The 127,850-nt window shown below is 40.8% G+C and overlaps 5 protein-coding genes across 9 annotated transcripts in view; 3 read left to right on the forward strand and 2 right to left on the reverse strand.

Annotated features, from left to right (window-relative positions):
* Positions 1–14,420: 14,420 nt before the first annotated feature.
* LOC128475380 (sarcolipin) lies at positions 14,421–16,774 on the reverse strand. Of its 2 annotated transcripts, none has more exons than XM_053457879.1 (2): positions 16,625–16,774; positions 14,421–14,985 (listed from the first exon to the last, which is right to left on the reverse strand). In XM_053457879.1, the coding sequence occupies exon 2, from the start codon at positions 14,902–14,904 to the stop codon at positions 14,809–14,811; it is 96 nt and encodes a 31-aa protein (XP_053313854.1). In that variant the 5' UTR covers positions 14,905–14,985; positions 16,625–16,774; the 3' UTR covers positions 14,421–14,808. The 2 variants fall into 2 exon arrangements, with proteins under 2 accessions (XP_053313854.1, XP_053313855.1); XM_053457880.1 differs by lacking the exon at positions 16,625–16,774 and adding an exon at positions 16,002–16,139.
* Positions 16,775–34,656: 17,882 nt separating this feature from the next.
* On the forward strand, positions 34,657–35,090 carry LOC128475381 (sarcolipin-like). The gene has a single exon (XM_053457881.1). It carries the CDS (start codon positions 34,731–34,733, stop codon positions 34,824–34,826), a length of 96 nt encoding a protein of 31 aa, XP_053313856.1. The 5' UTR covers positions 34,657–34,730; the 3' UTR covers positions 34,827–35,090.
* Positions 35,091–39,233: 4,143 nt separating this feature from the next.
* Positions 39,234–84,772, reverse strand: ELMOD1 (ELMO domain containing 1). Of its 3 annotated transcripts, none has more exons than XM_053456465.1 (12): positions 84,655–84,772; positions 70,810–70,898; positions 58,020–58,165; positions 55,796–55,824; positions 51,815–51,912; positions 51,226–51,355; positions 50,380–50,513; positions 49,730–49,798; positions 48,962–48,985; positions 40,726–40,776; positions 40,494–40,627; positions 39,234–40,105 (listed from the first exon to the last, which is right to left on the reverse strand). In XM_053456465.1, exons 2-12 carry the CDS (start codon positions 70,824–70,826, stop codon positions 39,933–39,935), a joined length of 1,005 nt encoding a protein of 334 aa, XP_053312440.1. In that variant the 5' UTR covers positions 70,827–70,898; positions 84,655–84,772; the 3' UTR covers positions 39,234–39,932. The 3 variants fall into 3 exon arrangements, with proteins under 3 accessions (XP_053312440.1, XP_053312441.1, XP_053312442.1); XM_053456466.1 differs by lacking the exon at positions 84,655–84,772 and adding an exon at positions 62,060–62,127; XM_053456467.1 differs by lacking the exon at positions 48,962–48,985.
* A 10,311-nt stretch (positions 84,773–95,083) lies between these two features.
* Positions 95,084–111,352, forward strand: ALKBH8 (alkB homolog 8, tRNA methyltransferase). Its single transcript, XM_053456468.1, has 12 exons — positions 95,084–95,123; positions 95,887–96,036; positions 96,493–96,733; positions 97,625–97,747; positions 98,537–98,632; positions 98,945–99,049; positions 100,277–100,347; positions 106,597–106,703; positions 107,752–107,903; positions 108,348–108,607; positions 110,253–110,402; positions 110,734–111,352. The coding sequence occupies exons 1-12, from the start codon at positions 95,106–95,108 to the stop codon at positions 111,199–111,201; spliced, it is 1,941 nt and encodes a 646-aa protein (XP_053312443.1). The 5' UTR covers positions 95,084–95,105; the 3' UTR covers positions 111,202–111,352.
* Positions 111,353–122,068: 10,716 nt separating this feature from the next.
* The window catches only part of CWF19L2 (CWF19 like cell cycle control factor 2), a 60,268-nt gene continuing 54,486 nt past the window's right edge, over positions 122,069–127,850 (forward strand). Inside the window, exons 1-5 of one of the 2 annotated variants that reach the window (XM_053456470.1) lie at positions 122,069–122,175; positions 123,085–123,180; positions 123,774–123,884; positions 124,747–124,860; positions 125,127–125,234. In XM_053456470.1, the coding sequence (XP_053312445.1) occupies positions 123,088–123,180; positions 123,774–123,884; positions 124,747–124,860; positions 125,127–125,234 (426 nt within the window). In that variant the 5' untranslated portion in view covers positions 122,069–122,175; positions 123,085–123,087. Of the gene's footprint in view, positions 122,176–122,205; positions 122,323–123,084; positions 123,181–123,773; positions 123,885–124,746; positions 124,861–125,126; positions 125,235–127,850 lie in introns of those variants that run through there. The other variant, XM_053456469.1, reaches the window with a different exon arrangement.

The raw sequence follows: 127,850 nt of genomic DNA on the forward strand, positions 1-127,850 counted from the left end.
ACTTTCCACTCGCGTTTCTGTACCCCGGACTAATGGATTTTTTTTTTTTTTAACTTCTTGGCAGGCGTTGAAGATACTGAACTTGAGCGTTCATTGGTCCTTGAGATCACACCTCACATCATCCCAAGACACGCCGTGACAAAATATTGATATGCCCTGGCTCAGACACTCTTTTTTAGCATCTATAAATGCCAAAGTATGTCAAGGGGAAGTTTGATATTCATCTCCAGCTGGAGGAGATCCAGACAAGATATATTGGGTATCCCACGGGTCATGCAGGAAAATATGAAAAGGCACCTACTGCTCCCTCTTAACTCAGCTTGACAGCTTCACATTTACATAATTGCATTCTGCACCAGTGACTAGATTTTACAGGCCAATAAATTTAACTATTTTAGGGATTATTTTCCACCACAAGTAACTGCAGGTCAAGGTCATCTTACAATATTCAAGGTAACAATGTATTGCAGGAAAAGAGAGACGACCTCTGGCTGGCTGGTCTTGACGAGACTCCCCATGTTCAGAATGCCAAGGATTAAGGGATAATGCATTTACTTTGTTAGTAATATTTTTAGGATTGAGATAAGATCTTACATTATGGTCTCAGATAGTACTGTGTACTGCTATTTAAATCGTTTAAATAGAAGTGTGGCCTTAATATTTTGGGAGAGATTGTAATGTCAGTGAAAAAAGAAATGCAGTGTTTCTAGCGATACAGTCATGTGAAAAAGAAAGTAAGCCCACTTTGAATTCTATGGTTTTACATATCAGGACGTAATAACAATCATCTGTTCCTAAGGAGGTCTAAAAACTAGGTAAATACAACAAAAATTAAGTCAAAATGGAGAAGCCATGTGTGAAAAACTAAGTGCACCTTATGATTCAATAACTTGTAGAACCACTTTTAGCAGCAATAACTTGAAGTAATTGTTTTTTTTGCATGACTTTATCAGTCTCTTACATTGTTGTGTAGGAACTCTCAACCTTTGCCTCTGTTCATGGAGGCATTTGTTTATGTACAGCTCTCTTAAGGTCCCACCACAGCATTTCAATCGGGTTGAAGTCTAGACTTTGACTATAAAACCCATAGAATTCAAAGAGGGTTCACTTTGTTTTTCACACACGTGTATTTATGATTATTTGTGAATTATAAAAGGGACAATTTAATATCCCAGGTAGCATCCTAAACTCTCTGCTTCCTTGTGGTCTCAGTGGTGTAGATCATCAGGGTTATGTGACTGTACATCATTTTTTGTGTTCGCCTAATAAAAAAGGAATAACCTCCTATTGGACCAATACGGTTTTCTCCGGTTAACAGTGAAACCACTGGATGTGTCTCTTCCAAAGCGAGCTAATCTATAGGAAACATAGAATGACCACTTCTGGTCACTGATGATCTTTCATCATCATTTTCAAATCACAAGCCATTTGGTGCTAAAAACCATGGGCGATTATGTCTTGTTATGGTATTATATGCTGGGGGCAATGTGACCTTGTGGAAGTGCAAGTCCCAGGGTTAGATTAACCATCGAGCAACAGGGCAACTTCTCCAAGGTCTCTAACACAGGACAGACGGGTCCTGATTCAGATTGTACAGCATATTATCAGAATGTAGTTGGAAGGTCCTGCGCGCATTGTCCTGGGGCCATGTCTGTTTTTTTTTTTTTATAATCGCATTAAGTATTTATAAGGAAGGCTTATATATTACCACCACACAATTTTGATAATCAGCACAATAGAATGAAATGTATCACACCACAGCTATTGCGCTCTCTGCGTCTCATTCCCGTTGCCTTTGATGGACAGGGATACGCTTTAATCATGTAATCTGAAAATCCAGATGGAGGTTGTTACACCCGGGAGTGGAAGATCACGGCTATATATAGAGCTTTATTAATATACTGCAACAGCTGTGATCTGCTTCTCCTTAATAGGAATCTCTGCATTGTTCTGAAGTTTCATTTTATTCGATACAGCTTAAATTATACTTTCACACATTTACAGAAGAAAGGACCATTTCCTCGAACGCTCGAAGATGTTATGTTTGCAGACCGCGGTTTCGTCACCTAAGTTTTTAAAACTCTAATATGCCGCCCCAAAGAGTGCAGATATTTGAAAGATTGTCTTGTTTTTGTGTATCTTTGGTGCATATCGTACACTATTAGGTATTTTCCAAATGAAAATCCTGCTGGCGGGTTCACTGGAAGATTAAGTGTCTGCCGGGCACATACCTCGCCAGTAAAGGCATTAATGACATCAGACATGCCATCTGGGTTCCAAGTGGCAATATACTTAACTAAGTGAATCTAAAAGCCTCATCTGATATCTTCAGGAGTCTGGGAAACATGCCTCTGTAGCATGTGGCAAGGAAACCTTACTTACCACGTTTGAGCAGCAAGTCGATGGCAAGTCATCCCACACTGGGCTCTTCTGCTGCAGACTTTCTCATGTATCTGTTTTTGCTTTGGTATCATAGCTAGATTTGAGTCGTGCCATGGTAGCCCGGAAACCAGTTGGGCTTCAAATTAAACACCTAGGTGGTGCTACCATAGCTTGGAGAATGGAAAACATGAAAACATTAAAAAAGGATGATTATTGTAGCAAATAATGGAATATGGGTATTTTATTTCTTGTATATAATTAAGTGAACTTCTTGCATTAGGGATTTGACCATTGATTTGACCAAGCCCTAAATACTTAAAACTGCCTTTCTTATACTAGTTCTTAAACTAGTTAGGGTAATGTGATGCCGCAACTCAGGGGTTTGATCTTGGTATCTTTGTTTTATGTGAATGAATGAAACAGAACACCAGTTATCAAACTATGCTCCAAACTTCTATGTGCATTCCTTCACAGGTACATTTGCAAGGTTACCCTTGCACCAGCCGTGTGTGATGAGTCAGTCCTCAAACTAAGTTGGCCTTAGAACATCTTCCTGTATATATTCTTTGTTCGTTCCATTTCGCGCAGTTAAGATCTTCTGTAGATTATCCTAAAAGTCTATCCAGGCCAGCAAAAATCTGAACAAGTGCAAAAGCTGCAGGAATGTTTTCTACTTTATTGTGCTCCAAATAGTGCACCACATTAATGTGTTCCAACTACCGTTCCCTTTTATTGTACATCAACAAGCATACATATGTAACAGAATGCAATGTCTGACTGTATGTACATAGGAGCGAGAGTTTTTAAGTGTGTGTGAGCATCTACGTATGTGTGTGTCAGCATAAATGTGTATGTCTAAGTGTGTGTGAGCATGGGTTTCTAGGTATGTGTGAGCATGGATGTCTAGGTGTGTGTGAGCATGGAGTATATGTATGTGTGTGAGTAGGAATGTGTAATTGTGTGTGTGAGCATGAATGTGTATGGGTAAATGTGTCAGCATGGATGTGTATGTGTAAGTGTTTGTGCGTGAGCATGAATGTGGAGTTATGAGCATGGATGTATGTATTTGATTATTCATTTGATAATTGTTTCAGGCCTGTATTTATTATTTTGAACCACCAATTCCACCCTGATGTGCTATGTTGCTGTATAGTGCTTGTACATCCATACTTGCTAAACTTGTATTGGCATGAAATTCTTTAACCTGACTCATTTTGTTGTTTGTGGTCTCTTTTGTGAACCTAGTTGTTTTATGGACAAGGGTTTTAAGATGTTTTCCAGAAATATTTTGTGGCAGTATCCATACCTGTTGTTATTGGTCTGCCTGGATTCCCTGATTTGTGGATTTTTGGTTTATATTCCATTGTTGTGTTGTTATCATGCAGTTATAAGTCGCATTCTCCTGAAGAATTCTTCCAGGTCAGTATAGTTGTATGTGGTCCAGTGTATGTATTTTAGACTTGTACATTCGGATTTCTACGAAGTCAGAAATTCATGAGCTCTTCCGCTCACGCTCTCTCACACTCTCATTAACATTCTCTCTCATTCTCATTTACCCCATGCTCCTCATTCCCCACCTTCATTCCTGCTGACTGCTTCCGCGTCTCACAGCTCCGCTTTTTCTTTAGCATATCTTTGTTCATTATCTGTTTGTTCTTCTCTTTTCCATCTTGAATTACATAGTGCATAAGAATTGCAATAAAAAGTCTTCTGTGGCATCACATCACAGAGTTTAAAACGAACTCTGGAAGTAATGTCAGCACAAGCCCTGTGCGCCGGTAGCTTCTTGAAATTGCACACAAGCCAAAGATCACTATGCACAATTCCGAGCGTCGGCAGTGGTCTAAAGCCGCCGGCACTGGAATCTGGAGCAGTGGAAATGCATTCAAGTGATCAATCACGCCATCTGAAAGTCTGATGGACAAATCTGGTTTTGGCGGATGCCAGGAGAACGCTACCTACATGAATACATAGCACCTGGCCTGCACAGAACCTGACCTCCAAACCTGTGGGATGAATAGGAACACAGAACCAGCCTTCTATCCCCAGTGGCTCGTTGGCTGCATGCCTGCTTCTGCCTCACTTGGACCTTGCTTGGATGATCATGACCCTCTCTGTACTTGGGCATGCTCCTAGCTCTTTGCTAGTGCATTTGTTTCTGGCCCTATTTGCATTTGAAGGTTTTTGATATCGCTGCTCATTATTTTGGATTTGACCTATTTGGCGTGGACTTTGTCTTCTCTTCTGCATCATCCCCTGGTACCGTGCTACAGACCCCAACTGCAGTCTGCACATACCTGCCAGCGCTGCAGACCCCTTGGTGCCTTAAAGCTAGGACACAGCAACACCCACCTGTCTTGAGCAACGTCCATGCACTGATCCTGCACATGGACTCCCACCTGACCTGGCACTCACGCCCCTGACACTGACCTCACAAATGCTCTACTGGAAGCATGGGTAAAAATTCCCACAGAGACACTCCAATATCTTGTGGAAAGCCTTTCCAGAAGAGAGGAAACAGTTTTAGCTGCAAATGGGGGACCAAGTACATGTTAATGCCGATGGTTCTGGAATGCATACCTCCCAACAGTGCCCTTTGTGCCAGTCTATCCAGCTGTCTCGGCGAGCTCTACACTTTTCAGAAATGCTTTTCACTTGATAAAGGAAAGATTCCCAAAAGATTGTCTCCAATAAAAAGGTATTACAGGATTCTGCAACATTCTGTTACTTTGCATCTACAACATTGGAGTATTCCTGATTCCTAGGCTACTCTTAACTATATAACTATATTATATTTATATAATGTATGTATTTATTCTGCTGGTAGCCTCTTTAGCAGTGTTGCCCCAGAGACCCACCTGATCTTGATCCACCCCTGGGTACCAAGAAAACAAATAATAATCGCAACAGACTTTCGTTGCAGGTATGATTAAACAGATCTTTTTTGATTTGGGGAATGTTGTTTTGGAATTCTCATTACATTATACATGTTTTAAGTAAACATTTTTATACCCTTTTCAGTAAGTAAAAAACATGAAAAAAATAATCTAGTTAACAGCTGTTATCTCTGATAGGTGGCACGGAGCCCAGAATGCGCTATTCTTAGATAAGGAAAATAGATGTGGCTTGTATTACAGCAGGGTTGTCATCATAATCTACTTTAAAATCAGAATGGACTGGCTCAAGGTCAGACAGCACAGGGGTAACTTATAAAATTGAGTTATTTTATGTAGTTATGATCCAGTTATGAATATTTACTAAATAAATATACGTCATCAGGGGTGATATCAGCCTCATATAACGTCCTGGGCTTGAACCCATTGATTGCACCCTACACGGGGTTGACCCTACCATATGGGACGCCTAGGGTGCAGAGATGGTATGAAGGGAGGCCACGGTGTTTTTTGGTATGTTAGCAAACAAATGTATGTGGGAGGGTGCCTTGGAGACTTAACCCATTAACGACCCGGGCTACATTTTTTATATTTTGCTTTCTTCAACTGTTAGTTCCTTAATTCTCATTTAGTGAACAATACAAATTTTACTTTTGTAAAACCATATCCATAAATGTTACTTTATGAATACAATTTAAAAAAAATGTGATTTAAAAAAACCCCACAATTTTATTCACAGTGATACAGATATATAAATTATACACAACTACTGTCACAAACCGGGTAAACAGGTCGGGTAGGAGCCCAGAAGCAGGGGATACAAGGGGTTCTGTCTGTACCCCACGATGCATAATGACTAGAGGGATGTTACAGACAGGCGCAAAGAAACAAACCACAGGCAGAATCAGGGGCGAAATCTAATCTAAACAGCCGCTGGGTGCTGATGCTGCCGGCCGGCGCTACTTTAATACTTTTTTTTAAAATTTAATATGGCAAGCCGGATCGGCTATTAAATGAAAAAAAAAATAGTATTAAAGCAGCGCCGGCCGGCGGCATCAGCACCCAGCGGCCGTATGCGATGGCCGCCAAGTGATGGGAGCAGCGTGAGGGGTGAAAGCTCCGCCCCCTCGCACTCACCTTTCACCCCTCACGCTGCTCCCATCACTTGGCGGCCATCAGATTGTTGGAAATCGAATATAAACGGCCGCTGGGTGCTGATGCTGCCGGCCGGCGCTACTTTGATACTTTATTTATTTATTTTTAATATGGCAAGCCGATCCGGCATATTAAATAAATAAAAAAAAGGATTAAAGTAGCTCCGGCCGGTGGCATCAGCACCCAGCGGCCGTTTAGATAAGTTTTCCAGCAGTCTGATGGCCGCATAGTGATGGGATCAGCGTGAGGGGTGAAAGGTGAATGCGAGGGGGCGGAGCCACTTCACTTGACTTGCCCCCCAGGCCTTAGGCTACCAGCCCTCCCCTGGGCAGAATACTATGATATGGTCTGTATTGAAGATGTTGGCATGAAAAACAAGTACAGGTGGTAAGTCTCCTGGCAGGGAACCAAACACACAGCAGAAAGCCCTCTGGTGGAGCTTGACGGCAGGAAGCCCACTGGCAGTGCTTGACGGCAGGGAGCCCATTGGCAGGGCACTCGGCTTGGGAGCCCACTGGCAGGGCACTTGGGTTGAGAGGCCACTGGCAGGGCACTCGGCTTGGGAGCCCACTGGCAGAGCACTCGGCTTGGGAGCCCACTGGCAGGGCACTCGGCTGGAAGCCAGAAACAATTCAGGATCAGGTACACAGGAAGCCAGAAACAAGTCAGGATCAGGTACAGGTACAGGTACAAGTACAGGTACAGGTACAGGGCCAGAGCAAAACGGTCCTATAACTTCAGTGCAAAAGCCCTGACTGAAGGGCAGAGCAGGTTTATATAGGCAGGGCTCAATCCAGGTAACAAGGTTCAGCTGCTTGCAATAATGAGGTCTGGGAGAGAAGGGCGGCCATTAGTGGTTGTAGAGCAACATGAGCATAACAAAGTATTGAATACTCCCGGCGGAGTAGGGTGGAACCTGACAACTACTATAAATTGGAAAAAATACCAAAAGCATATTCGTTAACTTGTCCTGATTAAAAAATCACACTATTTTTTAAATTATTTTCTATTTTAAGCTTTTTTAAACCCCTACTTAACCCTATCTTGCTAATTTGCCACTTAATAACCCCCACCACACTAAATAATGTGTATACATTAGTAACCTCAGGTCCAAAAACCCTGTAAATCACAACCACAGTAAAACAGAGACAGTCAGACAACAGAGAGAATGGTATCTGTGCATGTGACTGGCTATGGAAGCGATCACAGAAGGACAGGGGATCTGTTGTAGACTGATGGCTGCTGTCATGGCGCAGTCAGCAACAGTTTTGGCCATGCCATCCCCACTATTGCAGCACCGTAGGTCTGTTTTTAACTCATGACATACTAGGCACATCATTGGTCCTCTATGGACATATTTTCATGACGTACATGGTATGTCATTGGTCACGAAGGGATTACTAGGACCCGTCATGAATCTCCATTTATGTATTGTCTAACCCCAACATTTCTGGTATCCAAGATGGTGCACTTTTGTTATACAGGGGTAGAGGCTATAGATGGACGGGGTGGCATTTTTGCCTTGTTAACATGAAATTTATAAGCCACTTTATGCAGACTTTACTAAATAAACCTAGCGGTGCCAACTTTCCAGATAAAGACACTTACAAATACCAAAATGATAATTAAGCATTAAGGAGAGCCGGTACCCATAATAAAGAATAATTATAAGAAAATGAAATAATTTTCGCAACATAAAGGTGTAGATTGTTTCTAAGGACAATACACTCAATATATGGTATATTTTAAACAGTGGTAGTAGAAAAGCGAGAATACTAGACTTGTACAGGAACGTTGCAGCCTGTGAACCTCAGATGTCTCTGATGGTGACCTGCATCCTTTACCCAAAAGAAGCAGCGACTGTATGCCCAGTGGTTTAGTTGTAACAGGTGCAGCTGGATTTTATTGGAGTAACTAAACACTCCTCTATTCTTCCAGATCCATAGGAGATTATAATCCTTGTCCTCCATGACATGACACCATCCTCAAATGCCTTTGGTCATAGAACCACACTGATATTAATTAAAACTTGGGTCTGTTTCATGACTCTGGGGCTACAGTTATATATTAGCTGAATCCCAGCTAAGTAGCCTCAAAAGCTTTCAATCTAAGGCAATTTGGTTAACAAATAAAAGTATTATCTTTACCAGGTTGACTCATTTTCTTTCCATGGCTAACACAATACAATTTTATAACTGGTATATACAGATACTGATTTCAAATACTCGGGATTAATTATTTTGTAGCCCAACTGCACTTTCCATAGCAAAATATTTCAAAAATAGCCCTTGCAGCCCTGACAGATTTCTCAATGTAGTGTAAATCGCTTTGTTCTAATGCTAATTGCAAATTCAATTATCTTGTTATTAGAACTGGGGACACCTTTCCCTATAGGGATTGCCTTAATTATATATATTTATTCTACCGACCGGGTATAATCAGTGAGTTTGAAGAAATATAAACATACGTAGAATGTGGTGTACGGAATCTTTAAACCAACATCTTGGTCTGCTGCAAGATATATTGTTTTCATGTGAATATTTGGGATCCACGTATTTATTTATGTTTCCTGGATTTAAACATTGCTCCCCAAATTTGTCATTTTTTCATTTTTCATTACCCACTTATGTTAGTAACCCTAAACCATGTAAAATTCCCTGATATTGTAATGGGATAAATCTACTCGAATGAAAGTGCATTCTGACATTTTGTAACAGACATGGAGAGTGGTGACATTGTTAGTACGTTACCGCTTGTGACGGGAACAATGTGAATGTGGCAGACTGTGCTGGTCGTGTACATGTTGCTTCATATCTGAGTTGTCAGACTAGCAAAGAACTGTCAGCTTCTTCCTTATTGTATAACTAATCAGCCATGAAACATGTCATATAACAGGAATCATGCACAGACCACTTAGATGATAACAAGCATTGAAGATATAGTGTTAGACTTTCATGATCCAGAAGTTCCAGACTCAGTTTGGTGGGTGTTCTAAGTTATTAGACATTGGAGGACAGTAGTAGGCAGATAAATCATTTCAGAAAAGCAAATCCAAACAATTAGAACCTATTAAATTGTACAAAGATCTGGAAGAAAGTAACTTAGTTTAAGCATGATCTTCGAAAATCTGACAGATGTGATGGGACGTGACAGATGTGATGGGATAAGCTATTACCTACATATTTGTTGTGCAGTTCTACTGTAGCTCCCTTTCCCATACCATCATAGTTGGATGGTCACTGGGTTAATGTCATGTCTCCATTGTATTGAAGAAGATGTTGTAGCCATTAATAATTATAAAACTCAAAATGCCCCCTATTAAGTAAACTTTCCACCCTGATAATGCTTCATAAAACCCCATGGTTGACGGGGGATTTGCTAATAAGTCATGGGATCCATTTGGCGGCTCTACACTTCTCAAACAGCTTTTTATTGCCTCTGCACATAAGGAATTGTGTGGTATTATTTAGTACAGAAGTGTAAAAGGTATTACATATGATTTGAGAAAGGTGAGAATGACCTGCTTCCTTATTATGTGATCAGATGGGAAGGAGATCAGAGAAAGACGATCAAACATTATTTAAAAGCATTAAGTGTTTAAAGGGACCTCAATGAAGTCATTGGGAAATCATGGAGAAATCAAGTGACAAGGAAGATAACGCGGCAGGGCTGCCCTGTTAATTTGTTCTAAAACATAAAAACATATGCATGCTAGATGTTATTATCTTTAAGGGATGTTGCTGAGCAAATATTGTTTTTTTTTGGCAGTGGAACCTATGTTGTGGATGCAATCTTAAGCGATTGGTAGGTTAACAGCTGCATGAAATGTAATAGAAGCAAAGGCTTCTGCTTTATGCCATTATGGCTACAACTTCAGCAGGTTTTGCAAACCTTCTATTTTTGCTTATCACTGCATAGCACAAATAAAAATTCAAGTCATATGGGATTATGAATATATTTTGCCCAGTTTTGCCTCAGGCTCCCAAGCAACATGTCCCACCTTTGCCCTAAATAGCTTGTGAGCGCCACCTCTGCCCCAAACAACTCGTGAGTGCCATCTTTGCCACAAACAGCTGGTCTGTGCCATCATTGCCCTCAAACAGCTTGTCTGTGGGATCATTGCCCCAAGCAACTGTGCATTCTTTGCCCCTTGCCCCCTTCCAATACACACTCTGGCACACGTATGTAAACACACATAGACAAATTACACACACTTACTTATACTCGCTAACACACATGTACACATTCACTCTAACACACACATCCCCTCTCACACCACTTATGCACACTCCATCTCAAACTACTTATACATCCATGTTCACACACACACACTTACACACACATACATGTTCAAACACACGCACACTTACACATCCATCCTCACATACACACTTACACATGCATGCTCACATACATCCATATATACAAACAAACACACCCATACATACATACCCCCGCTTATAGCTCACCACTCATGCAGCTTCCTGTCAGACTACTCGCACACTGTGCGGGCAGCCTCGGATTTAGGGTGGGGTTAAGAGATGTTATGTGACGCGATACTCTCCTGTTTCCCCGTGCCGGTACAAAGTAGTTTAGAAAAGGCCCTTTCGACCTGGTGCAGTCCAGGTCGGAAGGGACCTTTCTGAACAATTATGAACCGCCACATGGAGACAGGAACAAGTGGTCGCAGTGGACTGGTCCACCTGCTGCAAAACCGGGGCTGATAACCCTTCTGCTGCTCAATGGGCCGTCTACCCTTTCTTGGGTTTCCTTTGTTCTGAGGTCAACCAAGTGCTGTAGATAATCTGCTAAATGCAGCAGCCATCTCTTGTGTCTTCTCCTAAACAGCCAATCTGTTGCAGGAAAGTGCAGCCATTGAAATCAATAGGAAGACTTCACACCTGCGTACTGGTGTCTAAACTGCACAGCCAGAGCTGTCCAGCGAGAAGTATTCGGTTGAATGCATCGTCTGGAGGACTAAATGTCCTCCAGACGATGCATTCAACCGAATACTTCTCGCTGGGGGTGAGGAAAGGAGCAAATGCATTTGGGGAGATTCTTATGATTATTGGGATGTACAAGGATAATCAGTTTATTAACTGTTTTAAAGAACTGGTCAGATTAATATGTAATAACGGGATTTGCTAGGCCAAATCAAATAATTTTCAGTGGATCTCTCAATCAATAAATCTCTTCAGGTGATACTGATACTTTCTGTAACGTTAAAGCAAAATACATTTTTATAATCAGGGAGGAATAATGAGAAATAATAGATTCTGATCTTGCTTCAAGTGGAAGTGTTAATAATTTTCCAGCTACGGCAGCATCACCCCCCCCCCCATATAATGTAGCTAAATTCCAATTCACAGCTGCATCTCCTGTGCTAAAATACCCAAATAGTCTCACTTCAAAGACTATGTGCATCTTCATTCGAGAGCTTGGAGAAGTTTGTGAGAGTCAGCACTGTTAAATATAGACCAAAGACCGAGGCGTGGATATGTGAGGGGTGCACAGGAAATTCTGGAAAAGCATTAGTGAAAGACTAGAACATTAATATGGGGCCGGGAATTTGAGCAACAACATAAGAGATGGCTGCTGCATTTAGCAGATTGGCTCTGTGCAAGATCAGTGAGCGTTAGCGTGAGTGTGTGTTAGTCTGTGTGTAAGATTTTGTGGGGGAGATGTGCAAGAGAAAGATCTAGCTGACTGCTTGAATGAATACTTCTGTTCAGCGCGGGGAAGATGAAGGAGAGTGACCCCAGTTAGCAAAGAGAAATATGGTGACATATAAACCATGTGTGTTTACAGAGGAAGAAGTGCTACTTGTTAAAAAATGGATAAATAAATCTATGGGACCTGATGGGATACTCCCAAAGTTATTAAAAGTGCTTCGAAGTGTTGGCAAAACAGTTGGCAGACTTTTTCAACCAGTCAGTATTGGCAGGAGTGCTTCCAGAAGACCTGATGTTGGTATCAGGGAAGCTACCAGTTTGCCTTACATCAGTAGTTGGCAAATCAATGGAAACCATGACAAAGAATAGGATTGGTAAATATCTGGAAGTTAATGGTTTGCATGATCAGAAACAGCACGGGTTTACTACAGGAAGATCCTGTCAAACTAACTTAATTTATTTTTAAGCTGTTACTATCGCCTATATAGATTTCAGTAAGGTTTTCGAAGAATTATAATAGAAGACTTATAAATAAATTGCAGTCTTTTGGTTTGGATGTCAGAATAGTTGAATGGAGAAGGCAATGGCTGAGTGATAGGAGGCAAAAGGTTGTAGTTAATGGGATATATTCAAATGACTTGTTACTAGTGAGGTACCTCAGGACTAGGCCACTCCAGAACTTTTATTTGGTTTCTTTTGAGTCATTCAGAGATAGACTGGCTTGCGTGCTCCTGATCATTGTCCGGGCATAACTCAAGTGTGCTAGAGCTTTAGGTCACAAACTGATGGTCAGACATTCTCCTTTAGAATTTTGTGCTAGAGAGCAGAATTCATGGTTCTGTCACCCAGGTCCTGAAGCAACAAAGCAGCCCCAGACCATCACACTACTTCCACTATGTTTAACTGTTGGGACGGGGCCTTCCAAGAAGTTCCACTTTTGACTTTTCAGTCCTCAGAATATTATCCAAAAATGTTTTTTTGGCAAATGTGAGAGAAATATTTTTGTCCTTTTAGGTCAGCAATGGTTTTTGCTTTGCAACTCTCTCACAGATGCCGTTTTTGCACAGGTTCTTTCTTATTGTGGAATTGTGAACAATGACCTTAAGTGAGGCCAGCAGTTCTTTACGTGTTAGTCTGGGTTCTTTTTTTACCTCCTGGATGAGTCGTTGATGCGCACTTGGAGGAATTTTGGTTCACCACTGTCCCAAGTTTTCTCTATTTGTAGACAATGGCTCTCACTGTGGTTTGCTAAAGTTCTAAAACGTGGCATCATGTGCTGCTATTTGAGACCTTGTAGCCTACTTCACTTTACAAAACCAGTTTTATTTAATGGATGTTTAGATTATTCAACAGTGCTGGCAGAAATCATGCCTTGCTGTGTCTAGTGAAACTGAACCAAATTATCAATTAAATTTGGTTAATTGGTTGATTTAGTAACTAAGGGAACATTTACTTTTTTACATAGGGTCAGGTAGGGTTGCATTGAAAAACTGCATTTTATGTTAACCCCGGTTATTTTTGTCTAATATTAAAATAAATGTGATAATCTGAAACATTCAAGTGTGACAAATATGCAAAAATAGAAGTAATTCGGAAGGGGCAAATACTTTTCACAACACTGTACACATTTATTCTAGCACATACACTTACATATATACACTCATGCTAACACATACTCTCTCTAACGCAGACCAACCAAAATACATATGGGTACTAATAACAAAAGAAATGGCTAACGAGAGTTCTCCAAAAATAATATCAGGGCATAAGGTGGCAAGCATATGGCAAGGACTTCCATGGTAATATTTTCTGAAATATTACTGGTACCATGCACTGCACCAGGGAGGATTAATGCGTGGTTGCGAAAGAGGTGTAGGAATGAAGGATTCGTTTTCTTTAAGGGTATTGAGCACACTTTGCAGTCAACTACTGACCATACAGTTGGGCTGGACAGCACCTCGATGATTAAGTGAGTGTTGTACTAGGGGAGATGTTCAAAGGGTTGGAGGAGATTTTGCACTGGCTATCTTGATCTAGGTATCTATGAATTGCTTAACCTTTTCTGAATAAAAAGAGGGGTACGATCGGCCTTAGGCTTAGGGAAGGGTATGGAACAATAATGCCGAATTTCACTTGATTCAGAAATTACTTCTGGGGAGGGTTTGAGCATTCAACAGCACTCGGAATTATGCTTCTAATGCACTTCATTCATCTGAGTAGGTGGAACAGCACACTTGATGTACATTTGTTTCATTACAATTGTTTTCCCACTTTCCCTGAAACACAGAATATAATATAATAATACCAAAAAAACAAATGGTTTTAACTGGTTGTTTATTCAGCTGATGATACCGTCATGTCCCAGTTTATGCTGATGATATTTTGTTTGTCTTATGGTAAAATAAGTAGAATATGATAAATTAAGACATTCATTTTATATTAACATTGTCATGGAAGAAAAGCCATGTTTACAGACATTGGTTGACATTGTATTGAAAGCTCTTGGTTTCACAAGTGATCTATGAGGTTGTTGGTGACTTGAATGCTAGGACACACATATATGTCAGCAGGCAGATACCGTGCATGTTGTTTTGATGTATGTACAGAACCCCTTCGGTGCTGGTGTAGACTGCACAGGCCACATCAGCACAGAAGGGGTTGAAAACGTCGACTCAGGTTGATCCGCGACGTATCATCAAGTCCTTTTATTCTTGGTAAGACTTTACGAGGAGCCACATGAGCAGCACAGTGATCAACACAATCATGAAGTTGAGGAAGAGCTCCTGTGTGGATCGCTCCATCGTCAAGCTTTGTTCGAGTAAAATGCGTTGGCAAGACGCTTCAGCAAATCCTTTGCAGGATGGTCAGAGCAGCTCAGCCTCCTACAAATAAAATGTAAAGGGTTTGCATTAGGCATGTGTCTAAAAATGGTCCATATATACATTCAACGTAGGATAATGCTGCACATCTATACATCTAACAACCCGTTTTTTTGTAATTGATGGTTGAATTGATACTTTTATCAAAAATAGGGATTAAATCTGGATTAAAGATATGAAAAATTCCAGCAAGTATCAAAGATGTTTTCTTATACTGTGTTCACGTTACTGCAGTACTTAAACGTTTTAAGTAACCCTCCGCTAACATGCATATAGACATCACGCAGACGGCCGCATTATGAGAATGTGTAGTGGCTTAGCAAGTTAGCACCCTGTCATTTGCTTGTTCTTGATAAATCTCGTGTGAAACAGTATGTAGTGACTTATGACTTCATAACACGACAGACATATCTATTATCCAGCGGGTTTCCTATAACTACAAGAGCAAACTATTGTGTTGGCCGCCCTGGCGATATCTGATCCTTTATATTGAGACCAACAATGCAAAGGTCGTACTGTATATAGGAACATATTATTTAATGACACAGAGACTGACTGTATTATCTATTTCAGGTACCTCCTGAAGGGCAGAGTTGAAAATGCCAACAGGGCATTCATAGAATGAGGAGGGGGAGAGGGCAAATCCCCCCGTGTACAGCTTCCCTCTGCCAGACACAACCCAGACCCTAAGATTTTAACTAAGAAGTGTGTTGAAGGGCATTTAATTTATATATCAAATATTAAATCTTCTCTCATATATATATATATATATATATATATATATATATATATATATATATATAATTTATTGTGGGTTATAGCCAAGACACTTTACCATGAAGAAAATCTAAAGGCTTTAGGCATTTTGGGCACTCACCAAACCCACCTCCTATATCTTTTTCTGTGAATGGAAGTTAAAAAAATTAATCTATTATTATTATTATTTAATATTTAAAAAAAATTCAAAAATTAAATAAAAATATTATTTCCTTTGGGGCTTAAAGAAAATGACATTTTACCTTCTAAAGAAAGTAATTTTAAGAACATTTCTTATTAAACTGGTACTATCAAAATTAATTGTATGCAGAAACAAATCCGGTACATCTTAAGATCTAGGTAGGTAGGTAATAGCTAGAGCATCAGCATCAGCAGGGAGAGAGAAATATATTAAAGGTAATTAAGTGGCATTTACTCAACTTTAATGCAATAGTATAGCCTCATCCATTACGACTTCAATATCCCAAAAGTACTAACAAAATAATTAGCATCAATTCATTTTGAAAGCATATTTTCAATAGTAGCCATGGTTGATTTGCTTTCAAATCAATGGTCGCACGGCCCCTTTAATACAGGAGACGGTACAGTAAGATAACTGGTGTACTTACAATGGAATTTGCTGTACAACATGCCAGTACAACTGGGATCCTACGAACCACTTCATTAATATTCAAAGTAATATTAATTACAGAAAATAAGTAGTCATCTACAAATCCCCCCATGTAGTAATGCTCACATTAAACATATAAAGCACAATATAATAATATATTTTATAAAAAGATAAATTAGACACACGAGTAGTTAAGGGTTCTGTCCCCAATAATAAAAGTCTAATATGTGTTAATATGTGTATTGAGGGCATTACCTGAACTAATGTCACAGGAAAACTTTGCCGTAAGATGCCTGGTCAGCCTGGAGGATTCCCACCTTCCGGAGTAATGTGATTCCCAACTGCCTGTGTTGGTACTAATGTAGCAGGAGGGAGGAGGATATGTGAGCTGGCATGGAATCTGATGAGGTCATGATCCTACTATATATGTATATAGGGTGAGAAGTGTATCCCAAAAAAAAAGGAATCGATTTTAGAATATAAGCATTTATTCCGATCTTGTCGACATTGGCCAACAATGAAATATATTTACAATATGTCTAAAGTCCATCCCTTTCTCTCTGATCTTCTGCTGGAGATACATTGTGACAACTCGCAAGTCCTTGTTACTGTCCTTATAAATCCGCTGCTACTTCAAACCCACCCACAAACGTCACGTCGGATCATGGGTCCATTGAACCTTTTCTTGAACCATACAATTAGCACGCAGACCTAATGATGGCCAACATACAAAAGTATGCGACCTTTTAAAACTTCCTTCGAGCAAACAATCGGCCTGATCCTTCCAAGCAGGTTTGTTCCATGCGTAGAAATGAATAGGTAACGTGATATGGCACTATGACGAATAGTATCTCTAAATATTTTCCATAAACAATATTGTCCTTTCCACTTAGACAAGACATTGCCCTCTCTAGTATTCTTAGCCAAAAAAATGTTATTCTTCAATTTAAAGGTTTATTCACATAAAACAGACACCTTTATGAAGTTTTTTTCTTCTTTATGTTTTTGTACAAACGTCCTATCAGTGCTATTACTGTTTTTATGTCAAATCACAATAAAGTGTTTCCTGCAACAATTAAGAATGATGGAAATTTTACATAATCAAATCATTATTTCTGGGAAAGGTTTGAGGCATTCAACTAGATGAGTTAAACTGTGCTCACATTAAACTTCTGTATTAAGTTTTGACAAACTTCTGTATAAAAAATCTTTATTTTGGTTCTGTGACATTCCGGAGACAACCTGTTTTGCGTAACAGTCGTATTAGCGAATGGTCCCTATCATAGTGCTTCGTTAAAGATATAATCCAATAAACACAGAGACTGGTGAATGATTTTTAGTTTCACCTTAATACCATCAGACCAGAGTCCAGCAGCGATGTGCTTTACATCACTCCAGCTGAGACCTGACATTGTGCATAGTGATCTTCAAATGGTGCGCAACTGCTTGGCCATTGAACCCATTTCATGAAGCCCCCATCGTACAGTGTTTGTCCTATCCTTCCTTGCAGGGGTAGTTCGAATCTCTTTATTGAGTGATGCTACACGTTATACGCTTACATCTGACCAGGGCACATCTAGCAGGACATACATTTTATGAACTCACTTGTGGCAAAGGTGGCATCCTATGATAGTGACAATAATATGTGATAATTCAACTGAATAAGTTAAAAAAGGTGGCACTAAAGGTAAATAAATACTCAACATTATAAGCACTATTTTTAAAAACCCTGTTAGAATTTGTTTTTACTTTCCCACTTAAAAGAAGAGTCTAGTATCCCATATAGCCCCACAGATGAAGAATACAAATTAAAGTTCTTTATATGACTTTACTACGCATAACCGGTATGTAGAAATAAATAAATAAATAAAAGGACTTACCTTTAGGAGAAGCTGCAGCTTTACAGCCCTGGTTTTCACATCACCATTTGCACTTTAATGTATATGATGGCTGTGCCCCCTTAAGTAAAAAAAAAGAGACACCACAAAAATTTAAAGGGACCACAGAGCAGTCACATGCATTAAAGAGCATATGATGGCTGGAGTGTCTCTTTAATAAAGCTAACTGGATGGAGTTCCAGCCTCTCCTGAACACTCACAGTCTTTGGAAAGCTACACGCTATTGACATATTAATAACCATGAACAACGAACATATCAGTATATATTTAATCTTCTGGCCACAGACCAGTAGCTTGAATCTTGGAGAAATCAGACGTTGTCATCGGTGTTTCTGGTTTTGTTCCATTGCCACAAGAGGCGCGTTTGAATTAGGACCGCAGATAGAGCGCAGTGCCGTCACTGTCACCTCTTCTAGTATAACTGCCTTTATTTTTTCATTCAGTTGTTAACCAGTGTCGGGATTTGGGAGATACGTCGTTTAAAGTTCACCTGCTGGAAGCTGAGATAGGTGGCAGCCTGTGGCAGGGCTAGCATTGTGTAATAATGCATCTCTTCTATTCACACTACTATTACAAAGTAACTTAACGAGGAGGAATAATAATAAAGAGGGCTACTTCCCTCATATACAGATATATGGGGCTTAAGTTCTTATATATTGCTTGCATTCATTTGTTAACACAGATATATAGTTATATATATATATATATATATTTTATTTCTTTTTCTTAAAAGCCACAGATCGACTTTAACCCTTTGAGTGCTGGGGGTCAGGGCACATTTTTCCTCTTAGAAAACAAGGCCTATTTTCATTTTTGGTATAGTTTACCACTTTACCCAGGGCAACCTATTTTGTATTCAGGACAAGTATATCTATTCATAAATACATAAGTTATGGCAATTAATACATCTGATCCCATGATATAAATGCAAAACTTTTAATTGCCCCTCTATTCTCTCCCATAAATAAACCCAAATAGTAAAAGTGAGACGTAGTGGCACATTAGATGTAGAGTGTAGATGTACTGTAGGTGACAGCGCACCCTTACGAAAAAATTACTGCAGTTTTTCTGAAGTAATACTGCAGTTTTTTGGACATGAAAAAACTGCAATACTGCACTTTTACTGCACATTTACTGCGGTTTTACTGCATTTGTACTTCACTGTACTGCAGTTTTACTGCAGTTATTTTTGTAAGGAAGAACAAATGCAATAAAGCTGCAGTGCATTGAATTACAACTGTAGGTTTGCAATATAAAAAAAAAGTGCAGTAAATGTGCAGTAAAACTGCAATACAGTGAAGTACAAATGCAGTAAAACTGCAGTAAATGTGCAGTAATACTGCACTAAAAGTGCAGTATTGCAGTTTTTTCATGTCCAAAAAACTGCAGTATTACTTCAGAAAAACTGCAGTAATTTTTTGTAAGGGCAGACTATGATGCATACGTTAGAATCCAACAATCATGCTAAAGACACAAAAAGAACAGATCGACAAGTTTTGTACCTGTAGTGCACAAGCAGTATATATTTTATGTATTAAATTATTATTGAGGGGAGGGTTTTTGGGGGAAAATGTGTCACATACCAGATCCCTGCACGGCCTAAAGGCAGCGATCTGAAAGTGAAGCTGCTGATTGGTTGGTGCCACGTGGCTTTTTCTCATGCATACTGTATGGACGGGGGTAAGATGCCTCGGTTGGATCCTTCATGTTTGAGATATGTGGTTGGCTTCTGGAGTCAACTTGTATCACTTGGTTGGTTGGCACTGGAAGGGTAGGTGGGGGCTCCATAAATCTGCCCTTCCTTCAGCTTTTATACCCCCATACCCTCTTAGCTCCTTTCCTCTATCTCCCTGCCCTGCATGTTTACTTTCATATCCCTCTTACTAGTCTTCTCTCACCACTCCTGTAGGTCGTATACAGCTACGGAGTAATGAGTCCAAACGCTTGGTATTCAAAATGTATTATTTACAGTGGATCAAAATGCTATTTCATTAAGTGTTCCAATTGTATTTGTTTTTAAAACATTTCTGTTACAGGAAATATTGGAAACATTTGAGCCTTTTAAGATAACGTTTCAATTAAAAATCTTTCCACAGCCTGCGTACAGTCAAGTCCCGATCACATTAGTTCGCGATCACCTGTCGCTGTCATCAATTCTTTTTATAGAGCCCGCAGATTCTCCAGTTTCTGTGTGTGTCATTTAAGAGGGCGCACGCAGTCAGTTTACTGTAGAGACGCTTCGTTTAATACGTGACTTGCAATAAAACCCCAAATAATTATGTGGCTCACCCCGGGCTTACGAAGCCGGGGACACGCAAAGTAAATGCCGTATCGTTAATGTTGACCTTTTGTTTGCGAGCAAGAAAATACGTGCAATGCGTGGAACGTGAATGTGAGAAGGTTTTGTTTTTGCTGGGGAAATCCAGCTGCTCAGATGGCCCGTGGCTAGTACATTTACACAACCTTTGACCGGTCTAATAATTCCAATCAGATCAGATTCTACAAGAAGTCAGGTTCCTTTGGTGGAACCGTACAACACACATAAACAGTCTGAGTTTCTGTTTTTAAGGGCCTCCTTCTTGACTTTTTATTTTCAATCTTTTCCTTGAAAACATATTCCTGACAATGTGCTTTTCTTTTCAAAATATACATTTTGAATCATTGCAGCTCATTAATATTTATATATAAGGTTACAATCAGTGATTGGGTCTACTTTTCCCTCGCCTTATATGAGTAAGAAAGCGTAGCAAAAAAAATTTTCCTCTTTCCTATACCAAATATATTAAGTAATTTCCTGCACATGGCATCAAGAGATGGTGAAATGGTGAAAACACAATAAATTATAAAGACAAATTTTAATTGAGCCAGAAGGTATGGATGGTACTTTAAAACTGTGGAATACAGAAATGTGTGGTGTTAGGTCTTCTAGATTGTAAGCTCTTTGAGCTGTCCTCTGCTTGCCATTTATTTCTGAAGGCAGGGCCGGCCTGACAATGGAGCCGAGTGGGGCAACCGCTCCACGCGGCACTTTTAAAGGGGCAGCACTTTGCCGCCCCAAGCCCTTTTTTTCTTTTACACCGAGAAGAGAGAGAGAGAGAGAGAGGGCACGCCGAGTGGTTTTATCTTACCAAGTTGCCCCTCTCTCCTCTGCCAGCCCTCTAGCTCGGTCTCGGTGCTGGCTTGTAATGTTGAGCGCCGGAAGATGACGTCATTTCTGGCGCTCAGCATTACAACCCGAGACCGAGCAGGGAGACTCGCCGCAGGACTGCTGAAAGGTAAGTACGGGGGGGGTAGATAAGGGGGGGGCGGCAGGGAGAGGAAGGGTAGATAATGGGGGGGGCGGCATTTTAAACTTCGCTCCAGGCGGCATTTTGTCTTGGGCCGACCCTGTCTGTAGGTCCCAGTTTGTATAAGATGCACTACTTGTTATGTGCTGTTTACCCCTTGTCACACCTGGGAACTTACCATAAGGCCACCCAGCTTCACTAGGTGGTCGGGATTCAGTAGCTATCCATGGGGTGGGTCTAGCCCAACATAGTCTTACGTGGACGGGAGCAGGAGGGCAAGTGGTTGAGGAATGGCCAAGGACCAAATGCCACTCCGTAGCCCAGAGCTTCACCTGGAAACTCTGGGTTGAACCAGTTACTTTAAAAAACATGATGGTCATATATAATAAGAAAAAATAACTAAAGGGCCAAATCAATGTTTAATTGTAAGTTAATACTTCTATAATTAGTTATATATATAGTAATTATAGAAAGTCCAATATGTGGATGTTTACTTATGCTTCTTAAGCACAGTAATTAGATGTTGTTCTATGACTAATGTCCTGTCCATGTTATAAATGTAAACAGCTTATCACATTACCTGTTACTCAACCGTAGTGATAAAGTTATATAACCCTGTCTGGGTGGTGGCCACGGTATATTTAAAGAAATAATACTCCCGTGTCTGATTACAGAGTGGCATAGTTCCCATCTCAGAGTTAACAAAACATCAAATGGCAACATGGGTCACCAAGTAGCTATATACTGGAGGAAACACATCATTTCTCCATTAATTGTATAATTAGTAATTATGGTGTGTTTACTATTTCACAATAATCAGACATTTAGAAATGTCCCATATCAGAGACCATGGTTCACACCAAGAAAGAAGCCATGTACTCAATGAATCTCATGTCGGGGCATCATGGAATCAGAGCCAGGCCTATTATACAGAGCTAATGCCATTCTAAATTGAGGGGATGAGACATATGGCTGGGCTGGTTGTTTTTTTTTTGTGTAGGAGAAATTTGCCTGGCATTTCTGATCCAGACTGACCTGTGTGATACGCTCATAAACATTTTAACAAAGTAATGAACTAAATCTTGTTTGAGAAGATGCCAGGCGAGTAACATTCCGCGTTGGCCTTCAGTTAAGGATCCTGCCCAAGTTACATGCTCGCTTCGCCAACACATATATGTTACAGATATCAACATGATATCAACATTCTGGATTTCCAAACATTGGCTGGTTTATCTTAGCCTAAGTAACTGAGCACTGCAGGTTATGTTATGTAAATTATGTTTTGAATATAGTATGTAACAGAACTAAGAAAATATGGTACTTTGGTGTCTCAAAAGCTGTAGAGCTGTAAGCCCACTGATGACTAGCTATCTATAGCTATATATGTTGAGATCTTTGATGTACCTTTGATGTACCAACAACTCAATGTATACAAATATGAAACTTGTGGATTTGGACCATATTAGTCTAGTAGGATGCAGTGGTCTTCTCCATGAGCTCATTATGACCACTTGGGCTGATGTAAAGTATAAGAGATTGGCACTCAAACCTGGAGGGGACATCCTAAAATACTCCTAGGGTCATGCCTAGAGCCATGAGATTTATAGTTCCGTGTACGTGGTATTCCTCCACCATTCCTAGCACCATTCTCTCTATTACAGTCCACTTCTCTCCTCCTCGACAACCTTTCCATTTTTACACACTCTCACACTCTTCTCCACCAGCATTTTACAAGTAGGATGTTCTATGTTAAAAGAAACCACTGGTGGACATAAAGGTGACCCATTGTGGCCAACTCTGTAGTTGATGGATCCTTTTGCTCTACCTTAAAGTCGTCTCTTACAAAAGATACCTAAGTACAGACAATTGAGCCCTTGTGCTTTCTTAAAATACAGGTACCAGACTTGGTATCTAAAACTCAAGGTGTGCTTAACATATCTCATTAACATGTTATAATTTACAGTAAAGAAACATTCTGATCATTCGATTGAAGATGTAGAGGATTCCATGTTCAAAGACAGAACTGCATTCAGTGACACCGCAAACAATCTTATTTTAGACAGTGTTGAATTGTTAATCTCTCAAATCTTTAGCAACATATTCAGCAGTGTTGAATCGTTAATCTCTACAGTCTCTTCTAAAATGATCAGTCATTGATTGTTCCTTTGTTTCTTTGTAAAATGCTCTGCAGGTTGTCTTCTTTATTTAATTAAATATTATTTAAAACTGGCAGTCAGTGCAACTGTTTTAGAGATTGAACATTTAGTTTTACTAAAATAACGTTGATACTCATGTCGATAGTAGCATCCTATTAAAGACCTAACTGTCACAGAACACATGGTCGGAGTACTGCACTGTAGGAGTTAAGGAGAAGTATTCATTTTATAGCAACTACTATACCAAAGTCTAGGTGGAGCCCGTGGAGGTGAGACAGTGAGGTCATCAGATAAGTTAAAGGCGGTAATATATCATCAGCATATAACCCCGTTTTGATAACCTTCACCTAGAAACCCTGTACAATACCGGTATATTTTCATATACTAATAGCCAAAAGCTCCAGGGCTAACACAAAAAGCAATGGTGAGAGAGGGCATCCCTGTCTAGTACCATTTTGAATTAAAATTGGTTCTGACAAAAATGTATTAATAAGATGTTGGTAGAGGCACATAATAGCCTAGACAAACTCTGCATAAAAATTAAATGCGATAATACAGAAACCATATAGGACCAGTTGAGCCAATCAAAGGCCTTCTCAGCATCTAATGACACAAGAAACCATGGAGTAACTGTTCTTATTGACAAATAGGAAATGCCAATACATTTACAAGAATTGCAATGGATATCTAAGGTGTGTCTTACCATTGACTTGTATGTCTTGTATATGATGTCATGGTACTCTTCTCCACTGCATTGTTGGGCCATCACTTGGACTCGACTGGAGGTGAGTAAATCATGTGCATGGAAAGTGTCTCAGAAGGGGCAATTAAAGTACTGGTATACTGGTTGGAGAAGACTTTACACATGCACACTGGGGAGACTGGCTGTGAGTATATCACATGCAGGGAGATGCATTCAACCGTTTTAGTAAATTTTGATAAATGGCATAATTTTCCTTTATGTGCTTATGCATTGTTTTAGGCTGCATATCTTAGGGACTAAGCAGAAGTCTAGCATGGACTTTTTATTCATGAACAATAATTTATCGTTTTTCTTATAGGTACACTCAACTCATATATTTCTGTAAAATGCATATTGACCTCTCAGTTTATTTCACTGCCTGCACATGCATTATTTTGCTTTTGGCGTTAGTAACTGATATTCCTTCCCCTGCCTCTCTTTACAGAAAGCAGGAAGTGTAATGAAGCACACTTCCTGTACGTAGCACTCTAACTTCCGATGACAGTAGGATCATCCATTTGCATGTCTGCTAGCTGATTGCTCCCATTACTGTTCTGTATAGACAGGGTTACTATTAGGACTTGACCATGCCCAGACAGAAGGGCAAATACTTGTCGTGTGGTGATACTGAGCCCTTGCACGTTATTAGTTCATGGTCCTAGTGCTAATTTTGTTTTTTTGTTGTTTGTGTTCCTGTATTTTGTCTGCGCCATTTTTGTGTAACTTGCTTTTAATTTTGTTTTGTTGTTGTTGTTTTTCAGCCAGTCTGCAGAGACGGCTGCATGAAGCTCACGTCCCTCTGCACCGTCCTAATCATGAATCCCTTAAGTATAGTTTCCCTGGTTCTAATCCATGTACCAACAGCCTCCGTGTCTCACAGCTGCCTGGCTTAGAGCCCCACATACCCGAGCACTCAGCCCTGTAAGCTCATACATAAATCCTGGCCACATAAGTCCAAAATAAGTCCACAACGTTCCCTGTTTGTAACAAAGGCACATTATTTATTTGCCATTCATGCTCTTTTTGGGGGATGCATTGTGAGTGATGAATGAGTATCACTAAATGTTAACCCTGCTCAGGTCCCACCTATTTACTTTTCTGTATTTGTGCCTGAGTACACATGGAAATATATGCCTGGCAGGTAATGCCCAGAGCCAGTGCCAATCCGTAACTTTATATATATATATAATTTACTATACTATAAAGCATAATATAAATAACGAGGAGGCGAGTAATGAAGTATATGAGTGAACTATATGCATATAAGACAGAAATGTATTTATCCATCATTGCCAACATTGTATTGTCATAAATAATTATCAAAACTGGGCACATTTAATATATATATATATATATATATTATTCATAAACCTCTTTCCTAGTCACCCTTCTTACAAGTCACTCATTCCATTTTGCTTGCACGCCCCCCCCAGCAGGAATTCTGGTTTCACATTTCCCACCATGTGCTCACTGTAGATTTTGGAACTGTCAAAACAAACGACTCATCAAGTACATTCATTTCAGATTTCAGTTAACAATCTTGCATCCCCCCCCAAATTTAGTTGAAGAAAATTAAGGGAAATGTTGACTATATATATATATATATATATATATATATATATATACACCTTTTCTGTCATTCCTAACATAATGTTGACATTTCCTTTGGGTATTTTCCTTCGGGGTAACATTACCAAACATTTGGCTGCATTGACCTGTGGGTCATGACCTCGCGGATGGCTGTGCTTTGGTGTGGTTAAAGAGGCATGCTGCGGCAGGGCTTCAGTATAGTTATTTTAACAGTATTTGACATTGAAAGGTGACAATGTTAAAGAAGCCCAAGACAAGTTCAAATTTAGTAAGATAATTATGTCAGGAACACTTAGGGTCAATCCATTAATGTTATTGTAGGCTGGAGACCTTTTCTAGTTCACCTATGAAAAACAACGTATGGATTTTGCCCTAGGATTGCTTCTAAACACCGTTTATTTGTTTAATTATCTTTTCTTACGTGGTATGAATTATTCCTTAGGATAAACAGATATGGGTTCAACACAATGGAGTTGTCTTAGATTTGTCCAAAGGAAAAATAAATTTTGGGATCAAATCATGGCTCATTTCTTCAAACAACATTAAGCTAAACCTATTGGCAATTTAATAAAAGTATCAGGCTAACCTCTGCCACCTTCATTTCTGTCCATACAACAAGGTGTCTGAAATTAGTGATGTCCCTTGCAAACTGTGGTTGGGCACAGTTGTCACGGGAATGTTACCGTGCTAAAACCAGCTCTTGGTGAACCAGGAATGGTGATTCATCTCATTCTGCAAATTTTGCCCTTGGACAAGTTGTTACACGGGCGTCTGTTAACAGATATATTCCGGAACTTAAAATAAGCACCATATACCGTTAAAGGGGCGCTCCAGCCATCATCTGCACTTTGATGCATATAATAGCAGAATGGTCTCGTTAAATAATCATATGCTTTTTTGAACTGAGGGGTTCTTCAGAATCCCCCTTTATGCATTTGTCTCTTTCCTAGCCCCCTTAGTCCCCTAATGGAATGCTTAGGGGAGACAGTGGGCCTCAGATAGACAAGAAATCAAAGGAGTGGCCGCATGATCCGACCTGGATCATGCTAGGGGGGCATGATCACCTTATGGGTAGTTTTAGATAGATCAGGGTTACGGTGTACGTTAAAAGTCCTTTAAGTAGGGTTGTGGCGCAGGGCCTCTTCTTTTTTGTGCTCAGACACGAAGGAGAAGCAGAACGAAAAATATTCCCTCCCACCTTCCCTTTGTTTTTTCCACTTGTTGGTGTGACGGGGAACTGAGGTTCCCGTCATGTTTTATGGTTGGTTTATTCATTGTATGTGGGTGAAACCATCCGAGGTATGGAAACCGTGGTTATTGGGCGGTTTGATGGGCCTTTTCTCACAGGCAGGGTCCCATGGGAAAGAGAGCGCTGTTGTGCTTACACCACGTGCTAGTGCGGTTTACGGCTCATGCTTGGTGTACATGGCAACATGTTCGTGTGAGTTCCCAGTGTGATGTTGAACCGATGTTATGTCATATTGTTGTCGCACGGTCTGTGGTTATAACCTCCATGGTGTAAAGAGTTGTAATCGGGCGGTTGGGACATTAAGATTGCAGGTTACACAAGTTACAATGAAATGTATGTTGTAAGTTTAAATAAAGTTTTCACGTGTCACAGTAAATAAAACTGTGGCCTTTTCAAATCCATTTGGTTGTCTGTCTTTATTTTGTCTTATTAATCTTTGCAGCTTCACCAGGACCCACAAATGTATCGAGTGCCGCAATCATGCAGCTTTTTCTTATAGTTAATATTTTTATGAAGAAATATGCATTTGTTGTCTGCCACGTTGTAACATGCTTCGATTTCTCCTATTTTTTAAAGAAACCCTGCAAAGCCTTCAACTATGTTTTGCGGAACGTCTTTCATAGAAAGTGTATTGTTGTATCTACAACAAGTCAACATCCGAGAAGACAATGCATATGGTAACCACATCAACAACTCTTTATTTTTCGTGACGTACTTTAGTACATCATAGCCACACCGTTTGTGTTTTATCAAATGGACTTTTGAGTTTTCCACTTAAAGGGAAATGCAATTGGTCGATCGAGATGACAACAGCGATCTCACGTTTGTGTATTACATTAAACACACACCTGCTATTACTGTAAACGGGTTCATTAATGTTAAAAAGCTACATGAATAATGGCAGCACAAAAGAGCTGAATTTCTCATCCAGTCTGTCTTTCGTTTTACTTTTTAGTTACGTCTTTAGGATTCATGCACATAAGAACCATCAGGCATGAATAGTTTATATATATGTAAGGACACCTGATGGCATGGGTTATGGTGTTTCAGCCACACTCATTGCTAACTGGTATATAAAATCAAGCGTGTAGGCAGCGTCTCCATAGGCAAACATCGGCAGTCGTATTGAATAGCTGCTAGATCTGCCCTGGTCCTCTGTTATTGTGAAGTGGAAGCGCCTACGAGTAACAACAGCTCAGCCACGACATGGTAGACCGTGCACACTCACAGAGCGGGGCTTCTAAGTGCTGAATCATATGTCTACATCATACATCTTCCGTAGCATCACTCAGTACTTAGAATCATAGAATTTGACGGAGGAGAAGAACCCTCACTCTTTTAGTCTCTACCAGTACTGAAAGTAAAGTAAACATCCTTACATTACTTCTAAAACCCGGACTCTCTTTTTTTTAGATTTTGTTCTCTTCTCCAAGTTATACATATTGAAATCACTTAGCCTTTCCTGATAATTTTTATCCTACAAAGCTGTTACGATTTTTGTGGCCCTCCTTCTTCCTGCTACTAATGCCTCTCACTATACAACCCAGCGGCCTGCCTGCTTTTTGCGACACTTTATTGCCTGCTTACCTTTAAGTCCTCAGAAATACAGGGTTGCCAGCTGCCTCTGGAAGCAGAATCAGCCCAAGCAATGTGCGCCGGGAGCTTAATAAAATGGGCTTCCATAGACAGAGCAGCTGCCCAAAAGTCTAAGATCACTGTGCACAATGCCAAGCTTCGGCTAGAGCGGTGTAAAGCTTATCGCCACTGGACTATGGAGCAACGGCCGCACCTGTTTCCCTGGACAAAAGCCCCTCGCGGTGCCACAAGGAGAAGTACAGACTGTGCATGTTATGACCTTAGCATTGTAATTGAATTGAGCAGTGCATACATGAAGGGGCTGTAATCCACTACAATCCCTAGTGGCATTTTAATGCAGCCCTGGTAGACACTGGCAAAGGTATGTACAAATGTAAAACTCGCATTGTACAAAAGCCCCGAACGTAACCTGGTATTTGGCTTCATCTTATTTCGCAAGCATCTTGGTCTACTAAAAGGGATCACATATTCTGCATTGGACGAAATACATCTTAAAATATAAATTACGTTGTCTGACAGACGCTTATTTGCTTCTATTAGTACCTGTCAACTGGCTTTATGTTGCTGGGGACAGGAGAAACAGCAGCTGCACAGCTAAAAATTAAAAATAGACTTTGGAAGTAAATTGATGTAAAATGAAATGATCGTGGCATGGATTGTAAAGTGTTTTTGCTTGCGGCTGTGTGGTCAAACTTGTGCCTGTCCCACGTTATGTGACATCACGACCAATTAATTATCAAAGCTCCTCCCTCTAACCAATTCATTTTCCTCCCTCCTCCCTGAAACTATTTTAGTCCTAACACAGGGATTAGAATTCCACAGGACAGGCAGAAGGTCTACAGATAACAAGAGACAATACCCCAAGTGCTCCTACAAGCTTCCAGAGCGCAGGTAACACTCACGCCTTTTTGACTCCGTGTGTGAGCTCTTGATAGATAAGAGTAGGGTAAATATTATCGACCTAATTTCTCCAGTAATTTCCGAAAAAAAAGTTCATCTGAAAACTTTTTTCCCAAAAATGTAAGTTTGCTTGATGAATGTTATCATAAAGGTGATGGCTTTTGTAAGCAATGGTTTAGGTTGGCTCATAATTCTAGCATATAGTTTGTCCATAGGCGCTGTCTTGAGTTATTGTTCTGGCTTGGTAGTTTTGGTTCTTATCCAGTAAGTGGTTGCAAAATACATGGAAAAAATCAAGTACAGAAGATTAATTTACAAAATGACCACGTTAATGTCATGTTAATGTCATGTTAATATCATGTTATTAATATCATGTTAATATCGGTACCAGTTTACTCTTAGGTAGATGTAACGCGGTTCATAATGTCATCAGCCTAGGTTTGGAAAGGGCATTTTTGGAGCTAGATGGATGCTCATGACCTTCAAGTGTTGAATGTAGATCTCTGTAGAGTACTGCTTGAGTTTACTCCTGTTTCACCACTGCCTGAGCTACTTGCTAAACTTTAATCAGGAAGGCGAGGTACGTGAACATGATGTCAGGATAAGTACAAGAACATTGTTGAGTAAAACCAATATAAGATGGTCCGTGACATTTTGTTTATTCTAAACATTTATATATTTATATTCAAGAAGAATCATTCTTAAACCATTAGGATACAACCTAGATTAATGGACAATGATTCTTGTGGGTCCATATACGTTATGAAGGTGGTTTCATTGTGTTTGCAATATGCCTGAATTTGGGGCAAAATCTACTAGAGTTTCTTCTCGTAGAACAAATTGATCATTATCAGATTGTACAACTAGTGGAAGCTCTGAGCAGAGTCCAAGTGTGATGCTGAAGAGGAAATTGTTGCCATCATAGTAGGAGTGTATTTTTGCTTGATGAATTTTATATATCAGAAATGCGAGGGAAAGTTGTTAATTTACCAATTTAAACATTTTTAACTTCAGTCTGATAATAAATGCATAGAAAGATAGAATTTGAAGACATATAAAAACTATTCGGCCGATACAGTCTGCCGATGTAAAGACTAAGACTAATGTTAATCAGTCCTCAGTCTTGTGTTAGATTCAGGATAGTTTTATGCCTATACTTATGCATGTTTAAATCCTCTCATTTCATCAGCCTCTACTACTTCTGATGGGAGGCTGATCTATTTATCTAACACCCTCTCTGTAAAGTAAAACCTCCTTACATTACATCTAAGCCTACGAATCTCTAGTTTAAGACTATGACCTCTTGTTGGAATATTTCCCCTTCTTTGAAATAAATTTCCCTTCTGTACTTCATGTTTCTATCACATCTCTCCTCTCTCTTCTCCCCTACAATGTGGTCCCTTAGTCTATATTGACTATATTGGCGCCTGTCCTCTGAACTCTCTCTAATGTGTCAATATCCTTCTGGAGATGGGCTCTCTAGAACTGTAGGCAAAGATGAGGTCTAACCAGAGATCTTCGTCTTCCCACTTATTTCTCTAATTATACATTTTAGAAACCTCACATTAAGGCAATGCTAGGACGCTTGTTTTCTTCATCTGAATGAATTCGCTGGGATTTATAAATGGCATCTCTGATCAGGCTCCAGCCTAATGCAGTTCATGGATCATAAAACTGAATTCAACCACCCAATGCTAAATTTCTCAATACATATCACAGGAAAACACAGTGATCCAATGATGTGCATGTCGGAGAGCTGAAGGGAGAAACTCATCTTAAAATCAATGTAATAAAGGATAAATAACATATAGCAGCTTTGTAAATTAGAAAAGATATCTCGACTGCAGGCTGTAGCTTTCAACATGCTCGGCCGACGTAAAACACCTTGCTAAATGTATATTGATGACATAAAGTGGACTCTGCTGTGGACTGCATCTCCCTTCATGGGCAAGTCGCCGGTGCTGTTGTCCACCTGGTGACGGAGGCTGCCTGTTATCGGTCAGCTTTTGCGAGACATCAAGATGCTGGTCTGCACTTTAGTATTACAGGACTGCGGTTAGCGTGGGATTATGAAGCGTACATCATGCAATGTTATTTCCAGTGGGGTGATTATGCTGGCATATGCCTTCAATTACTGTTAACACTCTAGTTATGTGGAGCCTTCCTCGTACTGTGCTGGGATTTCTTTCTCTGTTTTCATGCTATCACCATTGGCATGACCGAAGGATGATACTCATTGCTTTACAAGGTCCTGTTTCTGATATTGCAGGAAATATTCCAGACTGAATTCAAAGCTGACACGCAAATAATTAACACACTAATTAAAGGAACAATTGTGTCAGGTTTGACAGCATTATTCTTGTATATCATATAACAATCCCATCCCAAACCCAACAAGCTAAAGGATGCTGGTAGAAAACAATCCTCAACCCTGTATCTGGGGTAGAAAGCCATGGGGAGTAAAACAATGACTGTGCATACATGTTCAGTATAAACTCAGCAAACAAGCAGCATACATCGCTAAAGCGAACAAGCAGTGCTAGCAATGTGCATATGACATCATACCTTTACAATTAGGGACTATTGGCACTCTTGCTGGATTAATACACCTTTAAAACACCCTAAAACTATGGTATGTCATGTATCTATCCTCTAGTAATACTGCAATTTGCTTTTTTTTGTTGTTGTAGCGTTTGTCAACCTACCCAACCTACCTAATTTTCTATCATATTGGGTTGGTATTCCATGGGTTTGAGAGTCTTCTTGGTTAAACAAAAATTGTGTATTCTTTTGTTCTAGAACATCTTATTATCCAGTCCTGCAGCCATCACAGAGGTGGAATCATTTATTTAACTGAAATCATTTGTCTATGGAACCACATTTAGGAAAGACAATTCATTTGTGTCTAAAACACTTGATGTTATATTAAAGATGTACTGAAATGTTATTTTTTTACATGAAATATTAGGGAAACAGTAATGGTTCAGGAGGAGTGCAGGATTGAGGGCTACTTCTGACAATGGTGTTCTACAAAAGAACAACTAGATATGGACGCTAAAGGGTTATTTGTAACTCATTAATGACTTAACACAGGCAATAATATATCGTATGTATTTCACTTTTTATTAACATAATGTTTCCTACCTAGCATAGAAAATTAATAAGATTTACTTGATTTTTTTTGTCTTTCCCCGACGAAGGGCCTGTGTGGCTGAAAGGTTGGCAAACTGAATAAATACGTTTTTTCATATTCTATCTAGCCTGTACAATATATATATATAGTTATTTTGATACTAGCACAGCAGATCTTTTTATGGTGTAAAACTGCCATTTATAATTCTCATATACAGATGTAAATATTCTTTTATAGATTACTCTTTTATATAGCTTGTGAGATCTATGCCTCAGGTGGCACCTTGGTGCTGCGCCACTTGGAGATGCTGAAAGAATCGTGACCATAACCTGGCGCTCTCTGTCAGAAAGGTTAAAAATACTGAACTCGTTTCCCTGATCCTCCGGTTGCCCCCTTAAGTCAGTGTCCCAAAGCAATCACCTAGTATGCCCTCAATAGCACTTGCTCTAAAGCCTTCAGAATTCTAGCGGCATGTACAGTAATTACCCCTTGAAAATATACAGTTCCAGAAAGGACTGCGTTCATTACCTGAATATTAACGCTTTCCATGCAGAGAGGACAGATAGCACTACCCTTTCATCGCTTTCATTTCATGGGCATGTTTTTATATGCGGACATAAACCATCCAATGGATAATGCGTCACAAAATGCTGGTCTTCCTTTGAACATATTCAGGGGATTGCTAAGACAGCAGTAAATGCCATAAGGAGGTGCTGAGCGATAAGAGTGGGTAATCAGAGCCTTTGTCATACTATTTTTTCTCCTTGGAATCATACGTGTTAACAAGCAGCTGTTACAGTTCAATGGAAACACCGGGGAACTTCTGTACTGTGATGAGTGAGAGGTTGAGCAGGCTGTACGCCATTCTTCATCTTGAGTGGATGTGATGTCCACTTTAAATGATACTCATATCTACCTTGATAGATCTGGGCATATTAATAGCTGTATGTGCGGTACCATGTGTCCCTACAGGCCTGAGCTGCCCGCAGAATAGCATGAGCCATGAGTTGTTATAAAGTAGGGTTGTCTCACCACTTAAAGCTATCTCCAGTGATCATACCCACCAAATCCCTCTGTGTAAACAAAGCACATCATGTTTCTTCTAACAAATTACTTACTGACATAGCTCACAGTCTTGGAGAATACCTACATACTACTAAACTTTTGAGGTTTAGGATGTTTGCCTTTTCTGTAATTCCAACAAAGTAGATATTAGGCTAAATGGGCATAAACCATGGTATGTCCTAAAAAAAAATACATGACATGTACAAAAATATCAGTGATGATGGGTACCTGCCAAGCTCAGTAGTAAGAGTGATGGAATCTGCCAGAACAGATTAAGTTGAGAGGAACGCGCTGCCGTCTCAGCTATGCCAAGTTCCCCATTAGTTGAGCAGCGAATCTGGGATCTATTCAACAAGGGCAGAGATGGCCTGAGAACAGCCCAAGAAGAGAAGATGTCACATCGGGCTATTCCCAAACACTACTGAATGTCCACATTTACAAGCACCTTAGGTAGCGCGGGATCGAATTTCGAAACCTTGTGGAAGTTTATCACCTTTTTACAAACTTGGCCCTTGTAATGTTCTAACCCTAAGTTAATAAATGTGCACACGCTGAATGTATATTATTATTATTATTCTTAGTTGTATAGCCCTTGTCATGTCACGTGTTTCTAATTATGGCCAGATATGCGTAGACAAGCATTAATATGTCTTTGGCATGTTTTTAGGTGCAAGCAACGGCAGGCTAAGGAAGATAAGCCAGGGTTCCAGTTTCCAGACACTTCCAACTCTCACAGCCCAGCAAAATGGAGCGATCAACACAGGAGCTCTTCCTCAACTTCATGATTGTCTTAATCACCGTTCTGCTTATGTGGGTCCTAGTGAAATCCTATCAAAGCTAATGGACAAACGCTACCATGGATGAAATCTGGTGTAATTGTCTCAGCAGAAATCCGGGACAAATCCCTGTCTGTGTGTAGTAACAACAAAGCGCTATGTTCTATGGCTAAGAGCATTGCGTTGCCAGCATCACTTTACAATGATATCAGTGCTCTGTGGATTTACTGCACTGTGCATGCGAAAGAATGAGTGTCCCTGCCATTTAAACAGAGAAGAATTGTTTAGTCTGCTAGTGAAACTGAGCAAATAAAAACAGATTACTTTTATGTCTATGTGAATGGTTGCTGAAAAATGGTTTGATTAAAAATCAAATCCCACAATATCAGTCACCATCTAAATGAATAAAGATGACAACCAAATCTGAATATTTTGATACAGTTATTTCTATAATACAGATTTCTTTTATTACACAACCACACATATGGATCTGCTTGTTTGAATGGATACATATATATATATATTTTTTTTATAATAGATATAATAATATATAATATATTATTAATATATAGTATATACACTCTTGCAATGTTTTTGTACTCAACTTCCAAACAGTTCTCCAGCAGATATTTGGCCCAGGGTGCAGCTCAACTCTAAATATTAAAAATGAAGCACTCACAAAATTAGCAATTTTACAAATCAATGTTTTAGTTCCCACAATGGAGACACTACTAATGTGAAATAACACACTATTTATGCATGACATGAGCATTCTCACTTGAACCTATTTAGTGAATGAAGAGACGAGTGAATGTCAAATTCCATTTCTTGCAATACATTTTGGAATTTGGGATTTTAACATTTCAGCAAATAAATGCTAATATTACTGGAACAACATATTTACACAGAACATGTATTTTGTAGAAAGGGCATATTAATAAATGTAAAGTGGTGTTTTATAAAAAATATTAGTTTTACATGTATTATTGTCTGGGCCGGCTGCCTTCTATAATATACAGTTTTCTGGCAGGCCAAAAGTGTCACATAGGCCCCAGCAGTAATTTGGGGGAAGACTCCAACGTTTCTTGTCACACGAATGGACCTTTTCATGTTTGAACAGTGAGATCGACTTCAGGTATGAAATGAGTATACAAATCAGTCCAAATAATCATGTGTGAGGCCACCTGATGAATACACGCCACCCCGTTTGCCCAGTGTGCCCAATGTGGGCCTGATCTGTTGTGAGTAGCATAATATGAGTGCTGATTTTACACATAGCACGTTCCGTACCTTCTAAAGAGGGACAGTCCCTACTTTAAACCAAAAAGTGTCCCTCACTCACTCTTCCCATAATGTCCCTCTTTTATAGAAGAGAGAATGCTATAGCTCATTATTGATACTGCCGGCGTGGCCAATTACAGTGAAAAAAACAAGGTAAGCAATTCCAGAGACTAGGTACTGGACAGGTAAACGACGGGGTACAAGAGAGGGAATAAGGCATTATGATTGAAGAGAGACACAAGTTTCGGAAAGAGTGGGGTTAGGTGACTAACTAGAGATATAGGGTTGAAGTGCTATGAAGAGCTTTGTTGGTAAGAGTCAGGGGTTTACATTATTTTACTATTCTATTTATTCTAGGGGTTTGGGAGCCAGCGGAGGAACTGGCACAGCGGGTCAGCAGATGTGGGATAAGAGAATTAGTAAGATAGTTTAATGAGAGGGAGTCAGCGGACTTGGACTGCTTGTCGAATTGTCAACACTGATTGAGATATCAGGACAGGGGAATTATCAGAAGCTCAGTCGTGGAGATGGGGAACTATTTAGGAAATGTACTACCAAATATTTATATAGCGCCATTAATGCTTTAAAAAGCGTAGACTAGCAATAAAACGACCATAACAGTTACCGTGTGGCTTTTTTACTCATGCTTCCCATTCCCAATCTAATAATATGTTGTCACCGTGTTCTGGTGTATATTGCCATCTAGTGTAGTGCGAGTACAAACACACAAATAATTACACATAGATTTTGATCCCTTGAGGAGCAGGCTTTTAGTGAGCGTGACCATCGGAAATGGCTTATATGCGTCTTTACAAGCCACAGCTTGATCACCCTACCTCTCTTTCAAATATATTTAGGTATAGCTTATATATTTTTAATAGAAATCTATTTAATGCTGGATTTTGACACAAGACAATTTTTTGATGTAATGATCCTTATCAACACGCTTGTGTTCACATAAAGGATTTTGTTCCAGTGACCTACTAGATGACACACCTTCATGACGTTGGTGTTCATGATGATCATGCATCATCCACCAAAAACCAAGTCTTTCCAGACCAGGCATTTTCAATAAACAAACTCAGTTATTATAGCAATAACTCCTCTTGAAGGTTTATGTGATGATTTTATGCTAAATGGAGTTTTATTGTATTTGGATACAACTAAAGGGACACTCCAGCCACCCCATGAACCTTACTGCATACAGTATAACAGCTGAGATTAACCCCTTAAGGACAATGGGCGGTCCCTAAACCCATTGAAAACAATGCATTTTGAGCCCGTATATGTACGGGCTTTGTCATTAAGGGGTTAATTTGTAACATACATGTACCCAAAAAATGAAACATCAGCATCACATAAACCCCAATTCCAGGAGGTGTTATTGGCAGATTAACCAATTATGTCTAGAGGAAAGACATTAATTGGAAATCATTGGTCACAAACACAACACAACTAAAACAAACTAAGCTTCAAGCATGGGTAAAAACATGAAAAGCTACACAATACGATTATTATTATTATTTATTGTTTTATATAGCACCACCATAATCTGTAGCGCTGTACCCATACGATACTGTAACAGCGTGAAAGGAATACCCCAACTTACTGACAAAGGCTGGGGAAATCAGTACAATAAAAATGCAACTAGAAACATTCTACTGGAATGTCATGAAGTTTATTCAAGTGATATCACAATTGGTAGCCCGAAATTCAAAGAACAAATGCTAGAAAATCAGATTACACACAAAATGATGGCAGTATATTCTAACAACGCTCAATAAAAAAACGTGAACATGGGTAAACCTCAAATGGGTGTTCGTTCCGCACAAACAGTTATCTATATGTATTCATATTACTTATACTTGGGGAATTTCACGTTAACCCTTTAGAAGCCAATTGTCCGGTAATAGATAAACAGGATCAAAAATATATTGAGAAAAGTATTATCAATGGAATGCATGTTTTTAACCCCTTAAGGACAATGGGCGGTTCCAAAACCCATTGAAAACAATGCATTTTGAGCCCGTACATGTTCAGGCTGTCATTAAGGGGTTAATATAAGTACTACTCCACTCATACTGAAGAGTTCTGTAGCCTCAGTCCATTTAACTTTAATACTATACTGCCTCTTTAAATATCATGTATAATCACAGTAACAATGTCCTGAACACAAGAATTTTCACGGGTACTTTAAGACTTTTCTGCATATAATGCATCATACAGATTCCTGGCAAAGCGTTCCTCAGTGTACAACCGCCATTGCTTCATAAAAACGTTAGGCAGCTTTCAAAAATACAATACAAATTGCCTTGAGCTGTACAAGCCGAAAACTTTACAAAGGCTCCATGATTGTTTGTAAAGGTTCTATTTTAAAATATAATATTTAGTATTTAGGAATTTGTCCTGTGATAAAATAGACTGCATATTCAGCACATAATCAAGGAAATTGCACAATGAAATGTCTAAATATATGTAGTTCTTCGGCTGCAGAAAATGCTTCCTACTAATATTCAATGATCTCCCTCCAGAATCCTTTGGCTTGTCTCATCAGTTGTCTATATATTAGATCAAAAGAATAATCCCATACAAGGACAAGCGTCATTTTCGGTTATTACTGATAAGCTGTTATACAAACAGGAACATAAATATGTCTAATAAGCGGTTTTGGTTTGTTAGTATTTGTTAGACAAATTATTGGGCTGTTCCACACAAAAAAAAAATAATTTCACTAGTAAATTAAGCTAAGAACTAGGTGATATTCATTTTATTCTTTTCTTCTAAATGTTTAATCGCATAAAAGCAACAGAGAAAGTTTTAAGGAGCCTTTTCAGCTTCTATGGCAACAACCTATCAGTGCCTCCCTTGGTGTCATGTGCCAATTCTGCATTACCTAAAGATTTTTTACAATGAGTTTTATAAGTTTTATAATAACAATGTATCACAGTGTGTATCCAATGTTTTTTTCACAGTAGCCTTTTTGCACAACCCCTTTATGCCTGGACAACCTAAATGTTTTTTCTTGAGTTACTAATTACAGATGCCTCAGCAAAACATACTTACTGCTGGAACTAGATTAGGTTGAAAGTAGTTTGCCCTGATAATGAACAATACAGAGATAGAAATATTGGTCATAATTGATCTGAAATAGTAAAAAGTGCATATTGTAACACTAATGGTTTTTAAAAAATTTAATACTGAGATTTGAGAGTTTACTTTAGAAAAAAAAGAAAAATATTCCTAATTTCAGACAATTATACCTTTAACAATATGCTGACTCTGGCACTCAAAGAGTTAAAGCTGCTAGCTTGGTGAGATGCTTGGTCCTTGATTTAATAAGAATATAGTCTTGGTTGTTAAATGGCTCCAAGATGCCTTCATATCCTTTTGGGGTGTAAGAAGTTAGCTGGACCTTGTAGTAACCGCGATGAATCCTGATTTAGAGCACAATGTGATAAAATCTAATTTTGAGCTGTGGTCTGCAGCAGAAGTCTGGATATATTGAGACATTTCAATGTTATTGCCCCGAGTTGGGACAGATGCAATCACAAAACGCTTAGAGCTGCATTCTACAAACACCAAACCCAGCTTGGGAAAATCCAACCTTGAAATGATCCACTATGAGAAAATAAAATCTAAAAAAATAGACAATTCTTATCTTAGATGAAAATATAACACTGCGTTTCCCCGCAATATGCGCAAACATTGAATGAGAAATCCCCAAAAAAGCACTAATGTTACGGGATTTGTTTTATAATAAAAACATAGACGTGTACTTTACGAAAAAGCATGCATACAATCGCTGTGGTCATACAGCATGGGAACCATGATCGTAGCTGTGAATGAACACAATAGTGAAGCAGTGATTCAGAATGGTAAAATGCGGACGATCACACGTTGACTAAGCTCTCCGAGGCGGTGAAGTGAGGGCACAACGCCATGTCGGTATTCTGCAGCTGCTTCAAGATGCGCTTATGAAATTTGGCGCGCACGCGATTAAACTCCATGATGTCCAAAGGGTCTTCTTCAATCCAGAATTTGTGAAACTCATGCATCAGAAAACCTGGAAAAGCGAAGACATAAAACAAATAAGTCATAGAAAATAATGATATTGACCATGATGATATTGGCATTCAAATATCTCACAGTATTTGTCTGCAGATGGCCCCCTCCTATGGTACTCTTAGCAGTGGTTTATTGCCGGAAGCCCAACTGCTGCTTCACCCTGATCACCATGTTATATCTTCTTGCCTTCCTGTTGGAACACCTGCAGGTTGAAGCACCTCTCACATTTTGGATGTCCCCATTTTCCATCCCCTTTCTGAGATTCTGGGTGCGGTTCAGACATGGTCGGCTGCTCTTTCTGCACTTTGGCCATCATGGCATTTTGGCCACCGACCAATTTCAGGTGCACATCGCAAATGAAACAATGCAGTACATGAGATACTTACAAAATGTTTGCTGGAAATGATGCAATGTGGGAGCCTCAGGGGCCACATTATAAAGGTGGGTTTTCAGCGCGCCGCTGATAAGCAGGTTGTAGGCAAGATCCGTGATATTAATTCCAACAATGGCAAAAGAATAGCTGCATCAGAAGAAACTGTTGTTATAACCACAGCAGTAACCAAAGAAAACCGAACTACAATGATTTAGCAAAGGCTGTTTTTATTTTAATAAACATACCCAATCGCTTTGTCAAATTTTTTCATCTCCCATTCTGTTTTGCTGATTTTGCTAAAGAAGAAACAGAGGTTTGGTATGTTATATTCTGTGAAAAAAAATGATTAATCCCAAAAGTACAGTGAAAAGAAATCACTCATGAAATTCAAAAAGAATGATAAAAATGCACACTGACTTGGGAACATGAAAGCACTCACGGACTTTTTCTGCACAGATTTTTATTGCATATGTAACTTTGTTGCAAAAATAAAGCCTCTGCTGTCATCATATGAAGGATTGTGGGAAATGTAGTTAACCAACAGCTGGAGAGGTGAATGTTACTTATAACAATGGTTCTCAAACTGTGGTACAAATATACAGATATATGCTGTTTGTATACCTTGGATCACCACCTCCCTAACAGACTTAATTTACAAGTATAACGTCTTCCCTGCCGCACAACCTAAACCATCTATTCTCTCTCCACTTTTATTTCCCTCCTCTGTCCACCAGGATCTTCTCTCCTTCCAACTTTCCTTGCCAACCATTATAAAAACAGGAAAGATAGCATTAGAGACAACATGCGTTCCCATGACAATAACTTCTACTTCTATGACAATAACACACAAAACTGCTGCTCCTCTCTTCACTTCTGTCCCCTTTTGTTACTCATCTCACAAACTATTGTCCATTGCATGTACATATTAACCTCTAACAAATCAATAAAATAACCACAGACACAAAATTGTAAATTGGATAAAATTGGCCATAGCTTTATTTAAAAGGGTATAAGAGGCATTAACAACACAAACCATTTAACGTAATAACCAAATAACTTCTTATATATAATACACCAAATACAATCTGCCCCTTTCTCAGCCAGATTGTGTAACACCAAGCCTCTGTCCACCTCAACACAGAGGCGACCTTTACCCCTTATAAAACTACGACAATATAACATATTACATACATTACATTCAAAACAAAAGGGAGGGGGGGGTGGGACGCTTGCTCAGCAACAGCTCCTTGAAGATTTTTCTTGAGGTGAATTTAATCTCCCTGCGCGCAGCTATTTATTTATTTTACAGTTGCCTCACGCTGTAAGCACAGCTGACTGCACCAATCAGCTGTGCTTATTTTTCCCGCCGCACAGAATGCCCAATCAAACCTCGTGCTGCAGCACAGCTGATAAACCAATCAGCTGCGCTAAATAAACTGCCTGCCCAGTAACCTAGAATTAGATTTAGCTAGCCTAGGCCTCCAAAACTTTATGCCTTAACTATCCTGACCTTTCAGTGACCCTTATTATATAACTAATGTCCAGCAATGGACAATTAGCGCGCCGCTTAGGCAGCTTGCGCTTTCAACTCTCTGAAAATTCATGCTGAATGGTATTTGGCATCTCACTCCCTAAAACTCAAAATATCTCAAAGACTAAGTTAAGGTCAACCCTTTTTTCTCAAGTATCCCCAGTTCACGAACTCCACGATTTATCCAACAGCTCAAAGTCATACTTGTCTCTGCTCTTGACTTTATGCCTGACTTCCTCACCTTCACCTGCAAAACAACTCAAATTCATCCTTTCCTAACATACTAATCTATTCGCACGTGAAATCCAATCTGGATCACGGGAACTCCCTACTAAGTGGCCTCCCCACCTTCTGTCCTTTACTTGTCTATTCTGAAGATATTTTTTTCTCACCACTCTTGATCTGGTGCCCTATCGTGCCAACCCCTCCACTGCCCAAACCCCTGACCCTTACCTTACAAATGTTTATTTGCTGTATAGGTTTGTAAAAGGTATGATTTAGAAAAATAACCACTTTGGGATAATGGTAAGCATAGAACAGTAATATAATGCTAGAAAAGTGAGAAACTATCATAAATATTGTATCAACAATTCACACTCCCTTAAAAACGCACTCCGGTCCTTTCACAAACCCCTTCCTTCAAAAATCTATATGAAGCCAACTACAGAATGTAAACGCCGGCGCTCTGACGCACTCCAGCCGGTTACCGTCAAGCTGAGAAAAGTAGTTACAAAAAACATCATTTCAGACAGACTAATGGCCTGTAATTTGTGCTGGTTTTATTTTCTGTACGGAGCGCCGTGGGTGGACTGAATGACACTTCACATCGATGTAACACAAAAAGCTTTTCATTTTAAGTACAGGTTCATATACTTTTTTTTTTTATTCTGGGAACCGCTGTGTGATTGAAGTGCGAAGTTAACAGGTAAGGGGAAGACAGGCGTTTTCATTCTGTAAGCCAACTATATCATTTGTTAATTTATATACGAAAATCACTTCAACTTTCTGCTACCGCAGTTCGGGCTCTACAGATAGCTGTGATTCTTGGCACTCATTTAGCGCTTAAAGGATTCATTACTGGATTTAGCTTCGAAACCTTCTTTGTACAGTTATTAATCTTATGAATACTAAGGTGTAAGTATGTATATTTAGAAATATTTAGTGATAACAGGGGTACTTTACAGTATATATAGCGATGTGAGATGCGATAAGTGCAGTCATACAGGCATTTGGATTGGGGTCCGGCAGGTATGAGGTCCCTGCTCCGTATAGATTGTGGTCTGCAGTACTCCGACATACAGATACAATCAGGGAGAGCAAGTAAATGCAATTACAATTAAACTTGCGAGCAGGACCCACCTCTACCTAATGTATCGGTTTGTATTAGTCTGTCAATTCTCGTCTTGTCATACCCCTTGAATATATGTATTGTATTAAGCGCTGCGATACTGTCATATATATGTTTATAGTGCATTATACAGCTATATAGTGATATACGCCGTTCATTCATAACATTACGACCGCCTGGCTAATATTGTGTAGGTCCCCATTTTGCCACCAAAACAGCCCTAACCCATCGAGGCATGGACTCCACTAGACCTCTGAAGGTGTGTTGTGGTATCGACCATCCATGTGATGCATAAAGAAAACGTGATTCATCAGACCAGGCCACCTTCTTCCATCGCTCCGTGGTCCAGTTCTTATGTTCGCGTGCCCATTGTAAAAGCTTTTGGCAGTGGACAGGGGTCAGCGTGGGCACCCTGACTTGTGTACGCAACAAACTGCGATGCACTGTGTGTTCTGACACCTTTCTTTCAGAACCAGCATTAACTTTTTCAGCAATTTGAACTACAGTCGCTTGTCTGTTGCATTTGACCACACAGACCGGCCTTCCCCCCCACATGCATCAGTGAGCCTCGGCTCCCCATTGTCACGTTCTGCCCAGGCTGCGGAGCTGCATATCTGTTCTGCTTTAGTTTCTCTGTTTTGCTTTGATCCATTCCTGGATTTCCTTTTGCTTTGTTCTATTTTCCATTCCTTGCTTCTGCTCCGGCTCTTTGCTTCAGCTCTGCTTCCTTTATTAGGTGTGCCCCACCTGTGTTCTGTTTGTCTCAGTCTGCAGTCTGCAGTCTAAGGTATGTCTCTGTGCTGTGTTTGGTTTACATGTGTGGTTTGTTTTGTATCTTGTCTGCAGGGATTAGCGTTAGGACCCACCGTCATTGGAGTACTTTGGCGTAGTGGTGGGCTAAGCATACTATGGCCATATCATGTGACGAAATCTCCAATAGTTATCTTGTAGTCCTAGGCTAGTTTCTGTATTCATGTTTGTGTGTCTTTTATGTACCTTTGCCCTTCTCCCTTGAATCATCTGAGGATTCCGGTTCCTCTCTCCTCTCCCCATGTCCCTGTTAATATGTCCTATCCTTGCTTATAGGAGAAGCGTCCGAGGGTTCCGGCTCCTCACTCCTTCCCCTGTGTTCCTTGCCTTCTTCCCTGTCCTTTGTTGTGCCCTGTACCATGTATGTCTTGTCAGGTTATGTTTATTCCTTGTCTTGTGCCGGTTTATACTTTACGCTATTCATGTCATGTTTCTAGCCACTTCTCATGTATATCCTATATCATGTTTCTTGCCTGGTCTCCCTTTCCTTTGCTGTGTTATGTGTCTGCTACATTAACCCTTTGCTTAGTCTTCATTCTCCCAGCCTGCAGCATCCTGCTCGTGATCCATGTGCTAAGCTTCATGCCTGCTCCTGGGTGCCTGCAGGATTCGTTTTGTCTTGGACTACATCTGCTGCCATATCAGGGCGCTGGTGTTAGGCTGCACTTCCTAGGTGCTCATCGCCTGGGCGAGTGTGGTCACCCTGCAACCAGGCCCTGCCCCAGACTCCACTGCTGCATTGTGACTCCTGCAAACAACCATCGGGCGCGCTGGGTCCTTCCAGTCACCAGCTTGGACCCAGTCCGTGACACATGGCCGCAGGTAAACGGCCAGGAGTTCGCGGAGTGGAGTTTGCAGCGTCAGCCCTTCCAGTGGGCCTCCGTATCAGTCAGCCCTTCCAGTGGGCCTCCGTATCAGTCAGCCCTTCCAGTGGGCCTCCGTACCAGTCTGCCCTTCCAATGGGCCTCCGTACCCGCTTGCCTGAGCCTGTTCCTGCCTGAGCCTGTGCCTGTTCCTGCCTGAGCCTGTGTCCGTTCCCGTACCCGTGCCTGAGCCTGTACGCATGCATGTCCACTACCTGAGCTTATGCCGGTACCCTTGCATGAACCAGTACATGTGCCTGGCCCGGTGGTACTCTGTTCTCGTGTGCCCCGCAAGAGGGCTTCTAGCCATGCCGTGTGCCCTGGAAGAGGGCTTCTAGTCGTGTGCCCCGCAAGAGGGCTTCTAGCCATGCCGTGTGCCCTGGAAGAGGGCTTCTAGTCGTGTGCCCCGCAAGAGGGCTTCTCCGTGTCCCAGAAACCTGCCTTGTCCCAGAAACCTGCCTTGTCCCAGAAACCTGCCTTGTCCCAGAAACCTGCCTTGTCCCAGAAACCTGCCTTGTCCCAGAAACCTGCCTTGTCCCAGAAACCTGCCTTGTTCCAGAAACCTGCCTTGTTCCTGATTTGCGGCCAGCGCCCCAGTAAGTGGACTCCTAAGTCGAGTACCCTGTAAGTGGGCAACCCGCCGTGTACCCTGAAAGAGGGTTTCCTGATTTGCGGCCAGCGCCCCAGTAAGTGGACTCCTAAGTCGAGTACCCTGTAAGTGGGCAACCCGCCGTGTACCCTGAAAGAGGGTTTCCTGAGTTGCGGCCAGCGCCCCAGTAAGTGGACTCCTAAGTAGAGTACCCTGTAAGTGGGCAACCTGCCGTGTACCCTGAAAGAGGGTTTCCTGAGTTGCGGCCAACGCCCCACTAGTGGACTCCCAGGATGAGTGCCTGCATCCGGGCTTCCCTGGTCGAGTACCCTGCAAGTGGGCAATCTGCCGTGTGCCCTGCAAGTGGGCAACCTGTTGTCTGAACCTGAACCCGTGCCGGTGCCTGAACCCGTGCCTGTGCCTGAACCCGTGCCTGTGCCTGAACCCGTACCCATGCCTGAACTCGTGCCTTTCGTGTCTGCTCAGCAAGTGGGCTATCTGTCATGTCTGCCCAGCAAGTGGGTTACCTGCCGTGTCTGCCTTGTCAAGTGGCTTATCTACTTTGCCTTCGTCTGGACCTAAATGTCAGCTAGAGACTACTTCCTCAATCCTGTTCAGACATTCTGATTCCTGTTTTTGGAGGAGATTGGTCTACTAGCGGCAGTGCTGGTCATCGAAGGACTCCTACGTTTTTCAGACTCCGTATGCTAGTTCCTGGGTTGACTTGTTTCTTCAGTCTTCCGTTAGAGAGCTGGGCTTCCTTCTGTTGATGTTTCTGTTCGCGTCCAGAGGCCGCTCTTTCGGAGGGGGATTGTGTCACGTTCTGCCCAGGCTGCGGAGCTGCATATCTGTTCTGCTTTAGTTTCTCTGTTTTGCTTTGATCCATTCCTGGATTTCCTTTTGCTTTGTTCTATTTTCCATTCCTTGCTTCTGCTCCGGCTCTTTGCTTCAGCTCTGCTTCCTTTATTAGGTGTGCCCCACCTGTGTTCTGTTTGTCTCAGTCTGCAGTCTGCAGTCTAAGGTATGTCTCTGTGCTGTGTTTGGTTTACATGTGTGGTTTGTTTTGTATCTTGTCTGCAGGGATTAGCGTTAGGACCCACCGTCATTGGAGTACTTTGGCGTAGTGGTGGGCTAAGCATACTATGGCCATATCATGTGACGAAATCTCCAATAGTTATCTTGTAGTCCTAGGCTAGTTTCTGTATTCATGTTTGTGTGTCTTTTATGTACCTTTGCCCTTCTCCCTTGAATCATCTGAGGATTCCGGTTCCTCTCTCCTCTCCCCATGTCCCTGTTAATATGTCCTATCCTTGCTTATAGGAGAAGCGTCCGAGGGTTCCGGCTCCTCACTCCTTCCCCTGTGTTCCTTGCCTTCTTCCCTGTCCTTTGTTGTGCCCTGTACCATGTATGTCTTGTCAGGTTATGTTTATTCCTTGTCTTGTGCCGGTTTATACTTTACGCTATTCATGTCATGTTTCTAGCCACTTCTCATGTATATCCTATATCATGTTTCTTGCCTGGTCTCCCTTTCCTTTGCTGTGTTATGTGTCTGCTACATTAACCCTTTGCTTAGTCTTCATTCTCCCAGCCTGCAGCATCCTGCTCGTGATCCATGTGCTAAGCTTCATGCCTGCTCCTGGGTGCCTGCAGGATTCGTTTTGTCTTGGACTACATCTGCTGCCATATCAGGGCGCTGGTGTTAGGCTGCACTTCCTAGGTGCTCATCGCCTGGGCGAGTGTGGTCACCCTGCAACCAGGCCCTGCCCCAGACTCCACTGCTGCATTGTGACTCCTGCAAACAACCATCGGGCGCGCTGGGTCCTTCCAGTCACCAGCTTGGACCCAGTCCGTGACACCCATGACCCTGTCGCCGTTCCGCCGCTTTTCCTTCCTTGGACCCCTTTTGATAGTTACTGACCACTGCAGACCTGGGACACCCCACAAGAGCTGCAGTTTTGTAGAAGATCTGACCCAGTTGTCTAGCCATCACAATTTGGCCTTTGTCAGGGTCGCTCAGATCCTTACGCTTGCCCATTTTTCCTGCTTCTAACACTTCAACTGTGAGGACAAAGTGTTCACTTTCTGCTAATGTATCCCACCCACTGACAGGTGCCATGATAACAAGATTATCAGTGTTCTTCACTTCACCTGTCAGTAATAATAATGTTATGGCTGATCGCTGTAAGTGCTAAACACATACGTATCCCCTCAACGGTCCTAAAAGCTTTCTCCTGTACCCAAATCATAATACTGTCTACGTGATTGGTCTTCTCAGATTCCCCTTTTACTTTTCCACCCTTATTGTGCGTGAAGCTAGACTATATTATTAGAAGAATATTTTAAGCTTGTCATCACTTTTCATCCAGCTTGTAAGCTCTTAAAACTGCAAAATCTCTTGGTTTATTGGATTAACGAAAACATGAAAAAAGTTACAAGTCATCAACACAGCAAACGTACATATCGGTACGAACGAGGCACACAAACCAAGCACTTACTAAGAAAGATGCAGCCCTGCTCAGTATGTCCTAGTGCTCCAACGCATTAAAAAAAACACGCAGCAAAAATGTTTGTTTGTAATCTAGATCATGAAATATATTTCAGTCTACCAGCCATGGAAGTCATAAATACGCCTTCCTTATTTCTGCAACAACCATAAAACAGAAGAGACCATGGAAGATCTCTCTAAATAGCGAGTCCATGTGAGTTGGCGGAAAATGAGTTTTTGGTAAAATTACACTAGACTGTCATCATACGCTTGACGGCAAGAATTCCAAATGTAATCTGCGACTTAACTACTTCATTTTCAATGCTCACAAGGAGATAAGATGAAATGTTTGTCCTCCCCTGTAAATAAATATTTTGCAGTGGCGTATATAGCTTCTGTGCTGCCCCAGGCCTAGCACCACCGGCCACCCGTTCCGCCATTTCCCAGTGCTCCACTTGGAAGCGTTGCATTGAAGGAAACTATGGAGGACAGTGCCGACTCAGCATAGCGCTCCATACTGTTAATGGGCCGATGGGGAGATCAGTGGTCTCTCTTTCAGCTGGCCAATTGAGTAGCGGCGTTACAGGGAACCCTGTTACGGGCAGGGGGGCTGCCACTCACTGGACCTACTGCCCTTGGCCTGGGCCAGAAAAGACAGATGAACCCAGTAGATCTCTTATAATATTGGATTCATCAGGTCCTGGCACAGAGATTCTACCATTTTTACATTTTCAGCATTTAAGCAGGATCATTAATGCATCAATTACACTTTACTGAATAGGAATGCATCTTTCCGTTAGAACAACAAAAAAAAACAAACAGACAGAATTCAAATAATAATAATAAAAGAAATACCTGCAGTCCTCTTTACTGACATCCCTTTTAAATGGAACATAAAAAAAGAAAAAAGTAAAGAAGCCAAACTAATTCACGAAAAAACTACAATGCGCTAAAAAAGCATCAGTACAATATAATGAGAACAGCCCTCCCAATGTTTCAGGCGCTCTTATGTTACGGTGTTTGATCATACATTTTTAAGGTTTTTCTTAAAGTTTTTCTTAATAACATCATGCAGTTTTAGGGAGTAAAACTGTGACTGATGGTTGGTATTCTGATGCGTAACTGTAAAGCGTTCGTCGTTGCGGCTTCGATGTCTGTAAGTGTGCTTGGCTCTCTCTGGCATCTCTCTATTAATGCTGCATCTTCTGTTATTATTTTATTATTTACACCTTTTTCAGAAAAGTATTTGCTTAAAAAGAGTTGTGTAAACTGCACTTTTTTAATATTGAATGATCCATACAAAAAATATTTTTTTATACTGCAATATATATTGTCATTTTGTTAAATGTCTACAACGTTGGGAATAAATGTAAATATAAAATGTTGCGTGAATTAACCTAATGGCATCAACCCAAGTACATTTTTTAAACAAAACCCCACTTATAGAAGTAGCGGAATTTGACTTGTCGCCTGGGAGCCAAGCGTTGAAAAGGGGGATTGCTAGAGGTCTCTCTCTCCCCAATCGTCTACATTTTGCTTAACCCAGGAATACATTTTACAAATTAGAACTGATACATAAAATAGGTATTTTTATACTTAGTTAGATGTAGAAGGGTATATTACCTGCACTTAGGCTGGAGGGAGTCAGAAAGGATTTGAAGAGCGGAGGCCGTGTCTTTCTCTGCAAAGTACCTGCGATAAAGAATGCAAGTGATCAGCTGTAAGAATTTATACTGCGCATGCATATAAATAGAAATGTTCCCAAAGGGGTGGAATAATTCGTATGTGATTACTTTAAATTTACATGATAAACTATTTCCAGACAGTTTAAATGTCCCTATAAATACAATACAATTTTTATTATTATTATTACTACCACACCATTTTTAAGGTAACAACCTATAATTCATACTGGGAATTGGGGGTGTAACAGCTGTCCTTGCTCTCCATGATGCAAGAGGTTTCGGGTATTGTTAGGAAAAACACCCGTGCCTTAGATCTCTTGCGTATAACTCACAGTCGTGGGTTATGATGTCATTTTCCAACTTCTTGAGTCTTAACTTACTGACGAGGAGAGCTCTAAACTGATACTACCCCTTATCCATGTAAAACAGGGAAACGCGTGAAAATGGGAGACCCTTCTTTCTGTTTAGGACATGGCGTCCCCCCTCTGCTTTGTTACACTTTTGGTATACTGTTCTAGTCTACCAAAGACTGGCTTGGCTTGATAGGAGTTGTCTGATGTGTACTAGATTATACATATAGTTACTTACACCAAATTGTATAGTCCTAGAAGGCCCATTCCTCTAAAATCTGTTTTGGGGTCATCACCTTGGAAACCAATTTCGCACCATTGCTTAGAGATCCGCGCTTCCAGCGGAAAACCAGGTTTCAGCATTTTCCAGAGCTGTAAATTACAAACGTAAGGTTTTACAAAATGTGTCGATTTGTCTGAAATGGGGCATTGACGTGCAAACCGGTAACTGGCAACGGAGCACATTTTAACTTCGTATACAGTACCAAACCAATATTTGCCCTACACTTGTCAGAGTATATAAAAAAAACCCGTGTTACGGATCATTCCCTAAATAAGGAAACGTAAATCAATACACTTTATTATATTTTATATTATATAGTGTTTTTTTTTCTTTAGTTTCACTAGTAAAATAGCCTTGGCCCTGAGGATATTATGCCAACAATCTCACCCATAGGGATGGGGCTAGCCCCAGATAGCCTTAAGCGGATTGCGAGTAATAGGGGAAGTGGGCGGGGAGTGGGCATGGCCAAACACGGGTCCCCTCTCCAGGGAAGAAGCAAAGTGACCGGGAGATCTGCTGAAGCATCGCTTCACCCAGAGACTCTGAGTCAACCCGGAGAGTTCCCAGGTATGCTAATTAGGTTCTGTTCTCAAAGTTTGAGCAGCGTTTGCCCTTAAGTACCACTAATCTAATTAATATTGTAAGTAAAAAAAAAAACAAATGGATTTTTTTTTTTTTAAATTACCCAACTCTTTGATAACAAATGCTATAAACTGGTGAAATTAGGCAGGTATCTGTTACCACCCACTGGAGACTGCATTTGGATTTATTATCTCTTTCAAAGCCAGCATCGCATCGTACCTTAAGAAGCATCTCTTCATGCTGCGGATTGTCGGAATCATACGCTTCTCGACGTAGCTTTTCAACCTCCAGGGTCAGATTTCTATAGCCTACAATCTGCAGGAGACACGCCTGGAGGGACACTCCGAGTCTGCACACGAGGAACAGGTAGCAAGACCAAAGTTACTAGAGTACTTGGAGTAAAGAATGGATTACGAGAAACCTGCTGTATGATAAGCAGATGCTCCCTGATATTTACAAAGCATACATACAATAGGCTCCATGATTCTAGCACAGTTACCGATACGTATTATTTATAGGTTCCAAACTTAGAATGTGCGGAAACCAAACAATATAGCAAAACATGGTGCATTGTATAAACATATGACAAGCAAGATCTCTGCTCGGTAAAGAGCTACTGCCCCCGTGAAGAAGAACACGAAAGAGGTTACAAATGACCACTGAATCTGGATAATGGGCATCAGACAGAAAATTCTCACAACCTGGCTTTTGATGAATACTTACTAATATTCTAAAGACATTTAAAAGTCATCAATATAGCATAAGTGAACTTATGACTTTATTTTTAAAGAAAAGCAAAGAGGCTCACTGTGGGTTTGTATCAACATTGATGTTCTTCAAAGCCATGATGTCATCTATGGTTTTCTCGATGGCGTCAGGATGTACGCTCACTGCAGTCTGCAGCAGCTAAGGGTGGAAATCACAGCAGGTTAGCACCGTTGTTTGATTATGTCTCCTTTTTTTCCTGTTCACAATACATATAGAATAAATATTTTGGAGACTGGGTGGTGCAGTTCATCTATGCGGCACTAGATGCTGCTGGTTATACTGGAATATATCCCCATGCTGCCACTGGAGGTGGAGCGGATTTATATTTTGGTCATTTTATTTTTTAAGTCATTTTTTTGGATGGTCCCTTTCTATAGTCTGAAGGTAAGAACTGAGGGCCTCTCCTGACATAGGGGGGCATTATGCATTAAGGATTTCATTATTCTCTAGCCACATTCAAATCTATACGTTTATACATTTTACTGAAATGGGGGAGAGGTGGTCAAGAGCATGGGAGTTGGAAGTCATATGCAACTCTCAAAATGTAAACTTACAGACATCAACCCCAAACCATCTAGAATGTTAATGAGTTGTTAAGTTTCTTTTCGCGTACAGTACAGTGTTACGGCTTGCAAGCAGTGACGAGTTTTGTCAGTTGACGTCATTGCCAAATGTCAGCAGTGGGTTCCCAGTAACCGGTGGCTTTTTGGACCATACACAGCTGGTTAAGTCCTTCTGGGGGTAAGAGCGGGTGGTGCAGGAGAATCAGTTTCTGTATTGTATGGCCAATCCATGTGGCACCTTTTTAAAGACTCCAATCCAGGCGGGCATTCGTAGACTTCTGTGTAAGTGTACTTCTTAAGTAAGCTTGGTTGTTAAGGTAGTCACACATCACTCTCAGCAAGGTACACGCTCCATTCAGCCACACAAACACACACACATCATACTCGACAACATACATGAAGGTGCCTGTTGCTATGCTAGTATGAGGTCAGGTAATATCCTGCCTTCCAGATGCTTTATTGTGCCTTCTGGCTAAAGCATGGAGTTGGGGACTGCGACAGAAACTTTGGGCTGTCTAAGTTAGAGCCCCAGTGTTATCAGGACAAAGACTCTCCTGGCCCATCACAGAATGCAGATGTCTTCCAAACCAGCCTGGGGCAAGTGGCCAAACTTGAAATTTCCTGGTACCTCGGTAGCCCACTCTGCCTACACCATGTTTATCATATGAATTAATAGTTCTTTATTCATGAATGGAATCTTCACGTTCAGTCAAAGCTACTTTTTACTACTTTGACTCAATCAGGAACCAATTCCCTACTCTGTGTCTCCTTTAACTAAGCCACTTCACAATGTCACCAGAGGATAATCTTCTTCTCTGCGCTGCAAGGGTGTTAGAAAGAATAAGCTAAGGGATTAGCACATTTTATTACATAGCTGTGAATGAAGTTAAAAGATGGAATATTAACATATGGTCTCCTGCCAAAAATATTTTTATAGATTTTGTAATGAATAATTAGCATTTACAAATATTCACATACTAATGCACAAGAATCACACACTATATTAAAGTGTAAAGGAGATTACATTTTTTTCAATGCAGAACTTGCAATGTTCAGCCCAGTGTAGTAAGATTATTCGGTAAAACCTTCCCTAACTACCCCTCTATCCCCATCTCCTACAAGTGTCCCTCTTTGGCATTTTGGAATAGAAATAGATATTTGATGATCACTAAATAAATATTTGAAAATTTTAATCTCGTGCACATTCTTCTCAACAATCACAAAAACATGGACATCACATCACAACCACACACACTACGCCACTCTCAGCCACACACAGACACCACGCCACCCTCAGCCACACACCGACACCATGCCACTCTCAGCCACACACAGACACCACACCACTCTCAGCCACACACAGACACCACACCTCTCTCAGCCACACACAGACACCACGCCACTCTCAGCCACACACAGACACCACGCCACTCTCAGCCACACACAGACACCACGCCACTCTCAGCCACACACAGACACCACGCCACTCTCAGCCACACACAGACACCACGCCACTCTCAGCCACAGACACCACACCACTCTCAGCCACACAGACACCACACCACTCTCAGCCACACACAGACACCACGCCACTCTCAGCCACACACAGACACCACGCCACTCTCAGCCACACACAGACACCACGCCACTCTCAGCCACACACAGACACCACGCTACTCTCAGCCACACACAGACACCACGCCGCTCTCAGCCACACACAGACACCATGCCACTCAGTCACACACACCACGCCGCTCTCAGCCACACACAGACAGCACGCCACTCTCGGCCACACACACCACGCCACTCTCAGCCACACACAGACACCACGCCACTCTCAGCCACACACAGATACCACGCCACTCTCAGCCACACACAGACACCACGCCACTCTCAGCCACACACACACCACGCCACTCTCAGCCACACACACACCACGCCACTCTCAGCCACACACAGACACCACGCCACTCTCAGCCACACACAGACACCACACCACTCTCAGCCACACACAGACACCACGCCACTCTCAGCCACACACAGACACCACGCCACTCTCAGCCACACACAGACACCACGCCACTCTCAGCCACACACAGACACCACGCTACTCTCAGCCACACACAGACACCACGCCGCTCTCAGCCACACACAGACACCATGCCACTCAGTCACACACACCACGCCGCTCTCAGCCACACACAGACAGCACGCCACTCTCGGCCACACACACCACGCCGCTCTCAGCCACACACAGACACCACGCCACTCTCAGCCACACACAGACACCACGCCACTCTCAGCCACACACAGACACCACGCTACTCTCAGCCACACACAGACACCACGCCGCTCTCAGCCACACACAGACACCACGCCACTCTCAGCCACACACAGATACCACGCCACTCTCAGCCACACACAGACACCACGCCACTCTCAGCCACACACACACCACGCCACTCTCAGCCACACACACACCACGCCACTCTCAGCCACACACAGACACCACGCCACTCTCAGCCACACACAGACACCACACCACTCTCAGCCACACACAGACACCACGCCACTCTCAGCCACACACAGACACCACGCCACTCTCAGCCACACACAGACACCACGCCACTCTCAGCCACACACAGACACCACGCTACTCTCAGCCACACACAGACACCACGCCGCTCTCAGCCACACACAGACACCATGCCACTCAGTCACACACACCACGCCGCTCTCAGCCACACACAGACAGCACGCCACTCTCGGCCACACACACCACGCCACTCTCAGCCACACACAGACACCACGCCACTCTCAGCCACACACAGACACCACGCCACTCTCAGCCACACACAGACACCACGCTACTCTCAGCCACACACAGACACCACGCCGCTCTCAGCCACACACAGACACCACGCCACTCTCAGCCACACACAGATACCACGCCACTCTCAGCCACACACAGACACCACGCCACTCTCAGCCACACACACACCACGCCACTCTCAGCCACACACACACCACGCCACTCTCAGCCACACACAGACACCACGCCACTCTCAGCCACACACAGACACCACACCACTCTCAGCCACACACAGACACCACGCCACCGCACACACCACACTCAGCAACAAACACTATAAATGTTTGGAGTTATACTATCTGCTTAATGTGGGATTTTGAAAGCAAACATTTGGGATTGCGAGCGCTGGAATTAAATAGTTGCTCCATTTAAGACCCAATTATTTTTAATATTTTTATTAAATTCCCCCCTAAGCAACACCCCGGGATCTTTTTTCCAAGTAAACGGGCACAGCTTCTATAATGGAAGTCCACTGAGTACTTTTCACATAGAACATTAGGGATACCCTTCTCACACAACTGTGTCCACTTCGCAAAAACGAAAGGGATAAAGAGCACTAAAAACAGAAATGGAACCAATTGCTTACCTTAGTTTTTGAAGACTTCAGTGATGTTTCTGCAAAATAATTACACAATGTGAATCGGCTTAACACATCATAAACACAATGGAGATTTTGTGTAAATAGAAAAGCGTGAAATAAACCTCAAATCACGTGTAGTGTATATAACAAATAATATAATACTTCCCTGATAAGACTGCAGCAACCCAAAAAAACGACACTCCTCCTCAGGGTGTGAAAATCTCAACGAACGAAAAATAAACTTAAAATAGTGCAGTATCCGAGAGACTGTTAAAATAGCCAGCAGAATGTGAGTGGATTTTCTGCTGGCTATTTTAACAGTCTCTCGGATACTGCACTATTTTAAGTTTATTTTTTAGAATCTACAAAGAATATTAAAGAACATATTGCATTCAACATAGATGGGCCTGAATCATCCATTTCTTTTGTGAGAGCAACATTAAATTCACACATATTATTGGTTTTACACTCTACACTATTGGTTTTATGTTTTTTTTCCTCATATGTATCTGCGCCCCATTTTTGTTCGGTTCGTTGAGATTTTGTGTAAAGCAATTTTAACATTGGTCTTAACCCCTATGACAGAAAAAGAATGTGACTGATGATCATCTCTCCAATACTGCATATGCATAGCGCCGAGGTAGGCTTTCTTGTTTCTTGGACCATTCCATTGACTGCTATGGTGATAAAATTGCAGTTTCAGCCAGAATCACTTTTCATTAATAACCTCCTACACATGTGAACATGAATGTTTTATAACATCCAGACTGGTCTTCAAACTCTTAAATAATTCCACAGGGGCAAACAACTGTACACCGTCAAACTGAAATATTAAAATGTGCAATGCATCGCTGAACTCAAAAACGGGTCTCTAGAATTTTATTTAAAAAAAGTGTGTTTAACTCTTTAGATCAGGGGTGACCAACCTGCGGCCCTCCAGCTGCTGCAGGACTATATCTCCCATAGTCCTCAGCCCGCCCCATAGCTGAAAGAGCATTATGGGAGATGTAGTCCTGCAGCAGCTGGAGGGCCGCAGGTTGGACCCCCCTGCTTTAGACACACCATGTATCAAACAGAGCAGTTTGATACATGTCCTACTGACCTCCACTACACACCTTACTCTCAGAGTTGGACCCGGAGTCTCCAGGTTTTTGCTCCAGTTTCAGGCTCTCAGGGGCAAAATCTCAGGGTCACCCAGTCTGGAACTGACTCCTTCATACACTAAATTAATTGGATGATATCTAAGACTCCTAATTAGTACCTTTGCTAACAGTATATCATGGTTGAATGCGTGTTAAGTGTACCATTAATGTATTGGAGTCATTTTGTTAGCATTTGTGATGAGCTGCCACAAAGAATCATGACGTGCCAATAAAAGGTTAACATTTAAAAGGTTTCAGGGGCAGCTAAATTAGAAAGTTCTTATGTATGCTAATATAGCACAAAATAGAGTGACAAGGTTTGAATTTGTTTCACCAAGCACTTTGGAACTAACTGCTTCTCAGTACCCAGAATGTGTTATCACCTGAAGCTGCTGTAGCTGAAAAAATATTTCTGGCACATGGAGGAAGCTGAAAAACCTCAATCACCAACAGACTTGTTATTGACTCTGATTCTGTGTTACTTCCGAGTCATTGTATCCATATAATGTCTCCTTAGTGTTCTAATATGATTGATAAACATTTATATCATAAACATCGATATCATTCTTGGGGTCTGTTCAACACGGAACAATAGCTCTAATTATTACATGGATACACTCACCCCTGGATTTAAAGAGTCAATATTGGCTTTCTAGCTGGAGAAACAACAGTGTTTTTTTTTTATCAATTGGAATAAATCTGAGTTTGGTTCCATTTGAAGATAATGGGGATTCAACTAGTGTCAACTTGCATAGCATAGGGATCCATAGCTAAAGGCAATTCCACAGACAATTCACACTCAGGGCACCCGCGCTTTCTATAAATATATAACATCTAGTCCGTATGAGCCTACTAAGGGCTAGTATTTTCCATACACTGGGTCCCTACGGAGCAGAAGAAGGAAAGCAAGACTATATTAAGAGTGGAACTAATAAGACCAGTTCCTCTGGAATTCTTGTATTGTTTCAGCTACAAAAATAAAAATTAAGAAAACAATGAACATAATTCCAAACACAATAAACCGTCATTACTATGTTATCCTCCAATGGTATGATGCTTCTCTTGATGTGTTTTGGAACGAGATATACCTATTTTCAGAGTGCGGCCAGCTCCATGTTTGTTTTTGTAACAGATTCTCTGTAGCTCACAGCGTCCCGTGAGCTTCCTCAAAATGAACTTCAGGCAACGCCAGACACAGATACAGTAAAAGTAGAACCACACCTGGACCACCATTCTGCAAAGAAAAACGAGGGGAAACTGCATTAACATTCCAGTCCCAGAAAGTGACACTGCAAGGGACAGGTCGTAATCCCAGAGCCAGTAGATCCCAAACTTAGTATCTCTGGTGTGTCGCACCTCTAGAAATATTGTTTACACATATGATTCCAGGGTTTAACCCTGCCAACATCTGACCATCAAGATAAAACGTTTGCGATAAAGCAGTTGGGCAGAATGTTTCACATAGACATGTTCTACAGAAAGGAAGTCTGGGGGAACTGGAGGTCTTCACATAAAGTAGGTTTTAGTTAGTTTAGGTAATATCAAACCTTAAATATCTTCTTTTCTATTGTTTTCAGAAAATGTATTATTTTCCTAAAAAGATTTATGTTTTCACCTATTCACCAGAAGGAAAATTGTTTGTATATGTTGTGCTAAAATTATCTTCAGAAATTCCATTCTACCTGGTGTCAAACTCATTACAAGAGGGGCCTTTCAAGGCGTGCATCAAGATTATCTCCTGCAACCTTCTTTCTTGGCTTGTTATAAAACATGTTTAAGAATACGTTGCTAAGAATCAGTCAAGAAGGTAAATCATCCATAGGAAGACTGGGTATATCAAAGCAGATTCATAGCAGAAGAAACTAAATGTGTACAGCCATATGGCCAATATATAAGTCAATATAAGTAGGGTATGGGTAGGAAGTTATGATGTTGGCCATCATGACGGCCTGGCAGATGGGACAAAGGGGTAGATGCCACCTTGGCTTCTCTTATCTGAACATTTTAAGTGACACTCAAAAGCTTTTCCCCAATTATTGTGTTTCACTTGATCTTCCATGGGGTCAGCCCCACCGTAGGTTAATTAGCTGGGGGTGGTCACAGACACGATGGTCTCATGTATATAAGTGAATTCTTACAAGGGGCCCACAAACATACATCGAGGGTACTTTAAACCTCCAGGGCCAGGTATGGCCCTTTTGGTGGGTACCTTTTAGAATGAACACTCTGTTCCGTGCAGCGCAATAATTCCGATTTTTCAGCAACGCGGGATGTTCATCTATCAGAGAATGCACTTAAAGAAGAGACCCCGAGGGCTTTAAAAGCTTCACATTCTGAAATGTACTTAAAAGGTTCTCTGTATCCATTAAATTATGACCAACGGGTTACCAGGGTCAAGTTGGACAAAGCAAACTAAAAGAATAAAATTCACTTTACCGCATGACTTGCATAGCAAAAAACAAAATGTACACTGGATAGAAGACTTGTGCAGTATTCCTGTTAGAAACTCTAAAAATCCTATTCCTTCAAAATTACAGCAGTTTATACTAACAGGGATGACAGAGAATACAATATACCGGTATTACACAAAAAATATTCTAGGAAAGAAACACAGCGCTTTTAGGTACTCAAGAAAATCATGGATCTGATTGCCATATATGAGATTATACATATGATTCAGATCTTTTCTTTGTTTCTTTTACATATATTCAATGCCTCTATTAGTCTCTATTATAATCGCTATTAGTATCTAGAAGTTCTGGAAGCCATTTCAGGCAGACACCAATATGAAGGTCAATATTACTCTGGCAAGTGTAGGATCCATCTCAACTATTTCCAACTGGAAAGCGTTTATGCTGAACTTTTCCGGATGCATAAATTAGGAGCTACTATATGATTTTGTAGAGTAGAGTAGAATGTCCAGAACCTGAAAAAAATCTTACTCTTAGTACATTGCGGAAATGACATACGTGTAGGAAAGTGAGTAAAACGTAGGTGGAATTGATATTGGGCATATTTCAAGAAGTAGCCTTTCTTCTACTGGGGTTGGTTGACAGCTTTCAGATCAGAGTGCTAATTGACTCAATAACAAAAATCAAGAATATTTTCTGAAAAAAATGCCCTGACAAGTTCAGTACGTACGGACATGTCTAATAAACAGCAGAGGACTACACAGAAAGACCATATGGGGAGCTGCTGGCCGGAAGAAGGACTTTTCATGTGAATTATTAGGATGCAAATTACACCAACTATTGTGGTCACATCAAGAATTGCAAGTAAAAAAAACAATCAGTGGCAAACTCCACGTTATTGGCTTTCATTTCTTCATATTTTACACATATGAAAGGTTTCTCTAAGGTACTGGTGTTAACCTCAAACTTGCCTTCTGATGTACAAGTAGCCCTTTCATTGACACAGAAGTGTCATTCACATGTCCATAAAAAAATCATTGGCAAGCTAGTGGAATAAGCTTAGCGAGAACTGCAGACATATTGAAAAACAGTTTTTGAATTGAATTACAACCATTATACTCTATCAGTTGGAATTCATTATTATTATTATTTTTATCTTTTATTTATATAGCCCCAACAATTTACAAAGCGCTTAATACAATACAAATATTCAAGGGGTATGACATGATGAGAATTGGCAGACTAAGACAAACCAATACAGAGCAAGCTTACAATTCATACATTTCTAGATTGTAAGCTCCTTTGTACAGGGCCCTTTTTATCTTCTGTAAGTCCTAATTGTCCTAATGTTTCACACTACTTGTTATCTCCGGGTTATTCATTACATAGCCCCGCGGAATATGATGGTGCTATTAAAATAAATAAATCATATTATCAAGACATCAATTGTTCTTCCCAACATGCGCACTGCGCACACTGGCTACCAGTTTATATACTGGAATTATGAAGTCTGGCGTTGCCGACAGTTTAGTTTATATTCACGAAGAAAGAGAAGCCGTCTGCCTTTTCCTATACACCTTTTTGACCAATAGAGTAAAAAAATGACTCCCACATTTAGAGCAACAAACCATGGGATCCCTTTTGTATTACTAAAGATTGCTCTTTTGTGCTTTTACTTTTTATTCTGGCTCCGAGGAGATGTTAAACGTTCTCAGATGGAAGGTCTCCGGGGGTTAACACGAAGAGAAGGTTGAACACAGTGTCCAGGAGAAAAGACATTTTGTTAAATAGGCTTAGCATTCATGCAATCGTGGCAGATTTTAAGCAGGCTGCAGCACTATTTTGGAATAAAATCCTGACCAATATATTTATCAAACGATGTTTCGTTTTTGAACATGTGAACCATTAACTCCTCGAGTGCCCAAGGTACGGATACGGCTATGGATAACCGGATATATTTGTCACTAGTTGAACTTTATGACTTCAAAGTCTGTGCCTCCCATAGGATACATTTTTAAACCCGGCATGCTTCTGATGGTGATGAGGGGCACTATGGCCTCAACTTGCGTTAATTGTGTGCAATCTCATTTGTTCTCTTCCATTGTAAATTATTTACGACTTTATTATTGTGAGCCCTGCACCTCCATTTAGTTTGTATCGTTTCATGTTGAGAAACACTAATAGTTTTAGCATTTGGAAATGTGCAGGGAATTGGAGAAATAGATAGTTAAGAGTGATGAATATGCTTTAACTTCATTGTATTCCGGGTATCAAAACCTTTATTTTTTTCAGAATTTCTTGCAGAAGAGCAGATGCAATCAGCACACCAAGTGAAAAGCAAAGGAACATCGATGTTTACAAAATGAAACCTGTGTTGACTATAAAAGTGGCCACCAATTCCCCTGCCCAGGGCTAGAGATTCCTCGTTATCGGAAAGCCTAGACTTGGTAATACTAAGGGGGGGTTAAAGTTTGGAATGGTGTAAGTTAGACATTGTCTTCTTTCTACAGTACGGGAATTCACAAGAGAGAGAGCTTTTACAGTGTTATATTAGAAAATACTAACGGATTTCTTTTGGAAACCTCCATGTTCCTTTAAATCAAACTATATAGGGAATTTAGCCTATATTAAGATTAAAAAAATACAATGTATACCGCAAAAAACAGACCAAGTAGTTAGTGTAAGGGATAGGACAGGATCTTACTACCTACAGTTACCTGTAAGTTATTGTACTGTCTCTCTTGGTCTATGGTTGTTAACATCAAATATGCACGGAGCCAGCACTCTATGGAGAAAAATAATTATAGCATAATTATACGTATTTTACCGGTGTTCTATACACTACAGAACATATATAAGTGATCTACGGTGTACCAAGGCACGTTTGAAGCAAAACTGAGACAAAGTATAATGATAATCACTAAGACTCATGAAGCTAAATCTGGTTTGTGTAAAATTATTGTGGTCTGCTCTAGAAAACAAAATGGTGGAGCTTATTGGTAGTCTATGCTGTGACCTGTCCTCCTGAAGTTCTTTTAGGGCAAGATGGCAGTGGCTGTAGTCTCTATATTTAGGGGATCTTTCATGTGACTATGGCTCTGATGTCAACAGCCAGGCCCAGTTTGGCCATCTGGCACAACGGTCAAATGCCAGGTGCGCTGGTGGCTGTCAGCACCAATGGTTGGATATGTCTGGTTGCGCCGTACATGAGCTGCGGGTGCACATATCCACATGTCAGCCGCACCTGCTTCATCAGATGGCTATGGGCCTTAAAGTGCCAGGGTCCCCTTGACAATACTCTGTGTGCATACACATGTTTTTTTGCCATGCATAAACATTTATCTGGTTTTTCAGCTAATGGGTTAATTCACTTAAGCAGGGATTTGCAGGAGAACTGAACTTTTCAGCACCCTGACTTCACCATGCATTATGAAGAGTCAACCTTAATGAGCTTCTCTAGTAAAAGGTTTTTGGCTGGCCCTATATAATGTATAGTTAAATCAGTAAACATTTCTTGGGTCTCCTCACCTATTGAATTATGAATTATGTAGGGCTTCAGTGAACTGAAACCATACCTCTTTTGCAAATCTCCCTGTCAACTGCCTCTTTAGTGAATAAACCCCAAAGGCGTCCTGGCAAACCCCCCCATACACACATTACTCCTATATCACAACGGGAAAGGGCCCTGTTGCAGTAGATCTTCTGGACAGGGCTGTCAAGCTTGCTTGTAAACCTCTAAAACAGTTAAACAAAGCTTAAGAACTTGTAGATTGTTGCTGTGTGGGTTAAAAGAAAATGTGACTTATCTTTGCCTCTTATTAAAACAAGATTTAACCCCTTAAGGACAATGGGCGGTCCCTAAACCCATTGAAAACAATGCATTTTGAGACCGTACATGTACGGGCTTTGTCATTAAGGGGTTAAACAAATAATGATTTAACCACAAATGATCCAGTCATTGTGTAAACACTGCTTAAAGGCATTAGATACTCAACTGGCCAAAACAAAAACAAAAAAGCCTTCGGCAATGGTGTAAAATCATGAAAGTCACCTATTCTAGGGGAAATTGTGCTTTTCTTGCCACTATAGGCAAGAAAAGTCACTATAATGTCCAACACAGACAGCATTGTTCTGGCATCATGTCTAGGATACCATTTCACCTGTGAAGGGCCAAAAATACACGTACATAGCCAGGTTTCGGCATTCTCTCCCTTTGAGTCCTTTCAAGTGGGTGAAAATGTAAGGAATTGGGAAAAGGTGGGATCTATCTGGATATTAAACATTCTACCCCATAGGTCTAATAATTAGCTGGGATTCCCAGAGTCTCGTTGGGAAATCTTTTCCGTTGTGCCCAGCTGTCTCATTCATTGAGCCTTTCTCTGGCTAAGGTGCAATCTGATGTGTGCTCCTGACTTTTTTTGTTGTTATCAGTAAAAAGACTTAGTTTGAAAAGGTTTAGTTTGAAGCGGATATGCAGTATTTGTGACAATGCTGTGTCTGCAAGCCTTCTCTACTGCTTAGGGTTATGCTTGGTGATGTCTTATGATTGCTGTCATAACATCTCAGCCCTACACCTTGTTTACAATTATTCTCATGAATAATCTATTTTGTTGTAAGAGTAACCACCATGAATATTCACAGGCAGTTTTATGTCATATTAATAGTGTTTTTTTTTTAAAGGTTAAAGCATCAAATTCATAGCCATATTTTAGATGAGAAACACCTTGACCCCATGCATGTGTTCTTCAGATAGAAACCATGCACTTATACGATCTTAAGTTTTTGTTATCACTTTATACCACGGATGGTTGACTGTATCGTTGTAAACATGTAGTAGATCACTGTATCTAGAATTGTGTAGAAATTCAATTTCTGCTGCATAAACTTGACCGTGTAACCGTCAGAATAATGAGCTGCTCACTCATGAAGCCCTCAATGGGTTAAGCCTGCATGGATTTTCACCATAGCAACAAGGATTGCATGTTCTCTCCATCTGATTCATTGCTTCTACCTTTGCCATGGCGACAGGCGTGATATACAGTTGCGCTATGTGTGCAGATATAACTTCATCTCCTGAAACCATGTTCTGATCCATATACCTGTCTGGTTTAATGCCGGCTTTGCTTTCTGTGTTTTTAATTACATTCTCATTGTAAATTCTAACATCATACCAGACTAATCTCATGATGCCTGACAATTCACAAATATGCCCCATCTAAAAGCCTGGCTAATGGGATGAATGTGTTATTATTCATCTGCAGCTAGTTCACAATAATCTTATTATCATGCTTAAAAAATACATATTATTGGTCTCAAAGCCAGCATGCGGACATAGAAAATAGACTCTGATGGCAGATATGAACCACTTGCTCCATCTTTTGTTTTGTTCCTGCTGTACAAATCTTATTTGGTGCTTATCTTACATCCAGTATACCCATACATACTAACACACAAAATCACGCTAATGCCATACACTTCAGTATGCATATACACAACAGTGCCCTTCTCTTACTCACACCACCAACCCTAGGCTCACACCTGACACTCTAACACCATATGCTGACAACGCACACTAACACCAGATACTAACAGACACTCATGCTAACATCATATACTAACATACACTCACACTCTAACACCATAGGGTTACACGCACACTCATGCTAACAGTATACACTAATGTTAACAAACACATGCTAACACAAAACAAAGAAAAAGATAAAAAGTGCAGTTGACACAATGAGTAGTCATCCATCAAAGGGAGGAATTTCTAATAAAATAAGTGCATTACCATTGTATAATAACAAAAGGCCAAATGTTAACAGACAACTAATTGGTGTGTTGGAAAGGAATAATGATGTTAACAGATTAATAACTAGTGATTAAATAAGTAAATTATGATTATCAATTCATAATGCTGACTTTTACAGCATTTAGAGAAGAGTTTTAGTACAATATGTACAAAGGTTGTAGTTCGAGAGCCTGTACCACTTACACACAGGGGCACTTACACAACCAGGCACTCATGGTAACGCACACATAACTAGACACACAATACAAACACACGTGTAAACACACCATTACCCAGACACACACAAATAGTCACGTTAACACACACATGAACACAGACACTCAACACTGACACACATGCCAATACACATGAGCACAACGAAACACAAATACACGCAGACACTTAGATTAACTCAGGCACTCAAACTAACACAAGCAGACACCCAGGCGCATGCACACACAAACTCACTCAGACACACACTTACACTAACATACCCAAACACATAACCAGACACACCCACTAACATGCCAAGACATACACACTAACATGTCCAGATACACACACTAATATATATCCATATAGACACACATGCGCACAACTCATTTGCCCTATGAACTTGAAGCCTCAGTCATTCTTTAGTGAGAGGCCATGCAACATAGGGCCGTAGGAAGGGTGAGGCGAGGGAGGCACTCGCTTCGGGCGCAGCTGCGAGGGGGGGCACAGCCGCCCGATCAGCAGCCTCCAGGACTGGTTGGGGAGATCACGGATCTCTCTAACCAGCCCAACAGGGCCCCTTGGTGAATCGCATTGCTGCCAGCAATGTGAGTCACCATGAAGTCCCTAAAAAATCAGTAGCGTATCTATAGGGGAGAGCAGAGACTCCCCTGGGCCGGTCTTCAGGAGAGTGCCGAGGCAGCTGCACGATTGTGCTCTCCCCAAGCAGCCCTGCTCATTGGACGCTTTGTGGGCAGCGCGCACCCAGGCACCATCAGTGCTGGTCTGGGGAGGAGGTGTCTGAACAGCAGGGCTGGTCGGGGAGATCACAATCCCCCTCTAACCAGCCCAACTTTAGGGAGCGCGAGGTCTGTCACTTCAGACCTCGGCTTCCGTGCTCCCTCATGATGGGAGGCTGTTCCTTTTATCTACCACTCTCTAAAACTTACATTACAACTATTGTAACATAGACACTGCATTGAGAAAGGAAATGTATGCTGGGCTGGAAATAGATTTTAGAATGTTATTGAAGACCATGACAGGGACTATCAAACCAGTTATATAACCTTCTAATAAGAAAAAAATAACAGATCAACAATACCGTATTTCAATGTATTTCCTATCTGAAATGGAATGAACTCTACGACTTCATTTTCTTGGTCTTTAGAATGTATTTAAAGGGATAAAAGAAACGGAAAAAAAGAAACCTTCCTCCAATCCAACCATAATTTCAGTCTCAGAAACATAATATTCATGTTGTGTGGTCTTTCAATCTTGAACAAATTTGGTCATATTCATCAAAAAGATCCTAAAGAAATAAAATGTTGTTTTTTCATAGTGAGGTTATCTGCAATTAATATCTGTCCTATCAATACTTTAATATGTAATTGTAACTTATCTGGAAATACACATACAGCTACAATAGATATTGAATAATGTTCTGATGTCAAGGATGTCCCTAGTTCTTTTTCCCACGCCAATATGTACTGATATGGCTCCACAATTAAAATCAAGTTTCAATTAGATTTTTTATGCTCTGAGAATGTCTGTCTACATTTTTTCCAACATAACTGTTTTTTTTTTTAAGAACTTTCTTAAAGGATGATGCCGTAATCAAACCTTTCATCTATCCTTTGAAGTCTACATTTAAAAGCATCTATGTTCCTTTCCATGTACCATCTTGATAAGAAGCACACCTACATAAAAACATTAAGAGAGATTTTGCTGTAAGCTATCAATTCCCTTAGCCAATATGTCAAACCCCTACATTTTACAGTTCTATACATTGAATAAACCTATGCAATGGTGCTTAAATATTACAATTAGCAGTATATTTATGTATTAGTTTCCTACAACATACTTAGATATATGTACTGGTTCAAGCAGCATACCTGGGAACTCTCTCCGGGTTTGACCCAGTGTCTCTAGGTCACATTCCCCTTTTCTCTGGGCATGGAATTGGCGTTTGGCCATGCCTTCTCCTGCCTCCTACTCCCACTTAATTTAAGACTGTCTGGGGCTAGGTCCACCCATTGTGCTGCTAGAACCGCCAACTCAGAAAGGCACTCGCCCGAGTGAGCAAGAGCTCCGTGTGGCTCACCATGGGAAGTTCCCAGGTATGTTTATGCGAGGAGCAGGGAGATAACGTCAAAACTGGATGAACTTTTAAATTAAATATCTCAAAATAATAATTATGCTGATTCAAAACCTCTAATTTATTCCCTGAGATCTTGGAAACTGATCATTTATTCACCTGCCTCTTAGATCCACAGACCTAGGCAAGTCACTTTGAAACTCTTTTCCAGTGGCGGAACTACCGGGGTCGCAGGGGTCGCGACTGCGACCGGGCCCTGGAGTTCTGCCAGTCAGGGGGGGCCCAAGGGGTGCCCAGCGGTTGCTGAAAACGACCGCTCGGCAACTCTTGGGCCCCCCTGACTGACAGAAATCCAGGATGCCTCTGCTCCCCGCCGCTGCTGCTGCGCTGCCCAGAGTGTAGTGTTGGGAGCATGAGGCGTTTGTCTCGGGTGCCGGCGCTTCACGCTGAACGCCGGCATATGACGTCATCTCCCAACACAGGAGATGACGGTAAGTGACCTACAAAGGGGGGGTAGGGAGGGAGTGGGTAGATCGTGAGAAAGGGAGGGAGAGGGTAGATCGTGGGGGGCTAGGGAGGGAGAGGGTAGATCGTGAGAAGGGGGGTAGGGAGGGAGAGGGTAGATCGTGAGAAGGGGGTAGGGAGGGAGAGGGTAGATCTTGAAAAGGGGGGGTAGGGAGGGAGAGGGTAGATCTTGAGAAGGGGGCGTAGGGAGGGAGAGGGTAGATCTTGAGAAGGGGGGGTAGGGAGGGAGAGGGTAGATCTTGAGAAGGGGGGTAGGGAGGGAGAGGGAAGATAGTGAGAAAGGGATAGATGGGTTGGGGGGGCCTTTCTGAGGTTTAATGGTTGTCCATTGTGCAACAACTCAGTAGAATGCCACTGAAACTGGCAGAAGATGCTGGGGATGATAGAGATCCAGGTAAGTTTCTTCTCTATAATAGCGTTAAGGTTTAGGAGCATGTGGAAATAGATTTTTTCTTTCATCTTCAACACAGTTTCATGTAGACATTCTAATATACAGATCTTTCAGGACCTGAGCCAAAACAATTAATAAAGTGGCCATAGACCCATAGATAATGACACTAATACCAATGCTGGATGATCCACAGCAGTAGCAAAACCACGCAAGCATCTGTGCCTAGGGAGTGGGTACTCAGCGGGATCACTATAAGGATCGACCTTATAGTACAAGAGCGGCATCTGTGATTGTATGGCCGTAGGAGTAAAAACCCAAAGGTCGAATGTGAAGGATGTTTCTTTTTAGTACCTATAGCCCCCCGGAAAGCAATATCAGGCACCAATTAAACCCTGAGTGTTTGCGGTATAACCGTTTCAGGCATCGCACAGCATTAAAGAATTTAAAATCGGCTAAACTATTCGAGCCACCTAGTGTTTCAACCTGCTGTTAAAACCTCAAACCTTGTTTGGTTCTCGGTCTTCTCTTATATTCAGGATAGCCAGATCATTATTTCTTGTATGTTTAAACTCGCTCACTGCATCAACCCCCACTATTCCTGCCGGAAGGCTGTTCTACTCATCTACCACCTTCCAGTGAAATGGGAAGTAATAGAAATCAATCACATGTGAGATGGGTATGGAGCCAATAGATTCTGTTGACCGCTGAGGTTGTGCCTGCGGAAATCACATTTCCATTTTTTGCACTTTGACTTCCGTACGGTTCCATGTCCTGCAGTTTCAGCCTTTAGTCAGAGCTTTAAACTCTGCTGTGTGTTCTTTGTCCTGCTGACACCAAGAAATACAAGATTAATTCTGCACTCGACCTTCCCTGAGCGGCACATTAAACCCCTATGACAATAACAGACGGAAAGGCTGACCGCGTTACAAGCAGAGCTCAAAGATTTCTTATTTTTAATCTTGGTTCTAAACCAAACCCTTCATGAAAACATATTTTTTTAATGGGAAACATAAGGTTTTATTGTAAAGAAGAACAATTTTTTTTTCCAATATGAAGTGTGGACCTTTAAAAACACAGGCTCATATATCCTGATTTAATTACACACCTAGCTTGAGGATCATGATACTACGCTGAAAAAAATTATAATAAACTGAAACAATAAATCACGTTGTGTTGTATTGTTCCAGATGATGGCGGGTAAAAACCCTTTTAAACAATTTCATATTAAAAAGGAAGCATTGTAGAAACAGATAAGAGCCATTCAGCCATATAGCTGATGGAGCAGCATTTGATTTCCTCGAGGTGGCCTTTCCGACTCCCACCATATTTCCCACTTACTGGGGGCTGGCCACACAATAAGTACAGTTGGCCCTGGCGTCCTGGCCTAATGCCCCATGAGGATTATCCTAGGGGCAATTATACGGGGTTAATCCGCTAACACAGCAGCACCACGTATGCTTTGGTACGACAGAACCAGTTATCAACCAGTAACGCAGCGGTAACACAACGAGAGGACAGTGCCCCAGGATAGAGTTATGGGCTACTGAAATGGAAAAAATATACCAAAAGCTTCACTAAGCACAAAAACAACAGGCTCCATCACTCATAAACAAACTCAGGAGACGTGGTGTGTGCACGGCACAAGTGTCCAAACCGGCAGAACCGGAGTTCTAAATATCCCATTGACTCCTATGACACCCCTAAAACCTTTGAAAAACGGGTAATTACATTGCGTGAAATCTGACCCTAAACATAAGTATTGGTGAAATGTTATATAAGCATTTACCCCGCATATAACATTTAACTGAAGCACATGATTAAAATAAGTCATGAGGCAATTTTCTCATTTTAAGGATACCAATAAAAAAACAATATAGCCTACAAAATTGCACAGTATTTTGCTCCATTTTTGCACAATGATGCCCCGGAGCCAACCCCCCCCCTTTCCCCGGGGCCAGTCCTAATTTCCCAAAAAGGGCCAGTCTAATCATGGAAGTGGAGCTGAGTGGGGTCACCATCCAGTCATGCTGGGGGGAAGAATTGGCTTTACATGGGCCAGAAGGTGCCTTCGTTCCCATGACGATGCACACTAAGACTCGATGCATGAGTTTAAGCGCATGTGAATCTCAGTAGCTGGGGAAGAAGCTACCCTTACCAAGCTGTCTCTAAAAGGAACCATGTTCTCAGCTAAAAATAACTGCTAAAAGGGAGCAATTAAGGGAAATACCGCCGCACAATAACAACAAAACGTTTTGTTTCAAAAGCGCCTTGGTACAGTGCCAACAGGATTCAATGTAGCTCTACCTTTTGGGTTCTTAAGCCCTTTTTTGTTATTTTTTTATTATTCCTTTAAGGACAAATTGTACCAATTTATTTGCAAAATCGCACATTACTTCCACGCATTCCTGTAAAGTAACTCCATGTTGTTAAATACACATTGTAAACGACTCACCTCATGAAGTGCTTCATTGTTGAGGGCTGACTGATTCCGCTGTAGAATCCTCGGCAATTTTACCAGTAATAGACTTTCGCAGACAGAACCTGAAAAGAGAGTCAGCAGGGGAAAGGGCTTTAAAAACCCCACGTACACACGCATTCTGTAAAAAGTAACAATTCTCCTGAACTCGTACATCTTTTTTTAATTCTTTTTCCCCAAATATGTCTTCCATTGTGACCAATAATACAATCAATATATGTACTGAACTCATACTATCCGCCCTAACTGCTTCATAGCTGCCGACAGTCCTGAATTTGCTTGTGTCTCAGCATACATCCTGTTTATAGGGACTGTTTGCAGCACTTGTACGCAGCACCATCCCCCCAAAAAGTTGCGGGAAGAGAAGCATCTAATAGAATAATAACCAAATGTATGTAACTATGTTTTTTACATCTAAATTGGGTTGTTGTTTTTTTTTTAATAGATATTTGATATTAAAGTAGGGGACTACTGCAGTGAAGCTGAGATTTGTGGCAAGAAGGACAGCTTGATGAAGAGGAATAATCCTCCAAATTCTGAGACATTAAGATGGCTGCTCTTATGACTTACACATTGGGTGATTTTCTGATATACACTTTCGTTCAAAAGTTTGGGGTCACTTAGAAATGTCCTTATTTTTAAACGAAACGCAAATTTTCTCCATTAAAATAACGTGAAATGTATCAGAAATCCAGCGCAGATGGGGCAAATCACTATTGTAGCTGGAAACAGCTTATTTTCAATGGAATATGTTCATTGGTGTACAGAGGCCCTTCATCACTCCCATCACTCCTGTGTTCCAATGGCTCTTCATCACTCCCATCACTCCTGTGTTCTAATGGCACGTTGCGTTCACTGATACAAGTTTTACATTTAAATTATGTTTAAGCTAGACGGTAGCGTATAAACATTGCTTTTTTAAAACATACCTTTACATACATGTACTTAGAATGTACTTCTGTAAAATGTAGGATCTGGTGGACAAGAGATCAGTGGGTTTCCTAGACTTCAGCAACTGAAGCAAGGTGGAGACATTTTACATACCTCCCAACTATCCTGATTTTTCAGGTACCGTCCTACCATGCGGATTGGTTGATTGAGGTCTTTGCTTTTGCAGCACAGATGTTAATCACAATCCCGAGGTGGCAGAACGCCTAAAACCCCTGCCTCTTACCACCCACCCCCCAACAATGGTGTCCCGATGGGGGTATGTCTTTGTTCCGGCCAGTTTGAAACAAAATGGCAATCGCTATGCTGAAATAGCAGATTGTATCTGTTCACCAAGAGCGTTTTCATATACAATTAGAATTCCGTAATATTAAACAGCATTCTACAAAGCCATTTTACTTTTTGTCCATTAAAATGTACATCCAGGTTCCTATAACAACTTATTCCTACACTACGCAAATGACTCACTTCTAATTATCTGAATTATTTTAAATATTTAACACTAAGAGACTGCCAGGCACGTTGACACCATTTTCTCAGATTATTTTTTAGCACAAGTACATTTATAGAATTGGAGCACGTACTAACTTTCTAAGTCTTAAATGCATTGCTAGTTTTGATTACTGAGTTTTTCCACTAGTATTACCCCCAAGCTAAAGAAACCCATGTTAGCAACCAGGGCTACACCTATTCCTACTTTTTAGTAAATTAATAGTTTTTGGTAAATTAATGTTGCTTTTTTTTTGTATTTAGGACTCCTAAACCCAGCAGAGGGCTGTGCTATTCTCTCTTTCATCATGTGTATTATTTTTTTATTCCCCCAAATTACTAAATATGTTTACAATCTATTTCAGGCAGGGGTCTTCCCTTTTATCTCACTTTTTGCAAATTAAGCTATGGTGATCATCTAAAGAAATTATGTTTTTCCCTCAGAAGTATTGGCCTTTTGTGGCCAAACATTATCTTAATTTTAACATCTGAAAGACCTCGAATACATTCTGTTCTAGCACCGAGACCCTCTGGAGGTGTTGGCGCTGTGGGGTTGAGTGGAGATGTATGCTGCACATATGGTGGAGCTGCAGTATATGCTAGCCCAGATCAGGGATACCCTTAAACTCTCAGATGACCCAACGCCGTTTGACCTGGTAAATTACCTCCTGTACCACACCAATTAACCAGACTTGTACTATAAGAGGTCAATCACTAAGCATTTTCTTAACGCTGCCAAACTCTTGATACCCTCCCGCTGGAAGTCTACTGCCCTCACCCCTGTCATTTAAGGTCGAGGAGATCAATTCCTTTGACACAGTGACAGTTTCTGTCGTCTGCTCACCCTTGGGCGTCAGACCCTGTATAAGATCTGGTAATGTTATTGGTAACATGGAATTCTCCAATGTTCCTTTTCAACTAGAACACCAGAGAAGATGCAAGTGCCAGACACCTGCCCCTATGGTTAAAGACTAGGTCACAGATGTCCCATGTGCAAGACCAGACTATGGACAACTAAGCTGCCCTGGCACGTTTAGGCTAACGGCCGCTAGATGACTTATATGATGTGTATATATGGGTGTTTTGGGTGTTCTGATTCAAACTAATGTGATGACATACTGCATTGCTCGCTTAGTTACCCAAGTCTGTCTTAACATAGAGATACTGTGGCAGCATGCGGCTGTGCATTTCCAGTCATCAGTTGCACACTCGAGGACCTTAACTACCCCTGGAATTGCAGTAAGGGTAAGTAAAAGATGCTAAGCTGGTTGCTAGATGGGTGCTCTGCGCCTGTCCCTGTGCCACACTTATACTTATACAGATGTATATTATATCGCACTGTGATATCTCAGAAGTCTCTATTCTAGCCTTGTTTTCCTATATGTAGTTTACATTGATGTCAAAATAATTCATGGAGGAAGATACTGCTTCACAAAATAATTATCATCCTGTATTAGTGTAATGCTACATGGCAGGTTTACCTCGGGTCATCTAATTTAGCCCTTGTGGAACGGCCCAAAATAGAAACGTTCTATAACCGGAGAATAAACTGAATGTTGTGCAGTTTTACCCATCACATATTTCTTTAAAAACCACGTAGATTTAGCTGTCTTTGTCATGGTAATTCTGACAGAGCACATTCTCTCTTTCATCAAATGTTGCTTAAATACTAGCCGAAACAGAACCTTTAACATTTTTTAACTAAATGACTAATCACTTCTAAATGTCCCTCGCAATAATAATTCTATAGTCATGTCCAAATTTGCCATATTAATAATTTTTCTGGGAATGCATAAATGTCAAGTGATAGAACAGCTGACAGTGATAGGCTGTTGCCATAGAAACTAGAAAACCTTCTTAAAATTGTTATGTAAACCTTGAAAGTAAATAATATGCTACAAGATTCTGCTAAAGATTCTTTGCTTAACATGATAGAAAGGGAACGTCTGATCCCTAGGTGGTCCTCACTGCTTCCTACTACTCCACTGGAGCATACAGAGGGGTGAGCGGCTGCAACAGGGGTCACTTTTGGGGGACATTGGCCCAGTTAATGCCTAAAGTCCCTAATATGCCTTTATTCCCTAAAAATAGTGGCCCAGCTCTCCATAGAACAGGACCCAACTGGACAAGCGGCCACCACCCTTAATTAACCTCTATGGGGTAATGACTGTTACTGATGCTAAGCTTTCTGCTTAGGGAGTTCTGCTGTTCTGCCTCCAAACTCCCTGTGTAACCCCCCCCCCAAAAAAAACCTCATGAAGTGTCGAGCTCGTGAGAATTAGCAACAAATAATATATATATTTTTTTATCACACATTGAGTTTCATCATCATTCTCATTAACATTTGTTGAATCAGAACTAGTACTTACTATGCACCACACTTATCTAGAGGCACTTTCCAAGGCAGGAGACTGATGAAAGGCGACACTTTTTAAAGTTCATTTGCTGCCACGAGAATCGCGTTACGCGTCTACATTACACTTCGCTAACACCCTACTGAATGTGCCTCAGCTTAGATGTAATTGTTGTGACAAAGCAAGAAGCGTACGAGGACCGGATCTCTGCTACGCCACCAGAGTGGTGGCAAACTAGGGACAAACATGACTCATCTGTCCAAACAGATAAACCGCAGAGCAGCATGAAATGCATCAGCAATAAAATCAGGCTGAAGGCTTCAGAGTTATCCCGATCATTTGTAACGCAACCATCGGATTCTACACATCTGAATAAAAGGGCAAATACAAATTTAAACATGATGAACATAACACTATTTATTCAACCATTACACTATTTTCTAGTGACATAAGCCTTTGGGACTTTTTGGGAAGTTTTTCTTTTTCCATCTGTAGAACAGATCTGTAAGGTCAAGAAAGGTTTTAAAACAAAATTCTGGTCCAATAAATGATTAATGATGTTACTCTCGGGCCAGATCCATAACCAGGAGCTTCCCAGAGCTCCCCCTCCTCTGAATAGCTTCATGAGGGTTGGGTCTAGCCACGCATAAGGGCTAGTTAGCTGTATGAGGGGCAGAGCTAGCTAAAACAAGGGCGGGGTTATACATCACAAAGCATTACATTGAATGGGAGTGGAGGAAGTGGGTGGGGACTGGGCGGTGTTCTCCTTCCCCAAGAAAGAGGAGCGTGACCCAGAGAAGCATGTAAGCAGCAATTCACCCGGAGACTTCTGGTCAAACCTGGTCTGGTTCCCGGGTATAATCAATAGGGTTATATCAATTTTTCAGGACTTCGATACAACCTGTTCACTAATACTCTAAATTTACTTGAAGGACATCAAGCTGGACCATCAAATTTCTAAGTGTGTAAATCTGTATATGTGAATAGTAGTAGCGTGGCGGGTAAGCCAAGGTGTGGCTGCTTAGATGTAAAGATGACTCGAGGTGGAAATTTGCAGTTAATATCTGGTGCTAACTTTTGTACAGTGGTCCTGTAATATGCATGAATCATAACCACCTTCTATTAAAAAGGCCACACTGCGTTTTGCTTCAACATATCTGATAATCCATCAAAACCGCACTGAATCCAGTTAGTGAGAACAAAGAGCTTGTTAGAAAATGAGAAATTAGAAATAATGAAACCTTTGTTCCAAACCTAGTGTGTTCAGCCCACTTTTACTTACAAAATCCACTTGTAGCCGTTATATAAGCTCTATGCGGCAGACATAGGAGGAGACCACTACAATACCTTTACATTGCAGGCCCATAATATTAGTCCTTACAATCACATTTTCCACATTCTTTTCACGTTATCTTCGTTCTATAAATATCAGCATCCCCAACTCACTTTGGATTTGTCTTTGCTCTTCTCTTGCATAGCCTAGGGTATAGTAAAGAAGGCTGGTGAAGTAAAAGCAAAGAACCAAGACGGTTTGATTAAAGAGAGTTGTCAAATGGTTGGTAGTGGGGGAAATTAATATTCATGGATTACCCATCCTATATACCAGTCTACTACTACTAGTGGATGATAAGTAGATATATAGGTATTTATTAGGTGGAACGATCAAACACTCAAGACATGAATCCAAAGCCTACATGTTATCTGCACGGCCTTCAGCCTCAACCTAACAGTCTTCCCTTTGTAACCTTTCCTCCTTATTTCTCTTTCCTTTTCAGTTCCCTCATGCTTCCCATCACCCTCTCCTTTTGTGTTTTCATCTTCCCTTGTTGCCATTCCCCTCCACCTTTAAAACAAAAACCCCAAAAAACAGTTTATGCATGAAGTTCTTTTTGGTGCAGAGGTTCACCACCTGAGAGGACCATATATTTAAACCTCAATGAATATACTCATAAAAGGGCTTATCTAAAAGATTGAAACACCTGTATGAATCATTTCTGAGGTCTGCAGGACTATATACCCAAGAAGTCAGTGCGAGGGTCACCCACTCCACATTCTGGGGATGAAACGTATTTTGTAACCACCCTCCTTTCCACAACGTGCATGTTTTTTACGTGTGTATGTAAATATACACAGAGCAGCACTTTCCGTCGGGTACCTCTATTTCTTACAAAGCCCAGGAGACCGGCATTACATGTTAAATCGGTTCCCTGTCGCTTAGCGACCCGAGCTCCTGCTAGAAGAAACAATTACACAAGAAATACAAGGACGTGCTGATGGTTACAGGCTGCAGACTGAAGGAACTGAAAAAGCTTCAGGAGAATGCATGCCACTAGAACTGACGCCCTGAATCCCTAATCACCCTTAGCCAACAAGGCTGATGGGACTCTTAGAAAACTTTGGGTAGCCTTTGCTTCATGGATATTATGGTATAAAATTTATTTTTGTGGTGTGGGTTGGCAGGTACTGGTTTCACCCATGTAACCTATTGGTTATCTCTTTCTGTTATATAAAACAGAGCCGTGGCTACCGTGTTTAATGAGTTTAATGTGTATAAGTGTAAGATAATGCACCTGGGGCATAAAACCCAAGGGCAGAGTATAGAATATTTAATACTGTCCTAACCTCAACGTGCGAGGAAAGGGATTTAGGGGTAATTATTTCAGAGGTAGGTAGAGAATAGAGCCGCAGGAGATGCTAGCAGAATGCTTGGTTGTATAGCGAGAGGTATTAGCAGTAGATAGAGGGAAGAGCTCATGCCGTTGTACAGATCACGGTGAGACCTCACTTGGAATATTATGTACAGTACTGGAGACCGGATCTCCAGAAGGATATAGAAATGTTGGAGAAAGTTCAGAGAAGGGCTACTAAACTGGTTCATGGATTACAGGATAAAATTTACCAGGACAGGTTAAAGGATCCTAACCTATATAGCCTGGAAAAAAGACGTGACATGGGGGATATGATAGAAACATATGACAGGAAGACATTTATTTCAAAGAAGGAAAAAGAGGACATAGTTTTAAGCTAGAGGGGCAAAGATTTAAAAGTAATTTCAACAAATATTACTTTACTGAAAGGGTAGTGGATTTGTGGAAGTCTTTCAGCAGAGGTGGTAGAGGATAATACAGTGAAGGATAGGCATAAGGCTATGCAAGATATAAGATAAGGGACTAAGGAAAGTATTCAGAGGTTGGGCAGACTAGATGGGCCGAATGGTTCTTATCTGCCAAAGCATTCTATGTTTTCGATGTTATTGATTCCTACTGTGTGTATCCTTTCCATAAAGTTGCCAATAAATTACCCACTGGTGTCTTGTATTTCCAGATCTAACCAATGAGTTATGGTTGCATCCGCTGGACAGTCAGGAATTAGGGAAAGCGTAACCAAGACTGAGATGTTTTTAGACCTGTAAAAAATAACTAAACCCCAACATTCCTATTTATTTCCATCTCATAGACGTTCTTATACTTGTGAGTATATTGAAAAAAAATAACACGCTTTAATCTTTGGCAGGAAATAACGCATTGAGATGCATTGCCGCCAAATGGCACACTACGGGTTAAATGTCTGCAGTAGGTGGCAGAAAGAGCCCCACTGCAGTGCTGAACTTGGCAACTGTATTAAAGTCCTCCTGTACCGCAGAATTCCTGTACAGATTTAATATACATATATTATTAGCAGTGTGACAAACCAGCAATTTGGGTTTAAAAAAAAAAAAAACCTAGTTCAGATGCGGCGAATTACTTTTATCTTTTATTTATAGATTCCATAATGACGCACAGCAAGGAAATAAATTACACAAATGGGGACAGGCAAAGATAACACAGACACGAGTATAATGAGGATGATGTGTACAAAAGCTCACAATCTAATTTTCCTACTTGGGTTTTGTTTCTGTTTCATCTCCCAAGACTTTCCACCGCTTAGATCCATAGAGCATGACCGCCAATCCCAAAACCAACCCTTATCTTCTGCACATGCCCTATAGTCTATCCTCCCTTCACCAAACATTTTAAAATTAACTGTCTAAAGGTTGTAAAATAAAGGGTGCGTCTTGGCACCTAAAAATCCATTTTCATAACCATTTAAGTTTAGGTGGTTGTCCACATTTAGAAGCCTACATGGAAAACTTTGGATTAGAGGGTGATGTCACAAATCGATGATTTAAGGGTAAAAGTGGACTTGGTCACAAAACTTTGCATCTGCAGTTTTGGTCAACATTATCGGCAGCCAATAATATTTTATATAATATCTTCAGAAATGTATCTACTTTGTATTATCAGAATATATTATTTGGATACCCAAATGTATTCCACAAAAATAGTCAATTTTCAATTGACATTTCACAGAAGAAACCTAAAAAACCAGCTGGAGGACCCATGATCTTCGACCCATACTTAGTTTTCTGACATTGGGTATCACATTTCGGTATAAAATGCTTGGTAATTATCAAATTTCATGATTCCCTGGATACATTACTTTTTAACACAAATAGCTAATCAGCCAATCACATGGCAGCAACTCAATGCATTTAGACATGTAAACGTGGTCAAGACAACTTGCTGAAGTTCAAACCGAGCATCAAAATTGGGAAGAAAGGGGATTTAAATGACTTTGAACTTGGAATGGTTGTTGTGCCAGATGGGCTGGTCTGAGTATTTCAGAAACTGCTGATCTACTGGGATTTTCACGCACAACCATCTCTAGGGTTTACAGAGAATGGTCCGGAAAAGAAAATATCCAGTGAGCGGCAGTCGTGTGGACGAAAATGCCTTGTTGATGGAAAATGGGCAGACTGGTTCGAGATAACAGAAAAGTAGCAGTAATTCAAATAACCACGGTTACAACCAAGGTATGCAGAATACATCTCTGAACGCACCAGAAGACCACACCGGGTGCCACTCCTGTCAGGTAAGAACAGGAACCTGAGGCTACAATTCGCACAGGCACACGAAAACTGGAAGAACATTACCTGGCTCGATGAGTCTCGATTCCAGCTGCGACATTCAGATTGCAGGGTCAGACTTTGGCATAAACAACATGAAAGCCTTGTATCATTGGTTCAGGCTGCTGGTGGTGTAATGGTGTGGGGGACGTTTTCTTGGCACACTTTGGGCCCCTTAGTACTAATTGAGCATTGTTTAAACGTGACAGCCTGCCTGAGTATTGTTGCTGACCATGTCCATCCCTTTATGACCACAGTCATCTTTCGATGGCTACTTCCAGCAGGATAATGCACCATGTCACAAAGCTCACATAATCTCAAACTAGTTTCTTAAACATGACAATGAGGTCACTGAACTCCAATGGCCTCCACAGTCACCAGATCTCAATCCAATAGAGCCCCTTTGGGATGTGGTGTGCAGCCGAGAAATCTGCAGCAACTGCCTGATGCCTTATGTCTGTATGGATCAAAATCTCTGAGGAATGTTTCCAGCACCTTGCAGAAATTATGCCACGGAGAATTAAGGCAGTTCTGAAGGCAAATGGGTTCCAACCTGGTACTAGCAAGGTGCACCTAATAAAGTGGCCAGTGAGTATATATTGCTGGTCTGTATTGCCAAGTTTCACTTCGGTTTTATCTGTCCATAGAACATTTTCCAAAAATAATTATGGATTTACCAGGTAGGTTTAAGCAAAGATCAGTGATGCCAGTGATGCTTTCAGCACTGGGGTCCTCCTTGGCCTTCACCCATACAGCCCTTCTTGGTTTAGCGTGCGGTACAGGTTGAAACCATCACTCCAGATTGCTCCAGGTCAGCATTAAGCTGTGTGGATGTCTCACCCGGTGTTTTCTCTACAGTTCACACCAACATTTGAAGACTTCTCTGACCCATTTTCTTCCTGCTACCACATCCAAGGAAGTTACAGACAGTTCAATGAGAAGCAAACTTAATAATATTGTGAAACTGGGATGTCATGGTCTTTGCAGATTGTCTTGTATGCTTTATTGGGTGTTAATAGAGTTTCTGGTGCTCTCAGACAGCTCTCGTCTTCACCATTGTGAAAATTGAACAGGGAATAAAGTGGCCTTTTTAAGCATTAAGGCCATCATTGATTGGTTAGTTCAGGTCCGTGTGAGTACTGGCAATTTATCACAGGTGAGTCTAGTTTCAATGGCAAGCAATGGCATTTTAGTTCTTCTTCTGGAACTGATCTGAATTCTCCAGAAGGGTGCCAATAATTGTGTTATGGCAATGTTTCTATCTTTATACTTTTTCCTCCCATCTCTTTTTTTATTGTTTTATCCTGCGCTGTTCTGTATCAAACCTTTTATATACACCAAAGCTTTCACTACACACTTTTTTTTTTGGGAAGATATTGTATATGATGTACAAAATACTCAAGGGCGCCAATAATGCTGACCATATTCTTGGTACTTGGTATTCTTGGTACAGAATCCACTATATTGGAAGTAAAATTATGTAACATGAGTCATTTTGGATAGAGAGAGTAGCCCTCAATCCAAAAATACCATCATATTTTTAACCATCTTAATTCAGCATTAATTCAAAAATATTATATTCATTTAACATTATAATGCTATGTAATAAACATTTAAACAACAACAATAGTGTATTATGTGAATTCTTAATTACATGTAGAACCACTAACAAAGACTAACAATCAGCCTCTAAGCTTTCGAAAATAACCCATGGGGTGCACCGACTACAGGTTGAAAACGTTCAATGTGCTTTTATGTAAGCCAGTGTGCTTTAATTCTTGACACCGCTTGACAAATGTTTTTGTTGACAACAAGAAATATATCCTTAAAGTATTAAACGGACGTTGATGTGTTAAACTAAAAAGTCAGGTATCACCTGTGGGATCATTGACATCATGTCATTTGGCCTTGATTCCTCCTTGGGAACAGGTCAATCATTTCAGTTGGTTCGTTGGTCCATACATTTCTAGCAAGGGGTTCCTTTCCACTTTGGCTTAATAGCAACTTTTCCAGCATCATCCAATCACAGCAAACCATGGGGAAGAGATCTATAAGCGGTACATTTCTAAAACTTAAATCATGTTACAGCCGTTCACTACCGTTAACAATTATTCTTTATCATTATAAGAGGAAGCTCACCGGTTACAACTAAAAACAACGGCATCTGAATAAAGAAGGGCTTTTCATCTCTCTTTTTTTTGCCCCAAGTTGCCTGTAGGAGTAATTAGTTCATCAACTATTATAAATGTCTTCAAGGACAAAGTATAGGAATATCAGTAAAATACATATATTTTTGGACCTTTTATGACCTTTGTTTTAAGAATTCCAAATGTCCTCCAACCAAATAATTATTATAACCGGAGGAAGCAAGAGTGAGAAGAAAGAATCAGAAGCAGGGGTTACCCACGGCCAGTGGACACCACATCATGATATCAAATCAAAATGATCCACAGCCAACAAGTCCTGGGCCAAGTTTTAGGAGAAACAGGTTAATGTATCTGGGTCAGAAGTTCTAAGACCTGAATGTCTCAGGAAATGGAAAAAATACTTTTAATGTGAAATCATTATACTCTTTACTCTTCTTACTGACGACCCCAAAGGCTATTATATATGTTTTCTGTGGTGGAGATCATTTTTACTTTTTATAGTTAACATGAGTTTGTGTTCACACTATCACTAAATGTTACATATATGTATAGGCCCAACAATGATACTTATATAAGATTCCTACACTAGTAGGAACAGAACGGGCATTCTGAACAACCATAGACGAAGTACATCAACAGTGAATATAACAACGAACGAAGACAACAGAGAAAAAACACAATTTTCATGTAGAAATTATTGTTATCACCATTTATCTATGAAGCAGAACCCTGGGATTGGGAACTTCTGCTACTGTTAAAGCATTCATGAGTAAATGAAAAGGATAAACGTCAGGATAAAAGCGAGAGCCTAGGAAGATGTCTCTCTCCTAAACTATTGAGATCATTATTGAGAAAGTTAGATTAAAAACCAGCCATAACAGGCGAGGTAGCAAAAGGCAGCTCTCCGGCTCAAGCTGGACTGCAACTCCCACAATCCAGCTTGTTGCTGGCCAAAGATCATGGGAGGTGCTCAACAAGCAGGGTGCAGCCATCTGCTGACCACCCGGGCTCCAGACAGATAGGAATAATCTATCACACGTATCACCGCAGGCATTCAAATCATCCTCGCTAACACTAAAACTCTAACTGGAATAGGAAATGTACTGTAATGTAAACACATTATTATTTTTTATTGTTCTTTATAGCGCCATCATATTCCATAGCGCTGTACAAAGGGTAGACAGAACATAACATGTAGTATATAACATAACATTTTGATAGGTGAGGAGAGCCCTATAATAACTTATAAAAACTAATCATCATCACCTACGGAATGGCGGAATTATGGAAGCATAATGCCCCAATCCATATACTGCGTTCAAGGAGATTACTGATAGAATTTTTATTTATCAGATTTAATAATAATTTATACGCACGCGTTTAACTCTGTAGCTTAAAAAGGACCAACATAAGCAAGTTGTGACAGTTACTGATTCATCAGCAGCAGGTACCAGTCTCCATAATAGCGGAATATCCCACCATTCTGTCACGGTGTATGGTGCAGTGTGTAGCGGTGCTGTGTGTAACGGTGGTGCGTGTGTAACGGTGTTGTGTGTGTAACGGTGTTGTGTGTAACAGTGCTATGTGTAACGGTGTTGTGTGTAACAGTGCTATGTGTAACGGTGTTGTGTGTAACGGTGTTGTGTGTAACGGTGCTGCGTGCGTAACGGAGCTATGTGTAATGGTGTTATGTGTAGCTGTGCTGTGTGTAACCGTGCTGTGTGTAGCCGTGATGTGTGTGTAACCATGCTATAACGGTGCTGCGTGTGTAACCGTGCAGTGTGTGTAACCGTGCTATATGTAACCGTGCTGTGTGTAATTGTGCTGTGTGTGTAACCGTGCTATAACCATGCTGTGTGTGTATCCGTGCTGTGTGTGTAGCTGTACTGTGTGTGTAGCCGTGCCGTGTGTAACCGTGTGACGTGTGTGTAACTGTGCAATGTGTGTGTAACTGTGTGACGTGTGTGTGTAACCGTGCCTTGTTACCGCGCTGTGTGTGTAACCAGATAATAATTCCTGCTATTAAGACCTTGCTGAGCATCAACTGAAGATCCTTTTCATTAAGGTTTCCTATGGGAATTAAGGAGATTAATTCACCGTCTTGTGGTTTCAGCACTTGAGCATTTTTGTTTATTTCTGGTTTCTAAATCCTGGATAATTAATACCTGTGTGTGTGTATGTGTGTCTGTGCGTATGGGTGTGTATGGAGAAATACATTATATATATACACACACACACATCATGGCACCCTTTTAATTCCCTATTTTTGTAACAAAATATCATAACTTTGATTTCATTGTGCAGCTTTTTGTCACGTAACTGCTTAACAACTGAACCTGGCATTGGCCAAAGAACATTAACCATTTCTTCTCCGTATCACAATAGGTTCAATCCTATCCAGAATTAGGAATCCCGCCGTGTCCGGTGTGCTGGATTGTTATTGTCTGCAGGTCTGATGTATGCCAATGCCTAACGTATAATTATCCTGGAATCTGATGACATTTAATCGGGGTCTCCTGGATGCACATCGCACGCCCCCAATAAAACCCACCTCCCCAATTAGTGCTTCACAACATTACATGTCCCAATATAGCTTCCACGGTGGCAGAAGGGACCCCTGAGCCCTGGCTGGTGCATTTTAAACTGGATTTACTGGGTTAAATTGGAAAAAAATGGGGACAAGGATGATCCAAACGATTAAATGTAAGGATTAACCCTTTCAACCCTGCAACATTTTTCATCTGGAACATTGGACGCTGTCTCCTATATTACAGACCAAGAATTAAACACAACACGATTCTATCTGGAATGCACCACATATATCCATAGAACCCTGACATCTGCATAGACAATACGTGCTTTGCATGGAGATGCAGCTTACTAGTGAGCAGCAGTGCAGGGGTCCTGTGCATTCCGGGCCTGAGCCCCGCGTCCTCACCTGCAGCGGGGGGCTTGTGATGATGTCCGGTGTCCCCGGTGTCTCAGGGTCCCATCATCAGGCTGCTGTCCCCGTGCGCCAGCTGTTTCACTGCACCGGGGCGCGCATCCGAGGCAGAGAACAACACAGGCGCGCCCCCGACACAGAGCAGCCTATCACGGCGAGGATTTATCAGGCCCCGCCCACTTTCTCACCTTCATAGCGTTAGCTGTAAGTATGTGTGTGTGTGCAACAGACAGACAATGGAATGCGATGTATTATCATATGTGACGCATGTATACAGTCATATAGTCACATAGTATGACGTAGAAATTAATATGTGTGATCACAGAAATAACTGGGAAAACAAGAATGTGAATGGTGAATGTTATCGGTAGATATATCGATATCTGTATATAAGTCTAAATTAGAACACTGTGCAGCCAATGAAACATAAGCTGAGGTCCCATTCACCATGTGCCATGTGCCGAATACATAAAGGGCATTTGCTTTAACAAGGGGTCTTCTATGCTAGCAGAAAACACTATGTAGGGGTCTACGTCCCTGGTCTCTGTTGTTTAGTTTGTTGCAGGATTTACTTATTTTGTGCTTATAGATTGGTGTGAGGAGTCTTTTTTTAGGATGTCACTCTTATGCTTTGGCTTACTCATAAAGTTTCCATATTGATTGGATTTCCCATACTTCTTATATGTTTGCCCTCTAGACATTTCTTTAAATCTGTATAGGTCTCTCACCTTCATCCGCCAATGGATCCATTTAGACCAATGCAGGCCATAAGCAACCGCTCATGATTTCAATGCAAATAAGCACTATATAAAGAAGTACAAAATAATCAATGTATGGCCAATTTATGTAATTTTATTTGCTGAATTTATAGACTGTGTTTTAAATCAGGAGTCCTCATCTAATGCGGTGTTTCCCACGACCAGCTCCTCAGACTGAGACCTCCATCAACTTCTCAAGATAGAAAGTCCCATGCAGAAGCCTACATTACATCTTCATTAACTTTGGAGTGCAGCAAACTGGACTACAGGAGGAAACCCTTGAAAAATGATAAAATATCATACTAAATAAACATTACATTATAGTATATTATAGTCTCATGATATTCCCAATAACCCAAACTCATGTACATATAGAAACAAATATTTGAGTCTGTTGAAATTCCCAGGAGCCCAATTCGTGTTCGGTTTCATAAAAATATACTGATGAACCTCAACTGGAAATCTTACCATACTGTCCCTTCAAGACAAAGTGTTTAAACCTTGAATGTCCTTGCAAAAATCATTATTGTTTTGGGGGTAGTTTGGGCTTTTAATGCCTTTTCATTTTTGTCAGTGCTCTTATCGTTATAAAGTAATCTACTATTCCTTGATTTGAACGAGACCCAACTTTGTATTCTACTTTATCTCATTGACAATGGTAATCTAGCATCTGTTGTCATTGTGCCAAAAATGACCCTACAATTCCCTGTTTTCTGAATAATGAGCGTTGTATATGTTATGTTATAAAACATCTAAAACAACATTTCCAGTCAATAAAAACAGGAATTGGTAAAATAAATGTATCTTGTATGGTTGGTGAGGCTGTACAAAACAAGTACAGTCCTGTTCATGACGGCGACCATACAATCAATTATTATACTGTCTGACAACGGGGTAACGGACAGTAATACAAAAATGTTAGACATGATGCCTACATTCGCTGTCATAGAGATTAACTTCTGGCTGTCACTCCAATCCTCGCCACTAAATTATATATATATATGAAGCTGGGTTTCAGTCACTGTCAGAAAATACACTGTAGTTATTATTACGCGTCATGAAACATGAATGATCTAGAAATAATACCAAAATTCTGATGGAATTAATAATAAACTTAAACACGTGGTCTGTAAATATCCCTCCTAAGGATCCTCATTTTGTCGCTAGCCAAAAGTTTCACGTTTCTACCAGATGTCTTATGAAACAGACACTGCGGTCAGGTTACCTGCTCGTAACTACATCCCAAATGTGTATTATTCATGAGGTTGTGCTCTTACTCAATGCTTCCATCTACGCTTTGGACTTTTCTTTTTGTGCCTTTCATTGTGATTATCATCTGGCCAGATGAAATGTATAGTCAGTATAGTTGAAAACATAAAAAATATACTAGATGATGTTTCTTTAGAGAAATTAAACACTGGTTAGTGAAATCGAAGGGGCACTAACCCATAATCCCCAAGTGTTTAGGAGGGACAGGCCCCAACAATACAAAGTCACATAAAAAGTCTTGGTAAAGTCCTGCCCCCAGAGACACGGCTACAACCACACCATTGATCACCAACGTGCCCCTCTTTGGCTTACTTTGCTAACAAATATGGTTGGAAGTGCTTGCGACATACAAAATGGTACCCTGCTACAGCACGGTGAGGCAGCAAATATGGAGAGAATTCTTTTTAAAGGGGATCTTAGAATTTTTTATTCTATTTACCAAATAAACCTCATCATGGTGTTAAAATAATCAATATATATATATATATATATATATATATATATATATATGTATTAAAATCCCATTATTTCCTCCAGATTAAGTTTTCGCCCCCCTCATTGCTGAGACTTCTGATGCTTGACAGGCAACGTTGGCAAAGTTGGGTTGATGAGAAGAGAGAGAACTTTGGGATAGGAAAGTGTTGCGCTAATGCTGGCTTTGCCATTGGCTGCAGTCGGTCTCGGCTTCCACAAGGTGACCTTTTAAACTAAGCATCTAAAAAAAACATTGATTGGCGAACAAACAAAAAAAATATTGATAGTTACCATACTTTTATTTATTTTCCAGTGAATGCCCCATGAATACCCAAAGATATCTTACCAATGAAAATGAAGAATTTATTTCTACTTTGTATTGTAATGGTGATTCCACGTGTATTTCTCTCTAGACCTAGAGTGTGGTCATTCTATGAAAACATCTGGTAAAGGGTCACAGCAGGTTTACAAGCTTGTTCATGTGGTCGTAATTGCATTTGAAGGACATCGTGGCCTCAACTTGAAAACCAGCAAGGATTCACACGCTTGACCATCTGAAAAAAATAATGTTTCTACATCATAGAGATTGTGATGTTGGCTTTACTGCTCATGATGTCATGACACAACCAGTGTTTCAGGAAAACCATTTTCCTCATTTACCTCTCACACTTGCATGTTAGGTCATAATGGATTTACGACAAATATGGGTGAAAATGTGAGATTACAATCGTTACAGTGTGAGCTTCTCCTAGCGTACATTCGAACAGACTTCTAATAACCTGAAGGTGCCAGATGACACAGACTTTCATTTTTATAAAGATTGACAGATTAAAAAGTCTCACTTAGGACTGAAATTGCCAACCACTCAGACGGCCGCTTTCATGAGCAAAGTGATTGAAGCTACTTAGTTCTATACAATAATTCAGGGCACCTCATTCTGCCAGTATTTGGTTTTCATTATTAATGTAGGCATCTAAAATGTCCTTCTTCTCTGTTGCTGATAATTTTAATCTCCTTTGTATGAAAGTGGGTTTTCTTTTTTTCTTATGCTCACAAAATTTGTACATTTTTTTCAAGGAATCGTGAATACCACGATTTTTTTTTTATAGATCCTCTGTGTAAAAAGAATTTAAGAGTAAAGCAGGTTTTATACACTGAACAGAACTGTCACCTCCCGGGCCAGTCCAAAATTCTTCAACAAGCATCGGTCCAACTTGGACCGGCCCACTGACAGAAGGGTTACAGGGAGGGAGTAAGAGAGTAAGAGTGTAAGGTGGCTAGTGGTTAAGAAGGGTGTGTGTGTGTGTGTATGGTAGAGTGAGTGTGTATGTATTAGCATGTATTAGCATGAATGTATATGTGTGAGTGTGTGTTAACATGCGTGTATGTGTGTGTTAGTGTAAGTTTGTGTGTCAGTATGTGTAAATATGTGTCCAAGTGCGCATGTTAAGTTACCAAAGGTCGAATGAGGCCACTTGCCTTTACCTGCCACCCATGCCAGAAGGTGTCAGCTCTCCACTGCCATGTAAATTTCTGCCTTACAAAGGGCATAATGCATTGTTTAATCCTCAGAATCATCTTACTGATTTATCTAAACACAATGCAGCGCCGGTTCTGTGCTTTTTTGCAGGAGAAGCTTACTGTGGGTGGCATAAAAACAGGGATGCTGCCTTTTAATCTATACATTGGCAAGCAAATTAACTTGGTTGACGTATAGCTAAAACAGCAGTTTGCATTACATGCCTATAAGGCTTTTTGAGTTGTTTTAAACATAATGTGGACCACAATTAAGCAGTAGTGCGTACCAACTGCTTTCCTAAATGTAAGAATGAGTTAAATCATTCTGCAAATGGCAACACTCACCTTCCTTAATGGTCTCTATGGCGACTAGGTACGAGATCCTTTAATGTCTATGTTGGATTCAGTGGAAAGATTTCTTACGCTAGACGGGATTTGTATCTCACCTTGTATTCAGCGCCTTTGTTAAAGATGCTCGTAATTAGGCACATAAGTGTTCATGACTAGATAAAAATACACATCGCATTATTATATGAGAATGACTTTATGTTTTGAGTAGAGTTGTTGAAAATAAGCAAGTATGTCCGAAAAATATATGTAAAGATAAATTTAAAAAAATGAAGGTCTGAAATACAGTGTAACAAGGCGGTGAGGAGCGGAGTCTCTTGCTCCATCGTGTGGAGTTTTGAGATGTATTCGATAAGGGCTGGGCTGGGGAGCTCCAGCCTCACTGTCCTTACAATTGCACCACTGAGCTGCAACCGGATGCCATACCTCCTCGAAATCAAGTCTACCCTCTATCTGTCGCAGACAATAAGCCTACGGAGGAGTATTTGCAGATGCCCTGTCCCGGGGATTCATCCGTAAGTCCTCCTCCCATGCCAGGGCCAGATTCTTCTTCGTGAAGAAAAAGAGCTGAGAACTGAGACCAAGCTATTCGTTCGCTTGAAAGGGTCCGAGGTGTTTACTAAGCTCGACTTGCGAGGGGCGTACAATTTGGTAACGATAAAGGAGGGCCACAAATGGAAAACCACGCTTAACACTATTAGTGGGCACTACAAATACCTTTGTTATGCCCTTCGGTCTCTGCAATGCTCCCAGGAATTTTTAAATAATGTCTTCCGGGGCATGCTCCAACAATGCGTGGTGGTATACCTAGATGACATTCTGATCCATTCTGCTTCCATACAAAAGCCATCATGCAGATCTTGCCCGAGTCCTGCAAAGGTTACGAGATAATATTCTATTTTGCAAATTGGGGAAGTGTGAGTTTCACCGCAAACAGGCCACCTTCTTGAGATACACGATTTCAGAGGTTGGTTTCGCTATGGACCCTGAAAAACTCTCGGCTGTTCTCAAGTGGTTCTTGAACCCTGTGGCCTATGCCCTGGACCTTTCTTCCAATATGTGCATCCACAATGTGTTCCATGTCACGCTGATGAAACCCCTGCTTTGTAATTGTTTCACTACAGTTGCTCCTCGACCCCATCTGGCGTTCATTGACAACCATGAGGAGTTTGAGATCCGCTCCATGGTTGACTCTTGTTGGGTCTGCGGGAAGCTTCAATATTTGGTCCATTGGAAGGCTCCGGCCCGGAAGAGATATCTTGGGTACCAGCCCCAGATGTCCATGCGCTCACCTTCCTCCATGACTTACACACGTTTTCCCCCAAAAAACCTGGCCCTGCCCAAAGGGGGGGTTGTTGAGGAGGGGGTACTGTTATGGTCTAACTGCCTTTCTGCATACTGCCAGAGTTCCTCTGCCGAAGGCTAATTAACAGCCTGTCAGAGTTACCACGGACCAACCCATTATCCAGCCAACAGCCAGCCATTCAGGCTATTTAAGCAGCAAAGGTTCGCTTCCTCCTTGCCCTTGTGTTGTTTCCGGCTGCAAGTGCATCATTTTGTGTCCCTGAATACCTGTGCATGACTTGGCTTTCCTTGACATCGGCCAACATCATGGGACTGCCGACCGATGTCAGCTGCAGTCCTGGCCGCTTCCCCCATGGGAAGGCTCTGGGTAGCCTAAGTTCAGAAGTTCCCAGGTATGCTCCTGGCTTGTTCCTGACTTCGCTGATCTCCGTTTTCCTGATCTAGGCTTGTCTGAGTACCTGTCTTGGTTCCTGACCCCGACATGTCTTTTGGTTTTGTTCGCTTGGTTTTTACAATAAAGTTGTTTTGCACTATATGTTTTGTGTCCATCTGGTTCCTGGTCCCTAACACATTCCTTTTGTTGTTGATTGTTTATTGGTTCAGAGTTTGAAAGGGTATGGGAGAAGAGAACTTCAGAACCGGATATTGAAAGGATAATGCTGGTCTTACCGACAGAGTTCCGCTAGGGTGGATGTTAAAAACTATTTTTTTAAGTTAATTAACTTTAATAAAAGCTGTCATGGTCATAGTTACCTTTAAGACTTCGGTGTCCCTCCCCCCAGGGACACAGTCGAATACATGAAACAGTTTTGGCCATGACACTGTACTGTTACCAGCCTATATTCGGCACATCTGGAGATGTTAAACTTATCTGCTGTCCATTGTCCACCTGTAGTTGGCTGAGGAGTTCTTGGAGGCCACAAAAACGGCATGTATGCTCTCCAATGATTTTATAACGTTCTTCTACGTTGCACTCCCAGTTTGCTTTTATTGTGTTGGGATTTTATTTCCCCAAAAGAAAAAAACTATATTGTGCTTATTTGCAACATTTTAAAGGCACTGCACACCTGGAGTTTTTAACTTCTTGTCCTAGCAACACGGTTCCGTAAATATCCTGCGTCTATTCTAGTCCTGTAGTCTGCACTTTAGTTCTCACCCTTTCGTGCTCTGTTAATTTGTATCTATCCTACACAAAATCCTCTGACAGTAAACATTGTGCTATCTTTATCCAGCATTAGCTCTGTGTGGGGAGCATTCAGATAAATATCGCCAGTGGAAGTCAGATAAATATCACAAGAGACGATCAAAGTGGAATCTTTTGCTAATATGTTAAGGCAAATTAAAAAATATCACAAAAAATCCTTCTATAGCCATTGCTAGTTCAGTTTGCCAGAAACTAGAGGAATTACTAATAAATGTAATAGCCCAATAATTCCTATCTTATATTTAGTGTAAAAAACAGACTTCACACTTCTCGCTTTCTGCAATGAAATCAATATTATTTTACATCATAAATTTACATTTTACAATCAATATTACACATTTGGTGTAATACTGTCTGAGTGGCAAAGAGGTCACTGGCAATGTGTTTGAGCCCAAAAATAGCACTGGCAAACTGGCACTGGTAAGTTTTTTGGTGCAAAATGGCTCTAGTAAGATGTTTGGGGGCAAAACTGGCACTGTGGGAAGTGAGTGACGTGTTACATAGTGAAGTCAGGGGGCCCAAAGAGGTGGCGTGGTCGCCACAGAAAATGGGTGTGGTTAGGGGTTATATCTGTTAAGGGGAGGGGTTAGAAATATAGCCACACCCAAAATTGTACTCAGGCATCGGTAACCCTAGACTCGACCCTGCTTGCATGACGTACATGAACAGGGTTAGCACAATCAGAGAGAGAGAAAGATAGCTATAATTACAGAGGGCTTCTTAAATACTATTTTCCTACATCCACCCCCTAAATACTCAGTCGTGCCCTCTAATGCAATGCTCAGCTCCAGCTTCCAGAAGATAAGACAGTTCAACCATGTGCTCCGTTTATCTAGCTTAAACTGGTTTGCCCACCATGTGGTCTTCACTGTAGAATTGATTTCAACCTGTATATCCATACAGCCCTGGAGGGATAATAATATTGAATTATTAGCCATTTGGAAGCACCATCATATCTTCCACTTGATATATATGGGACATATCTTCCCATTTCAGGACATGGTTATGCATGATACCACCCATAATGCATCATGTCAGGCTCCACCCACATTACCTTATTTCCCCATTTCCAATTTTGAGACTGTTGGCAGCTATATAAGGGTGGTGTTTCACTGAAGATAAAAGATGAATTAGAATTTCTTAAATACATAAACCTTAGCAGATGTTTGTGTAGAAACAACCTATCAGTGCTTGCTCGGGCAAAATATTACTTGATTAAAGAAGGGTTCATGTATTTAATAGCATCGGGAATGAGGTTCCAAATGCTTCATTAATGGTCAGATATTTAATTTCTAATTATTCGGCCATGATAGTGTAATGCCTAAATGAAATATATCCATTTAATTGATTAAAAATTGCTTTTATCTCAACACAAGAGAGCTTTCTTAATTAAATATGATTCCATATTGTTTGTAAGGCAAGATGCGAGATAAAAATTATTTCACGTGTCTAAATGTCATTGTGAGAACACATTTATCAGACATTACAACTGGTGAACACTTATTTTATGACCTACAAATTTTCTCTAAGGTTAACAAACCATAAATGTTCCAAAAGCTTTGAAATTAAAGATGAAACATAGCACGCTTTCTCTGAAGATTGTGGATTAAATGAAAAGGGCTTCTGCAACTATAACAGGCCTGCATGGATTAATTGTACCTGATGTGAATGAATTATTTGGGGCAGAAGATATCCCAACATCCCCAATAACATCGTTATTTAAAAGAAAAAATGTTCAAAATCACTTTTCTGCTTTTATTAGGATTTACCCTGTTTACCCTAATCTCTGTATCCCAGTGCAAGGCAAGTACCCATCCCTGGGAAATTTGTAAATGAGCCCATCTTGAGGCTACCAATGAGAAACGCACCACTTGTTTAGAAGTCATTAACTCTTTTAGTGCCAACAAATCTCTAAATCTAAAATTGGTTTCAGAAACTCGTGTCTTGTAGTGCAGATGAGCTGCCAAGTAGCTTCTGAGCCAACTAGCAGCTGCTTCCCCACTCTTGGGTGATGTCTCACGTGTTTACATATGCATCTACTCCAACTATAAGAAAAAAGGAAAAATTCCATAGTTACGATAATATTCTTTTCCTAGCTAAGAACCATGGTAACATATGGGTAGCTCCTCCCCCTCAGATGATAGGACGGCATGCACTGTCATGCTGGAATAGAAAAGGGTCTTCTCCAAACTGTTCCCACAAAGTTGGAAGCATAGCATTGACCAAAATGACTTGGTATGTCCCCCTAGAGTACATAAAGACATTTTGGACAAGGCTATGTCACCAGCTTTGTGGGAACAGTTTAGGGAAGATCCTTTTCTATTCCAGCATGTGTCCCAGTGCACAAATCAAGGTCTATAAAGACACGGTTGGATCAGTTTAGTGTTTAAGAACTTGACCGGCTGCACAGACCTCAACCCCATCAAATACCACCTGGGATGAACTGGAATGGAGAATGCTCTACTGGGTGAATGGGGTCAAATTCCCACAGAAACACTAAAACTCCAAAAATCTTGTGGAAATCATTCCCAGAAGAATGGAAGTTGTTATGGCTGCAAAGGGTGGACCAACTACATATTAATGTCTATGTATTTAGAATGCAACGTCATAAAAGTCCCTATTGGTGTAATGGTCAGGCGTGCCAATAGGAAACACAAAACTGGACAGCTACAGATAACAATTCCTTATGATGCAAGTTCAATTGGTACACAGCGCCGACTGCTGGTTAAAAAGCATATATGATAAGCAGTATAGAGACTGTAGCTGCAGTGCAGATGCCATAATAGTGAGACAGGCATAAAATCCTGGACAGAGGTTTCATATGCGCATAGCACCCAAAGATCAGTGTTTACGAAGGACAATTCCCCTTTACTCCACAAAGTGCCTTATTTCTAGGACCTCAAAAAAAAATAAGTGACAATAATCGAATAATCTTCCAATAATAATGTAATGATTGATAATAAATAAAATATAATATATAAACAACAGGAGATGTTGTAAATTACACTTAAATAAATGTTGCTTAAATGCACCTGTCAATGGGTCCCAGATTCAGTATATCGTACTTTTGGTAAGTAGAAAAGGTGACAAAAGCCTTGCACGTCTGAAACAGCTCCGCTCTGAATTACAAAGTGTAGTTTCCAACAGATTTTAAGCATATCAGTATCTTTCTGATCTTTAAACCCGCTGCTAAACCGGGAGCTCATGGAACAGCGGGTCTGGAACCGTAAAGTATCCTTAGCTTCACATCTAGAATCCTCAAACAAGCGCGTTCCATCTAAAGAAGAGCAACAAGTGACACGCGTTTGGGAATTAAAGCTCAGAAATAAATCAAAAGAATAGGAGAAATAGAAAATACATTAATAAATAAAAAAATAAATGAAAGCAAATTGTAAGCAGTCAGTTCATATAGTTTGAATGTGACGAGCAGTTTTGATTCTCGGTTTAATGCTGGTGGCATTTAAATAATGAGAAGCCGCGCTTAGCTGGTGTACGGGGGCACGGAAGGATCACCGCGGGACGCTTCCTCGCTTGGAATCGCGGGAGATGTAGTCCTGCGCTTCCCAGTAATGGCTGCCTGCAGTGAGGTAACGTGAGTTGCGCTGTGTTTCTCAGGTGTCATTTACGTTTTAGATACTTACGTCTTCAGTACTTGTTCCTGTGCAGTAAAATGTTTGAATTGCGACATTAATTTATCATTTTGTAAGCAGTATCGCTTGTGTTTTTATATGATATATTTAATACAGTGCATTTGCTAACAGGCACCAGATAAGTGTAAACAGCATTTGAGGCCCAGGTGCTCCTGTAAAGAGTTGTCTGTGCAGTATGTGCCATTAAATAACATGTTTTAATGGAACCCTGCAGTATATCTCTGCACATGGGAATTCTCAGGGTTTTTACCCCTATCTCTGGGTGAAGGGGCAGATTCTCTGGGTCAAGGGGCAGATTCTCTGGGTCAAGGGGCAGATTCTTGGGGTCACACGCTCTGGAGATGACTCCTTCCTATTCTTCGCCGCTGTCATTTTCAGTATCTTTGCTGCCAGTATGTTATGGTTGATATCCCTGCTTGAATGCAGGTGCCCCAATTAAGTGTATCTTCAAATAATAAGTCAAGGTTTCTTTGAGGATTGGCATTACAGCAATTTGATTAACACATCTGTCAGGCATCTACATAGAATCATCACGATGGGCTATTAAAGAGCTAACATTTCAAGATCACAATGTAGTTTGCCTTCTTTAAACACTTTGTGTTCTGTAAATACTGCTAATTGCCGCGTTCGTTGGCTGCTCGAGAGATGTATCTTTTGGTGGTTGTTTCTAATGTGGTGTATTTGGGATTCTTTTATATAGTGTCCGCAATTACCTGCGAGGATGGATGGCATCTGTGAACCAAAGCAGAAGATGACCAAAGAGGAGAAGAAACTAATTAAAAAGCAGGCAAAGGTCAAGCATATATTGCTGAGACATGAAGGGGTTGAAACGGTGTCCCACCCTTCAAAGGTATGGAGAACGGTCACTCGAGGCATAGATACAATGACAGCATGAGATTGTGTATAGCCTAAAAACATCTTCATCCTCTGATATTCATCATGTATTCATGAATGCAATTCAGTAACCCACTAGATATTTCTGAAGCAAGAGAGGGAAGTGTTATGGTGAGTTTGCAGGTGAGATAAAGCACTACTACTCACACTTTAGAAGGCATTATAAGGGGCAACCCTGACAATTTGAACTTGCAAGTAGGGCCAAGCAGGTCCTTGTCAATACATAGTTAAAAACTGAGTGTTCTTCAGAATTTTCACTTTACGTTGTGCAAGACCAAATTGTCATTTCCTTTAGCCCTTCAAAATGAATACAGAAGTCAGATAACACATGTTGTCTGCAACTCATAGTTTAGTAAATGAAGCGTGATGGCTGTGGAATGGTTCTCTGTGATTTCTCTCCTCTGATATGTAGAGCCTAGTGATTGCCAATGGAGGACTTGGGAATGGAGCGAACAGACAGCAGCTGCTCACTGTCCTGGAGCAATGTGGAGAGGTGGAATCTTTAGTGATGCCCCCCAACAAGCCTTATGCATTTGTTACTTACACATCTATGCAAGAGGCTGCAAATGCCTATAATTCATTAAGCGGTCAAGATATGCCATCATCTGACTCAGAAGTGAAAATAACTCTGTACTTCAGCTTTGTGGAAAAGGGTATGTGATTTTCTTCCTTTATAAGTAACACTTTCCTAATGTACGAGCAGTACTGTTTTTATGAAAACGACCATTGTCAGAGGAAACCAAATGTACATCACAGATAATTCTAAGCTTCATTTTTATTTCATACATGGCACTCTTGAAGATGTACCAGGCTAATTAAAAAGTAACTTGTTTGTAATATACAGTGCCTTGAAAAAGTATTCACCCCCTTTGGCATGTTTCCTATTTTGTTACATTACAACCCGGAATTAAAATGGATTTGTTGGGGGTTCGTAGCATTTGATTGACACAACATGCCTACCCCTTTGAAAATGCAAAATATGTTTTATTGTGAAACAAACAAGAGATAAAGCAAAAAAACAGAAAACTTGAGCATGTGCGTAACTATTTACCCCCCAAAGTCAATAGCTTTGTAGAGCCACCTTTTGCAGCAATCGCGGTTGAAGTCTCTTGGGGTGCGTCTCTATAAGCTCGGCACATCTAGCCACTGGGATTTTTGCCCATTCTTCAAGGCAAAACTGCTCCAGCTCTTTTACGTTGGACGGGTTCCACTGGTGTACAGCCTCTGTTCCATTCTCAAATCTCTGGCGCCGGTTTCCCTCAAGAATTTCCCTGTATTTAGCGCCATCCATTACTCCTTCAATCCTGACCAGTTTCCCACAGCACGATGCTGCCACCACCATGCTTCATTGTGGGGATGGTGTTCTCGGGGTGATGAGAAGGGTAGGTTTTGCACCAGACATAGTGTTTTCCTTGATGCCCCAAAACCTCAATTTTAGTCTCATTTGACCAGAGTACCTTCTTCCATATGTTTGGCAAATAACCTGTGTGACCTGCGTGACATTCCCTTTACATTGGTTCTTCCATTTTTATATTAATCTGCAGTGGAAATAAAAGAGGCTTCACCACCATCATTGCCCCCTGGTCTGGTAGTGGTAGAAGACTTCGTAACACCGGAAGAAGAAGCTGCTATGTTAGTAGGCATCAGTTGGGAAACTGAGAGGTCTAGTAAGTATTTTAAACCTCTGATGTTGACAAATGTTCTGTCAGTATGGGAGGCTTGTTAATGAAAACAACCTTCTGAGCGCTTAACAATGTAATATTGTGGTTTTCTGTTTCTCTGGTCTTCGCACAATGTTTTCAGAAAGCTCTATATAAGCCATTTATGGCTCTAGCTCTGTTATCTAAGCTTAGCCTACTACACAAACCCCCTGTCTCCTTATTATCGGTGGTAGACGGTAGAATGATTCATTCTTAGTCACATATAGTCTGCATATAGAGGATGGTCCAAGGATTTGCGTCCCGTTCAAAATCAGCGGGAGTCATTACTTTGCATGTGCACAGAGGGGGTCTCATCGGCGTGTACATCACACCCGTCAGGAGATGTGGGGTGATACAGCAGAATGACTTTGCAAGGGAGACACATATATTTAGAGGGGTCGCACAGCTGTCATTAGAATTACATTCACTTTTCTTAACCCCTTAAGGACGGGCGGTCCCTAAACCCATTGAAAACAATGCATTTTGAGCGGGCTTTGTCATTAAAGGGTTAATATAGAAATAGACCAGTTAGCGAGGAACCATTTATGCTGGTTGCTACTAATCTGATGTACTTTAAATGTAAGTGTAAAAATGTTCATATCACAGTGGTATACCAATATATTATGTTGCTGCTTAAATACCACTACGTAGGTTTATTTAATGGTCTTAGCTGAAAAAAGATCCTCTACAACAAGAATATATATATATATATATATATAATATATATATTATAATCATTATTTATTTTTTTTACAGGTCAAAAGTCACTAAAACACAGACGGGTGAAACATTATGGGTATGAGTTCCGATACGACAACAACAATGTAGACAAAGATCAGCCTTTGCCTGGAGGTAGAGTCTTTTTGTTTGCTAACCTTTTCTTTTACAGGTGGTTGTATGTGTGAAATCAGCCATTAATACAAGAAGCTTTCCTCTAACAGGAGGGCTTCTGGAACGGATGCTAGTTGTCATAGTTTTTGCTGTATTATTACCACTTCCAGGCTGATAAAAGAATCAATTTATATTAAATATTCATTATATTACTTTTATTTTAGCAAATATGCATACTTGTCATACTACTGTTATGCTATTTGTACAATTTAATACTTTGTACTAGAATAGCTTTTTCTTAGGTGTTAATGTTTTGCCTTTGTGTGTTCACAGGTCTTCCTGAGTTTTGTACTCCTGTGCTGAATAGATGCTGGCAGCAAAAACTGATAAAACATAAACCTGATCAGCTGACAATTAATCAGTATGAGCCGGGCCAGGGTAAGAAAGGAGCAATTGTATTTTCAGAAATGTCCACAGGCCTCTGCTGTCTGCACAGACAGATTGGCCGAACTATACTGTAGATTTCACAGCTCTGGCAATCTTAATAGAAAAAGGCTCCAGGCTCTGGCAATCTTGTCCATCTCATAAGTTTATTTCCTTATGTGCGTTTCTTAGACATGTTCATGTCAGTGAAGGCAGGTGGCCATAGAACAAGTGGGTTAGGCAAACTTTAACCAACCCTCTAACCTCAATGTATCCTGAAAACAATCATTACAAGGGGAGGAAATTCTGCAAAAGACAATTGCTTCAGCTGCAAAGATTGATCATCTCAGAGAATACTATGAACTGTATCCAAGCACTAGCTGGCAGTGTCAGGAGGGTGTGCTCCAAGTTATTTTATTTTATACTTAGGATAAACTTACCTCCAAGTCATTTAAGTCACTCCAAACTATAGCTTCTAAGAATGAAGTCGATGGGAATCATAGAGGTGCTTAATAAGTATTGAACATGTCCATTGCTATGGCCAAGAATACCTTCAATTGATTTCATAGCATGGAGTGGTTTTGCAGCATCTAATATAGTCTATACAACTTTTCCAAATGGGGCGCACATCCACATAGGGGAAAAAAAGAGATTTTTGAAAAAGATAGTGTGACTCTGTATGCAAATGAGGCTTAGCAGTATTGCAAGTAAGTAGTACACTCACATTTCCAAGGACATAAATGCGCTCATCATAAAATATTCTTTAATTCTTGGTAGCTAAAAAATATAAAAACACAGCAGCAATGGCACAGTATCACTTGGTCATGTGGGTAAGGTAAAATATTGCACTTACAACATACGAAATGTACAAAAGCATGTACACGGTAATCAGCTTTTAAACCAGGCACAGGAAAGTCCACCGTCCAGCAGCAGGAACTTCCCAGTATATCCCTCTCTCTCAACGCGTTTCACCGGACAACCGGCTTCCTCAGGAGATGAGTCGGGATTTTCTTTTGCAGCTTGCCCGAAGATCTAACATAGACCACCTTCCTTATGACTCAACAAATCCAGAGTGGTTCCTGCTGGACGGTGGACTTTCCTGTGCCTGGTTTAAAAGCTCATTGCGACTTGCTGTGGTTTTAAGCTAACAAGTACCTGCAGAGCTCTTTCAAACCTAGTAATATTTTTTTGTAGATTGTTTAGCTGTTTTAGTGAGATTGAAAGTTTTGTTTGATTTCCTAGGAATCCCTCCACATATTGACACCCATTCTGCTTTTGAAGATGAGATTATCTCTCTCAGTTTGGGAGCGGAGGTGAGATTTAAAAGTATACGAAATAATCAAGGGGGGAAAAAGCCAGGTGCATGCTGGTAAAGTACAAGGAACGTTAGCAGAAATGTGCTCTTTAAAAATACTGTATATGTTTTTAAAATATGTAGTTTATCTTATTTAATGTAAAACCTTAATGTTTAACTCTTTGGAATTACCTGGTTTTCGTAATTGTTCATAAAATCTAATCTGATGTACATCAGTACAGACAAATACATTGTGTTTAAGACAAACACTGATAATTGTTTGAACACACTCATTAAACGTTCAGAGTGCTGGTGGAAAAGGTAAGTGAACCCTTGGATATAAGAACTGGTCGAACCTCCTTTGGCAGCAATAACCTCAAACAAGCGCTTCCGGTATCTGCGGATCAGATCTGCGTAATATCCAGGAGGAATTTTAGACCATTCTTCCTTACAGAGCTGCTTAAGTTCAGCCGTATTCCTAGAATGTCTGGTGTGAACGGCTCTCTTGAGGTCATTTCAAAGCCACCCTAACATCGTCCTGTTTGACACCTTGATCAATTTGGGAATTCATTGTCCCCACCGATGGGGAGCTGTTCAGGCCCCGAGGCAGCAAAGCAGCTTCAATTCATGATGCTCCCTCCACCGTTGTGATGCTGTTTTCATGCGAGTGTGCCCTTTTTACATCATACGTAGTGCTGCATGTTCTTCACAAACAATTAAGCCTTAATTTAAGTTAACAAAACGTTTGCTAAGTGGCATTGTGGCGTATCAAGGTGCTCTTTGGGCACAAAGCAATGTTTTTTAGGAGAGCAGCGGCTTCCTCCGTGGTGTCCTGCCATGGACTCCGTGGCTGTTCAGTGTTTTGCGTATGGTAGACTCATGAACTGTAATGTTAACTGGTTCCAATGAGTCCTTCAAGGATTTATCTCTTACCTTAGTTCTGTTTGCCCTTGGAGTCATCTTGGCTGGGTGCCCACTCCTGGGGAGCGTAGCCTCAGTACTAAATCATCTCCATTTATAAGCAAATTGTCTAACTGTGGACTGATGAATATGCAAACTCTTTATTACTTTGTAACCCTTGCCAGCTTTATGCAAGTCAACAATTTTTTGTTTGTAGGTCTTCTGAGATTTCTTTGTTGTTAGACATGGTTCACATCAGCAGATGCTTCTAGAAAACGGCAAACTCAAAATGAGCGTTTTGATAAGTCAAAGTAGCTCTAAAACACATCTCCAATCCTGTTTCATTGATTGGACTTCAGGTTTTCTAACTCCTGACTCCAATTGGTTTTTGTTGAAGTGATTAGCCTAGGGGTTCACATACGTTTTCCAACTCGCACTATGAATGCTTGGACAAGAACAATGCAATCATTTGTGTTATTAGTTAAAGCAGATTATGTTTGTTCATTATTGTAACTTAGATGATGATCGTATATATTTTAAGACACATTTATACATAAATGCTGGTTATTCCAGAAAGTTCACTTACTCTTTCTCACCACTGCAAATACCCACTCGCTAGACACTCACATACATATACATTTATTTTTCTACAATATCAAGTTCCGTATATCACATTCCTGTTCTTTTTCAGAACTTAATGAATATGACTACATTTTTAATGAATAATAATATTAATTTGTATAATTACTCCCTAAACAAAAGGTTCCTGTTAGCTACAACAGGAAGCTAAGGTTTAATCGACAAATCTATAACATATTCCTAGTATTGGTATTGAGATAAGCGTTACATCTGAACCGGTAAACTGTTAAAATTTACATTTCAGGGTATTGGTCCCTAAAATGCATTCAAAAATGTGCATAAGAAAGTTAAACAGGAAAATAGTCTGCATATTGTTTTTATTTATAATTTCAGTTATTTTATCATCTTAATAAATGATCAAAAAGTATTTAAAGTTTATTTTTGACATGTTGTGATGCCAATATATGCAAATAAGTTTGATAATTTGCATACAGGACCTAAAGCATACTTTCGTGATGGTGTAGGATAACTCTTCTATAATATATAAGGACTCTGCTTTCCAAAAAAATGTAATAAAATTAAAAAAATAAAGGATGAATAGCTGTAGGGGAATAACGTTTTAGAAGCTTTGATCTTAAGGTCACTTGTTAACCTCCAATGAGTTTCTTGATTTATTTGGATGGAAGTTTCTAATCAATAACAAGGTTTTCTCCACATCACGTCTTGATTTGGATCCAGTTTGAAGTTTTAATCAATTTGTATGCCCCAGTAAGCACACTTTTTACTGCCAACATGCAAATTAAAGACTAGTGCTGCCTTTGCCAAGTAATTTAAATATTTTAGTAAATACTGCAAAAAAAAAAAAAAAAAAAAAAAGCTCAGGAAAACACCAAATATAATTGCAATTCCTCACTTTATGATTACTTATTAAAAATAATGATCATTTATCTAAACTAAAAAGTGTTGGAGTTGCTTGTGGTGTTTAGGGATTAGCATGGATGCTCCTGATAATTCAGATGCACTGATTTCATGCAAATGGGGCTCTATTTGTTGACCATTAGGGCTATTAAAGGCGCATTGGTTTAGAACAAATTATGGTATCAAACTTTTTAGAATATTTGAAAAATTTGGATATTTTCCAAGGAATTTTGCGAAACATCTGTGCTGTATTAAGTGCCTCCATTTAAATCTACATTTAAGAGAGGGGATCCTAACTAAAAGGGTAATTAAAGCGCCCGTCACTTCAGGAAATCAGAAAAAAAGATTGCTGTTTGTGCTTCTGCAGCCAATGAGCTGAGGGACGCACCGATGACCTCAGGGTGCGCCGCCATCTTGGTTTGGCAGCCATGGGAAATACTTTGCGTCTCAGTAGGTAGCCAGCTTTCTTAAAACACTACCGGCATTCACCATTACTCGACGGGAGCGCTCTCCATGCATTCAGTGTATCATTAGACCCCAGCGATGCTTTCCAAGCCGCTGCTTAAACTGGCTGCTGGTAGGTATATCGCAAGCGAGGAGATGTCTTCTGCAGAAAATAACTGGGGTGGGCAAAGGGGCAAATGCATAGGGAGGGGGATTCTGCAGAGTCTCCCATGTGTTTGCAGGGGGCACACCATGGAAGTATAAAGGTAGCACCATATGCATTAAAACACATACGATGGCCAGAGTGTCCCTTTAAAATGTCTTCTAGATGAGGAGTTCTCTTTAAACTTTAGTTTAGTCTAGTTTTTGAGGCATGTAAATCCACAGGTCACCACTTGTGATAAGAGAAGACGCTGTGTGCAGCCTACCTGACGCTATTATAATCCAGTGCTATGGAAGTAATAACTTGCTGTTATGTTGCCCTCCCATAGACTGCAAACAAAATGTATATTAATCGATTTAGATCAGTAGCATGCTGTTACCTCTGTACTTTGGAATATATATATATAGAGCTGCTAGTTTGGTCGCACTTATACATGTAACTACAAGAAACAATAGTGGAATCTGCTTTGATTTACTGAGGGATTTTCTTGGTCTGTTCCATCTGTGGGAGATATTTCAAAAGTTGTTGTTTCAAAATTTGAACTCTGTAGCTTTGTCTCTGCTTCTATATTTTATACACTAGAGGGCATCGTAAGCCTCTATCGGTAACATTAATAGGTTTTGTGTCCAACGCGCCTGCACGACCCAGGAGGCGATGAAGGCTCTACTGCCGGTACTTTAGGGAAAACTCTTCTGTTTGCGGCAGTAAAGCTGTGTTTTTTTTTGGGGGGGGGTGTTTTGTTTTTTAATTTTGTAATTCTACTGGGAAGCACACTTTTTGTTCTCCATTTTTTTCATTAATTTGTTAGTTTAGTCAACTTCTGTTGTACTCCTCCGAGCTGTGCAACATGGCTAGAGATCACCTTGAGTGAGAAGTATTTCTTCTGCGCCCCCACCAGGTAACTAACACACACACTCTCACCTAGAAAATTCCATGTAACACCCACTAACTCCTAGGTTTACTCCAGACACGCTATAACCGTATGCTGAAACACACAATGCACAGTTTCCACGCAAACTAACACCATACACTAGCACACACACTCTAATGCCTACAGTAGTATGCACTCATGCTGACACCATATGCTCACATGCACATGCCAACACAATATACAAACACATGCATACTGTGCCATTACACAGTAACACAATCACACTAAAATCATATGATAAATATATATATATATATATATATATATATATATACCTATATATCGAGTTCATCCGATGTCATCAACATTTCATATACAATTCCTGGTTTATGTTGCAAGGACCTTCCATTTTCTAAAATAGCTCATATTTGACCAGAACGTAGAAGACAGCCGAACACCCTAATTTGCACAATGCTGAATTGCCGAGGGCAACGTGTTTATCCATTTCTGGAAGACTTTTTTATTTTTTTTTCTCTCTGTTTCTAGCTATTTGTGGAAAGTGAACTCGATAAGCGCATATAAAGAAGCTTCCATCCCTTGTCACATTAACAAGGAACAAAATGAACCTTGGGGCATTCTTCAGCCTTTATCTTCCGCTTTCCAGCATCAGGGATTCAGTAGAGAATTTAATTTGATCTAAGCCTTGACGTCGGTGTCTGTTGTTGTAAATCTGTCTGCGCTGTATACGTTCGGGATTAGTTTGCAAGGAAATAACCAAGGATATTCCGGAGTGCAGAAGACGCAGGCCCTCAATCTATTTCTGCACCGGATAGCCGTACCAGGAAAATCATGGAGATCGTTTTGAATCGGCTAAAAAATATCTGTCGTTGCCGGAGACGGTTTGGACAGTGAATGGGTCTGCTGAGATGAGAAACTATCCATTGGAAAAAGAGACATCTGCCGACTCAAAGGGACATTTTACTGTCCCACGCAGCCCCGTCAAAAAATGCATATTAAACGACTTTTGTATGTTCTGTAGTATGCGTTTTTTTCCTGTAGAAAAGAACGTTAGTTTTAAGTGTCAGTGCCTGCGTTTTTAAGTCGCTGACTTTTTATTTGGATTTTAAACTTGTCTATATGGGGCCTGGTGGTTTAGTGATTTGGAGTGATTTTTGTTACGGACATTAGTTATTCCTGCCGGTGCATATTTCTTGTTTATATGAAGCACTGGGGAGGGAGTTTTCAGTCCTTCCTTAGGGTTCGGTTTCCATGTATGATTAGACTCCGCTCCTCTTTCTCATCCCAGTCTTTTTCAGGTTTAGATTGGAGCTGGCTCTGATTTGTATAATGTGTGTCATTAAAGCCATGTTTTCCCCATCTTACTGGTTCGCTATTAATGTTTCAGAGGGTTTTGAGACTCTTTTTTTTGTGTGTGGGTGAATACGTTAATTGGTCACACGCGGATAACTACTTATATAAACCATTATTTAGAAGAATAATGGGACCAAAATCAGAGCCGGTTCTCCTAATCTAGGACATGGAATAGAAATGTCGAGTTTCAGGCTACACAGAATACTTCCCAAGAGCTCGTAATCGCCAGTTTCCAGACGATACCCATGTAGCAGATATCAGAACCTCCTCTACAGAGAAAGAATAGGCAAAAATGGCAAATCTGTGTCAAAATACTACAAGTTGTCCCCTCGTCATTTTCTTGCATTATTAATTAATGGTTGCCATATTTTGTTATATATATATTCTGTAGCCCTGTATATTACAAGTAGTGCATCACATAACTGTTTGGACATACAGAAACAGAACAGGAATAATGCCAGGCCTCTGCTATTTGTATCTACTTGTACCAGACACCAGGTAAAGTCTTGTTCACAGGGTCTTGTAACCAACCATAACTCCCTTTACAATACGCAAGACCGACGTGATCTTCAAAGTGTCTGCTACCCTAGAGAATAAAGAAATTGATAAAAACACAATTACCTGGAAATATCTCTTGAACTAAAACTGTCACAAAGGGGGTTGATTTTGCCGTGATATAGTAGCTTCAAAACTGTGAAAAGAATAATGCCATTATACTTCAAAACAATTAGGAGGAGACTATATCATTTTTTCCCCTTATATTTTATACTAATATGTGGTGTAACATTTGTACAGCTGATCTGAAGAATCGGCACTATAACGAACATGACTTCTGGCATAATGAATGGTGATCAGCCCTTCATGCAGGAGAAAGTCATTGACTGGGGATGGTAAATGGATAGTAGAGTCAGGGAGGTGAAGGTGGAAACTTGGACAATCGTAAATAAAGCCAGCTGTGTTTGGATGCCCTGATAACAAACTCGGCCCCAAATCGTGAACCCTAACCAGCTTTTTAATTGTAGATCGTGATGGATTTCAAGCACCCTGATGGCACTAGTGTCCCGGTGATGCTTCCTCGAAGAAGCCTACTGGTAATGAGTGGAGAAGCGAGATATCTCTGGACGCACGGGTAAGTGTCTCAGAAGTAGACTTTCACAACGGTATCCCAGCACCAGGCCTTATCTACCATTGTAGACTTCTTTGGAATATGTAAATCAATAATAATCTCACAAAATATGGTGCCCTATAGTATGTATGGACCTGTGTGCCAGGGGACAATATGGGCTTTAGGATTCTAGTTTTTAATAAATGCTTTCATACATGTCATTCGCTAAAAATGCATTGTAAAATGGTTAGATTTACATAAAATTTTTAGCATCTTGTGTTTCCCCTTAAATATTTTACATACTGAATAATATTCATTTATCTCACTTATGGTAAAAAGAAATTAGTAAATGGGATAATATTGGGGAAAGGCAAAGCAGCCAACTGCTTACTTTAACATTACAAATACATGAAGTTGTCTTTTAGGAAGTATGAAATTTTACATGAAAGTGTATATTATTTGAGCAGTATGGCCCAGTCACACCCCAACTACTATACAAAAGGAAAAAAGGACAAAGAGGGGTTACCTAGACTGGTAATTAGGAAGGATCAGGTAATTGAGGGCTGGGTGGAGGAAAGAGAAGGAAAGGGTGAGTATAAGCGTGGCAACGCAATAGTAGAGTAAGTAACAAAGGGAATAAAATGCCAGAATATTAACATACGATACCTTCACGCAGGTTTGACAAGATTCTGCGAGTGAATCAAGCTTTTCATTATCTGTAACCAGACTCCCAATTTTTGTGAAAAGATTGAGTACCAAAAGAACCCATCCAAAAATCATTATGTGTCGAAGGACACGTCGAGGCTTAAAGTATGGGTTCTTCTATATATTCAGCCAGCGAACTGCGGAATATATTTCTTGGCTGTTGAATGTTTGCACTTAATTTGCTTTTTTCAGCAAAGGAAACCTTCTTTTAGATTAGACCTTTTTAGATAATAGCCATGTTCTTCGCTGACAGCTCAACGACTATAAATGTCTAAAGTATTTCACTTGGGCATTCCATATCCATTGTTTGAAACCATTTCAATATCTTTCTTACCGTGTGCCATGTAATTATTTTCTTCCGTTTCAGCATCACGCCAAGAAAGTTTGATATAGTTCAAGCCTCAGAGGGACAGAAAGTTGGAACTATCAGCGGGAATGCTGAGGATTTAACCTTAAACAAGAGGGGTACAAGGACTTCGTTCACATTTAGGAAAGTAAGAAGAAGCGCATGTGATTGTGGTGAGTTTTAGAAGGAATATATATATATATATATATATATATATATATATATATATAATTAGTTTTCAATCAATGTAATCGTTTTGGAGATATTTGATTTAAAGTGCTAGATCTCCAAAGCAGAGATCTTTGGCACAAGGCCCTACAGTTAGTTTACTGTCTGGATGGCATTCACCAATTTCTTATATCCACCTCTTCTAAAGCAACTACAGCTGATCAGCTGCCAGCAAAGATGGAAAGTAAGGTTAATAACTACTTCTTGGGGAGGAATAATCATTCAGATACTAAGAACAGGAAGATCGGGCATTTGTTCCCATGATATACACAAAATGTATTGCTGTTTCTACTGTATTAACCATTAAATCGGTTTATTTAATGTGTTGTGAAAGGAGGATTTGAGAAAGTGGCTAATCTACTTTATTAAAACATTCTGTACCGATCTAGCTTTCCCATCGGCGTGCGATAGCCAGCTAGCGCAGAAAAAAGACTTGCCTCCTCGCGCCAGTGACTTGGGTGCCACCGACCTGGAAAAGGAATATGTGCATAAGGTGTATGAAGACATAGCCAGTCATTTCAGCAGCACTAGACACACGCCATGGCCTAAAGTTGTGGACTTTCTATTGTCTTTGCCACATGGATCTATTGTGGCAGACGTAGGCTGTGGTAATGGGAAGTATCTTGGCGTCAACAAGCATTTGCACATGGTAAGTTTTGCATGGAGCACATATGGTGAGGTCAAGCCTGCCAATGGTCCCAGAAGAGAGTGGCTCCGTCTCCTTCCCGACCTGATTTGTGTGGTTAGTTCCTCCATCGATTCATTCCACCTCACTGTCCACAGCCTTGGAAAAAGCGGAGTGCAGAGGGCCGGTGGTCAGACATGTATCCTCTCTGTATGGTTTGACGGCAACCAACTAGCAGTGCGCACACAGTTGTTGCATTGAGTGCTAGTTAAGCGCTTTGATCACAGCTTCTACGCACCACGTTTGCCACCGTTGAGTATTTAATGGAGCGAGTATAATTACCAGCGAGGGCTTCCTAAAGTGAGGTAGAACTATAGAAGTTGTCAGGCGAGCAAATCTGCACGGCTCAGTAAAGCAGACAGGTGCCTGAAGGCACAAATACACTTTATGGGTGCCTTTTATGTCTATTGAGGACAATTTGCAATACTGGTTGTAAAGAACACAGGAAAAGTAGCCGTGTTCAGCTAATGAGTGACACGGAAATGGGAGCAAGTAACTGGTAATTAACAGCTCCCGTGAACTGTAATTGAAGCCCATAACTCACCCCCTTCCTCTTTATTTTTATCTTTATTTGGATGGAGGCAAAAACCGAAAAGCTAGTCTGAGCCGAAATGTATGTCATGCGATTTAGATGCAAATTACAAGCTAATATGCTTTGTTCCTTTCATTTAGTTTACAATTCATTAACGTTTCTTGGTGTGTTAAGATCACCCTCAAGGTCGTTATTCTTTCTTTACTCAGTTCCCGTAATAAGAATATTTTCTACATGAGTGTCTTGTTAAATGTTTTAGATTGTCTGCATTATGTAACATTATCTTTCTGTAAATATAACTTGAAGGATACCTATTCTGGCTTGCCAAAATACACATTGTCATCTTCCGGGGGGGACAAAGGACCCTCTGCCTCTAGCGAGCAACCTTGAAATGTTGTTTGATTAAAATTCATCAGATTCAACAATTTTTATAATGAAAAGCATTAAGGTCCTACCAAAGTGTCACAACTCAATGTGTTAATTGTACTTGCAACCATGTCCGTGTATGAAGAGTGTTGCACTTGTACTGAGCCTTGTAGGCCCCAAAGGTCACTCCAGCAATGGGTATTGAATCCCAGGTTGTGGTTATTAATACAGTATGGTTGCCCCAAAAAGGGGCTCTTCTGATGAGATGTTGGAAACGTAAGGATGTCTAATAGGAAAATACAGAGCGTGCCTTAACAAGGGCAGTGGCGTAACTACAGGGACCACTTGTTCATGTCTCCTCATACTGGTTTAAAATAATTTAGAAAGTTTTGAACGAGCACAGGGAGACAGGATCATGTCAGGTCACGTTGCGTAGCGTCGCGTGAAACCGAGTGTGCGGGCAGCCGGACAGAAAGCTGAGAGGTAAGGGGGAGAGCGGGTATGTGTGTATGTTCGTATATATTTATGCGAGCATGAATGTGCATCGCGTAAGTGTATGTGAGCATGAATGTCTATGTACAGGTGTTCAGCATATAGTTTTACTTGGGATGGAGCTGGCAGAGATTAATGTGAGATGTCGCAGTTAAGGCTACTGTTAAATCAGTTTGGATGTTTCTTGGGCAGTTAAGATTTTCTTCTTTCTCCTGGCAGATTGGATGCGACCGCAGTAAAAATCTTGTGGACATTTGTGGAGACCGAAGATTTGAAGCATCTGTTTGCGATGCCTTAGCAGTGCCGTTCCGAACCGGCTCGTTTGATGCGTGCATCTCCATAGCTGTGATCCACCATTTGGCGACCGAAGTAAGTTGAATATTTTGTTAATTGAATGTCTACTATATAGGATGACTTATCTGTTATCTATAAATCTATCTCCCCAAGCTCTCCAATCTATTAACTACATCATGACTTTTATTGCTTGCAAATATTCACATTATTTGTTTTTTAACTGGTCCTATTTTATGTAAGATTTATTCTGTGCCTTATTTAAGATGAACCAGCTAGACCCTATCATATGCACCACAAAGTTTTTTTTTTATTGAGCGTTTACATCACATCTATAATTTTAAACATTTTCACATTTATGTTATTTATCTAGTTTTAAAGCTTTTTTTTTTTTGGTAATTCATCAAAGGAAAGGAGATTGAAGGCAATACAGGAATTAACCCGTCTCCTTAGACCCGGAGGAAAGGCACTTATTTATGTCTGGGCAATGGAGCAAGAATACAAACAGAAAAAGTCCAAGTACCTCAAGGAAAATAAAAGCAGTGCGGAACCCCAAACAGTCAATGGCCAAGATATAGAACTCAAGGGTGAAGCTGGCGCCACGTTGAGCATTCACACCAACAGGACCTCATTCAGTTCCCAAGACCTGCTGGTTCCTTGGCATCTGAAACAACCAAATGAAACTAAAACCGCTGGTACATCGAAGCCTTTAGAGCGTACGGAAAACCAGCAGAGTCCCAGTTCTGTCTATCACCGTTATTATCACGTGTTCTGTGAAGGGGAGCTGGAAACATTGTGCAGAAAGCTCCAGAACATTGCCATTCTTCATTCCTACTATGACCAAGGAAACTGGTGCGTGATTTTAGAAAAGTCGTGAAGAACACCGGACATTCTTTGGGACTTCTTTCCACATTTGAGTCCTTTAAATATTTTAATTTTATTTTAAATGAAGACAGTTATTTTAATATCTGCAAAGAATAAAGGTAATAAGCGGTATATACTCTGCAGCTTCTTATGTGCTTTGAAAATTTGTACTAAATAATTATTTTAAATGACATTTTATTTATATAGGTTCAGCAGATTCCATAGCGCTGGTACAGAAGTAAAATGAAAACCAACAACAGTAAAGCTGACAATATAAAAGATGGACAATAACATTAACACATGGTACAGATGGAAAAGAGACCCATGCGGTCTTAACATCTATTAGATAAATAAGATAATCTATTAAATATGGTATATTATAAATATAATTATGTAACTAATTATAAATAAATTAAATAAATAGGTAAATATATGAAAATACCATTCAAATGCTTGGGGTCACCTAACTGTTTTCAGGGTTTGCTAATGATTGATTAGCCTTTTAAACTTAGATCAGCGAACACAATGTAAGCCTATAAAGATAATTACGTTAAAGATCAGGCTACAAGAGTCATTTACAACATTAACACTGTCTGCGCTGTATTTATTAATGGCCAAAATTTGCCTTTCTTTAAACCCCCCCCAAAAAAAACACTAGAACATTTCTAAGTGACCCCAAATTTAACATAATCCAGGAAAAATCAAGTTTTCATCTGTGCTGTAATGCAGGTTAATGTTTTTCTGAACTCCCTTAAAGAAGATGACCAAACTACACAGTTGTGTAATCTAGGGTAACCTGTATTTAAAGTAATTCTAAATGAACGTTAAGGGCCTCTTCTCTCTCAGCAAACGGGGAAGGAATCCATCCATAGGGAACCATATAAGCGATTTTTCCAGCGAAACGCCTTCAGCAAGAATCTTGCGTGTTGATGAATTTCCTTTGCATGCGTTTTAATTCCGCACATCTTCCCACTGAATTTCAGCAATAATGGGGGCAAATCCACTCATTTCTACTAATCCATTTTTTGGTAGTGCAGCATTTCCCCATGCTTTTGATACATGAAAAAAAATGCTCTGAAGTATATTAGCATTTAGTTGTGTCTCCCAAATACAGACAGGAAACGCTAATCATAGATTAAAGAACAAAACCACGCTGAATGGATTTATCTAACATGTCTTTGAGTAAAGGCTGGCTGGTATTTTTTTTGTTAATTTTCTTTAGATGAGATTTCAGCTCCTGATATATTTTAGTGAGAGTGTTGTGAGACGTGTCTTGGTTCTCGTTCTTCAGCGCTTAGATCGTCCGGATATGTCCAGCAGCACTTCAGATGTAACGTGTGCTTCCCTTCATTACACACGGTAACCAAAAATATACAAGCGCTTGGTAGAAGCCTATTTCGGGGTGAAATGTGCTTGCGTGTGAGATGCTACTTTTAATTCTAAGTCTACTTTGGGGCTGCTGTTACAATCTTTTGGTTTAAGTTAGAACATTCACAAAGAGCTTTCTGTTGTTGACATGTAACCATCACATATAAGAGCTGCCTTTGGATTACCGTATTTGCTCGATTATAAGACGACCCCGATTATAAGACGACCCCCCAAAATCAAAATATTAATTTAGGAAAAAAACAAAAAGCCTGAATATAAGACGACCCTATAGGAAAAAAAGTTTTACCGGTAAATATTAATTCATGTAAATATATTTTTTAAATTTCCTTTTATTTGCCAACCTGCCCCCCCCAAGTTATGCCACTCTGCCCCCAGAAATGCTTTATACCCCCCCTATTTGCCACTCTGCCCCATGATATGCCTTATACCCCTATATGCCACTCTGGCATATAGGGGGTTAAAAGGCATATCATGGGGCTGAGTGGCATATAGGGGGTTAAAATGCATTTCTGGAGGTATATATGCATATCATGGGGCTGAGTGGCATATAGGGGGTTAAAATGCATTTCTGGAGGTCCAGAAATGCATTTTAACCCCCTATATGCCACTCAGCCCCATGATATGCCTTTTAACCCAGCATGTACTGGCTGCCTTGGCTTGATAGGAGTGTGATTGCTGCTAACAGCAATCACACTCCTATCAAGCCAAGGCAGCCAGTACATGCTGGAACCTGGGGATGATAGTAGTGGGATTACAGCCTCCCTATGCCATGCTACAACCCCCACCCCCCTTACACATCCATGCTATCACACACAAACACACATTCACAAACATTTAAATACTCATTCATTCCATTAATCACACATACTTCACACATTAATCACACATACTTACCCAAAAACCCTCCCCCACCCCCTTACCTGAACTGCAGATCTCTCACTCGAAGACTTCTGCAGGGGACCGGCTGTACCAGCAACTTCTCTGGCCCCGCCCCCAGAGGAGGGAGGGGGAGATAGAGTTCTGTGAGGAAGCTACAAGCTTCCTGTCCTCCTGCTTCTAACGGAAGAGACGCTGCTCGCGACCGGTAAACAGCATGGCCCCAGCCATTTTTTTGGGGTCTGATTAGAAGACGACCCCGATTATAAGACGAGGGGTATTTTTCAGAGCATTTGCTCTGGAAAAAACCTCGTCTTATAATCGAGCAAATACGGTACACTGTGGAAGGAATACTCCACAACGTTTTCAAGTTCCTTCTTTTGTTATTCTGCAAACGCGAGTGCATCGCTGAAGTGAAATAATTTATATGTTAAAGAGACTATTACGCTATGTATGTTTTCTATTTGTTCTGTGTATCTACAGCTTGTTGAAGTTTTAAGCCTCATCATCCGGGGATATCAGGTTATTGTATATTTTATCCTGCTCATAGAGTTATAATAGAGCACACATCACCTTTTGCTTACATATTCTGATAGCTGTGTTCTGTGTTCCTGCAACTTTTCTCATTTAGTCTCACATTATCAGTCAATCAGGTATTATAACAAGTTAATAAAGGTGTGTGTGTGTGTGTCAGGTCCTTCTTCCAGGAAGGGCAGCAGTGTATGCACTCGCCACCCACTTCCCTCAGTGCCCACTCACTAAAAGCTGTCTGTAGCAAACAGTTCCCAAAGCCACTCCGTCAGAAGAGTGACCGTTCTGGAAGTTCCCAGTTATACTTGTCACCATTCTAATTGAAAGCAATGCCATTGCTTTGAAATCTGGAAGTAAATTTGGTAATAGGCTAAATGACTGCGGGCGCACGGGAGGTCAGAACTGACAGCCTGGTCTCCACAATTTGTTGTCCTGAGGTGTCAGATTAAGTATAACAATGTTGCAGCTGAGCACTGTTACATGAAAAGGGATTAAAATGCTTGAATGGAAGTTTGGGCATTTCCCACCGTTTTATGCAGCAGGGACTCAAGAGTTCTGTAGAGATCCCGATTGGGTGTCCTGTCCAGGGGTGTGCTGAGGAAAATGTCTCCCGTGACATCAGCGGGGGGGGGGCATCCTACCCGCATCCCACGAGGGGGGCTCTGAGTAGCCGGAACCAGAGACTTCCCAGGTATGTAAGCTAGTGAGATAAAGAGGTTTATTCACTGACAGGAGAGCTGTATTTCCCCTCCTTGACTTCACTATACATTATGAAGGGCCAACCCCAGTGAGATTCTGTTGCAGGGCCAGCTCAGTGCATTACGCTGGACACGCTTACCATAATCATAATGAACAGTGATATGCGGGTGTTAAAAGCACAACTATTCCCCTTAGTGTCTACTAACAGACTTCGAGGGACAGTAGTGAGAGTTGTGCATTTTCTCATTCACATGCTGTCTGATTGGCGAAGGAATGAGAAACGGGATGGAAGCCCCTTCGCTGCGGAACAAGTTAATGCTGCGGCTTATTAGAGATACAGATACTTAACTAGTCAGCGGAAGAAAACAGACAATTATTGATTACCTGATGCTCCGTACTCATCCCGGGTCTCTCGGGTTTTATAGATGGATTCCAGGAGAATGGGTTGATCTACACCAGGCTCTGATGTCTAAATTGACTTTGCTTTTTTTACACTTCCAAATTCAGCGTAATCTTTTGTAATTCCCTGCTAAATCCTGCAAACAGAACCTGCCATTCTTCCCGAAGCAGACTCTCGCAGAGAAGAGGAAAGATGTGAAAAACAAGTCTCAATAGCCTCTGGAGAGATTGATTACAGAGCGAAGCCCAGAAACCCGCTGTTACAAGTGATCGGAAAACGACACAATATATTGCCCTATTTAGCCGACTTTCCTTGCTGAGTTGAAGCCACCAAGGGTCCAATCAAGAAACCCAGAGCTCAGCGCTGGTTCAGTAAAAGGGTTCATTAGCAGAACGGCTCCGAACACGATGAAGGTTGAGGAATGTCAGCATTGGCTGTTATTTTCCTTTTATTTAGGGAAACGGAATTTTTAACCCTTCCCAGGCTGTCACATCTTGGATGCATTTTGATACGGCAGAAGCATCCTTTTCATGCAGCGTGATGATAGCTAATGAGGGGTTTATTCACTAAAGACAAACTGCTGGTGATTAACAGCTTCAATCACCGACACTATGTATATACTAGAAAATGGCCAACTCCGCTGAGTCTCTCCTGCAAGAAGCGCTTTGATGCCATATAATGTCACGAATTTGCGTCACCTGCATTCAAGCACGGATATCAGCCAAAACATACTTGTAGTAGAAGCACTAATTAGGAGTCTAATATACACTATATGGAAAAAAAAAATTGGGACAGCTGACCATTACACCAACAGGGACTTTTATGACATTGCATTGTAATTGCATAAACATTAATATGTAGTTGGCCCCCTTTGCAGCTATAACAATTTTCCACTCTTCTAGGAAGGCTTTCCACAAGAGTTTCTGTGGGGATTTTTGCTCATTCATCCAGTAGAGCATTTGTGAGGTCAGGCACTGATGTTGGACGAGACGCCCGGCTCACAATCTCTGTATCCCAAAGGTGTTCAATGGGGTTTAGGTCAGGGCTCTGTGCGGCCGGTCAAGTTCTTCCACCCCAAACTCATCGAACCATGTTTTGTGCGCTGGGACACAGTCATGCTGGAATAGAAAGGGGTCTTCCCCAAACTGTTCCCACAAAGTTAGAAGCATAGCATTGTCCAAAATGCCTTGGTGTGCTGAAGGGGACATACAAAGACAGAAACACGGCAAGAGTTTGTGGAAATCCTTCCCAGAAAAGGATACAATGTCATGAAAGTCTCTGTAATGGTCAAGTGTCTCGATACTTTTGTCCATATGATCACAGCAGTGTAGAATAGTAAGGAGTCCGCTCCAGACTCGGTGACGCTGGGATTTTCACCCTTCACTCCGAGACTGAGTCTCAGGGACTGGGAAAAAACCAAGGTATGTATAAATGTTTGAGCAATTTCAGCTTCAAATGTACAGCAGGCCTGAAGAAGTTACCTAGATAGTCTCCAAAGCTTGTATTCTTCCGTTAAATAAAGATACCATCTTTAACAAATTTGCTAATTGTTTTGTGGATATCTGGTTTATAAGGAACTATTTTACCAACGAGAAGCTGAGATCCATGCCAAAGGAGCAAACCCTCAGCCCTTCCTCATCTCCGTAATCCATTATTCCACGGAAGGGCCACCAACTCATAAACCAAGAAGAATGCCCGGAAATTAAACGTTTCAAGCGTTTCTTAATATTTCTCAAACTTTAACCACTCACTTCTCACGCAATTTCGCAGTCATTATGACTCTAATATGTCAAAATATTCCGTCTGCCAGCAAGCGGATGCAGTCGAGTTCATCTTCATCAAGTATTCAGTAATAAGTTGGATCTCTTCCAGTTCTATTTCTTCGCTTTTGCTGGAATTTTCCTCAGCTAAATAACAAGGTGTCATCATGTTTTCAAAAACATTCAGTCGCGTTGTAGAAAACCAGCGTATGATTGAGAAAAATTGCTCACTTAATCGGAGTGTTTTGCTGCCACGGGAGTCAATTGCAGGTCGAGGCAATCGTCCCGCAGGTTGTTGTTCAGTTCACCTAGACGGAGATAGTTTCTCTGATGATATTTGTCTCCCCAAACAAGGATGATTATTTTGATGAGTGGTCTATGTTCTGTTTCATTCTATCATTTTTTTCCCAAGACAAATTGGCAGCTTACGTCGGGATTTACAGGCATTAACTGGAGGAAACGTAGAAAACATTTTAGATAAACCTGTGGCTTGGTGAATATTGGTTTCCTTTTACGATAAAATGTATTTATAGAATACAGTCCTTTATACTCCTTTCCAGCATCAAAAACAAGAACATTACGTTTGACTCCGTTAGCTGACCCTTAAAGGGGAACTGTTGACCATCCATGAATCCAGAGCTTATTCCCATCGGCTGCTTTCCATTTTTATTGTCACTTAATTTTCTGACTTTGTGAAATTTATATTTTTCAGCATGATCATCCACCCCGGCTAGGGTATTTTAACGCCAGGCTTATTATACGCACATTTTCTTATATACCCGTACCCGAGAACTATCTAAATGAGTTGACCCTGAGACTCTTGAAATATTAACCCATTAAGGTACTGACTTGCCAAATGCATTACCCAAATGGCTGTTATACTGATAGAAACTTTGACTCGTCATTATTTAAAGATACACTTAATTGAGCACCAACCGGGAGTTACATAGTTACATAGGCTGAAAAAAGACATGCGTCCATCAAGTTCAGCTTTTCCTATATCGGTTAATTTGTTGCTGTTGATCCAAAAGAAGGCAAAAAACCCCGGCTTCGCTCTTTCCAATTTTGCACTAACCAGGGAAAAAAATTCCTTCTTGACCCCAAAATGGCAGTCAGATTTCTCCTTGGATCAATAAGCTGTTTCCCCATAATTAAAGATTATATCCCCGAATATTACGTTTTTCCAGGTATCCATCCAGTCGCTGTTTAAACGTCTGTACAGACTCCGATAAAACTACCTCTGCAGGCAGAGAATTCCACATCCTTATTGTCCTTACTGTAAAAAACCCTTTCCTCTGTCTTAGTCTAAATCTCCTTTCTTCCAGTCTAAACGCATGACCACGTGTCCTATGTATGATCACAGCTCCAGACTGTGTGACCTTGACCCTTCACCCTGAGATTGGGGTAAAAACCCTGAGACTTGCGTCGTATGAATCTATCCCACAATCATTTAATGAAAATTGCACTAGAATCCTACAGCTCTCCAAGTTGCGTCAAGTTCCCCGCTGACGAGCTCGAGCTTCCGTGAGATTGTTTATTACCCGTGCGGTTTGTCTGTAACATGTTATTTTAAATATCTTTGGGCGAGGTAGGTATTAGGTGTTTCATTTCACCATAATCACAGTTTAGCGGATAAAACTTAAATGCATTTGTAACATGTTTCCGGGTTATAGCCTTCCTGTTATGCTGCGTTCATTTACATTATAAGAAATCATTATACAAATCACTTCTTGGCTAACATTGAGCACCTGTGACCGCAGAAAACATCATCCTCTGGCCTCAAGGTGGGGAATAAATGAAGCCCGGGGCTTTCAGAGACCCCAGAGAAGGGGGGAAGCACCAATAGACCCTTCCCTGCACATTTTTACTTTCCATCATCAAACTTTTGGCTGGCAGGTGAAGGTATTTTTTTTAATATATAATCCCAGCCTCTATGAGCACTTTTTTATGTACGTCTGGATTTTTGGTGGGGAAGGTGGGCTACCTGGACCAGTGACAAAATGCGAAATTCTGGGTTCCCCTCCCCATGCGTCTGTCTGGTTAGAAGTCATTAGTAGCAGATGTAATTACTGTGAGATTCAAATGCCCCTTGTTGGAATGGATGATGAGACCTCAGAAGACAAAACCAACAAAATTAGCAAACCTTTTTATATATTTTTTTAAAGGTGTAAAATATATACATGCATCAAAAAGTTGAAATATTGGCTCTGTGTTTTTGGGAAGGCATATAAGACAAGGTGGCTTCGCTCAGCACGAGGGGATTGTGAATGACCGTTTCATTTGGCTTTCTGACAGATATACCCAGAGGGTGGGGAAAAAAATCACAAAAAATAAGGCGAGTGATGCACTGGAATAAAGAATGTCTCCGCGCCGACGGTAATATTGATTGTGTGGAACCGATTCAGCCATAAAAGTGTTGTATTAAGTCGAAACTCCCTTTATCTCAGCTGACAGTGTTTTATCTGCATTTCCAGCTTACAACCACCTTGAATCCTTCAATTGTCCACAAGCAAAGACATCACATTTAACGCGGTTCAATACGCCAACGATCTTGTATAAAAATATCAGTTTGGCGCGAATTAACGAGATATATTTGATTTTTAAAGGAAATAATAACGCCGTTGGCCTCATTGTTCTCCAATGTAACGCGAGCTTTTTCCCTGGCGAATTCTTTTATTTCCGTGATAATCTATAGCAAATAAAGCGTGTCTCGGTTAATGGGGAGCGTGGGTGCATCGGAGGCCACCAACGATTTCATGGATTAGTTGAAAATGTAATGAGATTCCTGGTCGAGGCGCTGAGACATTGATCGCACGCCGATACGGTTTGAATATTAAGAGGCCGAACACGGCAAAGAATAGTAATTTATTCTGTCATCTAATACGCCTGTCATCAAAGGGCTAATGAGCGCATTACACAAGCGAATGCCAATCTCAGGTATTCCCATTGTTTTCTGTCACAGCTGTAAGAACACAATTAAGCCGGGCTTGTACGGTGCGTTGGAACTCACAAACGGAGCTCATCAGAGCCCAGAGCACAAGACCTCAGCCCCTCCGAGTGGAATATCCACATTACCTTCCGCTTGTTCCAATCGGGCATCATAATAGTCTTGATATATACAGCACATTTTTCTTTAACCTCTTGTTAACACACATTTGAGCCGTCTCCTTCAGGCGACCTTTGGGAGCAAACCATGGCTTTGTCTGTGTGCAGCCCCCCCCGTATACCACACATCAAGTGCTAGAATATTCTAGGTCGGGGAAGATGTTTGGAAAGGAATGGAAACAACTTTTGATCAAGAAGGATTTTAACAGTGATCAGAGTTCTATTTTGATGGGGTTTGCACTGCATTTTAACCCCGAATGACATTATCACATACTATTTTGTCTGAAAAGAAGTGTCCTAAATAACCACGAGGACACGACGGGGAAACGTCAGCCAGCGTCAAAGCCTCTGACCTGACTGGTCTCTCTGCGTGAGATACACTTATCTGCTGTCTGAATGACCAAAGAAATGTTCAGACGTCAGATGCTGACACCTCCAGAAATACCGTAAAAACGAAAAAATGGTTCTGCACTCAACTCCCAGGAAGCTGGGTGCTGGCAGGAAAAAAAGGGAAAGCAAAAACCCTCTTGAGGCACACGAACAAAGAAAAGGAATCCCAAACAGGCCCTGTTTGGCCGAAACGTTGCTTTTTTTTTTTGCTTTCACCCCCGTGCCGGTTGATCTCGTGTACAACTACAGGGTTAAAGGGTTAGACAAGGAAGTTTTAATTTACTGAGTGAGCGCTAGGTAGATACGTGTGATAGCCGCCCAGCAGAAGCATGGGATAGGCATGTGGGTATCCTTAACCATGACCAGGGTTTCAGTCTTTACATCAGGAGAAATGGGCAGTGTAGATGGCCCGAATAGTTCTTATCTGTTGTCACGTTTCTATGTTAGCAGAGTAAATACAAAATATTTTAAAAAAATAGTAACCCCCCCCAAATAAAACACTTAATGAAATACAATCAAATTAAACAGACCCTGGTGATGCCTATCTGGTTATAAAAGAGATCCCAAAGGCATCTCCAGGAAAAAAGGTAATCCCTGCAGAGAGACATCTCAGCCCCTGATATCCGTTTACCAAACAGTTTTGATAACTGCCTTCCTCCGGCCATTATTTGTGATTCGCTCGGGGAAGACATCACGCTCCAAAAGAAGAAATCATTTCTGGAGTTGTGGCTACTTTTTCTAAAAAATCTTTCGATATGTTGTAACTACCAAGAATATAGCAACTCTTTTCAGGACGTCTACGGTGTTATAATAAAAATACATAAAAAACAGAATATTGTGTTTATTTTATATATCTACCTGTTTGAAAGCACATACCATATAACCATTTTCTTATGCGTATGAATCCTACATGCTGCAGGGCTGCCCAGCGCTACGCAGGGATCGCTCATATTCATTTAACCCGCTACATACCTTATAGAATAACGCCTGATACCCCGATATGATGATAGCATAACTGATGGCTTCTTTAATTGAACCAGATCAGAGACCCTACTGTGATTTATTTCTGTAAACAAACAAATATATATATAAAACATGTGTTTTTATTTTTCTGTTTCTATACACATTATTGTCACTTTTGGGGCTCCAGGCCACTGAGATACTAGACACTGAAATGCGTCCCCCATAAAACATAACTTTTAATTATAATGCAAATTAAAAAGCGTCTGTAACCCGGAGGCTGGTTATGTATTTCCCCTCCTGGGAATATTTTTCCGACACATTTATTGTAGACTTTTTTTCCTGATTTCCTTTGGGCAATTTAGTCACTTTGTCATTTTCATTATAATTAAAAGTTATGTTTTATGGGGACACAGTTCAGGGTTTGGGTTAACCCTTGGAGTGCCCTCGTTGGGCAAATCCTCCTGGTATCAGACCACTGAGATACCCTTATACCAAGCAAACATTCTGAGCCCTAGAGAAGAGGGACTGTGTCTCCTAAATAAGGACACTTGGTAAGCATGGTATGGGTGAGGGGTAGAGTAAACTATAGGACACCGCCAGTAAAAAGGCATAATGTATATCCCTATAGGATGATCCTCGCCTTTCAGCTCAAATATTATACAATCCTTCCCATAGCGACGCACAGCCGCCGCAACCCTGCATCCTTCACAGAGCAGCAACCGTCTGTCGCCTGACTACACCTACTTCCGGGGGCAGCAATATGGCGGCGCATTCTAAGCGTGCTAGTGCGTGTTAGCAGACCGATACCTCTGCCCTCGGTTACCGGAATAGCGGGTGTTAATGGGTACACTGACCGCGAGACCACAACAGATAAGTAGGGGTCAACCCATCGCTCCATGATAGGTTGCTTGCGAGTGACGTCATATCGGCGCGACCTGGGCGAGATTTGAGCGCGACATCAGTAACAGGAACTGTTGTTGAGTTACAAGAGTTGTGCGGAGCTACCGGTGACACGTTTTAAGTAAGTAACAAAGGCTTGATTTTAAATGCCTACTCCTCTCCATGGTTTATTCATTGCAAGCTGTGGTGGGTTCAAAGAGCTCGCAATCTATATGCAAACCCATCCATAGTGGTGACAGCGGAAGGCTGTCTTAGTCTCTCCTTAACACTCGGTTTATTAGGGTCAGCATAAATGGTATATTCCGGGGGTCTAGCAGCTTGAAGTGTCTCGAGTGCTTCCTGTAGTGTACGTGTGTGTACGTGTAGTGTGTGTGTGTGTACGTGTGTGTACGTGTAGTGTGTGTGTGTACGTGTAGTGTGTGTGTGTGTGTGTACGTGTAGTGTGTGTAGTGTGTGTACGTGTAGTGTGTAGTGTGTGTACGTGTGTACGTGTAGTGTGTGTGTACGTACGTATGTGTGTATGTTTAATTTAAATGTGAGTTAGGTTACTTAGGGTTATTCAGACTGACTGTTTTGTGGGGGGGCTTTTCTGTAACTTTTATTTATGGTAAGGAGGCATCTTCAATCGGCTTCTAAAGGGGCATAATAACAAAAAAAAAACACTCAAATGGAATGGAGGGACAAAGCAGGTAGTTCTGGCGACCGGTGATTTTTGTTGTGTTAGGTGCACGTCTCACAGATAAAGTGTTTCTGTGTACATTACGGCTACGGATAAAACAGTCGGATCAGTAATGGCTGCCATCGCTTTGGGTTGCTCCTTGTGATCTTTCATTGAGTGGCACCGCAGCGTTATACTCACTGTGTCCTCTCTTTAAACCTGAAGGTGATGTCGGCGTACGAGGGCAGTTTTGAAAGCTCCAGGAGCATCGATGAGAAGAAGGAAAGTAGGAGGAAAGCGCGGGAGCAGCTGCTGCGCCAGGTACCGGTTCTGCAGAGGAATGGGGGGCACACATCCTACTGATGCCCGTGTCGTCCCGCGCGCCCCCAGTTATACCCTCTATAACACCAACCTATCGGAGGCTGCCGCAAAGCAGTGCTCACCGGCCTTTTAATTATACTCTCTGTAATGCCAGTGTTTTCATTACCAGCAGCCTCTCCCCGTCAGCCGCCACGAGGCAATGCAGTAAAACCTACTTGTTTTCTTAAGCAGCATTGCCAATCATACCAAGCTAATAAAAACCATGTTTTCCTGCTATTGTCTGTTGTATTCACTAACTCTGCTCTCTGATATCACTATGAAACCAGTGAGTTTCCCCTCTAAGAAGAGCTGCGTAATGCACAGCAATATGTGGGAGTTGAAAATTCAATTCTGAAGCCTAGGCTGGTGAACACAAGTTATTCCAACTAAATGCCAAAGAACACCAAACTATCTGTTCTTGCCAATACATACCTACCTATATCAAGTTATCTGTTTAGATACGGTATTCGTTCGATGTAGTATTTTGTTTAGATTCTTACTGAATTATTATGTTACTGAATATTGATCTTTTTTGCAAATGCCTCTTCATATAGGCTCAAGAAGAGTATGAAAAGGAAGAGAAACGTAAGGAGCAAAGACGGCTACGAGGGGAGGACACCTGGATGCTGAATGATGTTAATGAACGGTTAGAGGAATTACAACAGGTGAGGACTCGTTCACCTGAATGCTGCTTATGTTAAACGTGGCACGATAGGGAAATTGCCATCAGCTATTCCCGCGGATTTGGCAAAGAAAATTGAACGCCGTGTTATGTCTTAGAAAACCTGGTCACGGATGGTATAGCCGTCTACAAACTTTTTTTTTTGTGCTGAGCCTTGTATAGAGGGAATACATTCCAGTTGCACTAGTTAGATAAGGGAAACACGAGTAAGGGTATCCAGATCTGACATTTTACGGCAATATTTGTGTATCGGAAACCCGCTTGATGTGTATTCCCCCTCCCAACCATCTTAAATACCTGTGCTCAGGATCTGCATTAAAATATCCCCACTTTTGTTACGCTGCCCCTCTGCTGTAAAGTTGGGTTGGGGTAATGGAGAAGACATCAGACCAGAATACTGATTCGTTATGCTTATTTTGCCACTTAGATTGTCTTCAGTGATGTCGATTATATGTTCAGTTTAAAACTGGACAACACTGGAGAAGGAGACTGATACTGTCCTCTATCCAGTGTCCAGACAGGAAGATATTAAAATTATTCACGCCTCATAGTGTCGCAGGCACTGTTGCCCCAACTGACTATGCCTTTTGCTTGCCTGTGTGCTTGCTTTTGATGATACAAATGTGTCTGGCCCCACTAGGTGCTTACATAATCTAGCCAAGGCCATGCCCGGTTTCTTACAACTTTTCTTTGTGTACTTTTTATTTTTTATTTTCTTTTATTATTATTTTTATATATATATAATTTATTTTTTTCTCATCTGTACACTTCTGAGTATCTCACCTCCAAATATGTGGTTTCCTTGTGTGGCGTTGCTGAATTTGAGATGTGTGGTTTTTCTTTAGGAACATTCTGGAAAAAAGAAGAAAAAAGATAAGCATAAAAAGTCAAAGAAAGAAAAGAAAAAAAGCAGGAAGCAGAAAGCAGAGAAGAATGAAGATTCGGATGGCAGTTCCCAGGTACTCCGTTCAGAATATATTATGATTGCACTGGAAAGTGTTTCAGGCGGACAAAAATCCTCATGCTGTAATTAAATGTAAATTCTATAGAAATAAATTGGAGTGCTGAGCTGTGATGTTTATTTTCAGCTGAGAGCGTCATTATTTTGGTATCTGCTATCGCTTTGTGGTAAACAGTAGAATGACTAAGTCTCAATCACCCAGTAATGAAAGTCTGCGGAGGGGAAAAAAGACCAAACTACTAAATGATGTGTCTCGTATTCCAGGATTCGGAAGAGGAATGGGTGGAGGCAAACCCGTCTCAATTAGACAGCTCGGAAAAAGCTTGGAAAGTGAAGAGCTCTGCCGAAAAAGAAAGTGATCCCGCTGTAAAGGTGCGTTACCGTTTATTTTTCATTGTTTTCCCCCTCTGGCTTTTACCTAGTCAATATGTCGTCTGTATTATAATAATAAAATATTAGCACAGGTAAGTTGAAAAGGTTTTTTTGTAGTTTTAATCTATTTCCATTCATATATATTGAAATGAAGTAGTAATATTTTATGATGCTCTTAAAGCATCATGCAGACGGTTCATGCCGTTACATCTTTGTGATACAAATGAAATTATGTTTTCACCATCTGTTGTAGTAAATCACTCAAAGTATGCTCAATTTTCAGCTGGGATTTATAATAATTAAAGGGACGTGTGAAGGTTTACATTGCAAGAATTTAAGTTACTTCAGTCCCAAGGAGAACTTTGCGTGGCTTTTGGTTTTCTTTTCCTGACTATATTTTTGTCCCTGGCTGTATATATAATTTTTTTTTGTCTCCGTGCTGCTTCTTCACACTGTTTGTCACTGTGCCATCTGCACGCAGCGGCAGCCAGGTTTAAAAGTCCCTGTGAACGCAGGGCCACAGATGCTCGATGTCGTCATGGCTTTGCTTGCTGCATCCAGAATGAATTCTTTAATTTTATAAATGGAAACAGTATCCACCTCCCACCATAAGTTGCCTTCGTTTTCTTATGGCAAAGTCTGCATAATAACGTGAAGACATTGGCAGATTTTTAAAGGGACATGCATAGGATAACTGGGTGTTCTCTTTAAATTAGCACTATGCCCCCTCCTTGGATAAGAATGGAGGGATTCAGCAGAATACCCCTATATATCACCCCTCCCAATCTTATTGGTTTGCCTAAGATGTGTTTTAGCTACTAAACGGTTAAGGGTATCTAGTTAAAGGGGAACTTCCACTAAAATATTTTTATTGCTAATATCGTATTATTCCCATTTTCGGACAGCTTCTATTGTGTTTTCTAGCTGTGTTTTAATCCATTCTACTAGATAAACACACTGAGGTCTACAGATAAAGGAAGCTGATTAGGGCAGCAGCTCACGATTACTTTCATCATTACATTACATTACATCTCTATTGGCATTTCTCTAATCGCCTTCTTATTTTACTGACATAATAATAAAAGCTATGTTTTACAAGAACCCAAACACAATATTTCTCAAACTAGGTTTTAATACCTAAAAAAGTTTTACTAGTCTGTTAATTTGTAGGTAAACTATTTTTTCATATTTAGTAAAAACTATGATTGAGAAAAGTGCCACTCTGCCCCCCTGATATGCCTTATACCCCCCCTGATATGCCACTCCGACATCTGCGCTGGCTGGCACTTTCGTTGGAGCTTCTATGACTGAGCAACGGAGCGTCTATTTTAAAAAAAGGGGAACTTTCACTGAAAAAAAACCCTCATCTTATATTCAATAAAATCGATTCAACTAATCCATAATGAAATTCGTTGACAACGATTCTCATTATCGAATTTATCGATTAGTTGTTGTAGCCCTAAAGTTTATTGGAGCAAAATTAAATAAAACCAGGTTTACTTCAATTCTAACCCACCCCATGGAGTATTAATAATAATACCTTTTTATTTATATAGCACCAACAATTTTCACAGCGCATAATACAATACATAAATTCAATGGGTTTGACAAGACGGGAATTGACAGACTAAGACAAACCAATACATTAGGTGGAGAGGCTCGGCTCACAAGCTTACAGTCTAGAAGGAATGGGGTGACAAACATAAGGCACAGAGAAAGGGTGAGAGGTAGTGTGGGGGGTATAAGGCACAGAGAAAGGGTGAGAGGTAGTGTGGGGGGTATAAGGCACAGAGAAAGGGTGAGAGGTAGTGTGCTGGTCGTATCAGTGACAAGGAGGTTCTAGCAGCTAAGATGGCGCGGCTTCTCTGAAGAAGTGGGTTTTTAGATGTTTCTTGAATGTTGGGAGGGAGAGTGAATGCTGAAGGTTAGTTGGGAGTAGATTCCAGAGATATGGGGCAGCCCGAGTGAAATCTTGTAGACGGGAAAAGGAAGAGGCGATAAGTGAGGAGGAGAGCCTTAGCCCATGGGAAGAACATAGGGTTCGAGTAGGAGAGTATTTGCTTATGACGGCAGAAATGTATGGAGGAGCAGTGTTATGGAGGCTCTTATATGTCAGTACCAGGATGTAAAATTTAATTCTAAAGGTAATCGGGAGCCAGTGGAGGGTTTCACAGAGTGGGAAAGCAGAAGAGGAGCGTCATGCAAGGAAGATAAGCCTAACAGCGGCATTTAGGATAGACTGTGGAGGAGAGAGTCGAGACAGTGGAATGCCAACTAGAAGAGTGCTGCAGTAGTCAAGATGGAAAATAATAAGTGACTCAACCAGAGTTTTTGTGGATTCTTGGGTGAGGAATGGGCGTATGCGAGAGATGTTTTTTAGGTAGGATCTGGCGAGGGACTGAATGTGAGGGATGAAGGAGAGGTTTGAGTCAAGGATGACTCCAAGGTATCGGTCCTGGTTAATAGGAGAGACAGTCGTATTGTTAATGGTGATAGAGAATTCAGGTAGTGGGGTGGAGATGGAAGGAGGGAAGATAATGAGTTCAGTTTTAGAAAGATTAAGTTTCAGGTAATGTTGTGACATCCAGGAAGAAATAGCAGACAAGCAATTGGTAA

This window comes from Spea bombifrons, chromosome 2, assembly GCF_027358695.1.
Source record: "Spea bombifrons isolate aSpeBom1 chromosome 2, aSpeBom1.2.pri, whole genome shotgun sequence".
Taxonomy (NCBI): Eukaryota; Metazoa; Chordata; class Amphibia; order Anura; family Pelobatidae; genus Spea; species Spea bombifrons.

What these genes read in the sequence shown, in the direction of transcription:
- LOC128475380 (XM_053457879.1), bottom strand. Translation starts at nt 14,904, where the DNA reads ATGGAGCGATCCACACAGGAGCTCTTCCTCAACTTCATGATTGTGTTG.
- LOC128475381 (XM_053457881.1), top strand. Translation starts at nt 34,731, where the DNA reads ATGGAGCGATCAACACAGGAGCTCTTCCTCAACTTCATGATTGTCTTA.
- ELMOD1 (XM_053456465.1), bottom strand. An exon ending in TGGCCGCACTCTGAAAATAG is followed by an intron (nt 55,825 to 58,019) that starts GTATATCTCGTT and finishes ATTATTTTGCAG; the next exon opens with AAACATCACTGAAGTCTTCA. An exon ending in GTCAGTAAAGAGGACTGCAG is followed by an intron (nt 40,777 to 48,961) that starts GTATTTCTTTTA and finishes TTTCTTCTTTAG; the next exon opens with CAAAATCAGCAAAACAGAAT.
- ALKBH8 (XM_053456468.1), top strand. An exon ending in CTCTCAGTTTGGGAGCGGAG is followed by an intron (nt 100,348 to 106,596) that starts GTGAGATTTAAA and finishes TTTTAATTGTAG; the next exon opens with ATCGTGATGGATTTCAAGCA. An exon ending in AGATATCTCTGGACGCACGG is followed by an intron (nt 106,704 to 107,751) that starts GTAAGTGTCTCA and finishes CTTCCGTTTCAG; the next exon opens with CATCACGCCAAGAAAGTTTG.